Source organism: Ochotona princeps, chromosome X, assembly GCF_030435755.1.
Source record: "Ochotona princeps isolate mOchPri1 chromosome X, mOchPri1.hap1, whole genome shotgun sequence".
Lineage (NCBI taxonomy): Eukaryota > Metazoa > Chordata > Mammalia > Lagomorpha > Ochotonidae > Ochotona > Ochotona princeps.
Window position 1 is genome coordinate 71,142,806 of NC_080865.1, and position 119,092 is coordinate 71,261,897.

At 46.4% G+C, this 119,092-nt stretch overlaps 1 protein-coding gene across 1 annotated transcript; it reads left to right on the forward strand.

Moving 5' to 3' along the window:
- The first annotated feature begins 31,552 nt into the window (after positions 1 to 31,552).
- On the forward strand, positions 31,553 to 94,795 carry FRMPD3 (FERM and PDZ domain containing 3). Its single transcript, XM_004590171.4, has 14 exons — positions 31,553 to 31,703; positions 34,678 to 34,780; positions 37,801 to 37,846; positions 49,279 to 49,383; positions 53,221 to 53,328; positions 55,989 to 56,120; positions 57,846 to 57,965; positions 61,632 to 61,768; positions 62,078 to 62,204; positions 64,310 to 64,399; positions 66,745 to 66,924; positions 77,862 to 78,006; positions 89,293 to 90,114; positions 91,632 to 94,795. The coding sequence occupies exons 1-14, from the start codon at positions 31,556 to 31,558 to the stop codon at positions 94,682 to 94,684; spliced, it is 5,316 nt and encodes a 1,771-aa protein (XP_004590228.2). The 5' UTR covers positions 31,553 to 31,555; the 3' UTR covers positions 94,685 to 94,795.
- The last annotated feature ends 24,297 nt before the right edge of the window (positions 94,796 to 119,092 follow it).

Here is a 119,092-nt window from a genome sequence, read left to right on the forward strand (position 1 = left end):
TAATGAAAATAAGAAAGTAGACTGGAGTGAGTGGCCATTGTTATCTTGGGGTGATCACTATACAGACATATACAAAGAGGAAGCCAGTAGCTGCATGGAAGTCCTACCAACACTTTGAGACACTTTTAGCTAACAGTTGCTCAGGAAGACAGATAAAGATAGTTATTACTGAAGAGCAGGGATGCAAGTTCCAAGTATTTTATCACCTCAGAGTGTTAGCTCTTCAGATGTGATGAGGTTGCTATGATCACCACTGCCTGGCCTTGCCTTCCAGAAATAATTCTGAGCCCATTCACAGAAGGCTGGGTTTGTGTGCCCAGCAGTTTCACAGCCATTATTTCTCCATACATGGAGACTCCAGGAAGCAGTTTGGAAGACTCCTGGGCCTGCAGCTCAAGAAGCTGTCATCTGCACCCTAGGGAGTACTGAGCTGGGCAGCAGCAGTTGGGTAGTCAGTGGATGAGGCTGCTGTCCTCCCTGGCACTTTATTGCTGTGCCCTACAGGACAAGGAGGCACAGAGTGGGTTAACCAAGGAGCTTGGTGAGCCCTGTTGGTTCAGGAGATCACACAAGAAGGAGGCCAAGGATGGATGCTGTGGGCCGAGAGAGGAGTGGCCACCCCCTGAGGCTACACATTATTAGACAGGAACTAACTAGTCCACCTGTGGAGAGAGCGCACAAGCTGTGCCCATAGGCTGATTGATTTGATGAGGAAGTTGGGTACATCCTGTGATTTTTGCTCAGAATGGGCAATAGAACCAATTAAACTTCACCTTCTGGGAACCCCAGCTTTTGGGTTAATTTTAGGTAGCTAATCTTGGTGGGAAAATAAAAACTCTAATGGAACTTGACAATATGCCATAAAGAGACTGTTTCTTCTTGACCTTCAAGTAGAATGCTCAAACTCTAGGGTAAACCAGGAGCTTTTGTCCCCAAACCAAAGACTTTAAAAATGGTAGTCTTGTCAGTCCTAAGCCGAATGACTGGGAACCCTCCCCATTTCTCTGGCCTTCTTGACTCCATTGTAATTGCCATGCAGTGGACCATTTATAACTGTCCAGCCCCTCTCTGAGCCTGATGGGGAGTTCTGCTCTGGGGCTTCATTTGCATAGTCAAATGCAGACTGGCATCTGTCAGCTTAGCACCTCAAGCCAAGGATCTGGAGCCGTGACGGGCAACCTTCTGGGCAAATACCCTGGATATTGGATTCAAAAAATGACAGTGTCAAATTGGGGCTAATTTGCATAGGCTTATCAGGTTAATTACTATAGTGTCTCCAGGAACTTAAAAAAATCCCTGAATTCTTATGCATCCAGAATACTCAAAGTCTGTTGCTATGAAACTTGGAGTGTAAATTACCATGAATATCATTAATCTGTTCACTAGGGGGTTAATTTGCAATTTGTTGGCAAATCACACGTGGGTCTTATAGCAAGAATGTGGGTGGTGTTTTTGTGCCAATGCACGGTGCCACCTGTGTTTCTGGATGTGTGTGTTTATGTGTGTGTGAGTGTGTGCACCCTCATGCATGCATATGGAATTGGCACTATGTAGGAACTCATATCTTAGGTTTTATCAGTGCTCCCCAGATCGCAACTGGCTCTTGCGGCACTCTCTGGGTCTTAGGGCATGTGTCGTCAGAATTGGCCAACTGCTGTGCAGAGCACTTCTTGGCACACTGCCAGCCAGCTTATGAAACATTAGCTCCTCCTGAGACAGGATCACAAAGGTGTCTGGTAATGTCTTAGAATCATCTGGCTTTTCAGAAAAATACACTTTTCCATTAATGGCTCTCAAGTTGTTTTTGTGCATACACAGGCTGCTCCTGGCATATAAACTTGAATGGTCTCGAGGAATAGAACAGGAAAGTTCTTGAGAGATAGGAGATGGTGGCTGGATCCACACTAGATGGGAGTGGAAGGAGGAAAAATTCCAAGAGATCTGTGGGGCCCCCAAGGCTACTGTATGCTCCTGTTAACAGAAGTGGCAAGGTTGCTAAGGCAAAGCCCATCCAGCTGTATTAATATGTTTCTCTGCAAATGACTGCCACTTAAAACAAATTCAGGGAAAGCCCCTCCTAACTTAGGAGCCAAACTATGGTGTATGACAGAAGGGATGTTGGAGCCTACTCATCCAGAAATAGCTCCCTAGCTAGCATCTCAGTACTGGAAATCCCGTCTGCTTGGAGGCACTGGAGATTCCAGTACAGTGTCTGGAAAGAAACACGTAAAGGGAGAGTAGGGTCTGAAGGAATAGGCTCAGGATGGATCCCCAGAAAATTTCCAGTGCTTTGATGGCACCCTGTCAAGCCACGGTATGGGAATCATATGGATCTGTCACAGAGAGGGGCTAGCAGTAAGAGTTGGGAAAAGCTCTGAAATCAGTTGCATCTATCCATCTTACAGGAGAGCCTTAGAAGGAGCCTGAGGAAGAGCAGAGATTTATGGTGCTAGTTTGAAGAACTTGGGATGCCAGATGGAAGTAGATTTAGGTCTGCTGGGTGCAAGAGAGCCCCAGACATGAGGTTGCCACTGTGTCCTCTTGAATACCCCTCTCCTCCATACCACCTTCCTCCTAGTTCATTCAATGAGCCTTTGCTTAGGACTTACAGCTGTGCTGGGCCCTGGATCCAGATACAGCGTCCCATCCAAACTGACATTCTAGTGGAGGATGGACTTGTCAATGAACTCCACTGAGGGAGACAGATGAGGTTCAGAGAGGGTTTCCCGGATGAGTTGACTCTTGAGCTGAGTCCAAAAGGATAAGTTGGAGGTTGCCAAGTAGACAGGGACTGGAGGGCATTCCAGGTGAAGAAACAGTAAGTCTAAAAGCATGGAAGTATGAAGGGGTCTGGTATGGCCAGACTGCCTTCTCCCTTTAGTAGGAAATGGCATCTTCCTTCAAACATCACTCAGAACTTCCACAATTGGCACAAAAGGAGACTGTCTTGGCATGATGAAGCAACTTTGAGTCTCCCTTCCTGTGTGGCAGTGACCAACTGTAGGGGTCCTTGAATGCTCCCCAGCATTGTTTAGAGCAGTCTAAAACTTTCTTACTAAACCATGTATTAAGGGCCAGGGCACGACCAAAGAGAAACCATCAGGGAGAGTCATAATAATAAAAACAATCCATCTTTGTTGAACACTTCCTCTGCACCAGAGTTCTTTGGAATTCTTATAGAAAATTGAGTTAAAAACTATTTATTTTGGTGCAATTTTGAAATCAACATATAATTCTTCATAGTACACATTTCCATAAAGGCTTTGAAGATCCTCCTAGTACAAATATACACAGATTCATTTAGTCCTCATAATAACCTCATGAAGTAGACATGGTACTGTTACTACCACTATGCCTGTTTTACAGATGAGAACTGGCAAACTAGACTAGACAGTAGGTCCTAGAAGGGATAGTTCTGTCATCTCCCACTGCTAAGATCCTCTGGGACCCAATCATCCTTTCTCAACTCTTGGCCTGCCTCCCTGGAACGGGGACCAATTCCAACCGGAGCCATTAAGGGCCCTCTCAAACAGACTCCAGGAGGGCTGGCTTAGGATGGCAGTGCTCAGCTTTCCCTCTCAAGCGGGAAGTTGGGAAAAGCGCCAGTGAAAGCACCTGTGTGCCACACCAGAGTGCTGAGATTTGATTTTTGACTTGGGCTCCCAGTTCCAGCTTGTTGTTAATGTCGGCCCTGCAGGTGATGTTCAAGTGCTCAGGTTTCTGCTGCCTAGTAGGATATCTGGATTCAGTTTCAGTGTCTTGCTGCTTTACACATTTGAGGATTGGACCAGCAGTAGGCTCACGCTTGCTCGCTCACTCTCTCTCTTTCTCCCCCTCTTTCTCCACACCCTCAATAAAAAAGAAAAGAAAAGAAAAGAAAGAAAGAAAGAAAGAAAAAGAAAAAGTAACAGTGGAATGAGTGGAGTGATGAGATTATAAACCCAAATATCTACAGGGACCACACCCAAATGAATCAATATAGAAGATCACACGGATGTCTGACAAGTGTTCATTTTCCTTTTTTTTTATCATTTTAATTTAAAAAGCAACAAAATTGCCCAAGCACAGTTGTAAATGGCAACTGACACAAGGTCCCATGATGACAGTAAGGAAGGGGTGATGTGGACTGGTGTGATGCCTGTCTATCATCCAAAAGGGCATCTGCTACCGCAATCCAGTTGATTATTATTACCAGGTAGGGTTTTTCAAGAGAAGCCATTAATCCATATTTTTAGATGAAATCTAAGGATTTTAAAATGGCAATAGTAAATGGCAGTGGATGGCAGATCTCCCCCCTCTCCCTCCCTCCTTCTTCTTCTTCTGTAACTCTGCCTTTCAAATAAATCTCCATTTTTAAGAAAAAGAAAGAAGAGAGAGAGAAGGAAGGAAGGAAGGGAGGGAGGGAGGGAGGGAGAGAGAGAGGGAGGGAGAGAGGGAGGGAGAGAAAAGCACTTTGAAGGCCAAACAAAACACCCTTGCTTATCACTTTGGGCGAGTTAGTCAGCCCTTGAGCCTCAGTTTCCTAACACTTAAAATAGGGAAAACACTAATATTGAATTTAGAGAGTTATTCTGAGCACTGAATGAGATAATGTAACAGAAATGCCTGCCTCATAGTAAGTGACTAACACAAGGCTGCTATTAGGATGGGGGTTGGGCCCGGCGGCGTGGCCTAGCGGCTAAAGTCCTTGCCTTGAATGCCCCGGGATCCCATATGGGCGCCGGTTCTAATCCCGGCAGCTCCACTTCCCATCCAGCTCCCTGCTTGTGGCCTGGGAAAGCAGTCGAGAACGGCCCAAAGCTTTGGGACCCTGCACCCGCGTGGGAGACCTGGAAGAGGTTCCTGGTTCCCGGCATCGGATCGGCGCGCACCGGCCCGTTGCGGCTCACTTGGGGAGTGAAACATCGGACGGAAGATCTTCTTCTCTGTCTCTCCTCCTCTCTGTATATCTTTGTAATAAAAATAAATCTTAAAAAAAAAAAAAGGATGGGGTTATTCCTGCTTCAACCTCTTGCCTGAGGAACATTTTTTTGCTTTTTTAGTTGATTGACAGGAAAGTCTCTCTACCCTTCACCTTCAAACAGACCCCATACCTAAAAAAGAGCAATTTAGCTCCACCACTGCAGGCAGCAGAAGATACTAAAGGTGCGCTCATAAAACAATTAGTGAGCCAGTGTACACAAATGAGGTAAGGGCATTTCTTCTCTATATCTCTTCACACAGCAAAGTTGGTGCTGATTGATTCACAAAGCTGGTCCAGGTCTGTGGAGGGTGGCTGAGAAGATTTGCAGAATGATTTTCTTTAGGTAGAACAGAGGAAACTGAGGCACAAAAACTAGGCCACAGTTCACTTCCACTCCACCTTCAGGTCTTGGGGAATACCGAAGGTTTTCTTCATTTTAATTGTTATTTTTCATGATACGGTTCTATAGGTTCGGAGATTTCCCTTCCCTCCCCATTTCCTCCTTATTATTACAATAGTATAATCCTTTAGCAACAGTCACAAGTCCATCATTGTTTGATGTAAGTGTATCCTGACATCGTAGGTATAGATAATGGTAGAAAGTCCAGCATCCTATTGTCAAGATATTGTTAGGTTCATTGGAAGTCCTTTAATTCAGAAATAGAGATGCATGCTGCAGTGTGTCTTCACTTCCTGTTATGCTAGTCTCCATGTACATGCATGTTTACCTATATATCTGTTGATCTTGTATTTTGCCTTATATCAAAGAGAACATGTGATACTTATCCTTCTGGGATTGGATGCCCAAGGGCTTTAACAAAGCTCTTGACTGCTATAACCAAGTCTCGGCTATTCTTTATACATCTTCCTTTCAGGCAGTGTTTCTCACTGCTAATCGTCCATTACAGTTATCTGGAGAGTGGTTTTTTTTTACACATCAATGTAGGGGTTAGACATTTGGCACAGATGTTAATATGCCTTTTGGAACACCCATATCTTACATCACAGAGCCTGGAATTGAGTCCCTCCTCCCCTTCCCATCCAGCTAATGCACCTAGAAGGCAGTAGGTGGTGATCTAGGTGCTTGGGTCCCAGCAACTACATTCTGGGTTTTTGGTCTCCTTCTGGCCTAGTCCTATTGCAGGCATTTGGAGAGTGAACTAGAAAGTGGAAGATAGACCACCCATTCAAGTAAAATGGAAATAAGTTAATTAAAAAAGCGTAAAATTGAATTCATTGAGTGATATTTTAAAGATTTATTTTATTAGAAAAGCAGAGGATCAAAGGGAGAAAGTTATGAACCATTTGCTGGTTCATTACTCCCCCTGTCAAATGCCCTAACAACCAGGAAGCCATCTGGGTCTCCCATCTGCATTGACAGGGGGTTCAGTGTTTGGGCAATCTTCTGATATCTTTCCAGGCACATTTGCAGGAAAACAGATTTGAAGTAGAGCAGCCAGTACTCCCACCTGCACTCCAATATAGGATGCCAGTGTGCAAGTGGCAGCTTAACTCACTATGCCACAACAGTGACTCCAAAAATAATTTTTTTTTGTAAAATTTCATGCTGAGGCTTGATTCTTAGAAGCTTTATGACTCAGATTTTTTTTCAAGATTTATTTACTTGAAAAGCAAAGTTATACAGAAAGAGAGAGCTAGAGGGGGAAAATGAGCTTCTGTCCACTGGTTTACTCTTCACCTGGCTGCAGCAATCAGTGCTGAGCCAGGGACAAGCCAGGAGCCAGGAGCTTCGTCCAGATTTGCCACCATGGGTGGCAAGGGCTCAAGGACTTGAGCCATCTTCTGCTGCCGGCACAGCAGCAGGGAGCTGGATCAGAAATAAAGTACCTGGAACTCAACAAGCAAACATGTAGGATGCCAGCATTGCAGGCAGTAGCTTAATGCACTTTGACATAGCACCAGGCCAGGTCACCACCCCTTACGTAGTTGTAAGCCAAACTGTTGTATATGTGTGTGTGTATATACACTTACTTTTTCTGGGGACTTCCTTGGGGGCCTCAAGGGGTTGTGGGGAGGATGAATGGCAGAAGCATATGGGGCACTGCGGAAAAGAGCTGTGGCTCTGGTCTGCTTGGCCGTCGCATAGCAGGGTCCCCAGGCAGACAGGCCCTCTCACCTCCGCAAGCCTCCATGTTTTCCCTCATCCCACCCCGATCAATAACCACGTCCTGTCTGTTTCCTCCTGTGGTTGTGAAGATGTAGTGAAGTACTGCATCACTTACAACAAAGAATTTTGCTGAAACCCAGCCTCCCTCTCGGGAAGGGACGGCCTGTTATTACAAGGTTAAGCAGGGTGTGGGTGGGGAGGCAACAGAGGCAGCAGGGAGCAGCCTTACACATTGAGAAAAGGCCACGAAGGCGTGTTAACAAAGCAGCTCGCATATGAGAGCAAATTAATATGGGGCCCAGCAAGAACAGAACATTTGCACCACAGGAGCAAAGCACCCATTGGGGGAGCTGTGCCTTAGCAGGGAGAAGGGAATGCAGTAGCAGCAGCAGGAGAGCGAAAGAGGGCCCCAGTGTGTGTGTGTGCGTGTGTGTGTGGCGGGGTAGGGGTTTTCAATGTTTGGGAGCCTTGCTCAGCTGAGAGCAGAAGGGAAGGGACCAGCCACTTAAGAGGGAAACACGATGGCATCAAGTACATACATCTAGGTGGTCCTGAAGGTAACACTAGCAACACCTGAGATTTCCTGGGGAAGGGAAGCAATTGTGGGGGAAGTGATAGTGGGAAGGAGTGTTCCTCTAAGTTCAAGGCATTTGGACTTCTCTAGTAACTGGTTGGCAGCAGCTGCTACCTGCAGAGCCGGTTGAGTTGTCTGCCACCACCCAACTCTTCTGCCTTCATTCTGTGACCCGACCAGTACCTGCCCAGTTTTGGGGCAGAAGGGTGAGAAACCTGAATTTGGGAAAACCCTTGACAAACTGTCCTAGAGAAGTGGTCCTGGGGCAAGGAGGAAGACACTGGACTAGGGTGGAAGCTTAGACGAGGGTGATGTCAAACAACTGGTATGGCCTATATGGTGGGGAACACTGAGCAGTCAATGAGGAACACCTAGAATTTGGAGCAGTGTTCTGGAGGGGTCCTCCAGAGGCAAACATTGACCCATTGATTGCTGTTTTAGAAGAGAGCATGTGCCAGGACAGTTGAGGACACTCGGAGGGGCTCGGAGCAGCAGCTATTTACTCATCACCAAGGAAGGAATGTAAAGAGCTGGTATGGTGGTGTAGCAAGTTAATCCTCCACCTAGGCATCAGCATTCCATAAGGGTTCAAGTCAGCTGCTCCACTTCTGATCTAGCTCCCAGCTTATGGCCTGGGAAAGCAACAAAGGATGACCCAAGTCCTTGGTATCTTGCACACGCGTGGGAAACCTCGAGGAAGCTCCTGGTTCAGAATCAGCTCAGCTCTGGCTGTTGAGGCCCATTTTGGGAGTGAACCAACAGATGGAAGCCCTCTCTTTCTATTTCTGCTTCTATGTTTCTGTTTCTGCTTTTCAAATGAAACTAATTAATCTCTTTTCAAAGGTTTAAATAAAAGATGTGGACAAGTGAGACAGTGGTGTAGATGCTTCCGGGAGTGAACATCAACCTCAATCCTGAGGCAAATGGAATCAATTCTGAAGGGCAGAGGGGACAACACCTAGATAGGACTGTGACCCTGAGGGATTCTGGCTGCCAGATGGCATTGGGAGCAAATTCTCCATTTTATTCCTCAGTACAGGGTGGGTCAGACTCTGGCTGCACTATTAAATAGCAGCACCAGCCCATGCCTGTAGTGTTAGCACTTTGCATCTGCCTACCTCCCCACCGTACAGAATGCCATACCCAGCATGCTGGAGTCAGAGTCCACTCTTGCAGAACATCAGTCAGCTTCAGTGCTGAACAGCCTAGAATCTGACCTCAGGAAAAAGAAGCACCAATCCTGGAAATCAGCAAATCTAGTTCTAGCTTTCGCGTATGGAGAAACTGAGAGCTAGAACCACCCATCTAATTAGTACCAGGGCTAGGATAAGCACCAAGATGTCCCTACTCCCAGCCTCATATATTTTCTCTTGCCTTCTTTGCTATTATCCCTAGTTTTCATTATATTTAAGAGAAAATGCCAGAATATCCTTGGAGCCAACTTTACACATAGGTAAACATGATGTGATCAAATGTGTCTCCTCAATTGCCTGTCATTGTGCCTGAAATTTCACCCTCAGTGATTCATTCTCTTGGAGCTTCAAGAATTCTGCTCTTTGTTGGGGAGGGGGAGTCACAAACAGGGAATTTATTGACAATTGCCAAGAAAAAGGCTTATCAAATTGGAGTTGAGTTATACAGTTTAGGGAGAGCAGTGGCAGTTGGTCCAGAGAAAAGGCTCCAGACTGGAGTAAGCATGGGAACTCAGGGCAGTGAGGCTGCATGAAGGGCTTGGGCCAACCCAAGGAAAAGGTATTTGATGAACCCACACCCATGACAACCATTAAGTTCTTGCTTTGGCGTAAAGGAAGCAACTCTCACAGGAAACTGTGCCGTGACCTGGGAGGCCTGATCACTACTCTGTGTCCCACGCTGGGGAGAAGGGCGGGAGAGTGAAGGATAACATCAGCCTGTCTGGAGTGGCCACGGGGGCACTTTATTAAGAGGAGCAGCCTGGGCAAGATGGATGTGACAAGGGAATGTATGAGGATGCCGAGAGGAGCCTCAGCCGCGAGAGGGATGGGTTCTGAGACTGCCAAGAGAGGCTGGGTGTGCAGTCTGTCTATTCCGTGCCTTGGGCTGCAGGCACCTTGGCCCAAGGCCGGGTGCATTTTGTTGCTGCCTCAGACTCTGCTGTAGCTCTGAGCTGGACTATGAGTACCAGGTTCCTGAGCTCTCCATGCTCTCCCATCAATTCTAGCATTTTGTTAAACAGGGGGGTTCAGGGTGACAGATAAGAAAGGAGAAAGGAAGAGAGGAGGCAAGTGGATCACTCTAAAAAACCTTTTCTATGTGCTTCCTTAGTATATGTGTTTACTTGGGGATAGCCGAGACAGGTTCTGGACATATGGACACTGGTCTTGAAGTTCTGTTTGCAAGCATGGCAAGGCCATAGCTTCCTTATCTGCAGGATCTGCATCGGCATTTGTGGATAGAAAAATGCTGCAGAAAATTGCATCTGTACCGAACATGTCATCATTTCCTTGTCAGTAGTCCCGAAATAACACAGTGTAGCCACTACTTCCCTAGTAGTTATGCTGTATTAGGTAGCGTAAGTATTATGGAGATGACTAAACGTATACAGGAGGCTGGGGAAAGGATCTATGCAAACACTGTGCTTTTTGATATAAAGGACTTGAGTATCCCTGAATTTTGGCAGCCATAGTGGATCCGGGAACCAGACTGCAGGCATATTTGGGGTGACTGGCAAGGATGAACAGAGCAAGTTAAAGATAGCCCCAAAGTCTCCATTAGTACCATCGTAGATCTCGCCTAATCTGGGCAGAAAACAGAGCTCATAACCATCTGCCTTCATGACCACCCTGTGTCGTCTGCCACAAGCCTGGTGCTTCCTGGAGGCGTTGCTGGGGGCCTCAGGTGGTTTTACTCAGTCACCTGCAGTCCTGAAGTTGAGGGAGGGAGGAGGAGCATGCTATTGCCAGGAATTCGAAAATGGGAGCCAAGCCTGTCCCACGGATTCCATTAAGATTCCTTCCTCCCCCCCCCAAACTCCCCAGCTTAAGGCCAGGTCATTACTAACCTGTGTGTCATGGGGACTGCTGAGGGAGAACAATATTTCACCGAGCGGAGACTCCTGTTCAGGAGCAGGCTTAGCAATTGGACGAAGATGGAATTCAATGCAATCAATTTGGTAGAGTCCGCCAGGATTTCTTTTAAGCTTTACTTCCCAGCAGCCCCCTCCCATCTTGGAGACAGCCTAATCTCTGACATTTTTCTAGTGGTTTTCTGCTTTGCAAAGCTGCTTTCTATCCATTCTCCCTGTCAAACCTTGCCCAACACCCCCCATGAAGCAGAAAGGGCAGGTGTGATCATCCTTGTTGGGCCAACAAGACACCTGAGGGCCTGAACAAAGACTGAGTCATCTGGGGTCACAAAACTGTTTCATGGGAGAACCAGAACTGCAGGTGTGCGGCCTGACTTCTGGCTCTGTGGTCTTTCCTGCTCCCTTGTGGGCTGCTCCAGAGAACTGTACAGGTGCCCCATGCCCAGCATAGTGACTGGCTCAACAGAAATGCAAATAAATGTGAGAAGTCTTCAGAACAGCGTGTATCCTGAAAAGACCACGCAGCAATGTGAAAACAAATGTTTTACAGCAAAGTAAATTTCTTTGTTAATTCAGTGTTTGCATCCACTTTGGGAAGGAGGCTAGGGTATGCTAAATGAATGACTGACAGGCAAAGCATGAAGGGACAGGAATTTTAAAAACTGCTTTCTTCTTCTTCTTCTTCGTCTTCGTCTTCTTCTTCGTCTTCGTCTTTATCTTCCTCCTCCTCCTTCTTCATCATCATCTTCTTTTAACTATCCAGTTAGGAGAGCAAGAATGCTACCATACTTCATCATTATGACCAGGGAGAAAGGAGTAACAGGCTTTTCACTTTTCACAGATGTCTCTAGCAAGGCCTAACATTTGGGTAGCTCCCATCAGGAAGCCTTGGAGCCAAATCTCCCAACCAGGCTACCTTTCACTCCCATAAGAAGGAGAAATGGAGATGTGAGTCCTGTTTGCAGTGACAAAAAGGGGGTCGGGATCAGCCCCTGAGGCAGAGCATTGGCCCAGTGTTATCTGTGCAAACCTCTGCTCTACTCCACCAGTGGCTCTTCCTGGAGCTACCATTCCAGGGGTATTCACTCCTTTAGGACTTCTCCACACACACCATCCATCACAACCATCACCACCGTTTAATGCTTCTAGCATGGCCTGGACCTTGCAGGCTGCACATGGTGCTGTCTCCTGGAAGACCACTGGGAATGATACTTCCCTCTTTACCTACTTTCCGCAGGGCCAGGCACATCGCAGGTGTGTAATAAACACAAGATATAGAATGAGCTACCAAGGCAAAACTGCCACCACCCCTCCTCCAGGCGCTGCCAACAGTATTCTGCTTCCCACAGCCCCACCTCCACCTCCATACAGCCAACTGACCTGGAGTTGTCACTTGTCCCAGCCTGGTCTGGGGGATGGGGCCGGGGCAGGATAGGGAAGCAGGAGGTGGAGACCTGGCTACTCAAATGACGCTATGCAGTGGCACCAGGTGTCTTTCCAGGCAGGCAGCCCCAAACTGACATCCCCTCAGGTTTCCCTGCCCTGCCACCCTCTCCTTCCCCTCCCCCTCCCTTTTAAGAGATACTGGGAGCCAGTTTGCTTTGCACCTCTGAAGCCTGGGTTTGATTTTCTGGATGGTGGCGAGGGTGCAGGAATGAGAAAATGGACTGAAAGCGCAGAGGCTGGCACTTCGTAAATGCTCACTCAGGGGCAGCGGGATTATCCGCACAGTTTGGGCCTGGGAGCCTCCCCTCCGCGGCTCGCCCGAGGGGTGCGTTTGCGGTGCGCAGGGGAGGAGGGCGGCGGGCTGCGGGGCTGGGGGGTGCGGAGGGCGGAGGAGCGCGGGCGGCGGGGCGGGAGGCAGCCAACGCGTGTTTACCAGCTCCTTGGCCAATTCGCCACCTCAGCCACGGCTCTCGGGCCGAGCCAGGCGGCGCCTTCTTTAAGATTCTGGTCACAGCTGGGGCTGGGTTTCTAAGGCGGGTGTGATCTTTCTCTTCCTACAGAAGCCGCTGCCTCTACTGTCGGGCGCTGGGCACAGCCAGGGGCAGCAAGAAAGGGAGACGGCGACAGGGTTGGCGACAAGGTTCCCGGGCTGGGCAGCCGCCCCGCTCCTGCCTGCAAAGGACCCCAACAGTAAGTACCGTGCTCGCTCGCCTGGGTAAGGGCCATTGGGGGCGCGCCTGGCAGTGCAGGCGAAGGGGAAGTTGCTCTGTGGGAATTAAGAGGTGGGTAGCCCAGTGCTCGGGTCCTCGCCTGGCCACCTCACTGGGACTTGGTGGCGACGCGAGCATACCACCCCACCACCACTTCGCGCCCTGTACCCAGCTGCGCGGCCGCCGCGGAGGGACGGGAGTTGGCGCGTGGGCAGCGCATCCCTCTTCATCCGTCCTCCGGGAGTCCCCTACATTGGTTCCGCTGATCAGACTATGAGCCGGCCTCTGAGCGCGGCAGCCAGAGAGGAAATTGGAAGGCGGGATGCTCCGGACCGCGCTTTCAACCGCAGGAGGCAAAGTGGCGGCGGGTACGGGAAGTTTTCCTGCTGGGGAGCGGGCAGCAGGACCAGCCATTGTGAGGATGGAGCCACCCTTCAAGGTACCCACCCTCCCGCCTCTCGGGGAATATCCCTGGTTTCTAGCCTCCTCCCTCCACATCTCAATGCATCTCCATTTGCGCGGGACCAAAATCTCCTGGCTGATATATAGTCGAAGAGGCCTTGGGCTGGGGACAGTTGAGGCCTCAGCGTTCTAGAAACTGTGCCGGGCTGAGAAGCAAGACCACCCTACTAGGTGGTGCATTAAGTGCAGAGAAGTCAGCCAAGTGGCATGTTGCAGGAGCACACCTGCCTCTTTCCTTGGACTGTGAACAATTCAAGCCCTGAGACCACACGGATGACTTGCAGCCACTTCGTCCCTTTTCAGAGAATACCCAGATCTGGCCTCTGTTTTTCCACGTCCAGTCACTCACCTTACTGTGTGCTGACTTTGGGCTAAGCTCTTGACCCATTAGTAAGAATTCATGCACAATAAGAACAGAAGCTCCCGGACAACACTCTGTGCTTTCTGTGTGCCAGGCTAGTTCTAAGCACTTGGCATACATGCTATCTTATTTAACCTTCACAACAGCCATGTGATGTAGATGGCAATGCCATACCCATTTCACAGATGAGCACATTGAGGCCCAGAGAAGTCTTCAAACCCTAGGTCCCTCAACTAGTGAGAAGCAGAGCTACGATTTTAAGTAGCCTACCCATTACTGTTACCTGCTAGGAAGATGATGAGAAAGAAGTTGACTTTAACAAAGTTGTGAGATAGAGCTTCATTTCCCTTTTTGCACAGCTTTTTCTATTCTGAGTTTTTAAAAGGTTTATTTCTTTTATTTGAAAGAGAAATCTTCCATCAGCTGGTTCACTCCCCAAATAGCTGCAACAGAGCTGAGCAGAGCTAAAGCCAGGGACCACGAGCTTCTCCTGGGTCTCCCATGTGGGTACAGGGTTCCAAGGACTTGGGCTATCCTTTGCTGCTTTCCCTGGCCAAACCCACAGGAAGTTGGATTGGAAGTGGAGTAACCGGGACTTGAACCAATGTCCATATGGGATGCTGGTGCTTATAGTTGAGGCTTAGCCTGGTAAGCCACGGTGTTTGCCGCTTAAGTTAATTTTTAAACCACCCCTTTTACATCCTATGGAGAAAGGAGAAAGATAATGGGCTGTCACAGCACAGCAGATCTTGTTAGTAGGTGTCCAGTAATAATGAAAACACTTGCTGACAGTATTGATTGGGCACTTTTTACACCAGGATTTTTCATACATCTAGTCTTTAGATAGGTACTTTGAAGTAGGTTTTGCCATGAGTCTTATTTTACACATGAGGGAATCAAGGTTCAAGGAGTTTAATAATAGGGCTGCAAGCTGCATCTTGCATCACTGACATCCCATATGAACGCCAGTTCAAGTTCCAGCTGCTCCACTTCTGATCCAGCTCCCTGCTAACATGCCTGGGAGAGCAGCAGAAGGTGGTCCAATGCCTTTTGCTCCTGGCTGCCATGTGGGAAACCTGGCTGTCTGGGGAGTATGCCAACAAATGGAAGATTGTCTCAGTGACCCATTCTTCCTCTCTCTGTCATTCTGCCTTGGAAGAAAGATAGACAGAAAGACAGAGGAAAGAAGGAAGGAAGGAAGGAAGGACGGACGGACGGACTAAAGAAAGAAAAAGAAAGAAAAAAGACAAGAAAAGAACGGGGAGGAAGGAAAGGAAGGAAGAGAGAAAAAAGAAAGAAGAAAACAGAAAGACAACAAAAGAAGGGAAATGAAGGGAAGGAAGGAGAGAAAAGAAAGCAAAGAAAGAAAGAAAGAAAGAAAGAAAGAAAGAAAGAAAGAAAGAAAAAGAAAGAGAGAGAGAGAACTGGTTAGAATTAAAAGAAAAGAGGAAGGAAGGAAGGAAAGAAGGATGGAAAGAAGGAAGGAAGGAGGGAGGGAGGAAGCTAACTGGCTAGACTTGGGATGCTGCCCATCTACACTAACTGCTAAACATGTGCTGGAGCCACCCTTTGGCAGATCTGTGCAGGAGGCAGAGGTTTGTCTTCCTCATAAATGCTTAGCCCCTCCCCAGTTTTTCACCTCTCCATTTCTCAGCCCCACTTTGCAGGAAGGGAGGACTTGTGCAGGTTGGTACAGAAAGGGCTTCCTAAAGGACGGGTGTTCTCCATGGGTGTTGGTTTTGTTGTTGCACTACATGCCATGCCTGCAGCATCAGTAAGTTGTTCTGCTTTATGAGTTTTATTAATTAGACAAGTGTCTGGTCTGCTGACTTGGAGTTGTTAATCCGATATTCTGGCTCTATGCAACTGGCTCTGTCAGGAATTATTTTCTACAAAGTTTGTAAAGCTCAACTTGGAATGCAGGGCAAAGCCATCCTAGGGACAAAAAAGAGTCTTGTTTTGTGGCCAGGACTCTAGGAGCAGGAATTGCAGCCCAGGCCTGAGTAGGATTTTGCTGTCTGCTTCCCTATGACCCTGTGAACTGAAATCTCTTGAGTGGCCACATCTCTCTGGGTTGTTTGTATATAGCACCCAGCGCTGCCATTAGCCCATTGTTGGCCCTAGTCTGTTCATAGAGCCGGCTTCATTGAACCCTCTCTAGCACAGGCATGACTGAGTGTGTGAGCTTCGTGGTTTGGATCCCCATTACTGCGGCTGGTCTCAGTGCAACTACTGGTGGTGGTCCTCCTTTCCCGCCTCCTCTTGTGAGAAAGGTCTCCCATAGGTAGCTTTGGGGTGGTGTCCAAGACACGTAGCTGACGATGCCAGGGCTGGATTGTGTCCCTGATCACCCGTGTGACCTCTGGATCATTTCAGAAGGCCATAAAAATAAATAAATACATAAACAAACAAATAAACTAAAATGGAGTCAGTGAGTAGTGTGGGTCTTCAAATGAAAGGTCTATTTCGGGCCCGGCGGCGTGGCCTAGCGGCTAAAGTCCTTTCCTTGAACGCCCCGGGATCCCATATGGGCGCCAGTTCTAATCCCGGCGGCTCCACTTCCCATCCAGCTCCCTGCTTGTGGCCTGGGAAAGCAGTCGAGGACGGCCCAAAGCTTTGGGACCCTGCACCCGCGTGGGAGACCTGGAAGAGGTTCCTGGTTCCCGGCATCGGATCGGCGTGCACCAGCCCGTTGTGGCTCACTTGGGGAGTGAAACATCGGACGGAAGATCTTCCTCTCTGTCTCTCCTCCTCTCTGTATATCCGGCTTTCCAATGATAATAAAATCTTTAAAAAAAAAAAAAAAGAAAGAAAGGTCTATTTCAGTTTTACCTGCATTTCTTCCAGATCTCTTTTAATAGCAGTAATTTAAATATCTAGAGGTTGCCCTTTTTAAATCTTCTGAACTGTTCTTTTGCTGCCATGTTTGACATACCTTGCCTAGAGTGTCCTTCTCACCTTCACCACTCAGCTGGGGATGGAGGGTTGGAGGTCTGCTGCGACTCACAGTCCCAGACAAGCTCGCTGTCATCTGGGCTCCCGTAGCATCCTCTGCTGCCCCCTGTGGTGCCAGGTGACAAATGCGGTGCTGTTTAGACACCTGCTACCTTGGACTGCAGTCTCCCTGAGGGGAAAGACCCTGCCCTGTGTATCTCCATGTCTCCAATATCTGGCACTGTACCTGGCACATAAGAAATGTTCAATACATTTTTGCTGCTTCTATGAAGCTGTGAAAGAATGCTCGTGGAAGTTGATGGATAGTGCTGTGACTTTCAGGAAGGGACTTTGCTGCTTTTCTTCTTACAAAAAGGGACGTAAAACCAAAGCAAAGAGAGTCCTGGCTCTGTGAATCCCAACCACTGAAGAAGAAGAAGAAAAAACATCTAAATACACTGTAATTCCACAATCTGAATGCTTGGGTTGGGGGACGGGCTTTTCTGGTTAATAAAAGTTTATGGGCAACAGGGTTAGGCCAAACAAGAAATTTTGTCTTACTTTTTTTATTCTTTCGGAAATGCTCAGGTCTGCTTCTTCTGTCTTAGTGAATTGAGTCTGAGGTCCACAGTTAGATCTGTGTTGCCAGGTAAGGAGACTGAATTTCAGCACTGTGATTGCTCAAAGGGACTTACACAGTAGGATGAATCTCTGTCCCCATCCCTGCCCCTCCCCCTCCCCCTGCCCCTGTCCTTGCTATACAGAAGACAAACCCAAAGGCCCTGTAGGTTTTGTGTTTTCACTGCCATTCGCCTTCAGGAAACAGACTGGGTTGTTCCAACTGATGATGCAGAGGGGGTGCAGTGAGTTGCAAGCTAACTCATGCCCTTTGAGCTAGTACCTTGGCTGGTGTTCTTGCCCATGGTTTTGATTTATAGGTCGAGGGTTCACCAAATCCACTCCTCCAGATTAAGAAAAACCTGAAAATTCCTTCCTCCATCTCAGCAGGAAGATGCAATTAAACGGAATATAAGATGTCTCATTGTTAGGATCTCTAGTTGTTATCTCTGGACCTCTACAAGAGATAAGTTCACACACCGCCTTCATCGATTGGACTCTTGGTCTGAGTCCCACCTTGCCTCTGGACAGCGCTTTGGATTAGAAGGCTCAGAGATGATGATTAATAGGAAGGAGTCGGGTGTTGCTCCCTCCTGGGAGGTCTGCCTCTGGCCTGTTGGGTCTAGGGCCTGGGTATGAGATAGCACCTGCCTCATCTGAGGCAAGGCGGAGTAGACAGATGGACACCTAGGCAAAGCTTCGGGCCTTTCCCTGTGAAGCTCTGACTTGACTGGCCTGTCTGTATCTGCACAAGCTCCCCCAGGGGGGCACTGGAATGAGGACTTTGTGCCCCGGCAGAGCCAGACAAGAGATAGAAAGTGAAGAGTGAGGGAAAGGCCTCTTCACTGTGTACCTGTGTCAGTTACAGTGTCTTGCTTCCCAGTGAACCCCTTTGCCACTCAGACTGTCGTCTTCGGGGCCCTCTACCACATTCCCCCTGTAGCCTTCTGTTTCTGCGCGCATTCTTCTTGCCCTCCTTCTCAGTTGCTCCTTTCCACACTATCCAGCTGTGGACCTCTGCTAAAAAGCCTCACCCTGATGCTTCTGCAAAGTGGCAGAGAATGGACAGGGGAGAAGTGAGTAACTTTCAAGTCCCCTGTCAACTCCCAGACTCCTGGAGTCAGGCTGTGTGTGTGTACACATTCAGGTCTAGGGGCCCAGGCCCTGCAGACCTGAGTGAGAATAGGCACAACTATAGCCAGCCAGCTGAATAGCTCCTTGATTGGCTTCAGCGGGCTTTGCCCAGAGCCCTGAACAGCTGGTGCCTGCTGAACAGCCCCCTGAGGGTGCCATTTGAGCCTGGGTCTTTGGTTGCTGGAGGCAGCTACTTGTTGGGAGGTTCCCAGAAGCTCCTGCCCACACCTGTTCCCTCTATTTGCCCTCCACGTTGTGTTTATAGTTCAACCCTTGGCAAACTAAAGGCTGTGATCCAAGAAGAGAGAAGAAGGGCTAAGACCCCTCTCCCTGCTTTTGGTGCCAGTGCATTTTGGCCCAACCTGGCCTGGGAGAGACATGTGCACTGAGGGTAAGAATTCAGGCCTGCCACTCCCTTCCCTGTCAACTCCATTTTTTTTTCATCATGACCATCCCCTTCGCTGTTCTGGAAACACCATCCGCCTTCTGTTCGTTTCTCTTGGTCTCCTTCTCAACAACTATGTAGCCTCTGGGGCCTGGGAAATAGGTCTAAGTCAGGAAAGTGTTTTGGGTTCTTTGTTCCTACCAGTTGTCCGCTGTGTCTTTATCTGTGAAACGAGGCAGGTGTAGCCATGTTTTCAGCATGGATAACAGCAGTCTCACTCATGGGAGTGCTTCATCCCTGGGGTCTTTCATTACCATATGGCCCTTGAGCAGCTGTGGAAGCCTTGAGCACAGCTCTGGGGGTGGAGGAGAACAGCTCAGTGATATTTAAGAGAGTAAGTAAGGAACTGGATGAGCGTCTCTCACAACCACAGGTAACCAGAATTGGGGGCACAGCATCTCTGGAGTGTGTGCCTTCCCAAACCTGTACTTTCTCCTTCCCTGTATCCACAGCCACCCTCTTGTCTCATTTCTTTTCTCTCTTGTTTGGCTGCCTCTAGGTCTTGGGTTAGTCTGGCCCTCCTTCCTGCTCAGCTGCCTTCATCTCCTGCTTGTCTTCCCCATCATTCCTCATCTCTCCCCCCTCTGGCTCAGTCAATCTCTATCTGTCTCTGCCTCTTTCAGAAATACTTGATGTGGTGCGTGGAGGGTGGGGGCTGGAGTGCCCAGGGCTCTTTGGAGTGACATGACAACCCCTTCAAGCTCCCATGAATATTTCATTGCTCTAGTTCTCCCTCACTGCCTCAGCCAGTGACAGGTGAGTGGGGGCTAAAATGCAAGAATCTCCCCACTAATTCTGCCACAGCTCAGTGGCAGCAGCTTCAGACCCTGTGACCCACAGTGCCATATGGCATCAGCCTCACATCTGGCACAATCTTCACATCCGTCACTAGGCTGGCAGCCCCATCAGGGAGGGTTTAGGAGCAGCATGTCTGGGCCTATTAGACAACATGTCTGAATCTATTTAACAGGTAGCCCCTATGGAAAGGAGGCAGAGGGCAGAGGGCAGTCACAGAGAGGGTCCTCTGCATCTCCCTCTCAGCATAATGCAGTTGGTCTTTTTCGAGGTGACTCCAGGCTCCCAGGTATATGTGGAAGGATAGATGGATGACCTTGGTCTCCACCTGCTCCCTTGTGACCTGCTAGAACAGGTGACAGGTGTCTCCATTCCAGCCCAATGAGGAAAAGCTAGTGTTTGGACAATCAGAAAAAGAATCCAGACACCAGCAGGTTTTACAGAAGATGCCTGTCTAAGCGCAGTTGAAGAGGAAGCTGCAGGACTATGAAGAGCTAGAAGTAAAGAAGGCAACAGCCCTAGGAAACTCACCAAATCATCTACCCAGAGATTCTCAGGTTTAGGAAGAACCATCCAAGGTCACCCTGCCTCTTGCCATTCTGAAAAAGTTAGTTGTCTACACTTAAGCAAACCTCTCCTGAGAAGGAGCAGCTGGTGGATTGCCTACCTTCCCTAAAAGGGCTGGAATCATAGCATCTTCTGTTTCTGCCTAGGTTATCGCTTCCCTTCAACTCTTACTTTCACTTCTTCATTGCCTCACTACCTATGTCTTTGGACATAGGCCCTGTGGGATTTCTCCTACAGGGCAGATTCTTGACCAGGAAATCTGCCTTTCGTAAGCTGAACATACAACTAGTAGGCATTTGATAATGGTTTTGATGGAATAGGTAGATGATTCTTATCTGTATTCCTAGAAATCTCTCCTATCTATGCATTGGTTGATTTAGAAAATATTTGCTAATCACCTACTATGCTCCAGGTGTCATATTAGACAGTAGAGACACAAAACAGACATACTGCCTACTCATAGGGGGTTATAGCCAAATAATCACGTAATAGTTATAAATTATGATGACTCTGTGAAGGAAATCAACAAATTACAATAACGAAGAATAACAAGATCAAAGTCTCCAAGAAAAACCTCTGTCAGTAGGTGATACTTAACCAAGACTTAAAGGATAAAAGATTGGAGCTAGAGTTATAATGCAGGTAGGTTAAGTTATCACCTACAATGCTGACATTCTACATGGGTGCCAGTTTGAGTCCCAGATGCTCCACTTTCCATCCAGGTCCCTGCTAATGCACCTAGGAAAGCAGCAGCAGATTGTTTAAGTGTTTGGCTGCTGCACTCACATGTGATATCCAAATGGAGTTCCAGGACCCTAGCTTTGGCTTGGCCCACCTCCAGCTTGGCAGCCATTTTGGGGAGTAGACCAATGCAAGGAAGCATTCTCTCTCTCTTTGTCTCTATCTCCCTCTTTCTGTCACTTTCAAATAAATAAAAAATAAATCTTTAAAAAAATGGCAAAAGAGCAGTCAGTGGAAAAATGGGGATTTTTTTTTTTTTTTTTAGCAATCCAAGTGGAAGCAAAGGTAGCAAAGAAATTGTTATGGAGAAACCAAAAGAAGGCCAACAGGATCAGATTGTGGTCGACAGGCAGCAAGGAGGGCAGGAAGGTATCGCACAGGGCCATAGGAAGAGCTTAGATGGTATTCAGTTGCAGTGGAGATTACATGAGGGGTTTTAGGCAGTGGTAGGATCTGGTTTGGACTTGTGCAAGATCTGTTGAGAACAGACTCTCTTACAAGGAGGCAGCAGTGGACAAGGGGAGATGAGGAAAGAGGCTGCTGCAGAAGTCCACAGGAGGGCTCTTGGGGCTTGAGCTGAATGATAGCTGTGGAGACAGAATTTGTCAGATCCTGAAAGTGTTTTGAAGCAAAAACTGATGATACCGTTGAAGAGCTGGATGTGAGAAGGAGAGACAGGCCTCAAAGTGACTAGGGTTTCTGGCTTGAGTTGTTGGAGAAGTGATGTCATGTGCTGAATGAGGAAGGTTAAGGAGACCCTAAACTTGGTTGGGGAGAAAGGGATCGGAATCAAGAGTTGAGTTAAGCTTGAGGTTCCTGTGAGACATAAAATGGAGACAGGAGTTTGTGAGTTTGAGAGCTCATAGAAAAGCTATGAAACTTGGGAGTTGTTGCACATGGATTGTGTGTTAGACCTGTGGGACTGAGTGAGATCACTTCAGGAAAGAGAATAGAAAGAAAAGAAAAGAAAGACTCTGGACTCCCGCACATAGAAGAGCAAGTGACCTAAGAGTTAGCAGGAGACTCAGGACATAGTCACAGGAGCCAAAACAAAGGACTGATGCAACAAGGAAGCAGTGGTCAACCGTGTTTACAGTTAGAGTGCAGATGAGGACAGGTGAAAGTGGATGGAGAAGTCAATAAGAGATGAAGAATGGCAGTCAGTATGTTATAGAAAACTCTTGAGGAATTTGGCTGTAAAGGGAAGCAGGAAATGGGACAGCAACTAAGAGGACTATGAGGGTGGAGGGAAGTGGGTTTTGTCTGGTTTCTTTTTTAAAAAAAAAATACTTATTTTTCATTTTACTTGGAAGGAGGCTTGCTTTGGGCTAGGTTAGAGCTGGAGGCTGGGAACTCAATCAAAGTCTGCCACATGGGTGACAGGGATTCAGCTCCTGGATCTTTAACCTGCTTTCTCCCAGGATATATATTAGCAAGGAAGTGGACTCAGTAGAGGAGCCGTGACTCAAACCCAGGCACTTTAATATTGAATATAGGCATCTAAAGAGGCATCTTAACCACTCTGCCAAACATTCACCCCTTTTGTGCCTTTTATTTAATACACACACACACACACACACACACACACACACACATTTATTTATTTCAAAGTCAGATTTACAGAGAGAATGAGAGACAGAGAAGGAAAGATCTTCCGTCTGCTGGTTCATTCCCCAAGTGCCCACAATGGCCAGAGTTGAGCCTATCTGAACCCAGGAGCCATGAGCCTCTTCTGGGTCTCCCATGTGGGGACAGATTCCCAAGGACTTGGGCCATCCTGCGCTGCTTTCTCATGCCACAAGCAGAGAGTTGGATGGGACTTGGGGCAGCCAGGACTGGAGCCTATATGGGATGCTGGTGCTTGCAGGTGGGGGATTACCCTGTTGAACTATGACACAAGTCCCTGTTCCTTTTCTTAAGGTTAAACAATTTCCATCTGCATGCTAGCACAATTCTGGAATGTTGGGAAGATTGACGACTTACAGAAAAGAATGAATGACTGCCAGAGCAAAATCCTCGAGAAGTTGAGAAGGATGCTAGCAGAATATCAGTGAAAAGATTTGCCAGTGTAAAGTGAAGGAAACTTCATTGTAGTAGGAGAGAAAAAGAAAGCATGGAAGCAAAGATCCAAAGGGTGATACATAGATCTGGTGTGGGTGGCCTTAGGAGGTCTCATCAAATGCCTCCGTGTGTGTGTGTGTGTGTGTGTGTGTGTGTGTGTGTGTGTGTGTTGTATTGTACTGTAGTCTGTGGACTACAGCTGAAACCTCTTTGTCTAAGTGGGGAGGGGAGCGTGACCAAGGTGACAGGAGTAGCTACGAAATAGCCATCTTAGAAAGTGAGACAGTAATGGTCAGACAGCATGGAGAGCCCCCCTGCAAGGTTTGCCCTTGTGAATTTCAAGGGAAAGCCCCCTATACAGTTGTGTGTGTTGTCTTCAGCTGCCTTAGGCTGCTCTGAATGGGCACGGAGGCCACAAAGAACTGAGCTCATCAAGGAATAAGGCTTTTTTTTTTTTTTTTTTTTTTTTTTGCAAGGCTAGAATAGCAGAGGGAGAGGAAGTAAGTGTATTTGCAAGAGAATGATCGTGACAATAGAGCAGGAACTGTAATCTGGACATGAAAGGGAGTAAAGATAAGAAGGAGCTTGCAGGAAAGTAAGAAAGTGAATAACTAGGAAAGCATTTAGAGAAGGTTTGTCTCCAGGGGTGCCATTTAAGCTAACACCTAAATGATGAAGAGTCAGCTCTGCACCAAATAGAGAAAAAGAAACAGATTTCCAGAAAGGAGGACTATCAAGTAGAAAGTGGATAGGATTTCTGCATGGGGAGCCTTTGCAGAAGTCAGCTGACAGAGTAGATGATGTAATAGGGAAGAGGAGGTTGATGATGGAGATTGTGAATTTGACACAACTGAAGTCTAAGCAGGCAGCAATGGAGTGAGGCGGGAAGGAGAAGCAGCCAATGGAAGTCACCTTAACACCATGTGCATGATCAGTTTAGCAGTAATAACAATATCAAGAATTGGAATGAGCACAACAATTAGGGTGGACATTACAAAAACAAAACAAAATTGAAAGGTTAGCCAGAATATCAAGAAATTGGAATCCTTGTGCATTGCTGATAGGAATGTCAATGGTTCATCTGTTGTGGAAACAGTTTGGCCGTTCCTCAGAATAAATAATAAATTAATACATGCAGAGGAGCAGGTGATCAGCATAGCCTGCATCCCAGATTAGTGTGCCTTGGTTCAACTCTTTGTCCTGCCCTCAACTCCATTAATTGGGTGCTTACCACCCGCAAGGGAAACCCTGACTGAGTTCTTAGTTCCTGGCTTCACCCTAGGCCATCTTATATTGTGGGCATTTGGGGAGTGACCAAGTGGGGGGGGCGGGGATCTCTCTTGTACCCACTCTATTTCACTGCCTTTCAAGTCAATAAAATATGTATATTTTAAAAATATTTCCAGGCCAGCAGTGTGGTGTATTGTGTAAAACCACTGCCTGCAAAGCCAGCATCCCATATGGACACCAGTTAGAGTCTCAGCTGCTCCATTTCTTTTTTTTTTTAATTTAATTTCTCTTTTATTTTCCTCCACACTGCAGCTGCTCTATTTCTAATCTTACTGCTAGTGCCTGGGAAATCATTAAAAGATGACCCAAGTGCTTGGGACCCTGCCACCCATGTGGGAAACCCAAATGAAACTCCTAGCCTCAGCCTAGCCTAGCCTCAGCCATAAAGCCTTTGAAGAGTGAAGCAGCAGATGGAAATGATTTGTATTCTTTCTCACTCTCTCTCACTCTCTCTCCCTTCCTCCACAATGGTATTACCCACTTTCACCCTGTAGCCCTTGACACTTTGTTCCCTAATCAACTAAGTAAGATTATTAAAAATTAATTAAAAAAAAGAAAAAAAAACTAAAATAAACATGAGACAGCTGAATGGCAAAAAAAAAATATCATTAAAAATTTTTCAGTTCAACACAGAATTACCATAGTATTTGGTAATTCTGCTTCTGAGTGTACACCCCTAAAGAAATAAAAAGAGGTTCACCAATATTTGTACAATATTCAGGCCCGCATTATTTACAATAACCCATTAGCCAAAACAACTTATTCGTTGATAGATAAAATGTCGTACATACATATGGTAGAATATTATTCAAACTTCAAAGGAAGGAAGTGCTTTCATATGCTACAGTATAGAGTTATCTTTCATGTATCACGTTGGATGAAATAAACCAGAGGCAAAAGGACAGATACTGTGTGATGCCTCCCATGAGTGTCTTCCAGTGTTCCAGTTTATACCAGCAGAAAATAGAAAGATAGTTATCAGGATTTGAGGGAGAGGGGATGGGGAGTTAGTGTCTCTTGGGTATAGAATTTCACTTTGAGAAGATGGCAAAATTCCAGAGATGCATGGTAAAAATGGTTGTAAAACAATATAAATGTCCTTAACGCCATTGAACTGCTCATTTAAAAATGTTTTAAATGGGAGGTGGCACGGGTGTTAAGCTGCTGCTTGGCTGCTGCCATACCATGTAGTAGTGACAGCTTGAATCCTGCTGCTTGGCTTCCAATCCAGCTCCTCACTAATGAGCCTAAGAAGGTAGCAGAAGATGGCTCATGCATGTGCTTGGGCTCCTACCACCCATGTGGGAGACCTGGATGGAATTCCTGGCTTCTGGATTAGCCTGGGCCACACTCGGTTGTTGCGGTCATTTGAAGAGTTAACTGAATGGAAAATTTCTTCCCCTCTTCTCTCTTCTCTCTCTCTCCCTTTCTCCCATTCAAATAAATGCTATAAATTTTAAAAGTGGTTGAAATGTTAACTGATTTTTTATGTAGATTTTATAATGATGAAAAGAGTGGGAGGAAAGATCACATGTGACTGGAACCTAAAAGGTTCAGTGATTCTGGAGCCTATTGCTGGAAGTCTATAGGTAACAGTGAGGAGAGAGAAAGTGTGCTAAGAGGCAAGCAATGTTTCTCTGTAGAGCAGGACTTTTTGCAGAAGGAAAAGGAATGGCCTGGATGCATTAGGGGGTGCTTACATCATCTGCGAATGCTTGAGAACTTGAGAGGGAGAAAACCAAGAACAAAACAAAAAGAATCAACTTCCACTACTTGTAGGGCTGGAATCTTGGAATCCTGAAAAATCATCAGGTCTCAATCTCAATGCACAGAGAAGGTGAGCAGCATTTGGAGAGAAGAAATTGAGGCAGTGGGAGAGTTGGCTGTTGACTGAGAGTTCCAGAAGGCACAATGGATAGATTAGAATGGAGAAGACTGGGATTAGAGTATGAACAGACTGCGATAATCATCTCCATTCATCCATAATTTCATTTTCTGTGGTTTCTGTTGTCTCTGATCAGTTGTTGTTCGTGGATCAAGGGAGACTGCTATGTGGCCTCTGAAGGATGAGCAGAGCAAATGCACTGCTGTCTAGCTGTGACAGAAGTTAACAGTAATGTGAACTCCATGTGTGTGCATTAGTTTTCCCTAAGAGAGATTAGGTCTGAAGAAGTGTAGGAAGTTGGTTCTGGAGTTGTAGCATCTGCTACATAATTTGTTGATGTAGTAGCTTTAACGGAGGCTGCTCTTAAAGGTCCCCCCTTGGCTGGCCCCATTGCCTTCTGGGAAATTGATTTGTCTGCAGGTTCTTGGCAAACATTGTGGAAGATACCTGGCTGTACTCTTAGGCACACTGAGGTTCTCATTATGGTTCTACACAGTGCTTACAGGTGAACACTCTGCAGAGACATACTTAATTTCTCCTCCCAAACCTGTTTTCTTGTGTGTAAAACGGCCACAATGCTCCCTAGCTGATGTGGTGCTTGGGAGGATGGCTTGAGGTAACACATGGGATGCATGTGGAACCCAGTGAGTCTTCAGTCAGTCATAGCTGATACTACTGCTGCCCATACTGCCTTTTCTGCCTGTGTCTCCTTGCCTTATGCCCAGATGCCACTAATACCCTGAAAGTTCTTTGACCCAGCTCTTTTGTAGAACTAAATAGTGCCCCATATTCCAGATCTTTTCTCTCCCCTTCCCTAGTACAGCCTTCCCTGTCTTATTTCATATCCATTCAGAGCCCTTCCTATTTCTGTCCTGAGATAAATCCTATTCAGCCAGCAAATTCTCTGTTTGCGTCAATTTATGGGTCCACAAAAGGTAGCATTTATGTTTCAACTGGGGTCTTCAGTGCCATAATCTAATGGAATAAAAGTACCCCAGTCCTCCCACCTGCCTGTGGCTTTCCTGTGATCTGAGAACAGTGTTCTTTCAGCTCCTTTTTTCTCAGAGTGGGTTCTGTGGGGCTTCAGCATGGGTACCAAGCTGAGAGGTGTTAGATACTCTGACCTTGCTCCAAACTTACTATATCCAAATCATTTTAGCAGTACCGCAGATGTTTTGTATGCACACTCTAGTTGGATCAGCACTGCTGGCGAAAGAAACAAGTAGTGCAAGTAGCAGCCACTACAGTCCTTTACCCTTAGTGGCCTATATCTCAACTCCTCACAAGAGGGCACTCATCTCATCTACTTCAAAGGCCCAAGACGGGGTTCCCATCCCTGCCACCAGGAGAACATGGCATCCCATGGTGCTAGCCCACCATATTGGATCTCTGGAATTTCCAAAAGAGTCAGACTCCTGATACTGGAACCAGAATGCTAATTGGCTCCACATGGCTCCAAATCCTTCCAGTTGTGAGAGAAGTGACAAGAGACCCCAAAGAACCAACCAAATAAATGTAAAGAAGAGGAAGCCAAAGGCAAGGAAGGATGGAGAACTGAAAGCTGATGCCTGAAAATGCAGCTCAGAGAAGGATGGGGGAGGAAAACAGCAGTTCACAGCCATTCTACCTGCTTTTCAGTTACTGTGTGTTTTAGCCATGTCCTGCCTACCAATAGTTGTTGACATGAACTCAAGCTACCAATTCTTCTTTGAACAGTGATGAGAAGGATCAGTTTAGCCTAAAGAGAGGTCAGGGGGGATTCACATTGTCTGATAGTTGGAAGAGGGAGAGAAGAGCCTGGAAATAGAGGTTGCAGAGTATATTGTGAGGTTATCTCTTACAGGCAAGAAATTGATGGGGAAGGGTTTGGGCTGTGTGAAGTGAGTCAAATACGTCTTTGGCTCCTTTGCTTTTTTTTCTCTGGCTACGCTGAATAGTGCTCCCAGTAATCAGACCACCTCTTTCTGCATTTGCGGGATACATTTAACCTTCCTAAGTACTCCTGCAGCTATGATCTCATTTCATTCTTCCAACAACGTGGAGCGAATGGGATCAGAGACAGGTTAATTATGATGTGGGCTGAGGATCCAGGCCAGGTCAGGACAGGCCAGGACGAGGAGTGCAGCTGGCTGTAGGGTTGGGACAGTCCTGTAGTGGAGACTTTGGATAGCTAGACAGTCTGGAACCTTGAGAAAGTGCACGTAGGAAATGCTGAGATTGTAACCCTGAGAGATTTGTCTCCAAATGGACCACTGGTGTGCTTTGCCTCTGTGCAGATTTCTACTTCTGCTTATCCTGCCTTTGAGGCTGGGATGGAGGAGGAGCAGCTACCTAGCATACTTGGCAGGACAGTTAGAGTCTGTGAAGAAATAATGGATGTGCAAGTACCTTTTCTCAAATGAGGTAATGAGTATAAAAGTGAAAAGAACCACAGAGATCTAAAGTGTTCTTATCATTAGACTGAAGAGAAAGACTAAGCCTTTTGTGGGTCACTGAATGCAGAGGGCAAGACTGGCGCAGGAGGAGGGGGCACCCTTCAGGACTTCGAATAGGAAGAGGTAGAGTAAAGGCATTGTATGCTTTAGGGCAAACTAGAAAAGAAAAACAGCAGGTTCCTAAGACAAAGCTGGTGGGGTGGGGAGGAGCATAAGCTTGAGCAGCTTCATAATTATGTTCAGGGTTGCGTTGTTTGAAGGGACCAGAAGCCAAACATCTTTCAAAGTCAAATTGCCTATTTTCCCCAGGAGGGCCATCACATGACCCATGGATAGCTGAGCTCCTGTCATCCATCACTGCTTCCCTTCAGTGTCACTCCCAAGTCTCCAGGCACTTAGCAAATTTCAGAGGGACCTAGCTGGAGACTCTGAATGAAGTAAACCCCAGGAGGGAAGAGACAACTTCCATTTGAATTGTAAAAACGGTCTTCTGGTAGGCTAAGAGAGCTGTTTCTCCCCTATCGCAAGATGCCTTGGGAAGGCTGAAGCAGCCTGAGGAAAGGGCTGTCAATAGAACTGAGGGAGAATCCAGTTAGGGGTGGTTACTCCTGCTCAGCTAGGGACAGCCCAGGGAGACACACCTGTGGTCATACAAGGACCATCTGGGTCCTCTGGAGAAGTTGGAGCCAGACCATAGACAGAGCTTCCACTATTGTCCGCTCTCCATAAACCTGCCTTTTCTTCGGCAAGCATACAATCCCCACTTGCTCCATTGAGCCTTCTCCTGCTGTGCCATCTACTTCCTTGGACATGCATGTTGGCACTCTCACACTTTGTCTACTGGTCTCTGTTAGCACTCTCTCCTGTGCAGAGCACACTTGCCTCTCCTTCTCCAGCTGGACTGCAAGTTCTTCCAGGATAGGCATCTGTGACTTGGGTCCCCTCCCCCCCCCATCCCAGAGCTCTAGACTAACTACAGGTGTCAATAAATACTTGTTGATTGATCAACAAGACTCACAAGAATAAGGCAAAATATTTATGTCACATGGACTCTTGGCTTGTTGATTTCTGTGTTGTGAGGAATGTCGATTTCCCCCAATTCTGGTAACAACTTAAGGTCCATGGGAGGCAGAAGGGTACTTAGCCCCAGAACAAGAAAAAAAGAGGCAAAACAGTGGCACATACCTGCAGCTTGCTTGATATCCTTCTGCTTCCCATGCCACAGACCAAGCATCTAGACGACCGTCATTGTCAAGCTGCCTTTGCTGCTGCCCATGTCCAAAATGAGCTGGTATCATCCCAGGCAGAGGCCCTTCCAGTGCAAATGAAATCAAAAGGGGATCGGATGGCAGGATGCAAAGGACTCATTTCCAAAGCAGCCTCGTCTGTGAGGCAAGATGACAGCTCTGGGAAGATATTCTGTGGCTCCTTTCCTAGCACTGGGAGCAGAAGCAAGGAGCCACTTTCCAAATTTGCCTACAAAGCTTTGACCTCACTCTGCCATCTATTTGTAGCCACCATAAGGGGTCTTAGGTAGACTTCACACCAGCTTAGGTGTGGCCAGAGTGGAAGCGGCTGTATTACAGTCTATAACTGTGCTCTGCCTTCCTTCCCAATTCCTTTTCATATATGACAGAGACAATTCTGGCCTTTTTTGTTGGACTAGATATTGCTTCCTCCCACTAAATAGTCCTGCAACTCGTCTCTGCTGAATTTGGGTCTTGATGAACAACCCAACTGCCTGAAATCTTTTGCTGCCGACCAGTTTAGTAATCGTAGCTAGACACAAGTTGCATCACTCTCATAGTATCAAAACCTCCCACTTCTTTTTTTCAAATTTTATACTAGTTTGATTCATCAGATCCTGGCTGTCTCTATTTTGTTTTGAAAGTCTTGTCTGGAACTTTAATTTTAGATACAGCATATACTCACATGAGAGAACATAAGCCTGCCAAGGAGGCCTGGAGATATGTCGTAGGGCCAAGTCAAGGATCTGAGACTCTGACCACTCTCTTTCACCTTCATCTGGCATCCATCCCCTTTTTGACCTTCCCTACACTTGGTCCCCTTTGCTTCTACACCCTCACCCTTCAGGACATCTCATTTGAATATTATACTAAGGCCTATGCTTGCCTTAGGATGTTTGCCTTCATGGAACATCCTTGGAAAGCTCTTAGATAATTTCTAAGCTTCAGTAACTTAAGTTGTGAGCATCAAGAGAACAATCTGTAATCTCTCCCAGGTGTTAGAGACGCAATTTCTCTTCTCCCAACTCCTCCGGCTGTCAGGCCTGCAAATGCACCTCCATTTCTGGCCCATAGGAGCCATTTCCCAAGTGTCCCATTAGGTGAAATAAGTTGGCATTAAGTATACTTCTGTGAGGTAATGGTCCCAAACATTAGCACATTTGTTTTTATGTGCCACCTAAATAGTTCACCTTTATATATCACTTACAAGACAGTAAAGATTGCGCAAGAACTTCATAAAGATGCTCCCCATGCTGGAAAAACTTCACATTCCTCTCCCACTTATTTGCCTGTTTCATGGTCTGTTCCCTCAAGATGTTGGTCTCCCTTAGCCACTTGGTAGCCAATTGAGTGGTATTAGTTGACTTTCGAATAACACGTTTCATTTAGTCTTCCTCTGGAGTCCAGATATCATGGACAAAGAGGGTCTGACTCTAATATCAGATATCATGGCACCAGTTTCTTCTGCTCACTTTAGCCCTGAGGACAAGTGGATCTTCCTTTTTGGATTCCTTTTCCTCGATTTTGAAATATGAGGCAACAATTCCCCCAACAGCAGAGGATGTAGGAAAGCTGAGCTGTGAATCCCAGGTGCCACAGTCAGAACACTTAAGAGATGTTCCTCCAATTGGGTCTGAGGCTTAGCTCCCTTTGCATCTTGTTTTGCTCCCATCTTCCCCTTCCCCCAGTCATGTGATGCAGGAAAAGAGCGCAAATGATATGGAAAGTGAGCAACTGCCAGCAGAGACGCTACGACAAGTGACCATTCACCGAGACCCTATATATGGCTTTGGCTTCGTGGCTGGCAGTGAGAGGCCTGTGGTGGTTCGATCTGTGAGGCCAGGTAGGTGTCCCTCACAGCATCCCCTCAGCCTTGGCTCCTATCTCCTGATACCCACATATCTTCCCAAAGAGAAGCTTACAACTGTACTGTGTTGCTAAGAGTTAAGGAAGAGTGGGTGGAGACTTGCCAACTAATCACTGTGTGTGGAAGCTAGCCTTTTAAAAATGATAGAGGCAAACAAGTGAGGCAGCTTTAGGGCCCTCGACAGAGGCAGTGGTTGATCACTTAACAGTCTGGTCTTAATAAAGCTTCCTTTTGCTCTGAAAAATTAATAGAAGAGCCCCAATACCTTGGATGAGAAAGTACATATTCAGCTCAATTCAACAAGTATTTATAGATTGCCTACCCTAAGCTGCAGCAACATTGTAGGGAAGTATAAGACACAATTCTTGTCCTCAAGAATCTAACCATCAGGCTGTGGAGACTGGCGCATACTCATGTCCGTCTCCTACGCACTTTACGTTGTCGACTTTAATCCTCGCAGTCAAGCCTACCAGGTAAGTAATACCATTCCCATTTCACAAATGAGGGAATTGAGGCATAGAAGAAGAGAATGCACTTGTCCAGGGTCACTCAGCTGAGAGGCAACAGAGTCATGGTTTGCCCCTTGGCCTGTTGACCCCACTGGGGATAAGTGGGGCTTTAATGGGAGGGACCATATGGGATAGAATAAGCATTAAGCTCTCCCTAAATTGTGAAATGCTGCCATCATGAATGAAATGAGAAAGGGAAAAAAAAAAACCCAAAAAAACAAAAAACTGTTCTGTTCCAAATCATCTAGTCATTGACAGAGAAGACACAAGGAAAGGAGCTTTATTCTTGACTTGCTGGGCCTGAGGCTTTAGATGTTTACAACAGTTTCTCGCTCAGTCAAGAGGAGCAGCCGGGGTACAAACTGGTCTTACAGGAATTTGATGAATTTTGCAATCCTCAAAGGAAAAGAGAAAGATTTTTGTAAGCTCTCTCTTCAACTAGAGGGCACAGAGGGGAAAAAAAGACAAAACCAAAAGCAGTTCAGTACAGGAGTCTGTGGCTGACCTAAGGCTCCTGATTCAGTCATGCAGTTTGAGTTTCGGATCAGAAATCAAATTTGTCCTGGGAAAGAAGGATGAGATAAATCGTAGTAGCAGACCACCAGGAGCCCCTGCTTCAATTTTAAAGCAAATGGAAAGCCCCCAGGCCTAGAGGGAGGTCAGCTACAAAAGGTATAAGGGAGAAATGAAGAGGATAGAGTTGGACCGGTGAAATCAAACACCCCAAACACCACAGGAAGCCATGGGGCTGGCAGACACAGCCCTACCAAGGACTGATGCTGATTCACCTTGCTGCTGCTGGCCCAGGTGGCTCTTAAATGTAGCAGAGGACTTCTTTGGTTTCATGTTTGATATTGTTAGGAAAGACAAGGATCCTACAGAACAGTTTTATGGTTGAGCAAGCCAACAGACCATTTGCGAAAGCAGTAATAGATTGATGTTAGCGATGCTGGAAAAAGGTGAAGGCCCATGAAGGAGATTGAGTTCCACGAGGAAGGAAAAATGAGTTTTGTGAAGTAAGGAAGAAGAGAGGGAGATAGATAGATAGATAGGTAGATAGAGAGATAGATAAAACTCCATGAAGGACATTGACAGTTTCAGAGGAAGTAGATACAAAGCAGGCAATGAATTGAAGAAATTGTCCTGTGGAAGATAGAAATACTATTTATCAAATTCTTGCCAGCGTTAATCACTTGCTTTAAGTACTGTAATTCATCATCTTATTTATCCTCCCACCATTCTAATAGTGTTGATACTATTATTTTTCCATTTTACAGATCAGATGAGATAAGGCAGACTCAGAGTGATCAAGTGTCTCATGTAAGACCACAGACCCAAGATCTAGTAAACTGTAGATTCGGGATTGAACTCCCGGGTCTGATTGATTGCAAAGTGCATATTCTTCAGTGGAAGCACAGTTGGGAGACTGGGTCTGGTAGGTTTAGGGCCATTTTGTTCAAGTGGTGAATCCTGCTGTCTGTGCTGGCATAGCAAAGTTCAGATGCAGACCCCAGGCTCCAGAGCCAGTGGGCTGGACTCAAGTAACATATTTGCTGTGTATGTTCATCTTTTTGTAATTGGAACAGCACACTTCATTAGAGAAAGTGAGCAGCTGGAGTCTGGTCCTTTCAAGTGGTCATAAACAAGAGTCAAGGCTGATTTGAGAGTGGGACATGTCATTAAATATTGCTGTTGCGATTGAGTCAGATTGTATCTGACTTGTCATTCTCTCAGAGTCTTTGGACAGCTTTCACCAAGAAGATCTTTGCCAACCATCAGAGACAGCACAGCTTTGTGGCACTCCTATACCCCAGCCCTTCATCCCAACCTTGAAGGGATGGCCCTCAGACATATCTGCTTGCTTATCCTCAGCCGTAGAGGTGGGAAAGAGAAAAAAGAAATTCTGGGTGCCCAAGTGGATACACCTATTCCCCTCTTTTATTGGAGAGATTCTCTCAGGGTTAAGAAAAATAAAACCTGCAACCCTTTAACTCTTTGTTCATACCCATCTTCAACAGTATTCCAGACCAGTGAATATGAATTATATTCGAGTAAGGTGATGCCCCTACCCGCAGGTTTCTCTGGTCACTGGTATTGCCTTCAGCCATCTGAAAATCTTTACCTAAACTTAAACAACCCTCTCCCACGAGATTGAAGCATATATTCGTCTTGAGACCCAAATCTGCAAAACACTTACATACCTCATCTGAAGATGAGGCCTGGGCTTAGGACCTTTTGCTACTTCCCTACTCCCACCTAAAGATGGTCTGCTCCATTCTCTTTCTTCATTCCCCTGCCCTCCATTTGTCACAGGAGCAGCTGCAGGGCTTGGGTAACCCCCTGCCACACCCCTACTCAGCCTGCATCCCTCCACTCTTGCCCAGGGTTTTCGCTGGCAGCAATAGCTCCAAGTCCTCACACCTCTCTCCTCTCCTCTGCAGGAGGCCCCTCTGAGGACAAGCTCCTGGCTGGTGACCAGATTGTGGCTATTAATGAGGAGGACGTGAGTGAAGCCCCCAGGGAGAGGTTCATAGAACTCATCAGGTAACAGGGGCCTCTTGGGCCTTGACAGGAGCTGAGCAGTGGTGTCTCCCTTGTCCCAGCAGTGACAAAGGGCTACGCTGTCCTCCCTGAACCCAAGATGGGAGCCCTTGGATACAGAGCAGCCTTAGCCAAGGCTCTTGACTACCCAGAACTTGAGGGGCCCCACGCACTCAGGCCTAGCCTTCTGCAGCGATGTGAATAGACACAAAGAAAGAGCTTTCTGCTAGAGCCTCATCTCTACCTCCCTTCTCCCAGCTCATTTCCTCACCCAGGTTCCCTGGCTTTGAGTGACTGTGCAGTGTATCCAACCAAGTGATTGGTAAGAATCGAACAAGCCATTACAAGAACATTCTGTGATAAGCAAAGTACAAGCAAGACATTGTGCTCACCTCCCCCGACTCACTGTCCAAACAACGTGCATACATGCGCGCGCGCACACACACATGTACACACACATGGGAAAAAGCAGAATTCCTAGCCAGTGGATTCAAGAGGCACCTTGCTGTTTTGGATTCTGCTCACAGTGTTTGTGATCCTTAATAATCTCCTGAATGGGACCAGGTGAGAGAGCAGGGGAGTGTTACAAGGACCACTGCCATCCACTACCATCTGTAGGTGGGGAGTATTCACATTGTCTTGGCCTTCCCCTTACCCCTACACACATCTCATGTCTGCATACACTACATATCATACACAGTTCCCTATCCCACATTTGCCCCGCCACATGCACATGGCCTACACGGATTTTGTTGGTAAGAAATGAGAAGACAGAGGCAAAGGCCCTAATTTCCATGGCTTACGTTGCTTCAGGGACCTTGTATGTCTACCTCCAAATGGAATGTGTTGATGTTCGCTCATGTCCTCTCTTGTGTAGTCTGGTTGCAACTCTTCCTATATTTGTTCCTTACCCTCTTAATTCACAGTGTTTTCTTCCTACTCATCTTCCTAGGGCTTTTCAAAGCCCACAGCATCCCAGAGCCTCCTCCCTGACCTTCAAAAGCACTTTTCCTTCTGACATTCTTACTAGCTTGGGAGAGTTTTGCAGTGTTTCCCCTCCTCCCTTTCTCCCTCCGCACCCACTGACCCTGAAGTCCTGAGATCTTCCTTGACATATTCCCTCCCAAGCTCCCTACCTTGAAATACATCTGGTCCCTGATGACATATGGTTTATCTCCAAGTTCAGTACTCCAAGTTCAGTACTGAACTCCAAGATCCCATATCCTCTGCCCTCTACCTTTCACCCTTCACCCTCCACCACCATACCAATATGAAATGAGTTCTTCCATTTGCATCAGATCATGTTGGGGTTATTTTAGCCTGACCCCTAAGAAATTACTATGTTGCTTCTAGAAGATATTTTTGTGCTTGAGCACACGGTAGCCTGATTTTGTGAGGGAATCCAGAGCACCTTCAAGGTCAAAACAGAGCACATAATGCCCATGGGTCATTCACTCATTCATTCAATGAATATATATTATTGGGTACTTACTATGTGCCAGACACCATTCTAAGCACTGTAGATATAGCCGGGAGTAAGATAGACAAAATTCCTAAGCACAGTGGCTCTTACGTTCCAGTGAAAGGAGATATGCCATAAGCAGTAAACATGCTAAATAAGTAACTTTACCTCGTTTTAGAAGTTCACACATAGTATTGAAGAACAGAAAGTAGATTTGAGTAAAGAGGATCAGCAATGCTGAGCACAAGGAGTACGTAATGTAACTTCAAGCAACATGGCCAGTGATGACCTCATTTGAGAAGGTGCAGTTTGAAGAAAAACCAAAGGCTTGAATGAGATGATGTGCTGGAGAAAGAGAGAAGAGCTAGCACAAAGCCCCCAAAGGCAGCAGAGTTTCTGGTGGGAACAGGGAAACCGTGTCTCCGGGGGAGAAGCCAGTGTGACCAGAGTTGAGTCAGGAAGGGGATACTCACGGAAAAACACCTCCAGATTACACAGAGCCTTGTAAGCCATTGTTAAGATGCTGTCATCCTTCTAAATGAGATAGGAAGCCATGGCACAGGCAACAGATGAGACACATAATCCAAATCACATTATGCTCCTTCCAAGTTCAAGTAAAGGAGTTTCCTTAGTGTTTTCCCTGGAACATAGCTCCTTTCTCCTGGGAACTTCTCAGACCTCAGAGCTGATTGACCCTCAGGCTTGGCGTCACTACATATGGAACATGCTCAAAGTCCTTCAGGAGGAGGAGGCCTTAGCATTGCTTGAATACCAGGAACCAGGGGAATCTTCACTCCATTTCTTGAGTGCCTTTGTTCCTGTGAGCTTTTGAAAAAGGCCAACAAGGGGAAGGGAAAGCAAATTATTTCCAGTTCTTTCAGTTCTCTTTAAAGGATTGTGTATTCCTGCAAGAGAATTTTCATACCGCACAGCCTCTTTTGATCACTGGCATAATTCTTGTCAAAAGAGTTTCAAATTCTTTATCCTTTTGAATATTTGCTATCTAGAGAGCTTGGCTTCCATGTGCTACTCCATGGCTCTCATTTTTGGTCCCTCAGTTAAAACAAATCTACAGAGAATGAGTCATGATGACCAAAGACCTTTGAGTTTTCCCTTCGAATTTCTTCTCTTGCCTAAAGACCAAATTGCAAATAATCTCCTCACATGGTTCCCAAGATTCGGTATGCCCTTTCAGTTCCATAATTCAGGCTATCGGTTTTCCTTGAGAATTTTTTTAGTTTACAGATAAAACTACTCCTAAGGTTTGGGGATTTCTACAGAGAAAATGCGAGAAGGAACTATAAAAAGAAGACCTGAAAAAGGAGAATCTGGAGGTAACGATAACACCTTCATCAGCTGCCTATGTGAACCAACATGGATGGTTTGTGTTGGCCTCTGCAAATGATGGGAGCCAAGGCATTCAGGCGGTTACTTATATTGTTCTCTGTCCTAACCCATATTCCTGAATGCAGCCCAGGGGGGAATTTTGGTGTTGCTTCTTGTACTAGATAAATACTTCAAGCTCGATACTCTACTCTCCTGTTCCCTCTTTTCTCTATAGGAGAGCTAAAGAATTCATCGTTCTTACAGTTCTGCACACTCATCAGGTAAGTGAGATTCTTTGCATCGACCCATCATCCTGAGAAGAGATGATGCCATATTGACAAGTTAAAGTGTGGGGATTGATGGGGGCAGGCAGGCATAGTGACTAGGACCAACATGTGAACCAAGGATTTGGGAGTAAATTCAACACTTTCTGAACATTGAGTCTAGTTCCACGTCCAAGGCTGAGGATTTTTTTTAATATTTTATTAATTTGAAAGGCAGAGTGACACACAAAGAGAAGAGATAAAAATATATCCCATCTGCTGATTCGCTGTCCAAATGGCTACAACAGCTAGGTCTAGGCCATCGGTTAGTGCTAAGATAGTTCAGGCACTCTTTATCCTCTTTTCCTCAATGTTAACATCTTGCACAACTGTAGTGCAGTATCAAGGCCAAAATATCAATATTGATACACTATGTGTACATAATTTGATATGGATTCATCACTTGGGAGGGTATATGTATCCACCATCACAGTCAAGATATTGAACAAGTCCACACCAAAAGGTTGCCTAATGTTGCCCTTTTATAGCCACACCTACTTCCTTCCACCCCCACAACCTTGTAAAACACTAATCTGTTCTCCTTTTCTATGTTACCATTTTAAGAGTATTATGCAAATGGGATAATACAGTGTATTGCCTTTGGAAATTGGCTTTTTTCACTTAACATAGTACATTGCAGATTTACCCAACTTGTATGTGTCAGTAGTCTATTTTTTATCACTTGGTAGTATCCCATGGTACTTCGTGATGTGGATGTACCTGTTCGTTTAATCATCCATTTATTGAAGGGCATCACAGTTTTTTGATCCTGACAACTGGTTCTTGGTTCTAACAAGTGAGGCTGCTATAAGCATTCATTTGCAGGTTTGCTGGGAGCATAGGTTTTCATTTTTCCAGAATAAATGCCTATTACTATGTCACATAGTAGGAATATGTTTAGTTTATGAAGAAAGCGCTAGACTGTTTTCCAGTGTGGCTTACCATTTAATATTACCATGAAATATTATATCCATGTGCTTATTGTCTATCCTGCTTTGAATGTCAGCTCCGTAACAATGAGGACTCTTGCTGCTGCAGACCCAGAACCTGGAAGAGCACCTGGCACGGAGTAGGGCCTAATAAACCCAGCTTCCAGCCATCAGGGTGATCTAAATCAAACTCGAGTAGCCAAATATATGTGCAGAGTGCAGAGGCTAACAACCTGCCTCGTTTTCCCCATGCATACCTACCCCAGGGCTTCTACCACTCCCTTACCCTCCAGATCTGATGTGTCCATATGCCCCATCCCTTGGTCCCTTCATTGTAGCCAGACTGCTTTTCCTTGCACATATCTTAGGTCTTAGCACCCTGCAGACTTCTGCCCTCAATATCACTTCTAATATATCGTGATTTCCAAATGTTGATGGAAAAATGAGATTCCAAGATACATTTATTTTGATACAAAAGCTGTAGGGGACAAACCAGGGGAGGGCAATAAGCTTCAGCTCAGGAATCAGTTGGTTAGGATTTGGATCCAAGTCTGGCACTGTGTGGGATGGAGACAGGCAAGTTACTTAATGTTTGTGAACTTGGTTTTATCCTTGTGAAAGAAAGAAAATAGATTCAACATGGATGGATTTAAGATGATAATCTATGTGACATATTGGACCAACAGTTGAGTATTCACAAATTCAGTGTCCAGAGTGACTTTGTAGCACCTAACTGCCATAAAAAACAAACTGCCATAGAAAGAATTTTCTCTCTCAAGTTCTGCAAAGTTCTTGAATATACCTAACATGTGTTCAACATTATATTCTCTGCGTCCCAGAAAATCATAACATGGCCTCAAGCTGTTACTTGATATCAGGTGCAAGGAGACTTCATCCCTTAATAAATTCTCATCATGTTGAAACTTGGTTGTCACTTCCATGAGACGACTTTCCATAAGGTTCAGGGTATGACCCATCAATTTGTGTGTGTAATAAGGTCCACAGGTAATTCTAATAGTCACTAGAATTTAGGCAACACTGAACCAGATAATCTCTAAGGTTCTTTCCAGCTTTAAATACCACTGATTACACTCTATTATGGATTCCTGCATACCATGGGATGGTAATGGCTCCAGACCCTGGTTGTATAATAGAGTCACCTGGGAAGCTCTTAAAATTACCTATATTTGGGGCCTGGTGCAGTAGCCTAGTGGCTAAAGTCCTCGCCTTACTTGTGCCAGAATCCCATATGGGTTCCAGTTCGTGTCCCGATGGCCCCGCTTCCCATGTCTGGGAAAGCAGTTGAGGATGAGGACGGCCCAAAGCCTTGGGACCCTGCACTCATGTGGGAAACGTGGAAGAGGCTCCTGGCTCCTGACTTTGGATTGGCTCAGCTGTGGCATAGTGACCACTTGGGGAGTGAATCAGTGGATGGAAGATCTTCCTCTGTGTCTCTCCTCCTCTCTGTATATTTGACTTTCCAATAAAAATAAATAAATCTTTAAAAAAATTACTGATCCTCGAACTCAGTCCTGACTAGCAGAATTAGAAGTTCTGTATACTAGCGAGGGAGAAGGCTTGTCTACCGGGAGACAGAAAATGGCGTCTTGATAGTGATCTTTCAGAAACACTGCCCAGGTAATTCTGAGATATATTGTCTTTCAGATTACATTTTCCTTTTAATAGAGCAGCTCACACTGTTGGCAGACCATTGGAGTCTTTTCCCGGAGTCTCCAGGTCCTTTGCTCAAGCCGTACTATACAGCTAGCCCCTTTCAAAGTCATACATCACCACTTTTTAAGCTATCTTATTAAGGACGTTGCTTAAACTTTGAGTCACCCAATATCCCCTATGATTTATTATTTATTAATCTTGGTTTCCTTAGATCTTGGCAATAATATTTCTTTGTTTCATTTGAAAGGCAAACAGACATATCCTCTGCTTCATGCCCCTAATGTCTTAGAACCAGGAGTTGAATTCAGGTCTTCTATATGGGTGGCAGGGACTCAAGCACTTGCCATCATCTGTTGCCTCCCAGAGTGTGCATTAGCAAGCAGCTGGGATTGGAAGTAGAGGCCAGACATGGACCCAGGTACTCTGATATGGAATGTGAGTGTGCCAAATGGTGTATTAACTTTTATGTTAAAATGCTCACCTCTTCTGCAAGTATTTCTGAATAGATAAACATTCTGGGTTGTGACGTAAATGGCCCTGATGAAACAAGCAGAGACAACCCCTTCAATGCAATCCTAGTTTTCTGATTCTGCAAACATAGCCTGTAGCCTTAGAGCCACCTATCTAGAGAAAAAAGGAACCGTTACAGACGAATTAGTTTTGCACAGAGCTTTTTGAGATACAGTGCTAGGCAGATGGTAGGTGCTGGACCGTATTTGCTGAGTTCATGAGAAACTCACTATGGATCCTAGCAATCAGTGAGTATCTTGTATGCTGTGCCTACATGGTGCTTGGTGCTAAGGTTGCCTGATGCCAGACACAGTAACATAAGATGCCATCTCTTCTTATACAGCCTGGTTGGGGAGGTGAGCTAAGGCATTGTGGATAAACAGGGACACTAATAGACGATCTGAAAAAAAAAAAAAAGAGTAGAGCATCTGGGGAAGGATTTAGAACAAATACAAAAAAAAAAAAAAAAAAAAAAAAACAACGAATAGGGCTTTTAAAAAGAGATGTCATTTAGCTGGTCGAAAAGGACATTGGGCACCCTGAAGGTGGAAGTAGGGGAAAAGCGGCGCAGGTTATGGAAACAACTTCAGTGTGTGCAGGGTGCTAGGGACAGAACCGACAAGTACAACAGAAGGTGATTTTAGAGGTAGGTGGGTAATGAGGGCAGACAGTTAAGTGTAGCTTGTGGATGGACTTAGGTGTTGAGAAGAGGACCTGTTGTTTCTGGGCAGTTTTATTTGCAGGAAGCAAGGCTTCCTGATAGGAGAGCTCTCCATTGTCCTAGCTTCTGCAGTGGTTGCTATGGGAATTGATTATACATAGACTCAGGCAAGTGAGCCACAGAAAGAGAAATCAGAAAGCAAAGCACGAGGAACTTGGGCACCCCTCTTCCACAATTTTAAAAGTGGGGCTATTGACCAACCTCTCCCAATCCCATCTCTCACCCTCCTGCCCCTCCCAGCCTCTGGTAACCAATATTCTAGTCTCTGTCTTTATAAGATCAACCTTTTCACATTGCACATGCAGTTAAATCAGAACAATAAGTTTTGATTTTCTATTACACAGTAGGGTGACTATAGTTAGCAATAGTGTAGATTTCAGAACAGTCAGAAGAGAAGATTTTGAAATAGTGAAAGTTTAAGATGATGGATATGCTAATTATCATTATATAATGTATACATGTACAGAAACATCACACTGTTCCCCCATAAACATATACAATTATCATGTAGCAATTAAAAATAAAACTTAGAAAGCAGGACGCTGTCTTGCACTAAAATGTTTGGCCACATACATATCTGACTTTGGCCAAGACATGAGTAATCACAACCCTGAATTCTGTAGTAATAGAGCCACCAAATTAAAAAAAAAAAATGGTCAAAGAATCACCAGCTGCTGAATGCATCCCTGAGGGAGACGCAGGCTCTCTCTCCTATTCCTTATTCCACCTAGCTGCTGGCTTCATATTTGCTTTAGGGGGCTTGCAGTAGCCCCAGAGGTACTTAGCAATTCTAGTCCCGTGTTTCAAGCTAAAATTCATTTTAGCCAGAAAGGGTGTCTGTTGCAAAATGAGATTCCCAGCTGCTTGGAGAAAAAAAAATAGAGTCAGTGAAGAGCTCAGATGTCCCAGCTTTAAGGTACTCAATTAATCTATGCTTAATGAGATAGGGCATCTTCAGCAGTCTAGATGCCTGGGCCTCATTCTCCCAGAGGTTTTCACTTTCTAAGTCTGCTGTGCGCCTAGGCTTCTGTGCTTTAAAAAGTGCTCCTCTGAGGTAGGCCGGTTTTAGAGACAGTGGGTTAGAGCATACTAATGAATCGGTGTAGAGGTTGGCAAACTTCTGTGAAGAGCCGTATGGTAAGATATTTTAAGCTATGCAGTCCATACATGTGAGATAAAAGCAGACACGAACAATACACAAATGAAGCTCATGGCTCTGTTCCATAAAAGTATTATTTGCAGAAGGAAAAAATTTTGGTGGGCAAGATTTAGCCCAGGCGGGCCTATAATTTGCTGAACCCTGAAGTCTGTTTGTTTCCCCTCCTGGGTACCATAATTGCCTTCTGACTGGGCCTTTCCAACTCCCAATACTTTAATTCAAAGGCATTATCTTTTAAAATTTTAGGAGCAGGTGTTTGACCTAGTAGTTATCATGTCCACATCCCATATCAGAATACCTGGGTTCCATTCCAAGCTCTAGTGCTGGACTTCAGATTCCTGCCAATGCAAGCAGAGTATTAGTGGTGATGGCTCAAATAATTGAGTTCCTGTCACTCGTGTAGAAGACCTGTATGAAGTTCCTAGCTCTAAGTTTCAACCTTGACCCAGCCCTAGCCATTGAGTGTGTTTGAGAAGTAGACCACTAGATGTGAGCTCTCTCTGTATGTGGGGTGTGTGTGTGTGTGTGTGTGTGTGCACGCGTGTGCACATCTCAAATAAATCTAAAAAGTGAATTAAATTTGAAAAGAACTTAAGTTCCTACAGCTGAGTTTGGAAGATGCTTTGGGTCAGGGAAACCTTTGAGAGCTCCCTATCACATCGCCAGGCAGGCGTCACCTGTGCCTAAGCATAAGGCTAGATATGACTTCGTGACATCTAGCAGAGACCAGCTGGCAAGGAGTGAGTCACCATCAGCAAATGAGGCTGAAGGCCGAGAATAGGATGGAGTGTTAGAGAGCAACAGGACAAGGGTCAATGAGGATTGAGGCATAAACAAGCTGAAAATAGCTCTTGAAGCAGCCACCAAAAATGATGATAAACCCTGAAAATATTGCCAATTTAGCTTCCTCCTGGGTGGTTTTGCTCCTGTAAATATCTGAATCTTTTGTTTGTAGTGGTTCAGACAAAAAAAATCTCTCTAGGACAGGATTTAATCTTATATTTTTGATAGGGATAGCAAGGATGTCATCCCTTCCACTGGGGGAGAATATGAGTGGGCTTCAAAAACATCGTGTAAAACTGAAAATGGAAAAATAAGGTTATTTTGTTTCCAAAACGTTTTTGAAATCTTTACTTGATTTTCATGTTTTTCATAACACACATTTGCCAGGAACTTTTTAATGACCCTCTCATATGTGAAAAGGATACCAGTTTGGGTTTTTTGTTTACTTGACTGCACTAAATAGGACCAAGGTAGAACAAGACTCAGTGGGTGAAATATTAGGAGCAGACTCCCAGTTGTAGCCTCTTGTCGGGGAGCAATCACTAATCCAGTGGCTTGGGAAATCTGGATTTCAGCTCTGCTTCCCAATTATTTTGATAATATGTGTGAAGTGTTTCCTCCTCCTGGATCTCCATTTCATACAATGTGAAAACAAGGCAGTGGGCAGGGCACTACTGGTACAGCTGCATCCCAAATAGGAGCATTTGGGTTTGACTTCCGGCTCTGCTGTGTGCTGCACCTTCCTGCTCAGGGTGCACTTTGGGAGGCAACAGGTGATGGCTTGTTTAGATGATTTCCTGTCATGCACAGGGAAGACTTGCATTGAGTTCCTAGTTCTGGCTTCAGCCTTACTAGATCCAACTGCTAGCATTTTGGAAGTGACCCATCAAATGGAAATATTCTCTCTTTCTCTCTCCCCTTATCTCCCTCTATCCGTCCATCTTTTTTTTTTTTTTAAGATTTACTTATTTTCATTGGAAAAGAAGATTTACAAAGAGATGGAGAGAAACAAAGATCTTCCATTTGTTGGTTCACTTCCCAAGTGGCTGTAATGGCCGGAGCTGAGTTGATCCAAACCCTGCAGCTTCTTCCAGGTCTCCCACATGGGTACAGGATGTAGGGCTTTGGACCAATCCTCCACTGCTTTCCCAGGCTATAAGCATAGTGCTGGATGGGAAGTGGAGCAGCCAAGACATGAACTGGCGCCCATATGGGATGCTGCACTTGCACATGGAGGATTAGCTAGTTGAGCTATTGTGCCAACCTCCCCCTCCATCTTTATTTAAACAAATGAATATTGAATAAAAGGTGAATATACATGGTCCACTGAGATGATAAAAATTATCCTTCCACATTGTGACTTGAAGGCATCTGTTGTCAGATGGTCAGAAAGAAGGGAGAGGGTATCTGCAGGTAGAATGAAGATTCCCCTTGCCTCACATATTTTTGGCGCTTGGTGGACATTTGAATGGCTGCAGAGAGACCCTGAACATAGCTGCTAGGCTCTTCCATGATGCCCCTTATCTTTACTCATGCCGCATCCTATAGCCCCTGTCCAGGATTTGAACATCAGACTGTGCAACACACAGAAGATTTATTAACAACATAAACAATCAATACTATAATCATTTTGCACAATGATCCCCAGCCCTGGATTCCATTGTGCTGTGTTGTCTGCTGCCAACAATATGCCTCCATGGCTCAGTATGATAAGTGTAAGGTTCCTTTGGCTCAGCAGATCTCAATCTTGGCTGCACTTTCAAATCATTGAAAGCTTTTTTTTTTAAAAGATTTATTCATTTTTTATTACAGCCAGATATACATAGAGGAGGAGAGACAGAGAGGAAGATCTTCCGTCCGATGATTCACTCCCCAAGTGAGCCGCAACGGGCCGGTGCGCGCCAATCCGAAGCCGGGAACCAGGAACCTCTTCCAGGTCTCCCACACGGGTGCAGGGTCCCAATGCTTTGGGCCGTCCTCGACTAATTTCCCAGGCCACAAGCAGGGAGCTGGATGGGAAGTGGAGCTGCCGGGATTAGAACCGGCGCCCATATGGGATCCCGGGGCGTTCAAGGCGAGGACTTTGGCTGCTAGGCCACGTCGCCAGGGCCTCAGCTTTTTTTAAAAGCATCTTGTTTTTATTGCACAGTCAGTGTGTGAGTTCCTGCTGGACTCAGATGATTGTTTGCAATCTGCCCTCGATGGGTAATAAGATTGCTGGCTCTGACAGAACACGCAGCTGAGACCAGGGGCCAAAACAGGAGAAGGACATTTGTTTCTCCAGCGTCTTTATCTTAAGGTCTTGCCTTCCTGTGGCTAACTTGGTAAATAAATCTCAACCACAGTGTGAACGGCAAATCACAGTTAGATGCTACTTCCTTTCCAAGAGGCAGGAACTGAACAGGGCCTTCACTTAGAGAAAGTCCTGAGTGGGGGACTCACAGGCTCTGTGGCTAGGCCACATGGGCAGATGACTTGAAGTAGCCTCAAAACCGATTAACCCCTGCTCCTCTACATCACAGCAAATGGCAACTCCATCCCTCCAGTCAACGCCTGCCTTTGTCTCACCCCCTTTATGCAATTGTCACTGTATCATCTTGGTTCAATCTTTGGAATATATCCAGAATGCACTCACTTTCTATCATCTCCATTATTACCATGCTAGCCCAAGTGTTCAGCATGGTTTAATTAGATTATTGTAGGCACAGATATTGCAACTAAAGACTGATCTCCCTCTTGTCCTTGTGTGACTACTCTGCTTTCCACCAAGTAGCCAGAGTCATCCTTTTAAAATGCATGATGACTCTGTCTGCTCACAACCCTGTAACGGAGCAAAATCTGGGATCTCACCCTGACAAGGCCCTGCGTGACCCAGCCTTCGACTGCCTGTCTGAGTACCTGCCTTCCTGCTCCCCCTCTATCACTCTATGCCAGTCTCATCGCACTTCTTTCCTATTCATCATACACCCCAATCCTACATTCTCCTCTGTGTCTGTACTCTTCTTTCTATCTGGAAGTCTCTTTCTCCAGATGGTTTCACGGTTGTTTCCCTTTCACTTCCTGCAGGTCTCTACTTAATTATCGCCTCCTCACATTGGGTCTTCACAAAAATAACACCTTTGCAATCTCACCTTTGGGTACATTGCCAAAGAAATGGAAATCTGTACGTAGAAGAGATATGTGTGCTCCTGTATTTCCTTTGTAACAAAATTCACAACAGCCAAAACTTACAATCAACATAAATGTCCACTGACAGATAAAATAACTTGTGCCGTATACGTAGATGAAATACGATTCAACCCTTGGGGAAAAAAATTCAATGGCTTGCAGCAGCATGAATGTCTATTAGGCTAAGTGAAATTAGGTGCAGAAAGACAAAAACCGCATCATCTCACTTATTTGTAGAATCTTAAAAAGTCAAAGTCTCTACTTTAGAGAGCAGAATGGTGATGACCAGTGGCTGGGGGCTTGGGGAGGGAATGGGGAGATGCTGGTCAAAGGATACAAAATTCCAGGTAGAGCTCTATTGCACAAGATGGTGACTGGAGTTAATAATGTGTTGGGTATTTTAAGATTGCTAAAATAGCACCCCCACAATTGCTACCTTCACGCATTCAGTCTTTTGTGTAGCACCCTAGTCTGCTTTGCTCTTGCTCAAAGAGTAGACTCTTCTTATCCTCAGTTGATGCTTTTCAGGATCCCCAGAGGATGCCAGGGACTGCAGGTAGGACAGAACCCTATATGATCTGTGTTTTTTCTGTATGCATATCTTCCTGTTCCTGGATTTATCTTCAGTATGAACCCCAATAAGAGATTAGCAATAGCTACTAATAAAATAGAATATTTATAACTATTTATTGTAACAAAAATCATTTAATTTGGGATAGGGATTTGGTGTAGAGGTTAAATCAATCTGTGGAACACCTGCAAATCCCTGTTGCAGTAGCTGGGTTTGAGTCTCACTCTGATTCTGATCCAACTTCTGCTAAAACACACCCTGGGAAGTGGCAGGTGATGGCTCAAATACTCCCATGCAGGGCACTCAGATTGAATAACAGTTCTAATCTGCTGCAGCCCTGGCTGTTGTGGGCATTTGGAGAGTGAACCAGCCAATTGAAGGTCTCTGTCTCTGCCCTCCCTACTGATTTTCAAATAGAAATGAATACACCAATGAAGACATTGAAAATAAATAAAATTATGGTGCTGATAGTGCTAATTCATATTTTAAAAATTAACAAACAAAAAACAAATGAAACAAAACACAATAATCTTCTGGGATCATCACTGAGATCCAGTTCATTTGCCTGTTGGGATAGCAGCATAATGAAATACTTAGAGTCCTGCCTCTGCTTCTGGTCCAGCTTAATGCTAATGTGCCTGAGAATACAGAAGATGATGACTCAAGTACTTGGGCTCCAGTCACTGACAAGGGAGACCTGGTTGGAGTTTTTGGACCTTGGCTTCAGCCTGCCCCTACCTTGCTGTTGTGGGCTAGAGTGTGAACAATCAGTGAATGAAAGATCTCTCTTAAATAAAAAAAGGTTACTTATTGCTGAATTTTTCCGTTTTCAGCGTATGGAAACTGAAAGCAAAACTGCAGACAAGGAGGGTGGGTTTACTGTAGTACTTATTCTCCACCTGAAATACGCTTTGTGGTCTATCTGTCCCTGCTGGAACCAGATACTCCCTGAGGCCAGGGAGTTTTGTGTGTCATGATCTCTGCTGTACCATTCACCATCGAAAACAGCAGTGGAACACAGTAGACGCTCCCTAAATTTGTCAAATGAGTGAATGAATACACTCTAAGATGTGACAGTGCTCCTCAGCCTGCTTTCTGCAGTTCTTGGCTGCTGAACTCAGTGGAGCTCAACAAGAGTGCTGCAATCCAAGGAGCCCCCAGGAAGCATTACTTTCCAGTATTTGCTAATCACACTTTCTACTCAAATAGTGGGAGAGTTTTCAAAAGCTAGAGAAGCTAGAGAAGCTCATTGATTCTTTGGGCATTTCTTGTAGAATTAGATAAACAGAGTGATGTTCTGCTCAAACTAACTCAGGAGACCTGGGTTAAATCTCTCATATTCCCAAATAGTGTGAAACTCTGCCTAAATCATTTTGGCATGGTAGATCTCCTTTCTCCAACATGCAAAAGAGTATTTATTATGAGCATTCTTCCTAGGGGCAGGAAGGGGTTCCTAGGGGCAGGACATGTCAGTGAGGTGAATAATATCATTTTTGCACGTACTTTGGGATGCTTGTGTTCAGATTCAATTAAAATCATCTGGGTACATCTCACATTAAGAAAACAAAATATGTAAAAAAATTCATTATATAGAGTTACTGAAGAATTTTGGCCAACTCCCCTAGGCCTAGAGAATTAATAATGGGGTTCAAGTTACCCCAGTACTATTGACGCTCAGCTTTTTCACAACACATCAGTCATCGCAGGGGAACACCTAGCACAGTACCTCGAACCTAGTGCATAATCAGTGCATATATATTAACTCCTCCATCACTAAGCTAAGGACACCTATATGGGAACATCTTAAATCCAATATGACAAAATCCATGCTTTCCCCAGGGATGGAGACTCACCAGCCCTCTGTTCTTTTTCTAGTCTCCCAAATCTGCTTTCATCAGCGCTGCAAAGAAGGCCCAGCTGAGATCTCACCCTGTGAAAGTCCGATTTTCTGAGCAGGTGGCAGTTGGAGAAACAGATGCAGTAAGTGCAGCCTTGACCGCCTCTCCCCTGTCATTGGTCAGAATCAACCTGGCTGTCTCAGTCCCAGTCTGGGTACCTCATAGTAGATGATGTCACAAAAGGGTTGGAGTGGGAGGGTCCCAGAACCTGAAGGTAGAGAGTGGAATGTATGGTGTATACAGAGGCCCTGGACATTGAGAGAGGAGGCAAACATATTGATTTACTCAGAATCCTCTTGATGCTTAGAAAAATTTCTATCTGTAGTGCAATCGGCTACACTCAGAACAAGTGTGCCATAAACATCTTTTGGAGACTTGAGAGAAGCAGGAAGGAAGTGATGGTTTTCTGAAGATTCAGGGGACAAGTGGCTGGGGAAATTGTAGCTCTCTTCACATGTAAGTGATCCAGCACCTCCGCATCTCCACTGGAGAGAACTTGACAGTGATGGAAGCAGCAGCCCATGGGAAATGATACAGACTAAGTTGCAGTTTTTATTAGGCACCTGCTGTGTCCTCCGCACCACAGGGGATGCAAAATAAATTTTGCCTCCCTACCACTGGATACCGCTCAGTGATGTTAGGGGTTCAAGTGATTCACACTGGGGCATTGTAGGATCTACAGCTGGGTAACATTTGAGAGTGCATGCCAATGCAGCTGTCAGGCAACCTAACCCACTAACCCACCCTATGCATAGTAGGGATTCAGTGCAGTGAGCTATCTACTTCAGATCTGCAAATGAGAACAGATACACAGAGAGCAGAAAGATGGGTTTTTATAAGTGATGGATTCTATCCCAGAGTCCCCCCCAAGCATCTGCAGAAGTTGGTGATAGCTGATTGGAGTGAGAAATGGGAATAGCTGGGAATGATAGGTTGTTTGTGGTTTTATAGGCTATACCAGGCTTGTCTCACAAGGAGTCCTGGGTACTTATGCATAAATTGCCTCTCTTTTTCTTTTCTTTCTTCTCTTTTCTTTTCATTTTTAAAGACTGATTTCTTTTTTTGAAAGTCAGAGTTACAGAGACAGGAGATATTTTCTATCCATTGGTTCAATGTTACATAGCAGCGTAAGCCTCCGCCTGCAGCAACAGCATCCTATATGGATACCAGTTGCAGTCCCAGCTGCGCCACTTTCGATCCACCTGCTTATGACCTGGGAAAGCATCAGAGATTGATTCATGTCCTTGGGCTCCTGACCCCCAAGGAAGACCCGGAATAAGCTCCTGGCTTCTGGCTTTGGATCAGCCCAGCTACACCTGCTATGGCTATTTGGGGAATAAAGCAGGGGATGGAAGTCGTCTTTCTCTGTGTGTGTCTCTCTCCATTTGTCCCACTTTTCTCTCTATAACTCTGCCTCTTAAATAAAAATAAACAAATCTCTTTAAAAGAGGGAATGGTATGGAGTTGCTGCAGATCAGGGTGACACAGACCCCAAAACTCAAATCCCTGTAGGGACATTTGTGTCCTAAGCCCTTGAAAACCCAGGAGACATAGGATTTAAATTTTAGAAGCGTGGACAGGTGCAACCTATTCAGTTTCAACATTACAGAATAATTAACCAAGGCCAGGCCACCCATTAATGAACTCTCAATTCTGTTCTCCCTTCCCCTCCATTCCCCTTCTCTTTCCTTCCCTTATTTCTTGTCTTTGTTCTCTCCGTTTTTTTTCTCCCTTTTCCCTTCTTTCTGCACGTTATCCGCTCACAATCACTTCTCTCTCCATACTTTGCAACTAGGCCCTAGGCAAAATCAAGCTACCTCTCCAGTCCAATGTGAATGCAAACAACCCAGGGTAGCTAAGACCCACCTACTGTCACTTCTCTTTCTCCTGGATATGTCACCAGACATGGCGTGAGTCTATTGTCCAGGAGAAACCTCATTCTTCCAGTTCATCATGCTCAGGAAACCACCTGAGCACCTATATCCTTTGTGCCACTACCACCAGCACAGGTCAGAACAACCTCACTAATTAGAACCTGGGGGACTCCAGGTCGAGGGGACTCTATGCTGTCCATCATCCCCTTTCCTTGGTGTTCCAAGGCTTTATTAAGCAGCCAGAGCAAAAATAAATCCCGTGGGCGTTCCTTGCCAGATCTATTTTTAAACAAAATCAATTAAGTAATTATCCAAGTCCAACCCAGTGCGCTAAATAAAACCTGCCACTGCTGAGCATCATCAGCCTGGAGATCTGAGGCTTCTGGGCTTGGCAGGAACCAGCATTTCAGGATCAGGGAGAGACTTAGAGTGACAATTTCTCAACTTTTCTATCCCATTGCTTCCCAGCTTAGCTTTACCCCAGGCAAACTTGGCCCATGGCCCTACCCCACCAACAGGCATACTCCAACTCAGGAGGACTTGCTTGTTCCTGTTTCCATGTGATCCCTAGATCTAGATTGTTCTTTTCTGGATTCTGTAATAGTCCAGACCTACGGATTCCCTCAAAGTCAAAATCCAATTTATCTTACCTAGGTAACCTTGGCCATTTTGTACCTTTAGGTTTGTTTAGGTTTTATAATGTTTCTGTATATCAAACCAGTATAATAAGAGTGTAAGACTGAAGTCAAATTCTCACTTTTGCTATAACTCGCATGGGGATTTGGCAACAGTGCAGAGCATTCCCATTGAATTAGAGAATCTGTTCATCTGTGCAGTTTTTGAGTTCCTGTAGAAGTGATAGTGTTGGCTCAGGGAAGTGGTTGGAGTCTTCTGACAAGTCTAATCATTCAAGTAAGCACACAGTAAATACGTACTGCTCATTCATTTTGTAGTCATTTATTGAGCACCAGCCATATGCCAGGAATTTTGTTAAGTGTTATGAAAACAGAGATGAATAGGATAGAGCCATTGGGCTCTGAGTTCACTAATTGATTCCAAAGCAAAACAAAACATGTTCTTCAGGAATATAAGAACATTGAGAGTGGTGTTCATAAATTGTGGTAGGAATTCATAAAATTCAAGGCTAAATCTAAAATATTGCTGATATTGAACCAAGACTTTACAGAATACATATGTATTGCTGAGTTTGGGAGGATGAATAGGAGTTTTCTGATGAGGGGAAGAATAAGGCAGAGGGAAAGAATAAGATAGTCCAGTCAATAAATAAACCCTGAGCCAGGGAATCTTTTTGCTAGGAGTTTAGTAGGTGCTCTGAAATGGGCTTTGCCAACGGTTCTCCATCAGGGCCAGTACTGCATACTCTCAGAAAGCTTTTGGAAATGTCTGAGAGCGTTCTGCATCGTCATCCTAAAGGTCATCCCAGTGGCATTTAGCATTTCAGGATCAGAGATACAAGCATACTTCATCATTGAGGATTTGTCAGAAGTATAGAGGTATGAGAAAGGCATGGGTACTATGGATACGGGGGGTGATAAGACATGATTCTGGAGAGGTAGGTAGGGGCTAGGTCTGAAAGAACCTACGATGCTGGGAGGGAGGAGAATGGCACAGCAAAGACATGGAAGGGGAAAAGATCTCACCTTGTAAATGGCATGTGGAAAGGGGGAGAGGAGGTGCCAGGAGGTAAGATCAGGTGAGTGAGGTGGGCTCCCAAAGAAGCCTTTCATCAGACTGTCAAGTGTGCAATGGGCTCTGCCCTAGGCTGTGGAGCTTTGAACCCCAACACAGGGCATGTTTCCCAACGTGTCAAAGAGGGCGCTTTTGATACAGTCCAGTGTCTTCTTGGGGAATTTGGTTCTGGACTTTGTGTAACATTATTTATTCGTCTGCTTTTTCCTGTCTCTGTCTGCCCACACTTTTGACTCCCTATACACCTTCACCCCCTTCTCTCTTGCCTTTCCATACACTTTCTGATTCCCTCCTCATTGACCCTCTCCTGTTGACCTTTCCCTGCCTGTTCACAGAAAATGATGAAGAAAGAAGCTCTTCTTCTCATTCCCAATGTCCTGAAAGTTTTCTTGGAAAACGGGCAAATCAAGTCATTCACATTTGATGGCCGGACCACTGTTAAGGTACATAATGTTTCCTCTCCTAAGTTAGCATTGCCCTCTCTAGAACACATAAGAGCTGTTTGGCCCACATTCCTCCAAATCTGCCTGTAGCTGATCATTGCTGGAGTAGGGTGACCTTTGAGTTCTAAGTTCTTGTGAACAAAAGCACCCAGGCCTCCAATGGTAGAAATAAAAGCACCCATGCCTCTGTTGAAGGTGGTGGTAGAAACTTGTATTCCCAATTGTGTTCTTCTAGTGATTGTAAAAATGTATTGTGAATGTGTGGGCACATAGGTAGGCATACCTGCTTGTGTGAGCTGCTTTGTGTTCCAGTGATGCACAATCTTCAGGACTCTGGGGGACTAAAGAATGAAAGATCATTAAACTATTCATAAAGCAAAGTGATTTATATTGATATAATAACACCTACACAAGTTTACAGAGAGAAGTAAACAATCACAAACTCCTGAGAGATTAGCTTAGCTATGCCTTGCTTTTTTAAATAACAACCAGATCTCAAGCACTGAACCAAGATTTGAAAAGTCCAGCCACAACCCCCTTGGCTGTTTGTTTGTTTGTTTGTTTGTTTTTCCACAGGAAGAATAATTACTGGGCTGTGATTCCTAACAGCTCAGCCAAGCATCAAAAAGTCCTAGTGATTCTCTTAATTTTGAAGAGTATAGGTGATGACACGATAACCTGTAGGTTAGATCTGCTCTGAAATAGAAGTATCTGTTCCTGCTTCATCTGGATTCTTTCCAGAAAAAAGAATGACAGTTCTAGAATGAATGACCTAATTGAACCAATGCTGCCTAATCTGCTGAGCGGCTAGACAACCTACCCAGAAAACCAATCATGGCTAACAGATGTCCTTATACATGGTGGCTTAAACCACTCTAAATCCCAGGACCAGGAATTTTTGCTAAGAGAGGCTGTCAGTTGCACAGTATGGGCCTTGCTAGTGGCTTTCAACCAGGATTAGAACTGTCCACTCTCAGAGAGCTCTTGAGAATGAGTGAAGGTTTTGGGAGTCATCCCAATGATTTGCCAGCTACTGGCACTTAGTGTCTCAGTTGTTCTGGTAGGGAAGGAGGGAGACATTGCCTAAATGACTTGCCCAAAGTTCCATTGGCACGTTGGTTGTGGCACAACATGCCTAAACCATGTTGATCAAACCAGTAGTTTTTGTGGAATCCTTAGGGCTAAGTGGATTCCCTAGGGGATCTAGAACCAAAAGGCACATCTTAGAGTGCCATGAGGTGGCCTCAGGTGAAAGGACTGGAACACTGAAACTAAGCTCAGCTATCCTAGGGATGTCCAAATATCCCTCATCCAGGCTTATCTATCTCCTTGTGTTAGAATCCTCCTAGGTCCTTACTCCTGCAATGCTGTGTCCACACTGGGCATTTGCTGCACTCTCTTTCCCCTTGGACGCTTCTTCACACATTCTTTCACCTGACATGATCACCACCATGTGGCTTGCAGGGAGTCCCAGCTCCTTCACAACAGCAGGAAGGGTGCACTGGCTAGTCATTAGAACTTTGACAGACTGTCAAGCCACTTGTTCCAGAGAGGTACCTGGGTGAATTGACAGCCTGGCACAGGGGTCATTACACTTGTAACGCCAGTTGGCAATCACTGGCTTGGCTGTCCACAATCCCAATGCAGCTGAGCTACAAAGAAAACCTCATCTGTTGCTGCCAGAGCTCCAGCAACACTGGCGCCTCTGTGACTACTTGGATAATACAAAGAGATCCTCTCAAGTACCCACTGATTTCCAGCTGAACATCTGAATGGCTGAACATCTTTCAGTGTTCACAGAGGGGCTTGATTGGCAGCCTGGGCTGTAAGAGAGCTTCACAATCTCGAGCCTGCTTTTTTCCAGCCGTTGGGGGCTGAGAGATACTGACTCCACGAATGCAACCACTGCAGTGCAATGCACCGATCTGCAAAAGTCACAGCCAAATAAACGGCCCAAGGCTCTAAACGGACACCAGGGCAGCCCCCTCTAACTTGTTTCCAGACACCCAAATATTATAAGTAGGACAGCAGAACAGATGGAGTGCAGAAGCAGTCAGATTTATGACCGTACACAAGACATGTGACATAGTTCCTCTGTGTGGACACATTTTTCAAGTTACTAAATTGATCATCTCAAAAATGAACATTCCACCAGTAACTCAAGTCATTTTATGTAGATTCTGTGTCTGGAACAAATACACTTTTTAATCATGTAAGCATAGCTTTTTGCTTTGGTTAATTCCTAAGTGAAGAATGGACAGACATACCGAAGTGGACATGCAGACTTCTGAGAGTGAGGGAAGAATCAGTAGAGTGTATTGGTTAGTAAGAATTTAGGAGATAATTTGGTGAATGGAAGGGGTGGGGAAGCATGCTTTCTGTGTGCCATACGCCTGACCAGGAAAGTTTGGAAACGCCTACCCCTAACCCCTGCATCTTAGGCGTTCCCCATGGCTAAGGGCTCTGAGCAACATACACCCTGAAGTACTGTACTCAGGTCATCATAAAGGGCAGCCTCTCTGCTTCTCTGCAGGGCTGCCTTTTCTCAAATTTTAGTTCTATTCCCCTCCTCCCTCCTATGCACACAAATGCATTCAGTGCTTTCACGTGGCTCAGAGCCATAGCAGATCACCATCTCAAGGTTCTTTTTTCTTCTATAGGATGTGATGGTGACATTACAGGACCGTCTTTCCCTGAGGTACATTGAGCACTTTGCTCTTGTCCTTGAGTATGCTGGGCCAGAACAGAATCACAAGTTTCTGCTTCTGCAGGACAAGCAACCCCTGGCTTATGTAAGTAGCCCCTTTATCTGGCTCGATGGCTTTGTGTGTGGCCTCTGTGAGAGAAAAGAACCCAAAGTGCTCCCTGTCTGGAAAATTCTTAATGAAATGTTCCGCCAGCTCCCAGAACTCACAGTTCTCACCCAAGCATGATACTTCCCACCTCCAAAGGGCCTTTGCCAATCCCATTTGTGACCTAAGAAGGGCACGTAGATCATTAGTCTTGGTCCTTAGCGAGAAGAATAGGAGGCAGTGATTTCTTGCCCAGCATCCGGAATTCTGAGTTCAAGAACAGCACATCTTCTGGAAACCTGATCTGCTAGCCTGTTCTTTCTGGGAGGAAACATGACCTTTCAGATGAAGGCTATACTATGAAGTTGTTGAAGGATGGAATCTTCTACGAGTAGGGCAAGAAAGAGGTAGAAGTGGGCAAATGACAGTAGGTCCAGAATAGGCAGCATGATAGCCATGTCACCTTCCAAGACAGAACAGGGAAAAGGAGGTGATTGTGCTGGCCTTTGTCGTGTGTGAAGGCCAAGATCGCTGGGTAGGAGCTCACCAGCAAGAAATGCCAGGAAGTACCAGAGAGGCAACCAGGGCCAGTTAGTATTCCCAAGTAGGGTGGGAAAGAATTGGAAAAGGAAGTTGGGGAAAAACAATCTTTTTGGAACCTACATGGAAGCCAACCAAAAACCAAAATCAGAGAAACATGAAAGGATTTTTGAAAAGAAATTATCTCTAAATATAGCTCTCAGCCAAACACAATCCAGAGGCTCATAGGTGGAAAGGAAAGTTTATGGGTGTGCTGTTCAAAGGGAGACTTCAGTGCCCATTGAATCCCCAAGTAGCCTTTTGAAGTCAGTTGTGTCTCTTGTTACAAATGAGATTTTACAGGTTGTTATTATGAAAAATTGTCAAACACATACAAAAGTAGAAGGAATATAGCATGATGAACTCTATTACTTATCCCAAGTTTGAATCATTAGCAATAGATGGCCAATTTATTTCATTTATACTTCCAAATGGGATTTTAAATGTCTGATTCGGCTTTTCATCAGCAACTTCGTTTGGTGGAAGCTGAGACCTTCTGCCAAGAAAAGGCAAGAAGAGTCTGAGGAGCTCCCAGATACTCTTTCTTCCTACCTGCTGTTCTGGGTCTTTGACCTGATTGTCAGTAAGGTCATGTCCTGGATAAGTAATTAAAAAAATACCTGTCACTGTTTGTCAGAAGGACAAAAAAGATGTGCCTCCTCATCACTTCGTTAAAGGTACATTAGCCCCCCTTAACTGTGTGGGGTATGTTCTGAGAACCCTAGTAGGTACCTAAAACCACAGATAGTACTGAGCACTATCCATTCTATGTTTTTCCTAGCCATACGTACCTATGATAAAATTTATTTTATGAAGTAGACATAATAAGATATTCATAATGATAAGGAATAATAAAAAGGATAACTACAATATATATGGTATAAGAGTGAGTGAATGAATTATTTGTGTTTCCCATTTAATATTTTGAGAATCACAATTGATCCATGGTAACTGAAATTACAGAAAGCAAAACTACAAATAAGGGGAGGGGCTTACAAATAAGAGGGGAGGGCTGCTGTATGAATTAGTCAGAGTAGGAAATAATAGCTCCCTTCTGCCCAAATCCCCACCAAAGAAGCCATCCAGGTAATTACCCACCATCCCAGCCATTGATTCTAGATATTTTTTCCCCACCCTGGGATTCAGGTGGTGCAACGGACACACTACCATGGAATGAAATGCCTCTTCCGAATAAGCTTCTTTCCCAAAGACCCCGTGGAGCTGCTACGTCGGGATCCTGCTGCTTTTGAGTATCTGTACATCCAGGTAGAGTCTGGCTTTGGGACACACAGACACCAGTGAACAAACAGGCAGGCTGTTCTGCATCACAATAAAGTCAACTATGGAAGTTTTTTTTTTTTCTAATCTCCAGGTAACTCTGAAGGCCCTTCCTTTTTTCCTACTATTGTAAGTCATAACAGAATTGGCTGGCCTTAGTGACGTGAGCTGGCTGTGGCTCATATTTCTGTCTGTTGGGCCACATGGATCACATCCATTTGCAGGAACAAACAGCTCTGGTAACTCTGAACTGTCACAGATTCCCAAGGTTTCAGAAGCCTTTTTGGATTTCAAGGAGCCAAGCCATTAGTATCTATTTCCAAGGAGATGATTCCCAATTCACTTCATCCAGAAACGTTCTTAAGCATTTATGCTGGGCCAGGTCCTATGCTAGGAACTGGCAGTCAGAGGTGAAAAAAAAGAACTATCTTGGCTCACTAGAGTGCCTATGTGTGCAAATACAGCAGTGGCAAGGTACATAGGCAGTGAGGACACCTGGGAAGTGGCTTGCCTACTCTACATAGGCGAGAGACGGGAAAGGCTTCACAAAGGAGGTGATACATGCATATGCTTAACCTTGAAGGATAAGTGAAAGTTTGCTCTGCAGAGATTAAGTGGAGGGGGCATATTTAAGTAAAGGACCTTGGCATTCACAAAAGTGTGATGCCCTGAAGTGGAATAACATGATGAAAGAATTGTGAGGGTAGCATGGCTGGAATATAGCATGTGAAGTAAAGGAGCATCAAGAAATGAAGTGGGAGAGACAGGAAGCAGGTGATGGAAAGCTTGGTAGCCTTTTTAAAAATATTTATTTTATTTTCATTGCAAAGTCAGATATACAGAGGGGAGGAGAGACAGAGAGGAAGATTGTCCATCTCATGATTCACTCCCCAAGTGACCGCCACAGCCAGAGCTGAGCCAATCAGAAGCCAGGAGCCTCCTCTGGATCTCCCACGTGGTTGCAGGGTCCCAAGGCTTTGGGCCGTCCTCGACTGCTTTCCCAGGCCCAAAGCCTTGGGAGCTGGATGGGAAGTGGAGCTGCTGAGATTAGAACCGGCGCCCATATGCGATCCCGGTGCATCCAAGGTGAGGACTTCAACTGCTAGGCCACCGTGCCGGGCCCACTTGGTAGCCTTTATGATTATAACTGGGAAGTGGTCCTCAAAATATGATCCCTGGACCAGCAGCAGCATCATCAGGTGGAAACTTTGTAGAGATGCAAATCCTTGGGCCCCAGCCCAGTCCTACTGAATCAGAAACCATGGAGCTAAAGCCCAGTGTTTATATTTTAATAAGTTCTCCAGAGGATTCTAATGCCTGAAAACCAGCGTTTAAGCAAAGTGGTGCTTAAACTATCTGCACATTAAAATTATCTGGGAAGCTTTGGAAAAAGAATTCTCTGTCCCAATCAAGACTTATTAAGTAAAAATCTATGTGAGTTAAGTCCAAATATTGGAACTTTCTAAAATTTCTTAAGTGATTCTGATGTGCAACCAAGGTGATGAAATTCTGCTGGAGAATGGAGGCCAAAAAAAAAAAAAAATGATGCACGGAGAATGGCCTGGTCAGATGAGCAATTTCTAATGATCGCACAGTGCCAAGGAAGAATACCAGATAGGCAGCTGTGGCAGTCATCCAGAGAAGAGATGAGGGCTGAAACGAAGGCCTGGGTTGGGGAGGGGAACTCTAGAGAGATTGAAAAGGTAGAGGCAATAGGCTTTGACTTGATGAGTGCCTGATAGAGATGGTGTCATTCCCCCCAAGCTCTGGAGTCCAAGCAGTGGAATGAATTTGGGGTAATAATGAGTTCATTTGGGGATACATTGAGTTTCAGCCATCCCCAGGACATATACAGCATTTGATGAGAGGCAAAACTTCAAACTCTCTCCAGTCTCTGACTGTGACACCCGAGGGTGTGCTGTGAGACATCATGGTTGTCCCCTCTGCTCCCTTCTGACAGCCTAAAATGTTGGGAAGATCTCTCAGACAGCCACGAGTTCCTGCACCAGTCCTCTGAGGTAGTGTGTTGTGGTTGCTGTATGAATTTTTTAAGTTCACTTCTGATTTTATTTGCCCTGAATTTCTTCATACAGGTTCCCAGGGATCATGTTGGTTCTTGTATTCTGGTATGTGGTGACAAGACCACATCTCCCTATCAATGCCCTTTGTGATGATACAGTCTTCAACTCTGTTCCTTTTTTTTTTTTTCCTATAAAGGGCTTGCTGGGCCCAGAGGGGAGAGGGGACTGAGGCCAGCAGCTTTCATCACAGCAGCCATGACATTGCCCATCTCCTCTTGCTTCCTCTTGGCACCATGTTTCTCCTTGCTCATTTCTTGATGAACGTGAGGGCCCATTTAGAGCCCATGAGTGGTGACATGGTACAAAACCACATGCCTCTCAGATTATGTCCCATATGAACTTTGCATGCAAGGTGAAGCACCTCCAGTAGTAATTGTCCCTTAGCTTATTCGTGTACTTGCACACTGTATTGCCATTTTTGAGGCCTATGTCACAGAACCATGGCAGAGAGCTGTAAGGAGAGAAGGTAGAGCTGAGACCCAGCTAATCCATGGCACCCAGCACCCCAACATGCAGGCTTCTTTGGGCTTTGGGTCATATTCAGCCATCTTCCAACCTGTGTGGAAACCCAAGAGTCTGGATGGCTGCAGATCCCAGCTGCCTGTTCATCATTGTTTAAGCAGCTTTATTGAGGTTTAATTGACACACAGCGAACACCACATGTTTAAAGTGCATAGTAGGATGAATCTTAACAAATGAGTTCACTCATGCAATCGTCACCATGACCAAAGTATCTAACATATACAATACCCCCAAGAATTTTCTCAGACCCTTTAGTAATTCATCACCCTTAGCCCCCTTGAGAACTACCGACCTTCTTCCTATTACTATATTGTTTTCATTTTCTAAAACTGTATTAAAATTTTAATTTATTTATTTGAGAAGGAGAAACCCACCCCTCTCTTCTGGTTTACTCCCCAAATGTCCACAATGACTGGTGTTGATCAGGCTAAAGGCAGGAGTTTGGAACCCAGCCCAGGTCTCCCACATGGGTGGCAGGAACCCAGTTACTGGAGCCATCACCATTACCTCCCAGGGTCTTGAGTTAGAAGTTAGAACCAAATCAAACCAAGGTACTTTGATATGGGTCACTTTGATATGTATCCTAACTGGTATCTTAGCTGCTAAACTGAATGCTCACTCTCATTTTTAAAAGAATTTATAAAAATGAAATCATACTGCATACATACTTATTTTGGTCTGACTTATTTCACTCAGCATAATGATTTTGAGATCAATCCGTGTTGTTGCAGGACTCAAACCCAAGCACCTTAATAAGGAATGAAGATGTCATAAGGCAGCATCCCAACCACCACAGACTCATCTCTCACATCTCACTTGCCATGCACTGAGAATTGCCCACTTTGAGTACCTACTCAGGAGCAGGCAATGGTCTGATAGAGGCACCTCTTGTCCTTTCCCCAAGGGCAGCACCATCTATCCCCTTTCCCTTAATATAGTATATCTTACAGATACCATGATTCTTTTCTGGAACATCAGAGAGTTGATTCAGGGGAGCAGGGAAAGAACATCTCCTTTGATTGACAGCTTTGGCTTGCCCTGTCTCTCACAGAGTCGGAACGATGTTATCCGAGAGCGCTTTGGAATGGACCCCAAGCCGGAGATGCTTCTGGGCCTTGCTGCCCTCCACATCTACATCACTGTCTCAGCTACACGTCCTAGTCAGAAGATCTCTCTCAAGAACGTGGAGTGAGTTGTACTGGGACCCCTTGGGAAGGGGGCAGAAGGTCATGTGGGAAGAAGATGCAATGGGTGAGCTATTCTATAGTTTCCAGGAATGTAGGTATGGCAGTCAGAACTGGTTTTTCCACACATGGATCACGATGCCTGGAGCTATAGCTTCTCCATGAGGCATCCGTGGCCAGTACTCTCCCGATATCATCATTCTTGATTTATCTCTATTCCTGATCCTCCTTCAGTCCATGTCTAGTTTACCCTCTTCCTCTTTCTGTCTTCCTTTGTCTCTCACTGATCTTTTACTTTTTTCCCCCATTTTAGGAAGGAGTGGGGCCTGGAGCCCTTTCTTCCCCCCTCCCTCTTGCAGGGCATCAAGGAGAAGAACCTCCGGAAATCTCTGTCTCAGCAACTGAAGGCTCACCAAACCTATCCTTCCAGTGGCTCTAAGGTACACAGAGAAGCCACTGGGCAGTATGGTCAGGCACTAGTGGCCACCAGGGGTAGTTTCTCAGCAGGCTCCAGACCTCTGGGAATTGCTGCCACTCTTTGACTCAGGTGCACATCCAGCTTGCCTGGAGGTGCGAACACTCACAAAGACGAGTTTCCCCAAAGCATGAGCATCTCCCAGAGCCATCTCAGCAGCACGCACCTTACAGCACTCAGGGTCCTCATAGTAGAGAGGCTAAGATGCTGGAGAATATAATCCTTCGGCCTTTTCACCAAATATTCAGTAGTGATTGAAGAACACCTATCACATGGAATGCATTGGACCTTGCAATAGTATGTTTTTCCACAGAAATAGCTTCTCTGTACCTCACTACCTTTCTGATTCATCAGTGGTGCAATACGGAATTCTGGAAGACAAAAACTTAAGGTGGGAGAGTGGCAAGACTTGGCCTAGACAATGGATGACTAGCTGAAATATCCAGGGTTCTGGCCACTGCTGCCTTCCCTGGCACCTTGTAGGGCACACCACCTTTTGCCCTCTTAGTGCCTCCCACTTCCTACCTCCCTGAGCCCCATAGGCCCTTCCTAGGCTTGCAAGACTCAATCTTCTTGCTCTTCCTGCCAATGAGACAGGAGGATGCATCAACAGGCAGATGTAAACCTAGGACACAGTCCACAAATACTGTACCCATTCCACATTCCTTGCATTATCAACTAGTTTCTCTTCTAAGTTTCAGATTTCCCTCTGAGAATTAAGCCATTCCCAGCTTGTGGTGCATATTAAGATTACTTTTTTCTTACTAAGAGCACTACTGATCATCATCATCCCCTCAGCTTGCATTTTTTGAGACACCTAGGCTCAGGCTGAAGAGGTGAAGAAGGACTGCTGTCAGTGAGGCACTATGTAGCAGACAAACACAGCAGTCTCTCCACCATCCCCAGCCCCCAGCCCCCAGCCCCACACATGCACACACAGTTGGATAGGTATGACTGCTCTGGATGCATGGAGGAGAGACACCAAGGCCAGCCTGGGGGAAATGGGAAAGGCCAAGAATCCATGCCTTTGATGCCAGAGCTGGATCCTCAAAGACAGACAGACATGATTGTCAAAATGAATCAGTGTGGGTAATTGGAAGAAGACTTCCCCAGGCTGGGAGATCCTGCTGTTTGTACAAAGACCCAGAGAGCACGGTGTGAGAATCCAGGGTGTGAGGAAAAATGAATGGAGTTCACTCTAAGTAAGAATGTAGGGAGTGAGAGTAAGGGCAAGAGGGAGCAAAGAGGTTGGAAGGAGCCGATCCACGGAGAGCCTTGTGCAGTGGAAGAGATGGGTGGGAGGGATGTATTTCATCCTGCAGATAGTGGGAAGTTAATGAAGGGCTTCAGCAGGACAATAATGCAGTTAATCTTATACCATTGAGGAGTGCTCTCTGTAACAGTGTGGGGAACACAGTTGAGGGAAAGGAGTATCAGTATGAAAGACAGCCTGACTGTCATCCTGGTGCAGATGGCAATGTTCAGGCAGTGTTTGTGGGGCAAGAGAAGAGGGATGGGTAAGTTAGAGAGGGAATTATGAGGTAGAATCAAGACTGGTGACCCTCACGGAAGGAGGGGCCTAATGTGATTTGCAGGTTTCTGTCTCAGTTGCCCAGAGGGAACCGAGAGAGAAGAGAACCTGAAAGAACAGGTATGGGATTTATAGGTGCTCAGTATTAAAGGCCCTGAGTAGACCTCAGGCTGGGACTGGCCAGCATGCAGTTGTGTCTAGGGTCTAAAGGATCTCAGGACAGAGTTATAGATTAGGGGCAATGTCAGAATTGGGTGCAAGTGTTGGAAGTAATGCAAGAATCAAATGAGTAAGGTGGATACTTCAGGAATGAAATTGAGGAGGTAAGAGGAGCATTTAGAAATACAGGTGGACTGCGGAGAAAGAGCTGTCCAAGCAGGAACCTTCATACAGTTGTTCTGAGGGTATGCTTGCATGGCACAATGCACCTCGAGGACCAGAGCTTATCCTAGGATGTCCCAAATACTCTTGGAGAATGTGAATTTGCTTTCCCCGTGCTGTGCGGGCTTCTCATACCCCTGTGTGCCTTGTTCCCACAGGGCTCTGCAGTTCAGGCAAAGCTCCAGTATCTTCGCATCCTGAATGAGCTTCCAACCTTCACGGGAGTTTTGTTCAACACTGTGGGCCTGGTCAGTGGGGCAGGGACAGGGGAGGAGCTGTGTGTTAGCACTTGTTCTTGGGTGGGGATTAGGAGGGGGGGCAGAAATAGTCTGCCTTCTGTATCCACAGGTTCAACATCTGCAAGCTCAGCAACAGCAGATGGGGAATACGCAAAGAAAGGAAGCGGCTTCCATATTGAATGTGTACAGCTATATTTTTCTTGTCATTATTCTCTAAATAATACACAATAGCTCCTTTTAACATGGCAGTTGCATTGTGCCAGGTATTCTGTCATTTAGAAATTATTTAAAACACACAGGAGGATGTGTGTATATTTCATGCCAACACATTTTTTTTTTTTTAAAAAAAAACTTATTTGTGTAAGGCTGCTGTTTGGGCACAGTGGGTTAAGCCACCACTTGCAATGCTACATCTCATGTCAGAATGCTAGTTCAAGCTCTGGCTGTTCTGCTTCTGACTCAGCTCCTGGCTAATGTATCCAGGAAAACAGTAGAAGATGGCCCAAGTACTTGGGACCCTGCTGCCCTCATGGGAGAGCCAGATGAATTTAGATTTATTTTTAAATTTATTTGAAAGGCAGAGTGACAGGGGGCAGGAGGTGGAGACAGACAGAGATCTTCCATCCTCTGGTTCACTCCCCAAATGGCTGCAGGTCTCAGCCAGGTTGAAGTTAGGAGGCAGGAACTCCATTCATGTCTCCTATACAGAAAACAGAAACTCAAGTACTTGGATCACCCTCTACTGTCTTCCCAGGCACGTCGGTAGGAAGCTGGATTGGAAGTCGAATATCCAGGACTCATACCAGCACTCTGTTCTGGGATGCCTGCATCCCAAGTGCAGCTTCGCTTGCTGCACCACAATGCTGGCCCCATACCATATCGTTTTATGTAAAGAACTTGAGCATCTTCAGATTTAAGTACCCATGGTCCATGGCCATAGGGATGTGAGGGCTTCCAGGAGCCAGTGCCTTGTAGATGCTGAGGAATCTCTAAATTTGTTTCCCCCTTCTTCTGTTGCAAGGGTTGCCAAACTTTTCTGTAAAGGGCAAGATAATAAATATTTTGGGCTTTTGTAGATGGGCCGTACGGGTCTCCGTGGCAACTCTCAGTCCTGGCATGTTAGTGTAAAAGCAGACAGGGCTAATGCAGTAACAAATGGGCGTGACTGTGTCCAGTAACTATTTGTGGGCACAGAAAACTGAATTTACTGTAATTTTCGCATGTCACAAAAACCGGTTCTTTTAGAATTTTTTCCAACCATTTAAAGAAAGTTCTTAGTCCGAGAACAACTCAAAAGCAGCTGGTCATCCAGATGTGGCCCATTTGCCACAGTTTGTCAACCCTGCTGTAGTTCTTCCAGATGCTCCCACCGCCAGCTCCTAACCCCAGACTACCTGAGTCCTTACACTGCCCCCTGCCTGCCCAGCACTTCCACTGCAGTAAGAGTGCTTGGACCAAGCACAGCTGGTTCCACATTGCTAGTTTACCCTTGTGAAAGGAAATTTCAAATCATTTTGCTGATTGGATCCAGGTGCTTGTCATGCCCTGGGGAGCACACTGTCACACTAGCTTATCAAAGTGCCTAAAGGCAGAGGCAAGAGGCTCCTGGGGTGATGCTAATGGCAGAGAATGGACCTGCCAAGGTCTCAGGCCTGATCATTCCAAGGAATCTGTCAGGACTACTTAGGCTGTCCAATCCATCAGATGCAGAGGTAGCCATTTACATACTGGGAACACTGAAAGCCCATTGGCTATACCTCCTCCTCCTCAGACTCTGAAATATCTCACCCACCCATCACTGCCAAAATTTCTATTGGCCATTCCTTTGGAGTAAGAACTACTGGTGTGCCAATTAAAAGGCAAACTTCTTCTAAGGGATGGAGAGCCTCATCAATCCCCCAGTCAAGCCTGAACATCTCAGGCAGAATTCTTCTGTCAGTTTAGGTTTGGGCACTGGGTGAAAAGTGCAAGTTTGAGTGGCTGGGGAGATTTGAATAGCTCACTGCCATGGGTGGAAACTGATTGGAGCTTGGTAGGGGTGGGTAGCTCTTTCAGAGGCACCAAAATAAACCTGACCCATTTCATGATTTTGCCAGAATCAATCCTGCTGCTCTATGCATAATCTGCAGTTGAGACTAGGGTAGCCATTTAATATGGTGATCTGTGCCCTTCTCCTGGAAATAGGACCCCAAACCATTTTCTCCTCAAGGCTGTCCTCCCCTGGCATTGAGCCCCCGATAGTTCCAGACCTGCTCACAGCAGAAGCCGACCATTACATGTCTTCTGTTTTCCCCTTGCCTCTTGTCCTCTGCCCTTCCGTCCTGTGGATGCTGCCTGCCACATGTGGACACCAGGACGAGAAGCAGTCAGCCACCACTCTGCTGGTGGGACCCCGACATGGCATCAGCCATGTTATTGACCTCAAAACCAACCTCACCACTGTGCTGTCCGAGTTCAGCAAGATCAGCAAGATCCAGCTGTTCCGGGAGAACCAGGGAGTGGCTCGAGTGGAGACCAGCATCATGGATGCCAAGGTGAGCCCTGCATCAAGGGGCCCCTTCTCTGCAGGAACAGGCCTTGGTGATGGAGGGGAAGGTAAACGTGATTCTCCAGGATTCTGAAGTGGTTTAGACCCAGGACCTCTTTGGGCTCATCTCTGAACTTTCCTGTCGCTTCTCACCCCTCTGGAACATGCTGCTTTGGCCACTTGCTAGGAAGTCTTCAAAAAGTTTGTGAAGATGTATATTCAGAAAAAATAATGCATGGATTTCAGAATCTGGGGGAAGAAAGCCAGCGTCTCTTATAATTCCATTCCCCCCTAACTTTTCAGTGTAGTTTAAAAAAAGATTTTTTAATTTGAAAGGCAGTTACAGAGAGAGAAAAAGAACTTCCATGCTATGGCTCACTCCCCCAAATGGCTGCAACAGCTGGAGATGATCCGACTTGAAGCCAGGAGCTTCTTCCAGATCATGCATATGGGTTCAGACACACAAGGACTTGGGGCATCTTCTGATGCTTTTCCAGGCTGTTAGCAGGAAGGTAGATCAGAAATGGAACAACTGGGACACAAACCGGTGCCCACATAGGATGTTGGCACAATTAGAGGGTTAGCCTGCTGTCGGCTAGGGAGTGTCACATCAATCCAAGAAAGTTCCTCAACACAAAGCAAGGAAATTGAGAACAATGAGCTACTTACTCTATGGTCATTGCTTGCCCCTCTTCCTGCCATGATAACACACATGACAAATGATATTGAAATGGAACCTGGAACTAAATGAAGCAGCACCAGAAACCCTGGCTACCTCCAGGCTCAGCCTGGCTGTTCCAGAGGCCAAAGAAATAAACATTTTGGTTCTTCTCTATGCATTCTGCCTGTATACTGGTTAGAGAGCCCTACCATAGGTACACGCACTTTAAATCATGGAGGCTTGTGGAGATATCATGGGATGTGTACAACACTGAGGAGGCCAAGGGAGAAGGGGAACAAGTAGAACCTTGTCCCTATTTCCCCTGCCAAGAGTCCAGCCCTTGCAGAACTTTAGAGTCTTGATAGATAGATAGATAGATAGATAGACAGACAGATCAGCTCCTTCCAACTGGCAAGCAGCTGTCACCTGTGCAAAGTCTGGCGCTGCAGTCAGCTGTCCCCTCTATAGCTCTCCTGTTTGAACACAGTGACCAGTGTGGTTGGAGGGCAGGGCAGCTAGCCAGCTAGGAGAGGGTCTTAAAAGAGACACAACTTTCTTTCCTTAAAAGATTTCCCTGGGGGAGACGTTGAGAGCAGATTAGAAGGTTAAGTGTTTCCTGTTTCTGAAAGAGCAACTTATTTGTTTTTCTATTGGTAAAACCCAGAAAGCTTTAATATGTTAATTTCCCACCTGTGCTTCACTGGATTCCCATTGGCTAGGAACGTGTTGGGAGCCAGTTTTTAATTGACCTGTGACCACTTCTTCAACCAATCTCTGCTGCCCTCCTTAGATGTTGCTGGGTATTAAGCCAAGTGGAAAGGGAGGGAAAGCAAAGCATGCAGGGGAGGTGTGGCTTCCAGAGAAATAAAAGGGATTTAAAAGCAAAGGAATAGCTTTCCAGCTGAGTCAGGAGTGGCTCGCCACATTGGCTGCACTGTAGAATTTCCTTAAGAACTTTGAAAAATACAGGTGCCTAGGTCCTATCCCCAGAGATCAGGATTTCATTGATCAGGCGTACAGTCTGGGCATCAAATCTATTTATTTTTTTCTGATTTCTCAGGTGCTTTTGCAGCGCAGGCAGTTTAAGAATGTACAAGGTTGAGACCTAAATGACAGGAGATGTGGAAGGAAACAGGCCAAGCAAGGCGCCAGTGGACAGTACCAATGTTTGTTGCTATGATTGGTACAGCGACCGTTGTAGGGGCAGAAATGCTACCCTATACAGACTATGTTCTAACTTGGGAGCCAAGACTGGCAAAGCACATGGCCTGTTTTAGGGACACATCAGAATAGAAATAATTGTGGCCTTAGACCAGAAGAATCCCATCTCCATGGCTTCCTAGCTGTATGGCCTTGAGAAAGTGTTTTAACCTGTGTGCACAATGAGAAAATGTGAATAAGCTACCTAAATGGACTGCTTGGCATGTAGTGTGTACTCCATAAGAATGCTATTTTGTTGAAAGCCCACAATGTCAGTGAAGGAAAATTCACATGAAGAAATATTTATAGATAAGTTTGTGTGGAATGTGGAGCATTAAAACAGGAAGGAGTTAAATTAAAACTGGCTTCCCACGAGAGGGTGTTTAATCTGGATCTTCAATTGATAGGCATGAATTACCAGAGAGAAGTGGGATGTGTTCAAAGGCAAGGAGCAAGCACAGAAATAAGCAAGCCATATGTGCGGGTCGATAAGCGTAGTTGCTTGGCTGGAGAAGAGAATAATGAGAAAAAGAGATCAGAGAGATTTGTGGGGAGATGGGGTGGTGAGCAGAACAAGTTGCTTAAGAGCCTGAAAGGCCAGGCCTAGGGATTTAGATTCGATGTGGTAGAAGAGAGAGAAACCACTGTCAGTTCTTGAGCTGACAGAATCTTGGTCCTGGGAGCAAGACTAATGTGAAGCCAGGGCTGTGAGGAAAGGATTGTTTTAGTAGTTGAAGTAAGAAGAGGTAAGGGCCTGAACTGGAGAGACAAAGTAGTACAGAGCAGAAAAGGCAGATGTAAAGCCTATTGGATCATTAAGACATGAATGTATCATACGATGCATTTATAATGAACGTATCTTATTATACCTTATCTTCCTCCTGTTGCCTATCATATTGCTCCCAAGTGCACTGAAGAATGATGCCACACGCACAGCTTTCTGCCAAATCATGAGTGGGTAGACAGGGGAGACTGCTACATTAAGGAATAGGTGGAAGGTGTTGTGGGTAAATGGAAGATGCTAGGGTTATGTTTTGCAAATGGGAAACAATGAGTGGTTAGATGATGTGAGATGCAACCACTAGGGAGGATACAGATGGTTCAAGTATGCTATTAAACCTTTAGCTGATGAAGCACATATGAAAAATCACAGGAGAATTATCTACTTTAGACCAGAATGCTGCTACTTTATAATAAAATGTACCATGTACAGTGGGCAGAGATGCTCATGTCCTAATCCTCAGAACCTGTGACTATGCTGTTACAGGGTAGGAGTGTCGGGCTGGGGCATACAGGTCTGCAGATGGAATTAAGGCTGCTAAATCAACTGACCTTAAAATGGGAAGATTAGCTCAGACTCCCCAGGTGAGTCCACTGTATTTGAGAATCCTTTTGGGGTAAGAGGAGGCAGAAGGAAAGTTCAGAGGGATGTGATGTGAGAAGGACTCAGCCTGACCTTGCTGGCCTTGAAGATGGAGAGAAGGGCCATGAGTGAAAGACTGCAAGGCTCCTAGAACCTGGGAAAGCCGAGGAAACTGATTCTACCCTAGATCCTCCCAAAGGGACCCAGGGCACTTGGGGCTGGTCCAGTGAAACTTGTGTCAGACTGCTGACCTCTAGAACATAAAGAAAATAAGTATCTCTTATTTAAGCCACTAGGTTTGCAGTCATTTTTTTATTAATTATTTTGCATTATGTTTCAGTTTCATAGGCTCTGGGAATCCCCCCCCACGCCCCTCCCCCCTGATGCAGTATTACAGTTCAAATTCAATCAAGATTCTTTCCTTGTAAACATATACCAAGCATAAAGTCCAGCTATTTATTGTCCAGATGGGTTGAACAGTCTCTTGGGGAGACCATTTCTGGTCCGTTGTTAGAGCTGGCAGAATATCATCCCATTCAACCAAGAGTCCCGACATAACATCAACAGCAATTTGCAGCATTATGGAATTGACATGGTTTTGAGTAACCAGTGTGTCACAAAAAAAAATAATAATAATAAAAATAAAAAAAAGAAAGCAAGTCCTAACCACAACCTATGATTAGCCCATTGACATTTCAGTTTTAGTTTTATATACAGAACCGACTGCTATATACCTTAAAATGGCTATAAGGTACCATTCAGCTGTCTCGTGTCTATTTCATTTTAGTATTTAGCCATTTGTTGTGTTGAAGTATAATTTTGCTGATCTTGGCAGATTTTAGGGTAATCTAGACTGACTTGTAACTCTAACAAGACATTTCTCGACAATTAAGGTGCTGAACATTTTTTTGTTTGTTTGTTTTGGCGGGGGCTGTGCAGGAAAATCCCCAACACCATGGTGAGGAGTGACTAATCTTTGTGTCCCACCCAGCGAGGCATGAGCCAATCCACGCCAGCTCTTTCCTGTCAGATTCCAAGCTCTACTTTCTGTTGTTTGTCTATTTATTTTAGGTTTTTTTAGTTTGTATGATTGTTTGTTTGATATGAGGGGTTTTCGAAGCGATCCCGATGGTCACTGCGAGGGAGGGCGGGGGTCCAGAGGTGGAGCCAGGTTCAGACCAGAGAAAGCTCTCCTCCCTGGTCCCGAAGGACGTTTATCGTTCTTCTGTTTCTGCGAACCGCTCAGGGCTTCTGGTTGTCTTTCCGATGACATTGGCCTCTGCACGGTAGTGTTTGGGCTTCTTCCATCCCCTGTGGAAGCTCCGGTTGAGGGTGGGTGACCTCAGAGTACTCGGCCTTCGAGGGCATCCAATTTCCTGTGGTCTCCTAGGCAGTTGGGATGTAGTCCTTGTTGCTCGTATTAATAGTTTGTGGTGAAGGTCTGGGAGTCTTCATGGTTGGGATCCAAGCTTCCTCCTTACCACCTGCTCCACCCTGGAGCGCCCTCCTGCTCCACGCACATGACCTCCTGTTAAGAGGTTGTCAGGATCGCAGCCGGTTCCCCTCTCATGCATTGGTATAGTAGTTTTTGCAGTCATTTTTAATAGGAGCAACAGGAAATTAATACATCAGCCGATTGCTTCAGGTAGCAAGTACTCATCCAATACACTGAAAATATGATTTGATAGAGAAACATTCTGCTCCTACTCAGCTTTTGTTACATAGAATCAGGTGCCCTATAATCAGAGATGTCTGCTGCCTTGCACGTAATGAGCTCAAGTCCATGCCCTGTGGACTTGCAAAGCAGCATGCGTCTGTATCGCATTGATCGGCAGAGGCAAGATGGATGGTATAATGGTAGGAGGGGGAAAGGAAGAATGAAGGAGGAAAAACAGCAAGTTTTCAATATAATCATTCAGGGTGAACTTGCTGTTGCTGGGAAGCATACTCAACACAGTGTAGCATACCAATGTACTTTTTTAAAGGGAAGAAAAAATGGCTCCTTCCCTCAAGATACTTCCCATCTTGGAAGAAACAAATGCACAGGTACATGGCCGAGGGCTACTGGGGTGAGGAGCAGAAGCCAAGGAACAGGTCTTGGCCTGTCAAAGGCAGCCCCAGCTTCAACTGCAATGGCACTGAGCCTACTGGCAAGGGCAGTTCTGTCACTCCCTGGAGCACTTCTGGGGTAAGCTGGCAGAGAAGAAGCAGAGCTCAATGAAGATGTATCTCAGCAACGCAACAGGGAGCTCTGGACAGCAAACTGCCTGGGGTGGTGCCTGGCCATGATGGCCTGGATGTGCTGGTGACAGAAACGTAGCTGCATAAAGCTATTTGGGGTTAAGAAATAAAACCTTTTTAATGTCAACAACAGAAGCAAAATACATGGAAAGCCGATGGAGGTATCATAGGGAAAGTAACAGCTATTAGAGGAGGTCAAACTTCCAGCTGGCGGATTAAGAACAGATTTGGGAGCTCCATCCTGAAGACATTGACTTGCATAGGCTTAGTAGAATCTACCCATGGCATCCATGGTGCGCAGAACAACCACCCATGGGTGCATCAGGAACAGCTGAGCACATTACTCTGAACTTTGCTTTCATTGACTTCACACCAATATCTTGAAAGCAGCAGTAGTGGGACTATGTGCACCTGCAAAATTGGCAAAAGCTACAAATCAAAACTTAACAGAATTGGCTATGACGCCTTTACTAGCACACCGACCACTAAATAGGGTATTTTGAAGGAAGGCTGTCTTCATCGCTGTAAGAGAAACTTGGAAGTTAGACACCAGATCTGGCCCATTTTCCCCCTAGAAATTGCTACTGTGACGTGGAAAGATAATGCAGTGGCCTGGTGGAAATAGCATTTTTCATTTAAAACTATTAATGGCTCTGACTACATAGAGGAATAATGAGTGAAGATGTAGAAACCAGTAGACACCTGGGCTCTCCTTCCCAGGTCATGTCAATGTGAACTTCTGTGACCCTATCACTTCTTGGCCTTTTAGCTAAGATTAAGTGTGAGGGTAGGGCCCAGGGTGATGTCCAGCTGATTCCAGCATGCACGGGGCCTGAGAACCACTGTCTTAAATGATGTTCTACCATCCCCTCAAATTGGCTGGCTCTGCCTGATTAGCCTTTCCCTGTGCTGAAGAGACAAGAACCCAAATGTATTGCCCCTAGTACTCAAAGACCATTATCTTGTACCCTTGCCCTCCAGGTCCCCTGGATTCACATCCATTTCCTGTTTGTCAGGAATGCTAGAGTGAACCAAGGCTACTCCTGGGTACCGGGCAGGGAGATGAGGCTGGAGCATGGCAAATTAATCCCTGCTGTACCTTCTTCTGGCTGGCTTATGTCTCAAACTATGTTCTCCTTATTTTTTCACTGAAAATGACCTGAACGTAGTTACAGTTTTAACTCAGCCTACTTATTCACAGTGGAGCAAACATAAGTAAGTATTCCAGTGTCTGTTTCCAAGAGACAGCAATCTGGGACTGAGACACATACCCCATTATCGTAGAAGTACATAAGGGGAAAAGGCGGGCCATGAAAGAAATTGTCTCAAGGGATCTCTTGTGGCCCGGTGTGTCTCCTAGTCTTGTGTGTGAGCCTGATTGTGCTAGCTCTTTCTGTAGGGACAAGCATGACATTATACCTTGTGATCATTAAAATCCCATTTCAAAGAAAATGTTTTTTAAGGTTTCTAAGAAACATCACCACCCTTGTTGCTTGCTGGCCTTGGATTTGGTTTTCACCCCCCACTGGCAAAAAGCATTTCAGTATTCTATTTACAAGTTGCACTTGGCTTGTGCTGAGGCCCAGGTGCTTGTCTGAAGATGCTGTGTGTCTCACGCTGAGCCACCTGAGGTTGTGCTTGGCCCTCTCTCTGAACCAGATTTTGCCTTTGTGCTGCTTTATTACCAACATCAGGCCATACTGGGAGTAAGAGGGGAGACAGAAATGAAGTCCGGAAGTTATGTCAATCATCCAATTAGTCACCTGACCTTCAGTCAGTTATTCTGCCCATTAGCCTGCCAGCCAGCCAGTTAGCTAATGGTCAGAATGTGAAGCTATTAGGTGTTCTATCTGTCCTGCAGCCAGTTTGTCTGCTAGGGTACAAGTGAGTCAGACTGCCTTGCAGTCAGCCAGCATATCAGTCTATCCATCAGTCAGTCAGCCACTTAGCCTGTATTCTGATCAAATGATCCCTCATTCTATGTGTCAGCCAAGGCCATTTCCTCATAGAGCTTTCTCCAGCTTCTGAAGCCAAATTAAGTCTCTCTCTTTTTCTCTGTCTCACTGTCCCCCCAACACACATACAAACACCATTGCAAAATATTCTGTGTTTCATTCACTCTAGAAGTTTTGTGTCACAGACTTGTCACACCTCACAGTCATTTTCACTGGTGTGATTGTTTGGTTCATGCCTTATTTCCTGCTAGAGTATTAGCCCCATGAAAACAGAAAGTCAGTTGACCCAGTTCTGGGATGAATGGGATACAGCTCTCAAATTGAAGATGCTAAAATATGGCTTTTAGCTGGTTTGGAGCATTGCTGGGTGGACAGAACATGGCACAGCATTTCAGCCAGAGGGAATAGAATAGGTTAAGGTATGAGAATATGAAAGAGCATGAAGTCTAAATGATGTCACTTCTGGAGCATCAGGTGACAGAGACTGAAGAGAGGAGGATACAATCAGAAACATGAAAAATGTGATTGGAAACATAGGCTAGGTCCAGGTCTCGAAGAGCTTTGTATACCATTATAAGGCAGTTGGCGTTTATTCTTTTTTTAAAATATATTTATTTATTTTTAATGGAAAGTCAGATATACAGAGAGGAGGAGAGACAGCGAGAAAGATCTTCCATCTGATGATTCACTCCCCAAGTGACCGCAACGGCCAGAGCTGAGCTGATCCGAAGCCAGGATCCAGGAGCTTCTTCTGGGTCTCCCACGTGGGTGCAGGGTCCCAAGGCTTTGAGCTGTCCTTGATTGCTTTCCCAGACCACAGGCAGGGAGCTGCATGGAAAGCAGGGCTACTGGGGTTAGAACTGGCGCCCATATGGAATCCCAGCGCATGCAAGGCAAGGACTTGAGCCACTAGGCCACTGCACTGAGGCTGGGTTTATTCCTTTTTAAAAGAGTTATACATTTATTTGATAAAGAAAGAGATGGAGAGATAGACAGAGAAACCTTTTATCCATTGATTTACCCACCCCCCCAAATTCCACAACAGTCAGAGTTGGACTAAGCCAAAGCCAGAAGCCAGAACTCCATCCTGATTTACAACATAGATAGGGGCTGAGTATTTGGACCATCTTCTGTTACCTTCCTATGAGCATTAGTACAAAACTGGACTAGAAGTAGTGCACCTATACCTCCAACCAACCGTTCTATATGGAATGCCTGCATTGCAGATGATGGCCTGTACCACAGCCTTAGCCCCAGATTTATTCTTGAAGTGATAGGCTCCGCTGAAGATTTTAGGTGACAGTGAGACTCATCCATTCCAGCAACCCTTCAGTCAGGATGGTTAAGGTGAAGAGAAGATCATCAGAGACACAGAGGCCAATTAGAAGAGTGTCAGGGTCCTTGGCTTAATGTGTCCCAATCTTTTTCTGTATTATTTGAAAATGCCACAATTGCTGTAACAAAAAAAGAGACAAGACTCCATTGCGTATTTAGATGAGACTGTTTATGACTGGCAATAGGACTGTGAGACTGAGGGGTTCAGTATCTCAGCACATTTGTCATCTGATCACACATACCTGGAGATGCTTTTAGTCTGGGTGGAAGGAGATGAGGGCCTGGAATAAAGCAGTGGCAGTTGTGATAGTTGTGAGTGCTCCTGAAGACAGCTTAGTGAATGGTTGGTAGCAGCAATCCATGCCCAAATCTTTGTGTATCCTGTTTCTGGTGGCAAGTACTGAGGCAGGAAGGGGCAGCTAACTTCCTCCAGCCCAGTTTTATCCCCTCAACCTGTTCTTTGGTTTGTTTTTTTTAACTTGAACTTTGATATGTGTAGGTTGATCATTGTGTGGTGATCAAGAAGCATCCATTAACAGTAAGTGAAAATATTCCTGCTGCCATTCTTACTAATGGCTCAAACCTCTTCATGCTGTCTCTACTTTGCCATCAGCATGATCACTACCCTAAGTGGGACCAATCACCTAGCTCCTAAACTATTGTTGTGGCCCTCTGGCAGGTCAGAGAAAAGTCTTATTCCTTTTTTTCCCTTAATTCTTCTGGTTGTTAAAGCCTGGTATGGCAAACTCCAAAAGGTCACAGAGGCCCACAGCCTCATGGCTCCCTCTTGAGCAGATCTTTTGTGCCGTTCATCTGGAGGCCACTTCTTTATTCCTGGGGAAATTCTAGACTTCATTCTGATCCAAATTTAATCAAGCACATGGTTAGGATTATCCTCATAATGCAAATACTAAGAAATGTTCTTGAAAAAGGTGCTGGTTTTGATTTTGTTTCGAATATGATTGTTGGTTCTCTGAAGCAATTAACCAGCTAATCTCAGAGAAATCTGATGTTAGTGTTAGGAATGGAAATCAATACAGCATACAGTATTTACCAAAGTGGACTAAAATGGACAACTCTCAAAGTATTTTCCATGAAAATAGCTCCTTGTGGTCAAATCCATTTTGAAAATATGGACTGCTGAAACCCCCGAAGCTTTGCAGTGCACTAGGCTATTAAAGGATGTAAGAATTGATCTTCATACATTAGCCCAATGTCACAAACATACTTGACTAAGCGTTTCTTTTAAGAAGCACCAATCAGGGCCTGGCGGCGTGGCCTTGCGGCTAAAGTCCTCGCCTTGAACGCAGCGGGATCGCATATGGGCACCGGCTCTAATCCCGGCAGCTCCACTTCCCAACCAGATCCCTGCTTGTGGCCTGGGAAAGCAGTTGAGGACAGCGCAAGGCCTTGGAACCCTGTACCTGCATGGGAGACCCGGAAGAAGTTCCTGGTTCCTGGCTTCGGATCGCCGCAGCACCAGCCATTGTGGCCACTTGGGGAGTGCATCATCGGACGGAAGATCTTCCTCTCTGTCTCTCCTCCTCTCTGTATATCTGACTTTGTAATAAAAATAAATAAATCTTAAAAAAGAGAAGCACCAATCAGCATCTCCAGGCTACTTTGAAATGAGGAAACGAAAAGAGAGCAGAAGATTTGAGCAGGGCTGCAGGCTGCAGAGACACACAACTTGGTTCCATAGCACCTGTTCTGGGTGTTGTAGCTGGGTATAACGATCTGAGCAATAACTCGTGTACCCAAGTTGTTTACAGTCCAGGATGTTCCAGGCTGTCCCTGAGTCTAGCCTAGTCTCCTGGTTTTACCCCAGCTCTCCCAGCTGCCTTGAGCATCTGCTAAGCTCTGAAAAACGTGAAGACTGCTACACAGAAGGCACAGGATGTTACGTAATTTTAGTCTTTTTCAGTAAAGGTGGTTCATTAAATGTCTAGTTAAAAGTCAGTTTAGTTTTGATACTAACATTTAAGTGCTTGCTACAAAGAAATTCTCAAATCAGAAAAATCAGAAGAAACTATTCCCCAGGCCTCCTATTTGGGCTTCAGAGAGGATGTCTGTTATAACCATGCAAGTCATATCTGCTTCGTTACCAATCCTCCTAGAACTGCACCAGCTTGGTGTACCTGCCTTGCTTCTTCCCCAGATATTCATGTTTCTTCTCGTTTCTCTTACAGCCTCTGGTGCTGTTGATGGAGTGGCCTGAAGCCACCAACTTTGCCTGCCTGATTGCGGGGTACTGCCGCCTCCTACTGGATTCCAGGAAGATGGTCTTCTCCAGGCCTGCAAGCCAGCCCCTTCCACCTCCAATGATAAAGGCAGGTAGGGCTCAGCCTCGGTTTTTGGTATGCTGGAAGCCCTTTAGATCGATCCTGGAAGATGAGGATAGATAGAGGGTAGAAGTCTGCTTCCTTAATGCTCACCCCATGCTGTAGCATCTGGTTTAGCCAGAGCTGTAGCAGTGCATCCTACCTGGAGTATCCTAGTAGGAAAGACAGCTTGCTGTCACATGTGTCTCTTGCACAAAGGATACCTGTGACCACACACTGTGATTGAATCAGTGAGTGAATGTAAGATAAAAGTAACAAGCAAGTAATAAATAGAGCCAATTATAGAATCACATTAAACCTAAGGCAAATCTTTAGAGATAATGGAGATATACAGGAGATTCATGCATGTTTGAGCTTAGTTGATGTGGTATTGAAAATGAAGATAAAACTTGTTGTTGCTGCTCATCATAGCAGAAATTGAAGCATGAGGCCTTTGAAGACTAGAGTAGGAAGATTGTGCAGGCCCAGAAGAAGGCTTGGAGCTAGGAAAGGACAGTCATTTAAAAACAGGTTCAAGTGCAAGTGTGCTTCCTGGATGGGAAGCTCAATGCATCCATCCCTCATAGCTGTCCCTTGTGGTGGGTACAAAAAGAAACCTTAGGGAAAAGCAGCCCAGTCTGGGAAGAGAAGAAAGTGATACAAAAATCCGGTACTTCACATACTAGATCTAAGCTTCACATATGTACTTTAAGTACTCCCCTGTACCCCAGCATCCAAACATCACAGGTAAGCCTGAGGCTTAACCCTCACCAGTCACTCTTGCCACATGTTGAACACTTGCCCTTGCCACTTGACTATATCTTCTCTCTTGAAGGCTCCATTGATTTTCCAAATGGAAATATCTGATCCAGATCTAGATTTTAGAGAGTAGAATAACACTCCTGCTGGATGAACCAGCTCCCAAAGACTGTGTACTCCCATACCACACATACATCCTCTCACTCATTTGTCTCTTCATCATGAGCATCATACGCCCAAGTTTGTATCTCACAATGTTGTCCACAGAAATTAAGAGGGAATGAGTCAAATACCAGTTTGAGAATGAATAGGTTCCACCTGGAGAAGCAAAGAAACTGACTTGGAACAGGAAGAAACAGACAGGAACAAGGGAAGGGACTGTAAATTGCTGCACATCTCCAGGTGAATAACTCTGAAGATATTGTCACGCTGGCAAACCTACAGATGGGCAAATTCTTTGGAAAAGCTCATGTTAGTGTTGTCAGTGTCCGTTGTGATCCTCCTTTCTCTCCTCAGGTCCAAGTAAACCCTGCCACTTGCTGAGCAGGAGAGAGAGGGAGAAGGGAGAAGGGGAACAGGGAACGTAGAAGGGAAATCCTGGCGCTTAACCAAGGACCAGATGTGGCAGCGAGGGTTGTTGGGGAATTGCCATTTTGTGAAGGCAGCATGGAGAGAGGGAGAGGACTGCTCTGTAGCCCTTCCTGCCTGACAAAGGTTTTCTGTCATTCAATCAGCACTTCAGCCATCACTGGTCCTCTGAGAATGGTAGCATCAAGTAAGGCACACAAACTTCGTGGATGTAGTCCTTGAGGCTGCCCTGGTGCTACTCCAGAGACAAATCAGTTTCATTGGGTTCTCTTGGAGCTAGGTCAGGCTGTAGAACCTGCTCTAGACTTCCTGAGAGTCCTGCTGGGCCCACTGCAAGGTGGCAGCTCTGCCCGTCTCCAGCAGAGAGCCTCCACCTCCGTGCAGCTGTCAGAAGAGCTGCTGTGAGTTCTCTGTCCACCTGTGATGCTTCTGCTTGGGGTGGCCAAAGTGGAAAGAATCAAGTCCAGGGACGGGGCATGTGGAGAGCCTCTGCTCTTCCTTCTCCTTTTCTGCCGGACAGAAAGACAAACACTTGAATTTGGCGTGATCTCTCCAAACTCGTGGCTCAATATTTAGGCTCTATTTATTGGTTTTTTGACTGTGAGATGCTGGGTTGACAGTAGCCACCCGATACTCTTTGTGAATGAGGTAGGGTGAGCCTCAGAGCACTGCCTGAATTCCCAAGCCACCACCACCAGCCCCGGCAATGCTCCAGAAGCTGAAATGTATATCTTATCTCAAGGTTTCCAGGAGAACTCACTTCAGGTTATAGTGCAAGGCCTATCAGTTCCTGGTCTGATAGACCTGCAAGGCAAAGATCCAAAGTGGAGACCAGTTGGTCAGCCCTCACATTCCTCCCAGGACAGTAGCCCCAGTACTGGCTGTGGTTCCTTAGCCAAGGCCGACAGGGACCCATCATTCTCTCAAACTCTGCCAGGCTTTTCCTTGGCGGGAGCAAAAGTCCCTGGCCCACTTGGGCCCTGGTGTCTCTGCAAAGGAGGGCCAGAGCTGGCCGGCTCTATCTTCTTGCGCCACAGAAGATGTTGGTGCAAGGCACTGTTCAGTCTCAGTGATCAAAAGGGTTAAAGTGGCAGCTGGGGAAGAGAAAGTCTCACTCTCTTCCACACGCAGAATAAAAGGGGAATGAGAAAGTGGTAGGAAGAAATTTAGTTTTGCACTGTCTCAGCACTTTTGCCGGAGTAGGTATCTCACTTATTCACTGCCCAGTTTTTTTCTCAAGGACTTGCATGCCAGGTACTGGCAATACAATCATGAATAACAGATATTGTGAGGTTTTTCCCCTAAGGACTTTTTTTTTTTTTAATTTGAAAACCAGAGTTACAGAGAAAGAGGGAGAGACCCACAGGAAGATCTTCTATTTGCTGGTTTCACTCCCCCAAATGGCCACAATGACCATGGCTGGGCCAGACTATAATCAGAACCTGGAATTCCATCCAGGTCTCCCACATTAGTAGTAGAGGCCTAAGTAATAGGACTATTTCCGGGTGCATTAGCAGGGAGCTGCATTATAAGTGGAGCATCTGGACTTGATCCAGCATTCATATGGGATGCAGATGTTGCAAGCAGCAGCTAAACTTGCTTCATGACGCTAGCCCCACCAATGTTGTCTTTATGATGCTACTCTCACATAGTTTACAATCTGATAGGAAGAATAGAGGCAGGTTAGTAAATAGATAATGCCAATACCACAAGTACCTTTGCATTTGTGTAAGAGACATTCAACAGGTATAATAGAATAGCATTTAAGTTTGAAGGCTCTTGGAGCTGGCACTGTGTTGTTATACATAAAGCTGCTGCCTGTGACAGCAACATCTCATATGGGAGCTGGTTCAAGTCCCAGCTGTTCCATTTCCTATCCAGATTTTTGCTAACATGCCAAGGAAAGCAGTGGAGGATGATCCAATGCTTGGGCCTCTGCACCCCTTTGGGAGACCTAGAAGAAGCTCCTGACTCCTGATTTTGGAACAGCCCAGCTCTGGCCATTTAGGGAGAGAACCAGAAGATGAAAGATCTCTCTTTCTCCTTCCCTCCATCCCTGCTTTCCTCCATATTTCTCTTTGTGGCTCTGCTTTTCAAAGAAATAAATATTTCTTAAAATCTAAAGCAAATAAATAAAATAAAGGCTTAGAAATATCCTGAACAAGCCCGGTACGGAAGCTTAATGGCTGAAGTCCTCAGCTTACAACTGCCAGGATCCCATATGAGTGCCGGTTTGTGTACCCGATGCTCCACTTCCCATCCAGTTCCCTACTTGTGGTTTGGGAAAGCAGTCGAGGATGGCCCAAGTCCAGATGCTCCCACATGGGAGACCCGGAGGAAGCTCCTGGCTCCTGGCTTTGGATTGGCTCAGCTCCGACCATTGCGGCCACTTGGGGAGTGAACTAACAGACAGAAGATCTTTCTCTTTGTCTCTCCTTCTTTCTGTAAGTCTGACTTTCCAAAAGAAATAAATCTTAAAAGAATACATCCTGAGCTAAAAGAAAGGCCCATGCAAATGCCAATTCTCCATCTATACTAAAGTGGCTGGAAATTCAGAAGCACCTGCTATATCTCCCGAGCCTTAACCTCGCAGCATCATTGCAGAATCCAGGAAAACAGGACTTTGAGAATCCCAGTTGGGATATCAGCTGAAGGAATTCACTCTGCATTTTCTACCATGCTTAGAAAAGAGTTTCATGTAGTGAGCTCAATATTCTGGTTAATGATTATTATATATTTCATAAATGGCTTACCAATTTTCATGTAGTTAACTCCAGCAATATACTCAAAGCACTAAAGTCAAGCTGAACATAGACTTTTCTTAGGGATTCAGAGAGAACATGAGATTTTCTCGAGGCTGCTAATTCATCATTGTGGACAGTGATCATTGGATTATACAATAAAGCTGGGCCAAGTACTAGAATGCTCTTTGAGTCAATGTCATACTGACTATGCAGAGTACTTCGGAAAGTTTATGAAAGATTGAATTAAGTGGTGAGTTTATTTTAGTGTAAAAAGTTGTAATCTACATAAACAGTGATCAAAAAATTATGGAAAATGCACATTATGAAACAATGTAGATTTTAATGTGATTTTGGACCAAAATAAGCTTATGCTTTAATCCCATTTTCCATTAACTTTTTCAAGTGCCCAAATATGTTCATATATGTAAAAATAAACTGTAATTATTTTAGAGCATAACTCTAGATGATTACTGTCCCGTTCTTTGCAAATATTTTTTTTCTTTCAGTCAATCTTTGGAACAGCTGAATACAGAAGGACAGAGTAGGGCATTCCCTTGGGAAAGCTGATGAGCAATTTACAACAGATTTGCAGTCTGGGAGGCACGCTGTCCCAGCCATCAGCCGACTGCACCTGGCTTTCCTGGCACTTCTTGTCTTCTGCCTAGAGGAAATTTGGGCTTCTCCAGGCACATTTTGTCCTAAGATCTAGAAATCACGATACCAGGTGGTAGGCTGTGCGTCACCTGGCCTTGACAATCCATTGTTGGGGGATGTTTCCATCTTTCAGAACGGGAAACCAGCCTTAGAATTCCAGCCCTGGCCTGAGAGCTGCCACCTCCTGCTTGTTTGACCATGCCCTTGGGAGCCACCTCTAATGACAGCAACCCTGACTGCTCTGCTGTCTCACAGGTAGTTAGTGCCTGGTGCATCTTCAGGACCTGCGGACAATGCCTAGGGGTAGAGAGACATCATGAGTTACTAGCTCATATTCCGGGCTTACTGCTTCCTGAAGTAATTTGTCCTTCAGTCTCGGAGGCCAGGATGGAAGGTCATTAAATACTCTTCCCTTAACTGATTCAGAGTTCCCAAAATACAGTCATTAGTGAACTGTGCTTGAACTGAATACAGTTCTGGATGAACTGAATTCACTCAATGTGATACCAGTAAATCTCTAGTTAGTGAGACAACCCAATCTATGGAAAAGTGAGAGCTTAAGGTCTGAAGTCAGAGAGAGTTTTATTGCAGTTCTTACTTCGCCATAGCTTAGCTTTGTGGTCAAGAAAAGATTCCATAAATTGAGTCTTCATTTCTTCATCTGTAAAATGACTGTAAGACTACCTACCTCATGAGGTATTTAACAGGATTATGTGAGATACATCACAGGAAATCCTTTTACAGTGCAAGCCACATTTTTACTTTATATAACAATTGAAAGTTCATCATGTGTCCAGATCTGTGATGTTGGATTTTTTTTAAAGATGTGCTTATTTAATTATCTGAAAGTCAGAGAGAGAGAGCGAGAGAGCAAGTGAGAGATCTTGCATCCACTGATTTCCTCCCTTAATGACCACAGCAATCAAGACTAGGGCAAGCTAAAACCAGGAGCCAGAAGCACCATCTGGATCTTACACATGAGTGGAAAGGACTCGAGTGTTTAAGTCTTCAGCCTCAATTTCTCTGGTGGTTTAGCAGACAGGTGCATTGGAACCAACGTAGCTGGAACTCCAACTAGTCACTCAAATAACGGATGTAGGGTGTCCCAAGTGGTGACTTAACATGCAGTGCCACAATGCCTATCCAAAACCGGTTTTTCTTCTTATTATTTTTGTAAGATTTATCTGAAAATCAGAGTGAGTGAGAGAGAGAGATCTTTATTTACTGCTTCATTCCCCAAATGGCTGCAATGGTCAGGACTGGGCCACTGCCAAAGCAGAAACCAAGAAATCCATCTTTGTCTCTCATGTGGATGTCAGGACCCGTATAGTTGGGTCATCTTCTGTTGCCTTTCCAGGTGCATTATCAGGGAGCTGGGTGGAAACCAAAGTAGCCACGAGCCAGGACTTCAACTGACACTCTGATCTGTGGTGCCAGCATTCCTAAGCAGCAGCTTCACCCGCTATGCCACAAGACTGACCCCCATTGGTCAATTTTTATGGTTGACTATTTGACCATAAATTTGAACAGTTTATTTTTGAAGTCCTGAGTTCTCATCCACTGATCTGTACCACACATTCTTGATTATTACTTTTTTGTACTAACTTTTGAAATCATGAAGTATAAGTCCTCCTCAGTTAATTTTTTAAATATTATTTTGGTTAGTTAAGTCACAATTTTATTTGAAATCTTGAATTATCTTGTGAATTTCTACAAAATCAGCTGGAGCTTTGATAAGGAATATGTTGGATTTGTGGGTCGATTTTAGAAATAATGCCATCATAATGATTTTAGATGTTCCAAGCCGTGAACGTACAATATCTTTCCATGTGTTTAAATCTTTAATTTCTTTCACAAATGTTATGTAGTTTTCAGTGTATATTCTTAGTATTGTCAAATTCATACCTTAGCATTTGTCTGTTTGATGCTATTATAAATAAAATAGTTTCCTAATTTCACTTTCGTATTGGTAATTGCTAGTATGTAAAATACTATTGATATTTGTATGTTAAGCTTATGCTTTCAGACTTGCTGTGTGTGTTTTTTTTTTATCATTTTCAATAGTTTATTAGTAGTTTCCTTGGCTGTTTCTAGCTACAAGGTCACGTCATCTACAAACAGAAATGTTGCTACTTTTTTCTTTCCAATATGGATGCCTTAAACTTGATTTTACTTTCAAATTGCTCCTGTTAGAATTTCTAGTGCTGAATAGAAGTGATGAGAGTAATCATGTTTTTTCCTGACACTGGGAGGAAGGCCTGCCGTCTTTCATGGATGATGGCAGATATGGTCAGTATAATAATATTTGCTGTAAGTTTTTAATAAATAAATGTCATGTTGAGAGAGGTCCCTTTTATTTCTAGTTTGTTTAGGGATTTTATCATGAAAGAGTTCTGAGTTTTGTCAAATGGTTTTCTGCATCCGTTGAGATGAACGTGCAGTTTTTATCGTGTCTTTTTTGTTAACATCAATTACTTTCATTGATTTTCGGATGATAAACCAAAAACTCACTGCAATAAGTCCCGCTTGGTCATAATGTATAATGTTTTTATTTTTTTATTTTTATTGAAAAGTCAGATATACAGAGAGGAGGAGAGACAGAGAGGAAGATCTTCCATCCAACGATTCACTCCCCAAGCAACTGCATCGGCCAGAGCTGAGCCGATCCGAACAAAGCCAAGAGCCCAGAATCTCCTCTCCTCTGGGTCTCCCATGTGGGTGCAGGGTCCCAAGGCTTTGGGCTGTCTTCGACTGCTTTCCCAGGCCACAAGCAGAAAGCTGGATGGGAAGTGGGGCTGCTAGGATTAGAACTGACGTCCATATGGGATCCCTGAGCGTGCAAGGCAAGGACTTTTGCTGCTAGACTACTGCTCTGGGCCCGTGATGTATAATTTTAACATCAGTTTCTATTGTAGTTTCCTGCATGGGTAGCAGGGGTCTAGGTGCTTGAGTTGTCATCCTCTGCTTTCCCAGGTACATTGTCAAACACTGAATCAGTATTTGGAGCTGGAGCTGATGCTCACATGGGATGCCAACATCATAGGACACTAGTTTAATGTACTACATTACAATGCCAGCCCCTGTGTAACATTTTAAAAATCTTTATTTGAGAGGCAAGGTAACAGAGAGAGAGGAAAAGGCAGGCAGAGAATGAGAGAGTGAGAGAGAGAATCTCCTATCTACGTTTTAGTTCCCAAATGTCTACATTTGGTTCCCAGATGGGTTGGGCCAGACCAAACCAGGAGCCAGGAAGTCCATCTGGTTCTCCCACATGGGTAGCAAGAGCCCAAATACTCAAACCATTTTCAATTGCTTTCCAAGATGCTTAAACAGGGAGCTGGACTGGAAGTGAATCAGCCTGAACATAAAATGGCTGGCACTCATATCGGGTACCAACATTGTAGGCTGTGGCTTAAGCTGATGTATCACCACACCAGCTCATAATTTTATCTTTGAAAACTGCTGGATTCAGTTTGTTAGTATTTTATTGAGGAACTTTGTACCTATATTCATAATAGATACTGGTCTATAAGTTTCTTGTGATGTTTGTCTGGCTTTGGTATCAAAGTAATATTGACCTTACAGAATGAGTTCAGAAGTATTCTTTTGTGAAGGAGATTTGTGAAGAATAGCTACAAATGCTTTTTTGAGCATTTGTTAGAATTCACCAGTGAAATCATCTGGGCCTGGATTTCTTTGTTACATGGTGAGAGTGTTCTCGATTATTAGTAAAATTTATTTTCCTACTATTGGCCTGTTTGGATTTTCTGTATTCTTGAATACATTCCAATCAACCATGTATTTCTAAGAATTTGTCCATATCATATCTAATTCATTGCCGCAAACATTCATCATATTCCCTGGTTCCACATCTGTATGTTCTGCTGTGATATCTTATTTATTCCTGATTTTGGTAATCTGAGTCTTCATTCTTGCTTAGTCTAACTAGGGATTTATTCATTTGGTCTTTTCAAGGAACCAACTTTTCACTTCATTGATTTTTTTCTTGTTCTCTGTACTATTTCCTTGTGCTTTCTTTGCATTTAGTTCACACCTCTTTCTCTAATTTCTTCAGGTAGAAGTTTAGATTGTTTAGATGAAGTCTTTCTTTTTTAAAATAGAAGCATTTGTAGCTATAAATTTCCCTTTTAAGAACTTACACTAGCTAGATCTCATAAATTTTGATATGTTGTATCTTGATTTTTATTCATCTTAATATATTTTGTCATTTCTCTCATGATTTATTCGCTAGTTCCTTGGTTGTTTAGAAGTGCTTTTGTGTCCTCATATTCCTGAAATTCCTAAACTTACTTTTGTCATTGATTTCTAGTAAAAATAAGTTGTGTCCAGGAATCATAAAATGAGTGATTTGTTATCCTTTTAAAATTGTTTATGGCTAGTTTTATGGCCTGATATAGGATCTGTCGAAGACAGTGTTCCGTGTGCCTATGAGACAATGGGCATTATTTCTTTAAAAAAAGATTTATCTATCTTCACTGGAAAGGCAAATCTACGGAGAAGGAGGGTCATAAAGATCTTCTATCATCTGCTGGTTCACTTCCCAAATGGCCACAATGGCCAGAGCTGAGTTGATCCAAATCCAGCAGGTTCTTGCTGGTCTCCCATGTGGGTACAAGGTCTCAAGGCCTTGGGACATCCTCCACTGCTTTTCCAAGCCATAAGCAGGGAGCTGGATGTGAAATGGAGCAGTTGGGACATGAACAGGCACCCTTATGGGATCCCGGCGCTTGCGAGGAGACAGCCAATTGAGCCATTGTACCACACTAAAAATGAATATTCTGCTGCAAATAGGTGAAGTGTCCATAGAATTGTCTTAGTGGTAGTTAGCTTATAATGTTCAGATCCTTCATTTTCTTGTTGTTCTTCTGCTTACTTATTTTATCCATTGTTATCAAGTGGGTTATTAAAGTCTATAACTTTTACTGCTTAATTGTTTATTTTCCCCTCCAACTCAGGCTGTTTTTGTCTTCGTATTTTGGAACACATTTCTGGTGTTAGGTTCCAGTGCTGTTTTTGTCAAGCTGTGAGCTATAGTGGAAGGCAAAAAATGACAATTGACTATCAAACTGGAGTTAAAGTCATTTTGAGGTCATGTTTTCCAGCATCATGACTATAGTAATGAGCTATAAGGTAATGATTAAAACTATGGGTTTGAATGGCTAGTGTTAAGGTGCAGGTTAAGCTGCTTCCTTCAATCCTTGCATCCCATAATTGAGAGCTTCTTTGGTTCCCAGCTGGTCTTCTTCTGATCCAGTTCCCTGCTAATGCATCCGAGAAGGCAACTCAAGGTATCCCGACTACTTAGGCCCCTGCCGCCCATGTGAGAGATCAGAATTAAATTTGTGGCTTCTGGCTTCAGCCTGGCTTAAATCTGGTTATGGCTGCCATTTGGGAAGCAAATCAACAGATGGAAGATTTTTCTGTTGTTGTATCTTTCAAATAAACAGATGAATGAATAAATCTTTTTTAAAAGACATGAGTTTGTACCTGTATTCAAGTCCACTCAAACAATTAAGTTTGTATCTGTTACTTCCTCCCTGAAATGGGGATAATAATGAGAATACCTACCCCTACCTCATTGGGTTGTGAGGATTAAATGAGCCTAGGTTAGTGCTGACAGTCGAGTGAATTGCACAGTCTGAATATATTCTCAAATAACATGGCAAGGGGCTTCCAGGGTGGGACAGAGAAGCCAGGCACAGGCAAAGTAAAAAAAAAAAAGTAGTTCTCAGATGTACATACCTACCGCCATTAAGAGCCGCTTACGATTTGTGCCACATGTATGCATAACAAGCAGGGATGGCACTGCATGAATCCAGAGAAGTAATAAGGTTTGAATAATTAGCAGATTGCTCTCTCACCTTCCTCCCACATGTGCTTATTGGGCCATATCTCCAGTACACCTTGCATATTCAAATGTCCAGGATTGCTATTAAGAGAGCATTATTCTTTTAGGGTGCGTCTATGGCCCTCCTCTTTGAAATGGAAACACTTAGGCATTGCATGGAGCCTGCTTAACACTTTTACAGTGAAGCATTAATAATTTGTGAGATGTATTGCCTTTGCCTAGAAGACATCCCAAATCACTAAAGGACTCAGAGCAGCAGAGTACTGGCTGTTGGAAAGGCTCTGAAAGGGTGCATACAGGAGCAGCAATGGTTCCAAAGGGAGCAGAAAACAAATCACACCTCTTTAAGAACATTTGCAACTGACTCTCACAGCAGATGTATCAGTGTAAGAGGCTGGCTGTGCCCAGATACCAAGATGTCTGTCCCATGTGACCACATGCCTTTTCCCAGAGGTGATGGGGCTACTAGCAGTTCAGGTTAGTAAGTTCCCCTCAGTCTGCCTCTGTGTTCAGGGTCAACTATAACATCAACTCTCCTTGCCGTGTTGCTCTCATAGCTAGATAGTGCTTTCTCGTAGTACCTGTCACCCAACTGAGCTGCAGCGACAAGGTCAAAAATGCCAAGGGAGCACAGCCACAGTCGTCAGCTCCAGGGCTCACCTGTTGATTCTCTTTCTGGGTTTAGATTACATGCACAGCGCCAACCGCCCTGTCACTGGGGGCCACCTGGGGAAAAAGGAGAGTAGTTATGTGGGCAGCGTGGGCACCAGCCCCAGGAAGTCGAGCCGTTGCACGCCCTCGTCTGCCGACTCTGAGCTTGTCAGCTTCTGCTACCTCCACATGCGGGAACAAAGGAAGGAGCAGGAAAGCCGAACGGATGTCAACGAGAACCTAATCTTCTTTGAAGAGACCAGGCCCCGGACCAAGTCTGATCCCACATCAAAAAGTTCTGGCCAAGGTTATGAAGTGGTCCCTGATGACTTTGATGCAGCCAGTCTAGACCATGAGCCTTGTGCCAGCAGGGCCCGGTCTTACACCTTGGACAATTCCCTTGGGCCTGAAGCCCTGAATTTCTACTGTGACTCTTGCAAAGCCAAACTCCAGGAGCAGCTGGGCCCTCGCCAGGGTGGGAGGCCTGGCTCCTCTCATGACAACATGGTAGACCTCATGTCCTTACCACCACCTGGTAGTGAGGAAGAGGAGGAAGAGGAAGATGAGACAACTTCTCTGTTGCCTGCCATTGCTGCCCCACCCCCTGGTTTCCGAGACAACAGTTCTGATGAGGATGACCCCAAGCGCCGAGCTGTCCAGAGCCAGGAGCAGGGCCGCCATCTGCGTGGACTTCTTTACGATGAGATACCAGTGACATTGATTGACAGTGTGCAGACACGGACAGTCCGAGATCATGCCCAGGAGCTGGATGATGCCTTGGTATCTACTCTGCAGGCTCTGGAAGCCCTGGCTGCTTCGGAGGATGGACCACACCCCCCAGCCCCACAGACTGCAGGTAATCGGCCTCTCCTCCTCCCTCTTGCTTCTCTTTCCTTCTCCTAGCCGTGAAGGGCCAGCTACTGACATTTCCTCCCATGCAGATTTCAAAGCCACTTTAGTGTGTCAGGGCAATGAGTGGGCCAGAGGTAGTTCAGATAGGGTCAAGGGAGCAACGATGTTATGGCTGAGATTGACTTTCAGCTCTAACTAGAGCACGAGCTCCATGCATTCCATAGCTTTGAAAATGTCTTGCAGTTGAATCCCAGGTTTTGAGACTGTGACAATTATGGAGTCAGGCAGGATGCAGCAACAGAGGAAAATTGTCAGAGATCTAAGAGATAGGCAAAGAACAGCTGCATGCAGATGATTGGAAACAAAACAAAACAGCCAAGTTCCCATCCAGTCACCTGGGATCAGGGAGCTGACAGTCATCCCTGCTCAGAGCTGAGGTCTTAATTCTGCTTCGGAAGTTGAATCAGATGTGCTTGAACCCTGATTTCTTCACTCACTGTCACTGTGACCTTGGGCAAAGTAATTACTTCCTGTGAACCTCACTTTTGTCATCTTAAATGAGGCTTGATAATAATAATCATGTTATCATTCTTGCAAAGCACTTCAGCACTGACAAGCACACAGTAAGCACTCAGTAAACTATGGTTAATTATTATTTGATAAGCAAACCATGCCACATGCATGCTCTTGCTTGCTGTAGACACATGCACATCTGTCCATCTTCGAGACAAACGCACCTGTCACACATGCACCTATACTTACATGTACATACTTCCGTGCAGAGACAGCTGTTTTTAAAGGAGGCAAATTATCAGCAACAGCAAAGAAACTGAAAGGCAAAGTATGAAAAAAGAATGTGAGGGCAAGGAAAAGTGTGAACAGAAAGGGTTAGGGGACTGGGGTTGTAAGCAGCCTGTTTTTTTCTGCATGTCAGGACACTCTTGGCATTGGGCAGCCCCCATGTGTTTGGCTTCCAGGGCAGCTATTCCTCTTTGCACAGAATCTGGAGCTGCAAATCCTGGCTTCTCCCAGGTTCAACGCCCATGTAAATGCTAGAGAGAAGACAAGCTCAGCTAAATGGCCTCATTTGCATGGGCTCTGGGTGGGTCATGGCCAGATGAGGGAGGACCTCTCATTGCCAGCCTTCTTCAGAACAATTAACAAAAATTTCCTAGCTGTTTGGATCTGAAAATAGTGTTGATTAGCATGTGGGTTTGCATGTAATTTGCATGTCAATTCACCACCCAATTGCCCAGATCTTCTCTTTGCCTCTTTTGTTTCCCTGTTGGAGTCCAGCCCTTCCTAGCCCTTATCCCTGCTTACCTCTCGTTGTCCCTCCTGCCAGCTCTTCCCACACACAGTCCCTATTACCCATTCCCTGCCTGTCTTTCCCCGGCTTGAACAACTGCTGGCTGGCTAACCTTGGCTTCCACGAAGTCGCTATACCACTGAATGGAAGCAACATTGATCAGAACGTGATCGTACTTAAGTATAACAAGCGCCCCTTCTCTGTTTCTCCAGGTCTGATTGTGCTGGCCACAATTACTCCTGAATCATCACTGGACTCTGGCCATGAAACCAATTCTTCGGAGCTCACAGACATGTCGGAGATGATGTCAGCCATGAAGCAGCACCAGAACACCACCTACTTTTTGGCCCAACATCTCAACAAGGAGAGCCTCCTTGCCCGCAAAGACCTGCCCTTCAGAATCCAGAGCTGTGCGGCCCAGGCTGTTCTCACAGCTCCTTACTCTCTCGGACATCCAGACCCCAACCCATCCTTGCAGCCAGCTGTCACAGGCCAGAGTCCTGGTCCCCCTGGCGCTCGGAGGAAGCTGCCCCCATCAGAGGCTCAGAACCAGGGAGAGCGAACATACTCCCTGGCAGTGCACCCTGCCCTGTCCCCTCAGCTTAGCGAGCAGAAGAATTTGAGCCTGCTGTCGCCAGTGCCTGAGGACAAAGGGCCTGGCCACAGTAGGGCAGGTTTGGAGATGTCACGGAGAGCCCCTACACCATCCCTCAGTGATGAGCAGGTCTCAGAGCTGAGGGAGAAGCTGCCCAAGGAGGTCAGGTTGAGCCCCAAGCTTATCCTGGACCCCAAAGGCAGCGTAACTCCAGCCATCATCTCAGCAGCCCTGCAGCAGGTGGTCCACAGTAAGAGCTTGGCCAGCCCCAGCGGGGCCCTGGCAGCCACCCCCAGCAGGGAGGAGAGAAGGCTAGAGGGCAGCACAGGGAGGCCCGACATCAGCAGGGGCAGACCAGAAGCTGGCATGGTGAGCAGCAGTGCTGCTAAGAATCTGAAGTTCCCCATGAGCCCTGGTGCCACGGATATTGTGCGGAGTCCCCAGCGGCAGCTTGGCCCGGAGGCCTCCCCCAGCTCCAGAGCACCTGCAGGCAGCCGGGCTGAGAGCATCCACCTCTCACCACCGGAAGACAGGATGCCTGTTCCCGGTTACCCTCCCAAAAGCTATTTTCTACGAGCAAGCCGAGAGTCAGTGGGCAAACCAGCTACGGGGGAGGGGGCAAGCAAGGCTACTGGACCAGAGGAGGCCAAGCCTACCCTGTACAAGCAGGGCACTTCCTCCAGCCCGGGGGAGGGAGGGAAGTGGGAGACACCCAAAAGCAGCAAGCTCGAGGAGACCAGCCTGGTGCCCCGAGCTGGCTACTCTGTGGCTCTACAGAGCCCCAGTTGCCAGTCACGAAGCCACAGCCCCAGCTGCCAGCCCCGGGGGCCCAGCCCCAGCAGCCAGTCCCGAGGTCAGAGCCCCAGCTGCCAGCCTCGAGGCCAGAGCCCACTGAGGCCTCCAGCTGCCAGCCGGCAAGTGAGCACCATGCCCTCCAGGAAGCTCGAGACGACCCTGGATGGAGCCCACTCAGCCTCCGAAGGCCCCACGAAGCCCAAGTCGTCCAGAGGGCCTTTCCGGCTTCGTAATTTATTCTCAGCCACCTTCCCAACCCGCCAGAAGAAGGAGACAGATGAACGACAGGCCCAGCTGCAGAAGGTCAAGCAGTATGAGTTGGAGTTCCTCGAGGAACTTCTAAAGCCACCCAGCCAGGGGGAGCTGCCAGGCACTGAGTACTTGCAGCCCCCAGCCCCTGGCCGCTGCAGTTGCCAGCTCCGAAGCAGTCCTGTGCAACAGGGGCCTGGCATGTCCCGAGAGCAGAGGCGCAGCTGCGACTGCAAGCGCATCAGCAGGGGGGGCAGGCCACAGGCCGCCCAGGTACCTGCACCCAGCCTCCGGGGGAGGGAGAGGGACAGGGTACCCCCTACCCAGAAGCAACCAGAGGCTGGCCCGAGCTTGAGCCTCAGCAGCCCCATCAACGTCCGGCGGATCCGCTCCACCAGCCTGGAATCCCGTGAGTGCCGATCGGACCCCGAGAGTGGCGTTTCCTGCCTGACCACGTGTGCCTCCGGGGGTGAGTGTCTGGGAGCACCCAATTACAGGAAACTGATGCGCCGCTACAGTATCAGTGAGCTGGACCAGGGTGACAGGGCCTCGCTGACCTCAGACGTCTACCCACACCCGCCCCTAGGCATGCTGCCCAGGGAGGTCAAAGAGATAGAGACAGGCCTCCCGCTGAGCGTGGGCCCCAAAAGCAAGTGTCTGGAGTCGCCAACCCTGGGAGATCCCTCATACGTCCAGGTCACCCCTGAGACCAAAGGCCCCAGACAGATGGCCGTATTCTCCCTGCCTGAGGAGGTGTACCGGAAATCAGCTGAACTGGATGAGGACAGCGAGAGCAGCAAGTGCTGCTCCATCCGCTACTGCTTCTACTACCGCAAGTGCGACATGGTGGATGATGCCAGTGATGGCAAGGACGAACTCTCGTACTCCATTCCCATGAAGATTCTGCCTGGCATGAAGTTGGATGAGCAGGTGGTGCCTGTGGTGAGCAGGACCCTGCAAGTCCTGGATGCTGCCACCTGCAGTAGTCCTGAGGCTGCTCGCACGCAGGAGATTGACCTTCGGGTGTCCACCTTCGAGGGGAGCCTGGCCAAGATCAATGCCCTGCGGGCCCATGCCTATGGCCTCCCTGATGGTTTCCTAGCTGCCCGGCTGGACACCAATGAGCTGCTGACAGTCCTGCGGCAGTGTGTGGCCAGCCCTGAGGCCCGTGCCCCCAAGCCCTATGTCTCTCAAATCTCTGAGTACAAACTGGAGCTGGCTCTCAAGTTCAAAGAGCTCCGGGCCTCCTGCCGCCGTGTGGCCAACGTGGACAAGAGCCCCACTCACATGCTGGCAGCCATCACAGGCAGCTTCCAGGTGCTGAGCAGTCTCATCGAGACCTTTGTGCGACTGGTCTTCATCGTGCGCTCAGAGGCTCAGCGCCAAGAGCTACTGGCCAAAGTAGAGGAGGTGGTGAGGAACTACACCTTCCTGCTGCGTGCAGCTGAGGAGTCCACAGCCCGGAACCTCAACCAACAGCAGCAGCAGCAGCAGTTGCAGCCACTGCAGCCACCGCAGCAGGTGGCAGCTGCTACTGGGGCAGCCACAGGGCACCCACCAGGCTCTCCAACTTCGGCGACTGTTATGAGCACATTCACCCGCTCCTTAAAAACCCTGATTAAGTAGGGCATCTGCCTAGGTCTAGCCCCCTCCCCAGGTCTGAGCTTTGTGGTCCTTTGCATCTTATGGTGAGTGTGTGTGATCTGTTGGACCAATTAGGGTCCAAGAGCCCATCACTTTCCCCTTTTTCCTTGGAGCAACAACTTCCCGGATTGAGTCTCTCTCTCTCTCTCTCTCTCTCTCTCTCTCTCTCTCTCTCTCTCTCTCTCTCTCTCTCTGTCTCAAGGGCTGCAGGCCCAGCCGCCACCCTGGCTGTTCTCAGCCCTTCCCTGGCCTCTGGGCGTCACTGTGAGGGCAAAGACCCTTGGTCACGATGCCCAGCACAGAGCTGTATTTTCTCTCTGAGTGCATACAGGTGCCCTCAGGCCACTTCATGCTCTGTGTTGGGTGCCGCTATGGGAAGCCAGAGCCTGAGTGCTTCCTGGCATCTGTTCCTCTGCAGGAGGAGGGGTGGGCAATGCGGCCTTCGGTCCACATCGCACCTCCCACTCACCTTGGGCTACCACAGCCCAAGGGCCTGTGCCCTGGGTGGGACGTTGGCAGAACACAGCCCTCCGCAGGCTGTCCCGCGGCCAGCACAATAGGCTGGCAGCCTCGGGAGCCCCTCGCCCCCGAGTCCAGTAGCTCCACACCAGCCATCCCCAAAGTGCCCTGGCCTCTCACTGGGTGGTGGGGCAGGGCAGCTCAGTCCACTAGGGAGCAAGCCTCTGGGATCACCCCCACTCATTTGGGGTCAGGTACCTGGTGAAAATGTCTGCTCTAGGTATACCTAGAGCAGGCCTTGAGCCCACCTGGCCCAGCCTGGCCCAGCGTAGAGGACTGTCGCTGCCGGCATGTGGCTCCTCCCCTCTCGACATCTCTAGCAGACAGACTGTCCTTAGGAGTTTGACGTAGCTATGGATTGGGGTGGGGGGTGGGGGGGAGGGGGGAAAGGGGATGGTGATGACTATATCTTAACACTTCTGGAAGCTAGTGTGATATGTTAATCCTGAGTATCTGCTTTGGCTCTGTATTGACCCTGTGGATTTGTCTCTCTAAGAAAAGAAGCTGAGCGCCTTACCCGGTGCAGTCCTGCACCTCCCTCTCCCTCTCTGGAGCCATCTAGAAGGGAAGTCACACTGTTTAGCATCCTCCTTGACACACATCTCCTCTTGCTGCTGCTACCACCACTGCCGCCACCGCTGCTGCCACCACCACCACCACCACCTCCACTGCCCCTGCTACCCTCCTATCCCACCCTGCTTCCCATGCCACCTCCTGGGAGTGAAGACACGGAGTCCCTACCGATTGCCCCCACTGTAGGGAACATAGAAAGCCAATGTTTCTTCTGTATAGATTGCTTCTCATTCTGCCCTGTGAATCTCCCTCTGTGTTGTACACCCCCATGCGCTGCGTCTGCCTCTCTGTCATCCTCGTGTGAGAGGCCCGTGTGAACCTCCCATTCACCCATAAGTTTTATAAAGATGTACACTGTGCTTAACCCCTGCCCATCTTTGGTACCCCTAGCGCAATAAAGGCTTCCCCTCCCTGCTCCCCTGAGTGGTGAGACCTTCCTGGCCAGGACGAGGGGCCTCCTTCTGTAGAAGCCAGGCCCCACCTTCCTGGCCTCTCTCTCCTGCCACAGGACCAAGTTGTTTCATGGGCCAGCGATGCAGCCAGTGGGGAGCCCCTCCCCCACGACCACTGCCAGCCAGAAAGCTGACATGGTCTTCTTCTCCTAACTTCTTGATCCTGCACCTTTGCCACTCAACGACCTGCCTGTGTCATCTCATCACCACCCTTCACCTCTCCTTCAGCCTCATGGAGAGGGAACATTTTCTAATGTCTGTATATAGTATATATACTACACAAAATATATAAATTATATATATATACTAATTTATGTCTTGTTTTTCAAACAAGAATGAGTAAATCTATTCATCCAACTATCCCAACTTGTCTTTGCGGTGTGTCTCTGTGCATATCTTTGTGTCCTGGAAATGTTGGTTGGTCGCCGCCCTTTGCAGGCTCCCCTGGGTTTCTGCTGACAGGACCTGCCCTCCCCCCACTGAATACTGTGGGCTAAGGACTCTGCTCCTGCCACGTCCCATGTCCTCAATGTACAAGGGATCCCCTCTACTTCTCTGAGTAGTGTCCTGCTTGTCATTGGAACTTGGATGTTGTCTACTCCATTCTCTTGTCACTGGGTCCCCTGGCTCACCTGGATGTTAAAACTGGGGCCTCAGAACGGAAGGCAGAAAAGTAAAGTATTCCGTGCTAGGGTACACCAATGGTCTAGGTATCAGGGAACAGGGATTCCAGCCATCTCTTTGCTGGGATTGGAAAATGATACCTGTCCCTCTGAAATGTGTCCATTGTAGCCCATCTGTTTCATAGTGTGGCCTAAGGAATCCCTTGCAATTACCTCGTGACAGTGTGTTGAGGGGCTAATTGTTTGGCTAGAAGTATCACAGCCCTAAGCAGGGCCAGCAGCTCTGGGTTTCCAGAAAGTTACCTACTTGTGAGAAGTTATTTTGTTTCTTCTGCTCTCTTATTTCCTTCTAATGATCACAGCTCCCCGCTATCCTGGGAAGCACTTTTGTGCCAAAGATTCCTTGCTGTATCAAATCCCCAACCCGGAATGTGTTCCAAATGAAAGTTCACCCTATGAATGAAGACAGTCCTGTGGGTACAAGGGTAGGCTCATTTCATTCCTGTTCAGCCCCACTGGCCTTGTTTGCTAAGTCCACAGATTGTGCCGTCATCAACACTGGTCCCGAGTCCTTGCTTCCAAAGGTAATCTCAGTCTTTGTGTCTATGAAGGTGACGGCTGGAAAAGGTTGGATTCAAACCACTGAAGAGGAGCCAGAGTTGGGCACTGTCCACAACATTCCCCAGCAGCAAACAGGAGCTCCGCTCTGCACACCAGTACTGGGGAGAGAGCTCTGAGCAACAGTCCCAGGACTAATGGCAAACTCTCCTGGTTCCTGCCAACCCAAAATACTCTCACCTAACATCGAGGATGGGCTTCAGTGGCAGTCATTGCCAATGTAAAATGAAGCTTGCTACTGTTCAAAATTACCCAACTGCACAGTCCAGAAACTTGGGACCCCTGTGCTCCTGTGCTAACTACAATAGATGCTGCTTAAGGTCAGAAGCCATGTCTGTTGGATTCCATTCACTAGGTACCACTCACACAACATCTAACACGTAGTAAATCTTCAAATGAATGTTGGTAGAGTGTGGAATGCAAGTGGCCACTGGGAGAGAACCCGTCCAGATATCTGTATCATGCGTAAAAAGGTCATGTCCCCCTATGTATGATTAATCCAGGGCACTTGAATGTAGCTAGGCAGCCTGATCCCTCCTAGCAAAGAAAAGAGGGATTGGGACAATTACCCAGTGTCCCACTCACATAACTGAGTTTCACCAACTACTCTGTCAAGGCTTCTAAGACTTCTGAGATGAAGTCTTTACAGGAACCCAGGGCCAGGCCCTGATGTAGCAGGGAGGGCCAAAGGAGGCCATATGCCCACTGGAGTCCATGTTCCTTGCCCTCTTTGCCTTGAGCTGGTACCATGAAGCTGATACTCTCCAGCCCTCCACACAGGTCCCCCAGAATCAAACTCCTGCCTTTCCAGCTTCAAGCAACTAAAGGAGGTTAGGCTCAGACTGTTGGCAGGCCAAAAATGCTGGCATAATTACATTTTTTTTCAAGCTGTTGTCAGAGCATGGTGGATAATAGGCAATTTCAACAGCAATGAATTGAAAGAACCTGCCTCAGCCAGACTCTGTGCCACCAACTGAACAGGGGAGAATCAACTGTCAGCACTGGGAAGGCATATACATCTCAAGTCTTTGGATCAAAATCCTCCAGATACCCAATCAGATGGGAGGAAGACCAGCACCTGATCCCCATCCTGCAGTCTGAAAGCCAGGCTGTAGCTGTGGGCCTGGAGCCAGGAGGTCCTCCATGCGGTGGAGGACATGACCTCTGAGGGTTCAATCTCAGGTCCCAGGAGATGCTTTGGACTCAGGTGAGTCTCTTGCATCAGGTGAGTCCCTGGTAGGCAGGCACAGTTAGCAGACATGACAACAGTACAAGTACAGAAATGCTTGGTGCACATCAGTATTCTTTTCTTTATTTCTAAATATTTATTTTAAAGGCAGAGTGACAGAGAGAAAAACATTCTCTTATGGAGAGAAACACAGAGAGAGATCCTCCATCTACTAGTTCACTCTCCAAATGGCTGCCAATGGTTAGGGCTGGGCTAGGCTGAAGCCAGGAATTAGAAGCTTCATAAGGGTCTTCCACATGAGTTGGCAGGAGCCTGAGCACTCGGGCCATCTTTTGCTGCATTCCCAGGCTCATAAACAAGGAGCTGAATCAAAAGCAGAGCAGCCAGTGCTAGAACTGGGGTTGTGACATAGGATGCAACATCAGCAGCAGTGACTCAACTCACTGTGTCACACAATTGGGATCTACCCAGTAGTATTTCTTTGTCACTCTCTTCCACACAGGCCCATCAACCCAGACACAAACGCTCTAGGAGGTACCCATGTCCCAGCACCATAAGGACATGTTCTGATAACAGCTCTGATGTTTTCAACTGCAGGTGACAAACCTACCCCTTAGGAATGAGTACTGCTTTAGCTTTCCTGATCTCTGTAATATCCTGCCCTCTGGGTGTTGATCCCTCACCTAGAAAAAATTATTTGTTTTAATTTGAAAGGCACACAGAGTTGTAGAGAAGAAGAGACAGAGAGAAAGAGAGAGAAAGCTTCTGTTTGCTGGTTCACTCCCCAAATGGCTTCAACGGCCAGAGTTGGGATGATCTAAACCCAGGAGTGAAGAGTTTCTTCTGGGTTTTACACATGGGTATGGGGGCCCAAGCACTTGGACAATCTTCCATTGCTTTCCTGGGTGTAACAGAAAAGAGCTGCATCAGAAGTACAGCAGCCAGGACCTGAACTGGTGCCCACATGGGATGCCAATGCTGCAGGCAGAAGCATCCCTAAGCCATGGCCTCAGCCCCGTGATCCCTTGTTTTTATTTTCAAATCTCAGACTAGAAAGAATACACATCTGGACTACATAGGGCACCTCTCACAACACAGAAAATGACAATCTTTCCACTTAAGCAGGAAAAAAAAAACCACCTGTGTATGTATACTTGCCACCAAGCTGCTAACCACCTCACATGCAAAGCCTCCTTTAATGGTCACAGCAATCCTTTGAGAAAGGTACCATTTTCACCTCTACTTCCCAGAGAATGAAATTAAGGCCTGGAGAGGTTAGGTCACTAGTCCAAGCCCCAACAACTGGCAAGTAGTTCACCTGTATTCAATGCCAGACCATGATTTCCACCAGAACACTATAGTACTCATCCCAGACCCACCTTTGAACTACTTTCCTTGGAACCCAAAAAGACTGCGTATGACAGTTGCTGAGAGTCAAGGCAGCCTGTAGGTAATGAATAGGGAGCACAGGATACCACCGGCCCACCTACCCCTTGACCACTTTTGCCAGTCTGCCCTTGTATCACCTGCCACTTGAAGCCAGATATGAAGCTATGCAAGTGTGTGTAAATGGAGAGCTTTGCCCTGGCCTGGAGCTGTACATGGAATTCTGAGATGGTCCCTCACCTGCTCCCATCTGCTCTTTGCTCTGCTTCTAGAGTTATAGAAATGTGAAGCTAAGTTATGACACAGCCAGTATCCCTGATACATTTGGACATTTCTCTGGAAGATTTTGGAAGAAAATACGTTTTGACTGTCACAGTAAAATATTTTTACATTAAAAACATTATGATGAGGGTCACAATCCTTTACAACACTTGACATTTCTTTTTTTTTAAAGATGTATTTATTTTTATTACAAAGTCAGATATACAGAGAGGAGGAGAGACAGAGAGGAAGATCTTCCGTCCGATGATTTACTCCCCAAGTGACCGCAACGGCTGGAGCTGCCCCAATCCAGAGCCAGGAGCCAGGAACCTTCTTCAGCTCTCACACACGGGTGCAGGATCCTAAAGCTTTGGACCGTCCTCGACTGCTTTCCCAGGCCACAAGCAGGGAGCTGGATGGGAAGTGGAGCTGCTGGGATTAGAATCGGCGCCCATATGGGATCCCGGGGCGTTCAAAGCGAGGACTTTAGCTGCTAGGCCACCCCGCCAGGCCCAACACTTGGCATTTCTAAGATACTTGACAGATGGGTGAGTTTCTGATACTTGTGGCTCCCATCCCCACAGCCTTAGTCCCATGGTGTCTAAGCCCACCTTTATCAACTACTAGACGTGTCACAATGGAAATGTTGGTCACACAGGGGCTCTATCAGATGAGCTAGCTGGTGGCATAAGCCCCAAAGGGAGGATGTCTAGGATGGACATACTTTTGCAGATTTTGATACAGATGGCATTTCCTGAGGTGATAGGATGCCTTGGAGAGAGGGGGTAGCATTATCAGAGTAACACTGCCTCTGCCTTCCCCAATGGTGCTTATTTCACACTTCATCAGAGCGTCAGTCCCATCCCAGACAGGAGGGCCACATTCACTACACCCGGAGACGTCGGTTGGCCTGTGCATTGAGCAAGCAAAGCTGAGAAGTGGTGTGCACCAAATTGTGCCACTCACCCTGGAAATTGGGCCTCAGTGCTATGTTGAGCCCAACCACTGACTTGCCATATCATGGCGTACATGTCATTTCACCTCTTTGGACATTGTCTCTAAAATGAAGATGACTGAGTGTTCAGCCTCCCTCTGGGCTGCGAGGACTAATGAGGCAGCACTGAAAAGGCACTTATAAAAATCCTCAATCGTAGCCATATAGGCCTAACAAGTGCAGATGGAACTGCCCCATTTGCAGCTGGCCTGCAGAAATTAATTAAGCTTGCACCAAGCGCTTGGCAGGAGAAACCTGGGCAGCAGAGCTATGGGGTCTTGCTGTCTCCTCCAAACATCTATTAATAGCTCTCTGGCAAAGTGTCTGCTAACAGTTTATCTCCAAACGAACATTGGAGACGTCCTCCTTCTGGGGCTTTCTTTTGAAATCAGGAAAGCCACTAGCTGCCTTGGTAGAGAACACTTGCTTCATTGCACAGCACAGCCTTGCCCAAGGTATTCCTTTGCCTCTGACCAATAGTCTGGCCTCTCTGACATCTCTCTTGCTAGGAGAAAACCTGAATTTCTTTTTAAAAAATATTAATTTGTTTATTTATTATTTGAAGGGCAGAGTAATAGGCAGCAGCTTTACTCACTAAGCAACACTGGTTAGCACCAAGAAAAGATTTTCAAAACACATTTCGATGGAACCAGCTCTGTGCAACAGCAGACTTAGCTGCTGCCTTGGCTATTGTATGGCCTAGATCTGGTTGTTGTAATCATTTAGGGAGTGAATCAGTGGATGGAAGATCTCTCTCTCTCTCTCTCTCTTACACACACACCCACACTTTCGAACAAATACATCTTTAACCAAAAAAGTCCCAAGGGAACTGGGGCTGTTCAATTCCCAGGATCATTTGAAAAAAAAATGCCTAAAACTTAAAATTTCCATTAGGGGGCCAGTGGTGTGGTATAGTGAATTGAGCTGTTAATTGAAATTTCAGAATCTCATTTGGTCATTGGTTCATGTCCCAGAGGCTCCACTTCCTATCCAGCTGCCTGCTCACAAACTGGGAAAGTTAGTGGATGATGGATCAAATAGTTGGGTTTCTGCAACCTGTTTAAGAGAACTGGATGGGAGTTCTGGGTTCTGGCTTCAACCTGGCCCATCCCCATCCATTGCAACCAGTTGGTGACTGAACCAGCAGGTAGAGTATGTCTCCATCACTTTCTCTCTCCCTGTAACTCTGCCTTTCAAATTATTATTATCTTCCAACTCTGAGATTCTTTCTTCAGCTTCATTCCTTCTATTTTGGAGACTTTCCACTGTACTTTTAATTTGTTTCACTGTATTCTTCATTTCTGATATATCAGCTTTCATTTCATTCATTTCTTGTCTGATGTATTTTTTAAGTTCCTTGTACTGTATAACGTGCTTCTCATTGCTGATGAGAAACTTTATAATGAGTTTTCTGAATTCTTTATCACACATTTTCTCAATGTGTTCCTCAGTTAACTCTGAGGTGGGTAAAGGCTTTTGCTCCTTTGCAGGGAAGTCTTCTGTGATATTAATTGTGCCTTTGTCTCTTCTTTTGCTCTTGGTCATTATACTTCTGGTTAGCAGATTCATTTCCTTGGGGCAGGTTTCAAAGCTGTGTCACCCATAGGTCTGCTATTTGATTTTACTTATTGCAGTTGGTACACGGCTCTTTGTTTGCAGTCAATTGTGCCACTCCCTCCAACGAGTTCCAGGTCTGGGTACTTATGTTAGACTTCCACCATGTTCTCTGTAGCCCCAGCTCCTGGTTCACCACTGTTCACCTCTTGTGATATGTGCTGAGGCTGCACCATTGTCTGTACAACCTTTCTCCCACTCCAGTTCCCAGGATTAGGGAGACACCAGATGTCCTATATAGCTAGGTTGTTGGTGATGTTGATCTTGCTGGAACCTGTTGACCATTAGGTCTGAGGACCACACGGACCTATTTTAACACGTATGCCATGCTCACTTCGGCAGCACATATACTATTTTAACCCGTATGCCGAAATCTGTATTGTTTTCCTGTGTGACCAGTGCAATGCACTGAGCCCCGTGAACTCAATTTCAGTACATGCGCAGCTCACTGTTGTCCTTGAAATCTTAAAACCTTTGCCACGCTGTACAAAATGGTACCTGATGTGCCACTGGTAGAGTTCTGGATTTGCGGGCCTCTAGGTCTGGGGCTACCTGGATCTATTTCAGGTGGAACCTTTAGGATGCCACGTTGTTGCAACATACTGAGCCAGAAATGAGTTCACTCTCAGCTATGTGCATGTGTAGTCCTGTCCCTATTTGCCTTTGCCTCCCTGCACAAAATGGTGCCAAATTCAGCTCTGATGGGATCTGGGCTATGGAATCCAGCCTGTTCCCACACCACCTCTCTGGGACCTGCTGCTCTGTCTCTGCTCCTGCTCAAATCAAACAGATCAGCAGTCAGGCAGTTCCTTGTCTGGGTTCAAATCCTGAGCTCCCAGTGGACTCCTTTTCCCACCTGATTGCTCATGGAGTTTTGGCCACCAGTGCAGTTCAGATCACCACTGGCTAAATATCGCTGGGGTATCTGGTCACTGCAACACCACATCATTGTCTTTGCTGCTTGCCCGTGTTAGTCTCTAGGTGGCCCTCTTTTGTTGGTCTGTCCTCTCCTATTTCCTGGAATGTGCCCTCTCTGCTTCACACTGACTAATATTTCTCTGTCTGTTTAAACGTGTCCTTACCCTATTCTCCCATCTTGATTCCTCAAATAAATATCTTTAACATAAAGAGATACCATATTTAATTCCTATTCTATTGCCCTCCAGACGCCCTATCTCTCTAGGACATTTTGGATTTTCACAGCACCTTCTGCTATTTTTTTGGTCTATTTATTTATTTGTAAGAGTGACACAGAGAAAGGAAGTGACAGAGAGAGAGGAAGAAACAGAGAAGAGAGGAGAGAGATCTTCCATCTTCTGGTTCACTCCTGAAATGGCTGCACTGGTTGGGACTGAGCCAGACTGCAGTTGGGCACTGGGAACTACATCTAGATCTTCCAGGAGGGTGAGAGAGCCCTAAATACTCAAAACATCTGGTGATTTCTCATGAACATTAGCAGGGAACTGGATCTGAAGCGGAGTAATTGGGAGTCCGGTATTGTGGTATTGTGGGTAAATCCTCCATCTGGGCTACTGGCATCCAACATGGACACCAGAATCCTGGTGTCTCCATTTCTGATTCAGCTCACTTAAAATGCTTCTGGGAAGGCAGTGGAAGTGGCACAAATGCTTGGTCTCTGCACCCACACAGGAGACCCAGATGAAATTCTTGGCTCCTGGTTTGCATTGCAGCCATCTGATTATCTCCCTCTCCTCTCCTTCCATCTCTGCTTATCAAATAAGTTTTACACTTGATCTTAGCCAAAAGGCTGAGGAGCAGTATCAAATAAGTTTTTTTTAAAATCTTTGAATGAAAATTAGTGGAGGAGTGGGACTCAAACTGACTATCTACTATAGAACGTCACTCAGAGATTCAACGTGCTGCACCACACCACTGTCTCTCCTCTAATCGTATCATGGTAGCTTTTGAACCATCTGATTAACTGAATGAAGCACTTTGTTCTGGGACAAAGAGCTACCCACAAAGGCAGATAAGACTTATATCCACGCAGGATGCAATGAATCCCATCTCTCAATCTTTTAATGGATATCCAAGCTGAGTGACCTTGGTAATATGGCTGTTAGAAATTCTTTCTCTCAGTTATGTGATTGTGGCAGAGAGTGTGGGGGAGGAGAGAAGGACCCAAGCCACCAAGATAAGATGTACTCTCTTTACCTTTTATAGAACCCTCATCAATCAATCCCTCAGCCTGTCTGCCCCCTTGCAAACCAAAGATCCCATCCACCCCTCCCTACCTCAGAGAAATTTGAAGATAAATATGCAGTAAGAGCCAATCATTTGTAACTTCTAAGGGCCACATAGTGCATAATCAAGTTTTGATTCTACGATTGTATGCACACATGGTGGTAATTCATTGATATTATAATGGGGACCAGCACTGCATAGTAAGATAAGTCTCTGTCTTCCATGCTGGCATCTCATATTAGCACCAGTTGGAGTCCTGGCTGCTCCACTTCTGATCCAGCTGCCTGCTTATGGCCTGGGAAAGCAACAGAAGGTGGCCCAAGGCCCTGGAACCCTGAACCCACACAGAAGACCCAGAGGAATCTCCTGCGTGCCGGCTTCAGACTGGCCGAGCTCTGGCTGTTATGGCCATTTAGGAACTGAACCAGCAGATGGAAAAGCTCTCTGTCTGTTCTCACTGTGTAACTCTTTCAATTAAAAATAGCTATCTTTTTTTTAAAAAGTGAAAAGAAACATTACAGTGGAGGTTCCCAGCAAGTCTTGTGATTGCTCCATCACACAAGCTCCAGCCCTATCAGCCTCCACTGCCAGACTAGTAGGACTGCTGGTCTTGAGATACGAACCTCTGAACCGTAGAGAGAAACAAGCCTTCTTTTGGCCCTGTCTGCTGGAGCACAGTGATGCAGGCACCGCCACCCCTCAACACACACACACACACACACACACACACACACACACACACACGGTGCTGAGAAGGGTGCAGGAGAAGCAGCTGTGCATGAACACAAACGGCTACCAGCAGAAGACAGCATTGGAACAGGGGTATCAGCACTGTCTTTGGAAGCTTTGTGAGATGTGGTTTACTGTGGACTAACTAAAGCTGAGACAAAACTAAAGACACACCAGATCAGGCTGGTGCTTTGGGAGGTGCGGAAGCTGTTTGTGAATGCTCCTTTCCTCTATCAAGAGAGAGTGCTGAAATTAGCAAAACCATTGCAGAGGGTTTTTAAACTTCTTCCTAATCACAACAAGGGGTGATTAATTCAGGAGGATACTGAGTCACCCAGCAGCACCTAATAAGTCAAGAAGCCTATGAGCGATATATGACACCTATCTGGTGAATGTGGGAGACCTGTGTGAACTCTTGTGGAAGAACTTAATCCAATGCAGTTGGCTTAAATGAGTAACAGGCAGAATTCCCAAAACAGCAACGTCTACTAATAATTCTGGGAAAAGATACTACCTGCAACTCTGTTACTTGAAGAAAATATTCCTTAACTTTGTAATCACTGCACATAAACACAATTTGCATCTTTTTTTTTTTCAAAATAACCTGTGAATTTTTATACTAGGCTTCAAATGTGAGGATTCAGAATGCACATAATTATCTGTTGTAACAGTCAGTTACAAATAATGTTGTTCTGGTGCCAGCATTGTAGGAACATAGCTGCTCCACTTCCCATCCTGCTCCCTACTAATGCACTTGTAAGAGTAGCAGAGGCTGGCCCAGTTGCTGGGGTGCCTGCCACAACATGGGAAATACAGATGGATTTTCAGGCTCCTGGCTTCACATTGTTGCAGCCCCAGCCACTGTTGCAGCCATGCGGGGAGTGAATAAATGGAAGATTCTCTCTCTCAGTGTATATGTTCTCTCTGTCTCTGTAATTCTGCCTCTTTTTCTTTTCTCCTTTTAAATTTGTTTTTTAAATGTTTTTTACACAGTTGAGAAGATGCAGGCCCATGACCACTGATTAGGGTGGGGAGGGGTTGAGATATGCAGAAAGGTGGGTAGGACAAATGCTTTCAATTTTCCTTTTCTTCCTTTTTCCCCTGTGTTTGGGATGAGGATGCTGCTCCCAGCTGCCAAACTGCCTAAGTACCTGAGGATGGGGCTGTCTACTTGATGTCATCTTAGAAACCCCAATGTGGAGAAAAATGTTTTGAGGGTATTGCTTGAGTAGTTTTGAGAGTTCCAAGATGCTGTTGGCTTCTCTGCTCCAATGTTGAGAAAATCCTTGAACAATCCGTTGGCTGACAGAGTCCGATCTAGTGCATCCACTCACCCAAACACTTGTTGCCAAAGCTTGGCCAAGAGAATTATTCAAACTGTTCTGGTCTCCATCTTCTTACATGGAACTTGACATCCTCTGCAGACCCAAATGAACTGGCCGTCAAGTCTCCCCTGTGCACCTTGGAACATACCATCCACCACATTGGCATCAGCGATTGAGGAGGTCCAGTCCTGATACATGCATTCCAAGGTCAGACCACAAATCTTATGAATCTCCCTGTGGCTGGAGTTTTGAGTCCAGTGCTCTAGTTGGGGAGTCCCCAAGAAACCTCACCTGGGATGATCCCAGGCCTGACTCTTGTATGTGCCAGCCAGTTACAAGGTCTGGTTCAGTCTGTCACCTGGTGATTGTAGTTGTCTGGTGAGTTCTGTCCCTAGCCCTATATCCAATACAAACTGATGGGTACTGAGGCCCATCCCAACCCAGTATACTACAGACCTGGCCCTTGCACACACTAGTGGCAACTGCAGCCTAGTTGGGGCGACCCTAATGACTACCACTAAACCCTCCACCAAGAACCAGTTTTTGTACATGCCAGTATGTACAGTAAATTAGTCCAGTCCATGCTGCATCCCAATTGAGCTCTTATACACACCTATGGGTGTTGCAGCTTAGCTCAGCATACCCCACCACACAAATCAATCCATAAGTATTCCAATGGGTGCAGTCTTCTTGTCCAGCCTGGTCTACTCCCAGCCCTTGTACTCATGCCCAGCAGCAGAAGCTGCAGAACAGCAGAAGAGTGCCCACAGTTTCCCTACTAAGTCCACTCCCAGTCGCAGATCTTGCACTTTCTCGGGGGTACTGTAGTCCAGTCTGACACACGTGTACCCTGTCCCAGCACTTGCCAGCAGATGTCGCAGCAAAGCCCACCCAGTCAGTCAGCACTTACCCTGACCCTTGCATGTGCCAGTGGATGCAGTGGCTTGGCCTATCTTGGTCCTTCCCCAAACCCAGCTCACATGCAGGTGGACGATTGTTGCATCCCTGCCCAGTCACTTGTTGCAGCCCTGCCCAGGCCAGTCTGCCCACAGTTCCAGCTCTCATGCTCACTAGTGGGAACAGTGGCTTAGTAGGGAAACCCTCACAAGTCCCCCTACCAGGCTTGCTGCCCCCCAGGATCTTGCATGTGCCAGTGTGCTTCAGCCCAGTCTGGCATGACCTGTGTCACTTTGTCATTCGCCAGCAGATGCTGCAGCCTAGCTCTACATGGCTTGCCTCCAATTCCAGCTCATGCTGGTGGTTGCTACAGCCTAGGCCAACTCAACCAGAACCGAATACCAGCCCTAACAGGAACTGAATGGTGTTGCGGCCCAATCTGGCCTATACTGCACCCCGTCCTGGTTCTCACATTTGCCAGTGGGTATTGTGAACTGACCCAGCCCAGCTTGCCCCCAGACTTGACCCACATGTATGTTGGTGGGTACTGTAAACCTGGCCTGCTCTGGGCTGCTCCCAGTCTTGGTTCTTGCGCTTGCCTGTAGGGACTGAATCCTGACAGAGGAGTTCCCTAAGCTCCCATTGACAGCTTTTGTACACCCATGGGTGCTTGGTTCAGTCTGACTTGGTCCACCTCCTGTCCCAGCATTCATTGGCAAATATTTCAGCCTTGTATGAGTGGCTGATACCCATTCCAGCTCTTACCAGTGTATGCTACAGCACAGCCTTTCCTGGCTCATCCCCAGACCCAGCTCTCATGTGGACCAGCAGGTATCACAACCTGGTCAAGCCTATCCCACACTCACCCTGGCTCTTGTAAGCACCAGCAGGTGCCGGAGCCTGGCTCAGTCTGGCACACCCCCAGACCTAACATTCTGAGGGATGTTGTAACCATGTCCAGCCCGGTTTGCCACCATTCCCAGATCTTACACTCACCAGTGGGAACTGCAGCCTAGCGAGGGAGTTCCCTTAGCTCCCTGACCAGGCTCACTCTAGTCACACATCTTGTGCATGCCGGTCATTGCTCCAACCCAGTCTGGCATGGCCTACCTTGTCCTCCGCATCTTGGCCCTTGCCATTGGATACTTCAGCCTGGCCCAGTCCAGCCCTCTCGCAGTTCCAACTCTCACTGGTGGGTGCAGAGCCTGCCCACATCCCTGGCTCTTGTTCAAACTGGTGGGTATGATAGCCTACCCTGGCATGGCTCACACCCTGTCCTGGATCCTGCGTATGACAGTGTGCTATGGTTTGGCCCAGCCTTGCCCATTCTGTCCCCCAAGCCAGCCCATGCATCTGCCAAGTAGAACAGCCTTACCTGGTCTGCCCCACACCCAGCCCTGACTCTCATGCTCACCAGCAGGAGCTACAACCCACTAAGGTTCCCCCTTCTGGCCCACCCTCAAACCCAGATCTCACAGGTGCAAGTAGGTGCTAGGCCCATACCTGGTATATTCCACCCCCTTAGACTCGGCCTTTGTGTGTACTAATGAATGTTTCAGCCAGGCCCACCCTATTTCCAAGTCTTGGGTGCACCTGCTGGTGCTGCAGCCTGGACTAGCCTGACCTGTTCATAACCTCAGTTCCATGTCTGTGAGTTCCATGGTCATATCTAGCTTGGCCTGACATTACCCCCAGCCCTCGAGCAAACCAGTGGGTAGGTATTGCATTTCCAAAAGGGTGAGCCCACAAATCCCTCACAAAATCTATCATCAGATTCATTTCTCTCACATGCCGGTTAATGTCATGGCCTAGCCTAATGTAGTTCATCCCCTGCACAGACACTCCCTGGTAGATACTGTGGTCAAGTCCTGCCAGGCAGCCCCCCGCCCCAGCCCTAGCTTTTGTGTGTACCAGTAGGTTATGGTTGATCTGGTTATGGTCTGATCCCGAAAGGTCCTTCAGTTTCCCTCTCCTAAACAGCTTGGTCTCAGCTCCCTTGCTTACCCACAAGAACAGTGACCTTGTCAGTAAAGTCCCCCAGAAGTCATTCCTCACCTGTAAAGTTCTCCCTCAGCGGTCCTCCCTCCCACACATTACCATACCACCTTCCCTGATCAACACACACCCCCCATGTCCATGAGCTCAGTCTTCCAGTGGTGTGGTGTGGTGTGTGGGCTGGTGCCCTGCCCACCTGCTCAAAGCCTGTACAGACCCCTCAAACTGGTGTCTGCTGCCATGCCAGCATGTTTTAATTTTGCCTTCCAAATAAATAAATAAATCTCTTAAAAAATCAAACATTGTAACTTGCTTACAACCATCCCTGGATTGGGGTCAAAATATGTAATGATCTTTCCAACAGAAATAAGTCGGAATAGGGGTCCAGCACGGTAGCTTAGTGGCTAAAGTCCTCATCTTGAACTCTCTGGGATCCCATATGGGTGCCAGTTTTAATCCTGGCAGCTCTGCTTCCCATGCAGCTCCCTGCTTGTGGCCTACCCTGCACTTGTGTGGGAGACCTGGAGGAAGTTCCTGGATCCTGGCTTCGAATTGGCACAGCTCTGGCCATTGCGATCACTTGGAGAGTGAATCAGCAGATGGAAGATCTTCTTCTCTGTCTCTCCTCCTCTCTGTATATCTGACTTTGCAATAAATAAATAAATAAATATTTTTTTCATTTATCAATCTTTTTTATTTTTTATTTTTTTTGCTTTTATCATGATTACCATTTTATGATACAATTCCATTGGCCCTGGAATTTCCTTTATCTCCTTCCCAAATCCCCTCCCCTTCCCCCACTGAGTTCCCCTATATTATTACTGTAGTATAGTTCTTCATACACAGTCATATGTCCATCATTGCAGGCATGGACAATGGCAGAGAGTCCAGCATCCTATTGTCAAGAACACTTAACAGTTTCATTGGGAGTCTATCTTTGATCTGGAAGTAGAGATGCATACTGCATTGTATCTTCACATCTGGATATGATAGTCTCTATTACACAGTTGCTATACATCCTCTTAAATGAAGAGTCACAAAACAAAATCAGCAACAGGAAGAAAAGAATTTAAAATGCCATGAAGTTAAATAACATGCTATCAAATGATTAATCTGTCACTGAAGAAATGAAAAAAAAATCAAGAACCTTCAACTATCACTGATCACAACCCACTGGAGAACACTAAAGCTAGGGCTAGAGGCCTACCTGGTAGGGCTAGATCACAGTACCCACCAGTGAGTGTTGGAACAGGGGATGGGTAGTGTTAGGCTGGGCCATGACACCAACCAACATGCAAGAGAACTGGGTCTGCGGCAGATTCTGTGGGGGATATGTGGGTTCACCCCCGTGGAAGTGCAATATCTGTTTGTTTTGCTCAAGAGCTGGGGGTAGTGATGGCTGAGCTAGGCATGATCATGGAACCCCAAGACAGAACAGGCCTGTCTGGTCCAGGCTGCAGCACCCGTAAACACCCCAATAATAGGGTGTGGGGTGGGTCAGGCCGCAACATCCACCAGCACACACAAAGGCCAAGACAGTGGGCAGTTTATGCTGGGTAAGGGCCAGCACCAGCTAGCACCTGTGAGATCTGGACCTGGTAGTGTGCCTGGTTGGAGGAACTTGGGAATCTTCCCTGATGGGCAGTAGTTCCACTGGTGAGCATGTGATTCAGGCCTGAGTGTTGGTCAGGCAGTGCAAGGTACCTCCACTTGTTGGCAAGTGTGTGGGTTGTACAGGGAGTTGGGGGGAATGGGGTGGACTGGGCAGTGTCAGCTCAAACCTTAGCATACTGGCATGTGCAGGAGTGAAGCTGGAGTATGGGGTGGAGTGCATGCCAGCAGGCCAGGCTGCAGAATTTCATGGCAAAGGCCAGAATAGGGGATGGGTTATGCCAGGCTAGGTCAAAGCAACCATTGGCATGTGCAAGATCTGTGGCTGGCAGCAGGCCTGATCATAGGGCTAAGGGTATGTCCTGGCTTGGTTTCCACTAGTGAGCACAAGAACCACAATGGGAGCTATGATCTGGGCTGGACACAGCTGCGGTAAACCTTGACATGGGTGTGGACTGGGTCTAAGGTGTGCTAGACTAAGCTGGGCTCTAGCACCTGCTGGTACTAGTGAAAGCCAAGGTGGGTGTAGGGCAGGCTGGGCTAGGTCTTGGCACCCTCCGAACTATGTAAGAGCTGGGTCTGGGGGTGGAACAGATGTAACTAGGCTGTAGCACCCAACAGTAAGTGTCAGAATGGGTGTTGACCAGTCAGGCAGGGTCACTATCCCTGACAGGACAGGAGGTGGGTCAAGTCAGGTTCAGCCAGGCATCCCCTCCTCTGTCAGAATGCAGTCCCCAAAGGTGAGCACAAGAATCAAGACTGGGAGCAGCCCAGACCAGGCCAGATTACAGTACCCACTGACAGACATGTGGGTCAGGAATGGGGGTGGGCAAGGCTGAGCTAGTTTATAACATGCACTGGCAGATGTGAGAACCAGGACCGGGTACAGGACAGGCCTGGTTAGGTCACAACACCATCCAGTTGACATTAGGGCCGGGATGGTGGCTGTCTATGCAGGGCTAGGCTGCAGCACCTACCAGCATGAGTTGGAACTGGGGACAAGTTGGGCTGTATTAGGCTACTGCACTCACCGGCAAATGCAGGTGAGGCAGGCCCTGCAAGACTGGGTTTCAGGAACTACCAGCACAAGTAAGACCAGAGTCAGGGGGTGAGCCAGTAGGGGGCAGCAAGGACTCCCCTACTAGGCCACTGCTCCTGCTGGTAAGCATGAGAACTGGAAATAGGAGCAAACCTGGATGGTATGTGAGTTGGTTTAGAGGGAGAGCCAGGCTGGGCTAAGCAACCGTATCCACTGGTGCATGCATGAGCCAGAGTGGGTACAGGCTGGTCAGGCTTTGTGGCAGTATCAGCTAGCAAGAGCTGGGAATGGGAGCAAGTCCTGTCAGGCTAGATCACAGTACTACCTGGAAAGTCCAAGACTGGGGGCTGAAAGTGGGCCTAGTAGGGAACTGTGGGCACCTCTCTAATAGGCTACAGCTCCTACAAGTGAATATAAGAACCAGGGCTGGCAATGGACCTGGCTAGACTGGTGATAGCAACCAACAGCGTAAGTGTGGGCTGGATAGTGGGGTCAGTCGGGCTGAGCTAGGCTGCAGCACCCACTGATGTGTACAAAAGCCTAATGGGATGTGGGACAGACTGGACAGTTCTGCTGCATATACCATCATGCACATGAACCAGAGCTGGGGGTGGGCCTACTGGGGGTCACTCCAACTGTGCTGGAGTTCCCTCTGGTGTATATGAGGACTAGTGCGTGGTTGGAAGGGTTGGACATCCATCAGTTTGCATAAGAGATGGGCAGCAGACAGAACTGACTCAGCAACTGCAACTACCAGTGTATTTGTAGACTTATGGGGGTGGCCAACTGAGCCAGACCCCGTACTGGCTGGCATACACAACAATGAAATCTGGGGTCACCTCAGATGAAGTTTCTTTGGAGACCCCCCACAACTGAACCACTGGACTCAGAACTCCAACCATGAGGACAATCGCAGGATCTGTGGTCTGACCGTGGAGTGCATGTGTCAGAACTAGACCTCCTCAGTTACTAAGACAGTGCAATGGATGGCATGTCTGATGCACATGGGGGATATGGTAGCCCATTAGGGCCTGCAGAGGACATTTGGTACTATAGCAGAGGATGGAGGGCAGAACAAATTGGACAATTCTTCCAGCCAAGTGTTGACAGCAAGTCTCCAGACGAATGGAGATTCTAAGGTGTACTGTGTCAGCCAATGGATCTTGGAAGGATTTCCTCATCCTTCTTGCAATGAAACTAACAGCATTTCAGAAGTATGAAAACCCTTGGGTGGTACCAGGCTGGGGCGTCTCCATGCTCGGATCACTGACTCCAGCCACCACATGCACATGGTGAGCTGTCCCCGGGCCTGCCTGGGCTCTAGGAGCTGCTCCCTTCAGGGTGAGTACACCGAGGGGGGGAGTCTCGGGGGCTGGGCAGGCCCGGGGCCCACCTGCCGCCATCATTGGGCAGGGGATGAGATTGGGGAGGGGTGCAACCTTGGGCCTGGGGGTTGGAATTTCCTGCAGCCTGCTGGCTGCTGGTGGGTAACAACTGGGGTATCTCCACGCTTGGATCCCTGACTCCAGCCACGCATGCATGCGGTAAGCTGTCCCTGGGTGGCCAGCACGCTTTTGGCACCAGGCTCCGCGTGCTGGCCACCCGGCCTGGACCTCTGGGGTTTTAGTTCTATGAATCACTGCTCAGGTAGCTTCACGTTGAACCCACTTTGCTTCTGGGATTTGAATCAATCCTAAAGATTCCCAACGACAGAGTAACTTTTCCTTTGAAGAACTTGTAATCACTAAGCAATGCTGACTACCGAACACCAGTCCATGTAAATGCTAAGACTCAGGGCTTGTCTAGCAGAATCATATCCTATTACCTGACATGATGATGGATCAGGAGAAGGGTCACATTATGTAGGGCCATGACATTAACTAGCACATGAGAGAACCATATCCGGGGGTAGATTCTGTGGGGGATGTGTGGGCCAAACTTTTTGGGAATACTAGCCCCACTGGTTAGCTCAAGAGTTGAGGTGGTGATGGACTAAGCTAGATATGACCAAGGAGCCTGCTATCACTCACAGGTGAGGGAACCGACAACAGTCTGGACTGGTCAAGGCAGCAGCACCCGAATGTGCATCCTGAATAGGTGTGGGGTGGGCTGGGCTGCAACATTTACCAGCTCATACAAGGCCAAATGCAAAGCCAGACTTCGCCGAACCTGGCCTAAAACCCAATGGCATGTATGAGAACTGGGTCTGAGAGTGGATCAAGTGGACGAACTTGGGAAACTCCCCTGGTGAGTCATATTCCCGCTGGTGAACATGTGGTCCAGACCTGGGGGTTGGATAAGCTGGGCAAAGTAGCTCCAATGGCTGGCTAATGTGTGGGTTGGTAATGGAATGGGGTGGACCGGGCAGGACTGAGCAAACCTTAGCCCACAAGCGAAATTAGAAACCAGGATGGTGCACAGGTTATGCCGAGCTAGGCTCATATACCTACTGGTCTGTGTGAGCCAGGGACACTAAGCCACAATGTCTAAGGCAGGGGTCAGGACAGGTGAGGGGCTACGCCAAGATGAGTCAGAGCAACCACTGGCATGCGTGCAATCTATGGCTGGGAACAGGCCCGGTTGGGGAGCTAAGGGGACACCCCAGCTGGGTTGAGTCTCCCACCAAGGGGCGCATGGGCTGGAATGGGGGCTGCGTTCTGATCAGGATACAGTTGTAGTCTCCCTTGGCACAAGTGTGGACTGGGACTGGACACACCAAGCCTGGCCAGACTCCAACACCATCTGGTGTCCTGGAGGACCAGGATAGATTTGGGACAGACTAGGCTGGGTCTCAGCCCCTACTGAGCCATGTGTGAGCTATATGTGGGTATGGATGAGCCGTGGCTGGGCTGAAACATCCAACAGTAAGAACCAGTTTGGGTTGAAGGCCAGTCAGGAAAAGCCACTGTTCCTGCTAGGACAGGAGGTGAACCGAGTTGGGCTGGCCCATGGACCCCCAGTTATGCGCAAAATCTGGCATTGGGAGGGGTTCTGATGGAGAAGCCTGTGTCCTCTGGCAGGACACAGACCTGGCAGGTAAGCACAAGAAGCATGATAGGAAACAGCCCAGAACAGGCTATGGACTGTTTCCCACTGGCACATATTTGGCATGGGTCCGGGGGCAGACCAGACTGGATCAGTTCACATCATCTACTGGCAAATCTGAGCACTGGAACAGAGCCAGGTTAGGTCATGACAAAAACTAGTGCACATTATGGAATGCCAAGGTGAGGTTGCCTGTACCGGATGTGCCCGCAGCATCCAACAGCACACGTGAGAACCAGGGAAGGAGGGGGCGGAGCCGGCAGGGGGAACTTGGGGGGTTTCCCCAGCTGGACAGCTACTCCCACTGGAGAGCATGAGCTCGGATTGGAGCAGACCAGACTAAGCAGGGCTACAACACCTGTGCGCCTCATGTGGACTAGATCAGGGAAAAGCCAGGCTGGGCTGATTGTTCCTACTGGTGCAAACTAAAATCAGAGTGGGTGAGGGTTGGTTGGGCTTAGCCACAGCATCAGCTGGCAGAAGCTGGCACTGGGGTCTAATTCTGTCGAGTTAAACCACAGAACCACCTGTAGAGTGCATAATCTGGGAGTGAGAGTGGCCTGGAAGGGAAATAGTGGGCTCCCCCCTCTTGGGTTATCCCTCCCACTGGAAGGCAAGAAAGCCAGGACAGGGGCTGAAGTGGCTAGACAGAAAGACACCCAACAGCATGTGTGTGGGCTGCATAGTGGTTAGATGGAATTAGGCTTTAATACCCATTGACATGTATGAGAACCGAGTGGGATATGGGACAGCCCGGACTAGTCTGCCACACATACTGGCAAACCAGGGTTGGGGGTGGGCCTGGTGGGGGTTATTGTGGGTCGTCCCAGCTGGGCTGCAGCTCCCACTGGTTTATGTGAGGGCTGAGTATGTGCTGGGCAGAACCAGGCTGGACTGCAACACCCATTGGTTCCAGTGGAAGTCGTGGATGGAAACAAAACCAACCCAGCAGTTGCAACCACCAGCTGTTCGGGGCGATGGACTGTGCCAGGCCCTGTACTTGCTAGTACATACAAGAATCTGGTCTGAGAATACCTCAGACAAAGTTACTCTTGGGAATCTCCCCAATCGAACTGCCGGATTCAGAACCCTAACCATGAAAAGACAGAAGACAGAACAAGTCAACCAACCACCTCAGCTGTATGTTCGCAGGGAAAAACTGGGTAAACAGACGCTCTAAGATGGACTGTGTCAATCAGTAGATTCTTCAACGACCTCACTGTGCTTGGAGTGGTGAGAGTGGCCGCAACTCACAGCTGTTGAACTAATCAAAACCACTTGAGCAAGACCCTTGGAGCATGCCCCACATCTGGGACCTGGGGTAGGTGGGAGACTAGGTGGGGCTTCTCCCTTAATATCCCCCCTTTACCTCAGATACATGAAGGAAACAATATGGAAATAACAGTTTCACCCACTTTCCTGTAGCCCTTAAACCTTTTTACTCTAACTATGTAAAGATTGTAAAAAATATAATAAAAAAAAAAAAACCACTTCAGCAGGATCCTCAGAGTATGCTCCATATTGGGGACCCAGGGTTGATATCAGGTAGCTATTCCCCATCCCTGGGTACTAATGTAGTCAGGATGCTGGATGTGGCTTCTCCGCTTCACTCTTCCCTTCCCCCAAATACAGGAGAAAGAAAAAGGAAATTGGAAACAATGGTCCCATCTACTTCTCTAGTTCCTCGACCCTTCCCACCCTAATCAGTGGTCCACATGGGCATGCATCCTTCTCAACTATGTAAACATCATGAAAAATAAAATTTAAAAAAGAGAAATACAATCTTAAGTTTTGTAATAGACTGAATTTTCTGGTACTATTTTATATTTTATAGTTATGCCACAGAAATGAAACATGAGAAAATTTTCAACTTCTCCATTAAAGCAACCAAGAGAAATTGTTCGCTCCTGCATGACTCCTCTAGGGTACTTTATTGAAAGTAATGAAAAACTGCCTAATATAACAAATGTTTTTGTGAGAGAAAGAAAATGAAAATCAGGCATATAGTGGAGGCAGCCATGTGTCTACAAAATGTGGGCGCCAGAGTGACACAGCCCTAAAGCCTTAACTCAAGCAGTAGCACAAACCAAGAAGCTAGAAGAGAGAACAGATGCATTCTCCTCTAGAGCCACCTGAGCGAATGTTGTTGATGCTACCTTGGGTTCAGATTTCTGGCCTCCAGGGCTTCAAAGAAATTAATTTATTTTACTGTAAAAAAAATTATAATCAAGGAAAACAATACCCATTGCTTAGTAATGTGTTAGCATAACACAGGACTCGTATTTGTGGTGATATTGGGGTAAACAAGTATACTGTGCCACCAGTCATAAAAACATAGCACACACATTTATGCATAGTGCATATTTGTCTCTGCAGCAATGGACTTGGTGCATGGAGCCGATAATAACACTCATGGACTCTGACTGATGGTTGTAAGCCAAAGTGTATTAGTGGCATCAGACTTAATAGACCGAGGGTCATATAGGATAAGGGAGGAGGTATTGGGCTTATCAACAGAATCCATCAATTGTTTCTATACTCTTGTTTGGAACTCTTTTTGTTTTATATATTTCATCAAGTGTTCTCATTCACATGCTGTCCACTCAACAGTTCTCATACAAATGATATCCAATCAGTTATACAAAAGGCATCCATTCGGTTGTTCTCATACAAATGTTATCGAATCAATTGTAATCCTGTGCTCGCTGACCTTTTAGGGTCACAATGTCCTTCTACGCATATTGATAATGAAAATAAGCAATAATATTAACTGTGTATGTATTTGTACATCATACATGTATCATTATTTTAAAAATATACTTCTACATTTCTTTTTTTATTTTTTTTTTAAGATTTATTCATTTTTTTTTTATTACAGCCAGATATATACAGAGGAGAGACAGAGAGGAAGATCTTCCGTCTGATGATTCACTCCCCAAGTGAGCCGCAACGGGCCGATGCGCGCTGATCCGAAGCCGGGAACCTGGAACCTCTTCCGGGTCTCCCACGCGGGTGCAGTGTCCCAATGCATTGGGCCGTCCTCGACTGCTTTCCCAAGCCACAAGCAGGGAGCTGGATGGGAAGTGGAGCTGCCGGGATTAGAACCGGCGCCCATATGGGATCCCGGGGCTTTCAAGGCGAGGACTTTAGCCGCTAGGCCACGCCGCCGGGCCCTATACTTCTACATTTCAAACAAAAAAAGGATTATTGGGCTGATGTTGTAGTGTTATGAGTTAAGCTGCCACCTGCAGTGCTGGCATCCCATATGAGCTCTGGTTCGAGTCCTGGATGTTCCACTTCCAATCTAGCTCCCTG

Bases quoted from the DNA above. Each gene is read 5' to 3' on its own strand.
- FRMPD3 (XM_004590171.4), top strand. From the start codon at position 31,556: ATGCAGGAAAAGAGCGCAAATGATATGGAAAGTGAGCAACTGCCAGCA. The intron at 49,384-53,220 runs GTAAGTGCAGCC...GCCTGTTCACAG, and splicing joins CAGTTGGAGAAACAGATGCA to AAAATGATGAAGAAAGAAGC. The intron at 57,966-61,631 runs GTAGAGTCTGGC...TGTCTCTCACAG, and splicing joins TTGAGTATCTGTACATCCAG to AGTCGGAACGATGTTATCCG.